This window comes from Patella vulgata, chromosome 7 (assembly GCF_932274485.2).
Source record: "Patella vulgata chromosome 7, xgPatVulg1.2, whole genome shotgun sequence".
In the NCBI taxonomy this organism is placed as follows: domain Eukaryota; kingdom Metazoa; phylum Mollusca; class Gastropoda; family Patellidae; genus Patella; species Patella vulgata.
Genome location: NC_065885.2, coordinates 29,132,414 through 29,243,751, shown reverse-complemented (window position 1 = coordinate 29,243,751; position 111,338 = coordinate 29,132,414). Strand labels below are relative to the sequence as shown.

Below are 111,338 nucleotides of genomic sequence, written 5' to 3'. Positions count from 1 at the left end.
AAGCCACGAGAGTTCAATCCCACAATTATATGTGACATGGGATAGCCTGTCTGACCTAGTAGGTTTTCTACAGGTTCTTCAAATTTGCCTCACTGCTTTGGATCCCAAGATAAACGCAAATTAATGGAAGATTTATACCATACAAATTTAGTCCTATGATATGCTGAGTGGACGTTAAATTACAAATTGAAGTCTTGTCACAAAGACGAAAGTCTTATGTCTCATCAGAATTCAAAGTCCAGACCATTACTGGACAACTGGACCTCAGGAGAAATATAAAAGAAATCAGAGACAGAATGGCCATCACTGTCACTCTGATTAAAGCCGACAGCCATAATTGTAGTAAAGACAGACTTGGGTTTCATTCATAAAATAGCTAGTAAGTACGAGCAGACTCATTACAAGTTTGAAATGTACTCTTTATGTCAAGGAAATGATCAATTTTTATATCTTTACTCATCAGGTATAATGGCATATGTCAGATGTAGTAACTGGGATATCGAATATGCCATTCAGACCTCAGTATTTTATTACTATGACATCTGAATGCAAATGTAGCACAAATTAATTAAACCACTTTAAATGTACCAGCTTGTCGTACTTCCTTACAGAATGGATTTACTGAGTTGTTAAATTTTGCAGTCTGAATTGTTGATGATAGTTCAGTTATATACAGTGGTGGGTTACCTTATAGGTCATTGAGATCATGCCCTCAGACCCCCGCCACTTTAAGAAGCTCCCCAGATATCAATGTCAACTAAAATTGACACCATCTAAATTTTCACACCTATATTCACTTGACAATCCATTCTAGTTTCATCATTTGGTTTGGTATAATAATATCTATAAAACCATTGATTGGTAGAAACTACAGAATTGACCAATCTGGTGAGTATTACATTGAGCATAACAAAGTATCAATAGTACACTACTAAGGGAGGATGGAAAAGGGTATGCTAGAGACTCTCTCATTTTATTGATATATTAAACCACTTTTGAAGATGCGTTATGTAAGATTTAGAGAAAGAGCTGGCCGTTCTTGCTATAATAGTTCCAAAATAGATAATTCAAAGTTAATATATTGGAAATTTATTAATATCATTGTTTGAAGTTTTGACATAGATTGTTTGTCATAGCAACTTTACGGTACATGTTAATTGAAACTCAGCCTCGCTTCTCCAATTTTAAATTATATCATTAAATGGCGATCATATTTTAATCCATTTACAACTGCACCATCCAGTTGTCTAGAGAGTTGATTATAGGCTTGTCATGTGAATAAATGTTTGAATAATAATTCATATAAAATTTGAAGTCAAAATAAAAACCTGTAATAGGCTAATTTAGCTCTTACATGCATCTTTAAAAGTTGCTATATCTGAAGGGAATATAATGAGGAAATGGGCAGTCTAAAGTCTCTTATTCAATCTAATTCCCAGATATGATCTCTAGCACTCTCCTATAATGATAAAATTTATTTATACAAATGGTTGAATCAAATTTCCTAGATAATAGCAGCAGTTTAGCTCCAGGATACCAAAATACTGTTTGATCAGAACTCAAATAGTTCAATGAAAATCAGATGTCCAACAATATTGCATTTATTTTCCTTGATCCTTTTGTCATATTTCATTCCTGTATCCTGCAATTAACTTTGATTTATCTCTTTCTCTGATGTCCAACATAATTTCTGTTCTAGTTTCATGTAATTTCATGCATTAAAAATACCACAGGTCCTGCGGTAGAAAATAATAACCTTTCATTCAACAGATCTGCATAATTTGTTTTTTTCTAGAGTGAAAGCTTAATATAGTCTATTAGCAGACGGGAGGTCCTGTGTGCATTTACAAGTCCCCTCAATATGACTCTTGAATTATGTTGGGCCCCCTGTAGAATTAAAAAAAATAAATTGGCTGAGCACTCTGAATCATGGGAAGTAAGTGTGAAATCCAAGATGGTCACCATTCTATATAACTTAACTGCCCTTGCTATTCATGTTAGAGGGGCAATTTTGTTGTCTATACTTATATTTGAGGGGTCCAGCAATCCAGTAAAACCAATCAACAGTCTCATGACATCATTGTGAAATCATGTCTTCATTAGCCCTGTCAGAGCAAAATATTAGGACATTAAACCACATTTCATTTCATTTCATCGTGAGATCCAAGATGGCCACCAAACTATACTATTCAAAAAAAGTAGGGGATATTTGATTTTTAAGTGTTATTAAAGTCACCTAATGAAACTGACGAAGAAACAAATGACAAAATGAAATGAAGTTCACATTCATCGATTTATTCCAAATGATCGTTAGACTAAGTAAGGCACAGACTGACCATTATAAGGGTAAAATGATACCCGGGGTCAAACAGCAAAGTTACCACAGCATCACAACCAAGTCAGTAACGGGTAAATCCTCCTCTGTTTGCCAAACAAGCATTGATCCGACGTGGCATACTCCTAATGAGACGTCTAAGGTCATTTTGGTCCAGATTGTCCCATTCCTGTTGCAACGCAGCAGCAAGTTCTTGGACATTGGCAGGACGTTGTTGACGTTGACGTAACCTCTGTCCAAGCATGTCCCAGACATGCTCGATGGGGGAGAGGTCGGGACTCAGTGCTGGCCAAGGTAATGTGGTGATGTTCTGTTGTTGGAGGTAACCTGTAACGATCCTGGCCCTGTGACATCTTGCGTTGTCATCCTGGAAGATGAAACGGCGGCCATGACGTCGTGCGAACGGCACAACATGGACTGCCAAGATGTTGTCCCGGTAGTACTGGCCTGTAACACGCCCTGCAACAACATGTAAAGCCGTTCTTCCAGCAACAGTGATGCCTCCCCACACCATAACAGAACCACCCCCAAATCGATCATGTCTGATGACGTTAACGTCTTGGAAGCGCTCGTTTCGACGACGCCACACCCTCCTACGTCTGTCCAAAAAATCAACAGTGAACCTTGACTCATCTGAAAACATCACATTGCTCCAGCGTCGATTATCCCAGTGTTGACGATCCCTACACCAACGACGTCTTGCCTGAATGTGATGATCTCTCAAACAAGGGATCACGCGAGGACGTCGGGCGCGAAGGTGACCCCTATGCAGTCGATTCCGAATCGTCTGGCCACTCACTCTCACACCAGTGTCTGTTTGAAGACGAGCGCTGATCTGATTTGCTGTGATGACACGATTTCTCAAGGCCAAGGTACGGATAAATCGATCCTGGGCTTGAGTTGTCGCCCTTGGTCGACCTGAGCGTGGTCTGTCCTGTACAGATTGTGTATCACGGTATCTGGACCATAGCCTGCTTATGACAGACTGAGAAACATTCATCGTCCGCGCCACAACCGCCTGTGTTGTGCCGATCTGTAGCATGCCAAGGGCACGTAACCTTTCATTTTGGGTAAGCCGACGCATATCAAAATTTGTTTTCTGGTCACTAAAACAATTAAACTGATGTTTCCACCCTGGAATTCAATGCCACAATGACTGTAACATTCAAAGTCAGAGTCGTGCAAATCTTGGGTTGGACCCCCATGATGATCCCAAGCATCACCTGCATTCCATGCGGTAGCTATTGGTGCGTTTGGGCATCACATGTAACTGGAAATGTTTCTTCTGTTAGGTTATATAGTGACTTTTTTCGTAGTCATTTGCATATTTTAGTATTATGCCCCCAAAATCAAATATCCCCTACTTTTTTTGAATAGTATATATAAACTGTCATGACTTTTCACACAGAACTATGATTTTGGTGTTTATTCATGTATGGGTTATAGGGGTCAACTTATCCATTGGAATCATTTGCCATTTTAAAAACAGATGACGTTACTACAAGATAATTAGAGTATTTTTTTTGTATTTGATTGGCCTTTGAAAATAATTTTCAGACTGTTAGGGCAGCAATTTTAATCATGTATCCTATTAAGAGTTCATCAGAAAGTGTAATCAAGAAAATAAAGCAGCATGTTCACAGAATGATCTGACAGAGAGCATTTCAAAATGTGTTCCAGATTTATGATTTATCATGTCGCAATCAAACTGCTTATCCCGGCTTAGACTCATTCGAAATGACTTTTGCCATTGAACTTGAGTCAAGAAATTCACCTAATTAACACAAAGTCTGATCATTCTACCTCAGTGAGTTATTGTTTTCCAAAGTATTGACCTATGAAATCGTTTATCACATATTTTACTTCATTTATACAGTAAATGCTCATCGTCAAAATTAGTCAAGATAATGGGGTAATGAAACTATAAACAAATTTTCAATTAAAATGAAAAGTTATCATCTTCAAAAGTCTTGACCAAATAAATTGCTTATCACTCTGCTTAACCTTAGCAGAAAATGCTCCTAATCGAACTGGGTATGGTATAGACCACGTTTTATCATTCACACTGAATTAGAACCAGAGTTATAGTGTCCCATAGCATCGACAAATCAAATTGCTTATCTCTGTTTAGTCCTAACAAAAAATGCCCATAATTGAACTCAGTCAAGACATTCACCTTATGCACATCTTCACCAAGTTTGAACATTCTGCCTCAGTTAGAAGCAGAGTTTATGTGATTCGATAGAGAGACAGATGGTTGGACAAGCCTGTTTTAACAATAACAACTTGGGAAGTATGGCATGGTAATTGTTGACAGGATCTTGTAATCACTAATCTTCACCTTACATCTAAATGTCAAGCAAATTGGAAAAAATTCATTAACCTTCTTCATCTTACCAGTAATGTAAAACATGCATATCATGCAGATTGATTGCTGTTCTATTCCTTGCCAAACTCAATCCAATAACAGTAAACTTTTTTTCTTTTTTTTTTTTTTGTATCAATCTGGTTAAAAGAGTTCAGAATAAATAACTGGATCTCATTCATTTTAATATTGCTGGTAAAAGAAAACAATAATAGGGGAGAACAAAGTTTATTCAGTATTTAGATAATCAATACCATAAAACATCTTCACTCTTACAGGACAGAGTGCAGACCAGATGACCTGATTCACAGGTTATTCCTGAATCATGGTTAATCGGCTAACCAAAGTGATTAACACTTCTTTAGTAAAACTTAATTATAGCCTACTACGTATTAAGATCACGCTCCTCCGTATATAAATTTTCAGAAACTTGTCATCTTGTGCTCTGGGCGATACAACAGTAAATTACATCTAATAATACAGCAGACGGAAAAGAAAGTGTGTCTGCATCTGGCTTAAAAGGTCTTTAAAGACGTGGATAATGGTTTTCTATGTCCAATGGGTTTCTAGTAAAATCATCATTAGTATCTAGTTTACTGGTTTACTTAATATAATCAAAGACAGCCATTAGGCACAAATATTCTACCAACATTAACCACTTACAAGCACTTTTTGCTCGAAATGGTAAGACGTCAACTTTACAAACGAACAGTAATAATAAAATTGAATCATTGGTATTGTGGTTCTGAAAATTTTAAAGGCAGAAGATACTGAGTAGGTCTGGGTCAAACAAGTATAAATTAATAAGTGCTCTAAACACAAGTAAAATATTTTATAACTTAAATATAGTATAGCCCTGATTATAAAGGAAAAATTAACTTTCAAATAAGCCTGAAATGTCTGACTCCTTCTGCTAGCCTTTTTCTTTTAAGCGATTCAAAAAAAACTCATGATTGCATGTTTACCCCATTTTTTCCACATATACCTTGTAGCAAATTTATTAACGTGAAATATTAAAGCTATCAATCAAGCAAGTATATTAAACAATATACATTTGGTCTTGTATTTCCCAGTGTGAAATAGATACTAAAGTACAGGTGTGTAAATACACATTATCACTTTATAATTAAGAGGTTTCAGTTTGCAACATTTAACCTTAAAGGTCATTGATATCATTTAGCATTTTGACATTTGAAAGTCTTACAATAACTATTTTAGTTTAACTATAATAATATAAAAAAACTTATTTGATTTCACATGATCTCATTGCAAATAGGATCCCCAGTTGGTTTTGACCTTTGAGTAATAATATGTAACAAAAAATTTATAACCAATAAATAGATAATCCTTATAAGACATATAGAAATAGATTTCACTAAAAATAAAACACACTTATATGGATATACTACTTCTGAATTTATTAACATGCTACGTTTCGATACACATACAGATATCGTTTTTGCTTGAAAACGATATCTGTATGTGTATCGAAACGTAGCATGTTAATAAATTCAGAAGTAGTATATCCATATAAGTGTGTTTTATTTTTAATAAATAGATATAAAAAAATTTAACAAGAGCATCACTAAAGCTGCAATATACGTCCATATTGCTGCTGTTCTGCTCCGAATAGGGCTAATGAAGACAGGCATACCCCATACAGTGTGCTATGAGGGAAATTTTGCCCAAACAGTGCTCCCGTCAAAAGGCAACACCTAGTAACTCACGTTTTTCTTATTTTGAGAAAACAAAGGAAAACGTAATGAATGAATATTAAACCCCAGTTTATGCATTCATTTGACTATTGAGTCACTAGATTTTTATGTGGCATACTAGGCAAATGAAGGAAATTGATAGGTTGTGTCATGGGTGTAATTGCTTACAAAATCAAAAGATTGGAATATCTAGTACAACAATAGAAAGCACATACCCTATCTAGTAACGTACAAATCTGATAAGAAATCAAAAGACTTTTGACGGGAGAGCGGCACTACAGCATACTCTTACATCGAATTTCAACTGTCAAGAGATCGTTTGTCCCATCCGAACGACTAGTCAGGCCCTCCATTCTGCATCACTGACAAGGGTGAACCACGCCGGAAAATAGCGATGAACATTCTTGGCCAATGCAAGGATCAAACACACGACATCCGGACTAGCGAGTCAGCGTCTTACCAACTTAAGCCACCGTGACCCCCTAGAAGACTAGGCATTGGGTTTGTTTTGCCAAATTTACAGACTAAATATTATCAAAAGATAGGTTGCCAGGCAACGAAACATACGACCACAGCAGCTATATCGTCCGGGCAGTAATTATTGGAAATCGCTGAAAATCAACAGGCTTCTTCGTCTCATGGCCTCAAACACTGTGTATAAATTTAAAGTCAATCGGATATTAACTTAAGCCTCTAGAGTGTCCACAAGATTTTTCAAAGTGATCAAGGCCCATAACTCTGGTAGTAATGATCGGAAATCGCTGAAAATCAACAGGCTTCTTCGTCTCATGGCCTCAAAGTTTCAAACACTGTGTATAAATTTAAAGTCAATCGGATATTAACTTTAGCCTCTAGAGCGTCCACAAGATTTTTCAAAGTGATCAAGGGCCATAACTCTGGCAGTAATTATCGGAAATCGCTGAAAATCAATAGGATTCTTCTTCTCATGACCTTAAACACTGTGTTATAAATGGCAGTAATTTTTGGAAATCGCTGAAAATCAATATGCTTCTTAGTCTCATGACCTCAAACACTGTGTATAAATTTGAAGTCAATCGGATATTAACTTTGACCTCCTGTGCGTCCACAAGATTTTTTGAAGTGATCAAGGGCCATAACTCTGGCAGTAATTATCGGAAATTGCTGAAAATCAATAGGCTTCTTTGTCTCATGACCTTAAACACTGTGTATAAATTTAAAGTCAATCGTATATTAACTTTAGCCTCTAGAGCGTCCACAAGCAATTGTGGTCATCGGACCGACTGGGGCGACAACAATATACGACCACATTTCAATGTGGGCGTATAAAAACAGAATTAAAAAATAATGACCTAGACATTGGTCATATATTTTTCAGCTATTACAGCAAGAAGGCCCAGCTCTTTATCTAAATCTCACATAATGGATCTTACATATAGGCTATGCCTGTTCGTCAATTCATTTCAATTTCTGAATAAAATATTGATTAAACAAACGATTGCCATGCAAGATACGCTCACATTTTGCTAGAGATGGAAGAAATAAGTAAAAAAAAAAGTGATTTTTCGCACAATGAGGGGCCATAATCCATGAAGTTACGGTCTGATATGCACGAATATCGAAAGGAACCAAGATCTTTGAGATATAAACATATATTTTGAGTGTCATCAAAATCGGATATTATAAATTGTGACCTAGAGTGTCCACAAGCTAAAAACATGATTTTTTTGTACAATCAAGGACCATAATCCATGAAGTTACAGTCCAATATGCGTGAATATCGAAAGGAACCGAGATCTTTGGAATATAATCATATATTTTAAGTTTCATCAAAATCTGATTAATATTGTAAAATAGGGTCCACAACCTTGGTATTGCATCCATTTACACTATTTGCATATGTGGGGCGTCCAGGTTGTCCGGCAGTTTCGGTTCGATTTTTATAAAATTCAAACTCAACCATTATTATGGTGTAACAGCGATATACTGAAACGTTTTTTTAAAATTGGATAACCAGTGGTTGCCAGGAAAGATACCCCCAAATTTTGCAAGAGATGGATATAGAACAAGCTAAATACAAAAGCGTTTTTTCGTACAATCAGGGGCCATAACCCAGAAGGTTATGGTCTGAAATGCGCAAATATGAAGCTAAATTTTAAGTTTCATCCAGATCAGATAAAAATTGTGACCTCTAGAGGGTCCACAACCTTTCGTCTTACATACTTTTACATTTGTATACAAAGAGCGGCAATTTTGTCTGGAAGTTAGTTTCGATTATGGTGATATATTTAAACAGTTTTAAAAATCGGTTAAAAATTGTGACCTCTACAGAATCGACAAGCTAAAAAAAACATGATTTTTCGTACAATCAGGGCCATAATTCAGGAAGTTAAAGTCTGATAAGTCTGAACCAAGTATAGATGTACAGGAAGAGCGAGCCGCGGCGGCTCAGTGAGTAATTAGGCATTGGCTCGCTAACTACAAGGTTTCAGGTTTGCTACTGGTGTTGGCCAAGAAAGTTCCTCAGGATTTTCCGGCATGGTTACCCCTTGTCAGTTGTGCAGGATAGAGGGCCTGACAAGGGACAGTGTCTAGTCTAGTCGTTTGGATGGGATGACAAACCATGTGTACACTTTTGCATGCATGTAAAAGCACCCTAGACCGTTGAAATTCGAAATAAGAGTAGGCTGTAGTGCAGTTGTCCGGGCAAGACTTTCCTCATAGCATACTGTATGGTGTATACCCGTCTTAATTAGCCAGGTCGGTGGAGACAGTAGGACATTAAACCTCAAACATTACATTTGTACAGGGACCGGATAAAGATTTGCAAGGCAATAGGTTTATGTTTACACAATGGAGGTTTTCTTACTGTATTATTACAATTATAAGAAGATAAAGGTGATCCTTGAACAATGCTTGTCTCTCGCATTTGACCAATTAATTCTGAACTATAATAATCCTGGTACAGCTGGAATATCCTGTTGTTTAACATTAATCTCGAAAGAATAAATGTAATGAATGTCTGTAACTCATAAAATCATCATGGCATCAATTTCAAGTAAATTAATGAAAGATAATATGCCCTGAAAAGACATTGATGTTTCTACATTTGGAAGATATAATATTAATTTGCAATAGATATGATCAGTTCCTTAATAAAGTTCCTCTCAGTGATTGGAAAACATATTTTTGTTTCACATTACAGCCCAATAAAATGAATCTATTACATGCAGGAGAACCATACCATAGATAACAACGAAACAGAAACCCACTAACAAGACAAATCAGAGAGAAAGATAGAGAGTGAGAAAGAGAGAAAGAGCAGGTGATTTTGGGACAAACATATGGTGCATACTGGGACCTTTGAGTCCAGAGTTATGCCCTTCTTTTCTGAAAACCTTGTGAATGTGATAGAAGCTATAGTTTTTAACACATCTTTTCCAAGCAATAAAGATCAGATTTCTTGAAAGCCCAACATCATGCCCTTCTTTTCCGAAAACATTGTGAAGATTTGGTCGACATTCAAGTTTTTCTTTCATATACTGAGCGCCATGGAAAACGCATCACTTAGTTTTTCGTATAACAAAATGATCCTGTAAACATATCTTATTTATATTGCTTCTTATTCTGAACAATATTCAAATGGGAACACATCAATAACAACACATTTGTACACTTATGGATGTTTAATCTGTAATCAACGGTACAAAGTAGCGAGTGTATCCTCCACGGGCTCTTACGCATGCTGTGCAGCGACATCGCATGGAATTAAACCAATGTTTGAAAAAAGGCCTGGGGCAAATTGTTCCATTCTTGGACAAGAGCAGCTTCTAAAGCAGCAATGGTGTGCATCTGTGGTCTCCGATACAGACGGCGTCCAATCTCATCCCAGACATGTTCTATCAGTGCCATGTCCAGAGACATGGCTGGCCAGTCCAAGACATTGATGTTGTTAGCAGCCAGGTAGTCCATAATAAAACGGGCGGTATGCGGACGTGCATTATCATGTTGGAAGTGCTGAAGTTGTGGATGCGCTTGAAACATCGGAACAATTGGTTGCAAGACATCATCACGGTAGGCTACAGCATTAACACGACTCCTGCAAATGTGTAGGGTGGTCCGGTGATGAAATGTGAAGCCTCTCCACACCATTACACTTCCCCCACCCCATCGATCACGTGTTGATCCAGTAACTCGAACACGTTCCACCAACCTTATAATAGTGGACTGATAACAATTGAAGTGTCTGGCAATAGCACGTGTAGAGATGCCAGCCCTGGACATTCCCATGGCTTCATTCCGTTGATTTTCAGTAAGTCTCGGCATCTCTAGCTCGATTCCTTCACACGTCCAACAACAAATTACGACAGATTGACATTTCACAGTTCATGTACTGCACATTAAGTTGAAAACATGCTTTTAAAGGGCTCACACACAATGCTGCATGTGAATATTGGGTTTTTCATGTGCATCTCGTGCAATTTTTTTTTGTGCACACGGGCCGATATTTTTTGCGTTTGGGAGCATTGTGTGAAACAATAGTTCATAGTATTGTATAATATTATACATACAAAACCACCTAGTAATAAAATATTTGGTAAAAAAAGTGATGCGTTTTCCATGGCGCTCTGTATATAAACAGCTCTCTATAGCTATCAGGTTTTTTTTCAGGACATTGCTGCTGTGTGGGCGTATTTCCTCATTTTGCTTGGCTATCTTTTTCAAATTATGTGTGAAGCATTGTGCTCATGAGAGGATACACTTTATCAATGTTCAGTTCCAAAGTTACCCTCCTCTGCCATTTTTCTGGATACCTTTGGACGCGATACAGGGTACAGTTTTGAACAGATGCTTTTTCAAATTTGGTGTGTTGCATAGGGGTTCATGAGAGAAAACCCATCCATATTCAACATTCAGCACTTTTCCTTTCACAACCATCAGCTGCCAGGCAGATATGCCCACATTTTGCAAGAGATGGATAGAGAAAAAGCTAAACAAAAAGAGATTTTTTGTAGAAACGACTGGCACCAAGATCTTTGGGTTATAAATCGGATCAAAATTGTGACATCTAGACGGTCCACAACCTTGATATACCATATATTTACGCTATTTGCGTACGAGGTGCGGCCATTTTGTCTGGCAATTTGGGTCCGATTTTCATGAAATTCGAATGCAAGCTGCATTACAGTGTAACGGTGATATGTTCGAACAGTTTTTGAAATCGGATAATAATTGTGACCTCTAGAGGGACCACAAGCTAAAAATGTGATTTTTCGTACAATCAGGGGCCATAATTCACACATCCCCGGTGAGTTACCGGCAGGGTATAAAAAAAGTACACAGGTATTGAACATTATCCAGGGAAAGTACACCCATTAGTCATCAAAAATATCAACCAGCCGCTGCCAGGCAGGATACGGCCACATTTTCGAGAGATGGATAGAGAACAAGCTAACAAGAAAGTGATTTTTCCTACAATCAAGGGCCATAATTCAGGAAGTTACAGTCCGATATGCGCGAATATTGACAGGACCGAGATCTTTGGGTTATAAACTTACATTTCAAGTTTCAACAAAATCGGATAAAAATTGTGACCTCTATAGGGTCCACAACCTTGATATACCATATTTTTACGTTATTTGAGAACGAACGGCGGCCATTTTGTCTGTCAATTTTGGGCCGATTTTCACGAAATTCGAACTCAGCCGTCCTTATGGTGTAACGGTGATATAATAATACGTTTTTTTAAATCGGATAAAAATTATGACCTCCAAAGGGTCCACAAGCTAAAAATGCGATTTTTCGTACAATCAGGGGCCATAATTCAGGAAGTTACGCTCCGATATGCGCGAATATCGACAGGAACCGAGATCTTTGGATTATTAACTTACATTTAAGTTTCAACAAAATCAGATAAAAATTGTGACCTCTATAGTGTCCACAAGCTAAAAACGTGATTTTTCGTACAAACAGGGGCCATAATCTATGAAGTTTCGATCCGATACATGCCAATATGGAAAGGAACCGAGATCTTTTGGAGATAAACCTATATTTCAAGTTTCGTCAAAATCGGATAAGAATTGTGACCTGTAGAGTGTCCACAAACAAATTGTGGACAGACGGACGTCCGGACGGACAGGGGCGACGACAATATACGTCCACATGAAAATGTGGGGTATAAAAAATGAAAATCACCTATAGTGGGCTTTTTCCATGGTGAGCTAATAACTATTTTTTTAATTTTTACAAGGCTGGCACATGAAACACTCTAGATATTTTTGTCGCAATCTGAATGAATGAAATGAAATGGTGTTTAATGTCCTACTGTTCTGCTCCGACTGGGATAATTAAGACGGGCATACGCCATACAGTGTGCTATGAGGTACATGGAACGACTAGACAGCTGCCCTTGTCAGGTCCTCGGATAACTAAGACGGGCATATGCCATACAGTGTGCTAAGAGGGACATGGAACGATAGACAGCTGCCCTTGTCAGGTCCTCCATCCTGCACCACTGACACAGGGAAACCACGTCGGAAAATCACGATAAACGTCCTCAGACAATGCAGGGATCGAACACCCGGCCTCCAGGCTAGCAAGCCAGCATCTTACCCACTTAACCACCGCTGTCACATTCTGCTCTGGGTAAGTCCGGTATCGAGATTTGGATTAGGCGTTCATCTCTCCAGTAACTGGTCGATATGGTCAAACGTAGCATGAACTTTTCCTCATCACTGGAATTCCTAGCTCATTATATGAACTTTCGAAAGACTGTTTGTAACCACTATCCAACTTTTTGCAGAAACAAGTGCACCGGACGTTGTTATCAAGAGAATACTGCATTGCATCTAGGTGATCCTACCGACGGTTGACTACGCTGCGAAGGAGATACAGTTTCATCACCAGAATGAAGTTGATCACCTTTCGGACAAGACGCTGGTGATCGACTTCATTCCGGTGATGAAACTGCATCTCCTTCTCAATGTAGACAACCGTCGGTATGTCACCTAGATGCAATATTCTCTAGATCCCAACAGCGCTTGCATTGAGCCTTCGTCGCTTTGAAATGTATGGTGGGCCTTTCATTGGTGTCTGAAGTAGGAAGCTATTAAACAATACTAAAGCACTTAAAGGACTAATGGAAGCAGATGGCTTTGTTGATGTTGTTGAAGACCAAAAAATGTTCCAGGCACTCAAGGACTTTAGCAACGTCCGGCAGACTTGTTTCGGCAACAAGTTGGATGATGGTTCCAAACAAGCGATAAAGTCTTTTGAAAGTTCATATAATGAGCTAGGAATTCCAGTAACAAGCAAAAGTTCATGCTATATTTGACCATATCATATCGACCAGTTTGTGGAGAGACAAATGCCTGAACCAAATCTCAGAGATCGGAGTTTCCCAGAGCAGAACACTAGCCTGGGGACTTGGCCACTGGAGTCAACAGTCCTCCGAGTCTGTTCACAGGAACTTTGAGACACTACGACAGGCCAAGGGCTACACATTTAAACGAGACAAGAAGGCCTCAAAGTAGGCAGCAAAACTACTAGCATGTACAAATATAATTGTTTATTTGACATCAAAATGTTTACGAGATTGAATGAGTGACTTTTTACGAATGACGTCAGAATTGTTGAAAGAAATGGTCGTATAAATGACCTAATATAACTGCAGTTGAAAAAATTGATCGTTTAACATGTTTTGCTCTGAAAACTTCATGTCCCTCAAATGTGACAAAAATAACGAGCGTATTTCATGTACTAGCCTTGTAAAAATTTAAGAAAATAGTTATTGCCTCACCATGGAAAAAGCCCTCTATAGGTGATTTTCATTTTTTGATGCCTAACGGGTGTACTTTCCCTATATAATGTTCGATACCCATGTACTTTTTTTTATACCCTGTCGGTAACTCACCGGGGATGTGTTCAGGAAGTTACAATCAGATATGCGCAAATATCGAAAGGAACCAAGATTTTTTGGTTATAAACATGCATTTCAAGTTTCGTCAAAATCAGATGAAAATTGTGACCTGTAGAGTGTCCACAAGCTAAAAATGTGATTTTTCGTACAATCGGGGGCTATAATCCATAAAGTTATTGTCCGATTGATGTGAATATCAAAAGGAAACGAGATCTTTGGGAGATAGACCTATATTTCAAGTTTCGTCAAAATCAAATAAAAATTGTGACCTGTAGAGTGTCCACAAACAAATGCGGGTGTATAAAAACGAGTCTATAATAAATACTTTGTAACATGGATGGGAAATCTTCCTTTGTTCTTTTCGTTGAATAAGCAGATTGTTTTCCCTCTAGTAGATTGGGTGGAGCTTAACCGTGCAATAACTAGACAATAAGCATGTTGAGCAGTTGTCAATGTTACAGGTCATTTATAGCACACTTCATTCGTTAACAGGTTTAAACCCTCGGCCTTCGGCCTCTGGTTAAACCTGTTAACTCAGTGCTATAAATATAACATCTATCGACCCGAATGGATCAAAATAGCAATAAAACATTTTAAAACATCTTTATTTGAATGTCTTGTGAGAGTACTGTACTCTTAAATCTTTCTTTTGTCTTAAATTTTTCTGCGAAATTAGTCATTTTTCTCCACTAGCTGCAGGACGACCGGCCAATCCCTTTACGTAATAGTGACCTTGTTGTGAAGCTACGAATCGCTAGTTCATCAATATGACCATAGTATTTTTGATGACTCCATTTTGAACCAGTTACAACATGTACAATACGTAAACAAACCGTTCACTGATTGGTCCAGACACCCGGCGCAATATACTGTGGTATCATGACTGTGTCCAGGGCTCACATGGTCAGTTGCCAAAGTCACAATTTGCCATAAAAAAATGAAACTTTGATTATGGCGATAATGTTTTGTGGTACTTGCAAGTCTCTTTGAAAAGTAGTGGAAAATAATCTTAAAATTCTAATCGAATATTGAGCATTGTGTTGAGGGTCAATCACAACCATTTGTGGCATACTTTAAATTAATTAACAAGCTGATCATCTGGCGTGTGTCATTCAGTAATAATAATTGCCAAGGATTAATGGTTAGTTGATTGATAATTGTCATTGATTCATATATAAAACCTTTCTCAAGACATTATTTACTCCGAATAATTAATCCAAGCGGTGATTATTTGATATTTCGTTTAATAGTAGAAAAACAAGAGCATCACTATCACTGTAATATACATTTATATTCCTGCTTTGATTGATATGGTACTTTTTAAAATGAAGAGCATGAAATATGAAATGGCTGCAATGACTATCATATGACAAGAGGCAAAGAAGGCTAGGCGTTGGGTTTGTTTTACCAAATTTACAGACTAAATATTAACAAAAAGTGGGTGTGACACCACCCCAGGGGGTCGGGGCATGCACCAAAATAAATAGTTGCCCTCTTTGTAGTATAAGGAATACATATGCAAAGCTCCAAGAAGTCTATTCAGAATTGCAGCCTGTAGATGATAAACACAAAAATTGGGTCTGGTTCTGCCCCTGGGGTCGGGACATGCACCAAAATCAATAGTTTCTGCCCTTAGGCTGTAAGGAATACATATGCCCAATTTGAAGACGATCCATTCAGAAATGCAGCCAGTATATGATAAACACGAAAATTGGTCGTGGCTCTAACCTTACTAGATGGGACATGCACCAAAATCAATAGTTGTCGTCCTTAGGCTATAAATTTTGGCCTGTAGGCAACACACACACGAAGAAATAAATGGGTGTGGCTCAGCCCCTGGGTGTCGGGCATTCACCAAACACAAGAGGGAGCATAATTAGGGTATACGGAATAGGTATACAAAGTTTCAAAAGGATCTGTTAAGAATTGCAGCCTGTAAGCGACACACGCAAAAATTGGGCGGGGCTCTGGCCCAGGGGGTCGGCATGAACCAAAAATAATACAGGTCATCCTTAGGGTATAAGGAATAAGTATGAAAAGTTTTCAAGACAATCCATTGTGAATTGCAGCCTGTAGGCAACACACACGACACAAAAAAGACAAAATGGGTGTGGTTCTGCCCCTGGGGGTTGGACATGCTCCTAAAACAATAGGGAAGATCCTTTGGGTATAAGGAATAAGTATGCAAAGTTTCAAGATGATCCGTTAAGGAATGTGTCCTGTAGATGACAAACAAATACAAAAAATGTGTGTGGCTCTGCCCCTGCGGGTCGGGCATGCATCAAAAACAATAGGGATTATCCTTAGGATATAAGGAATAATTATACAAAGTTTGAAGACAATCCATTCAGAATTGCACCCTGCAGACGACCCACAGATACACAAATATACACCCATACACACACACACACAGAGACAGACATGGACGTCCACATTGATAAAGATAGGTTGCCAGGCAACGAAATATACGCCCACAGCAACTAAATCGTCCGGGCAGTCAACAAGGGTTGTCGCATATTTTTTACTTTTTTCGGTAATGAAACATTTATAATACACTAAAATCTGATTAAGAGCAACAACTCACGAAGTAATTATCAGAAAACTATTAGAATTTGTTTGGTTTTTATAAAGTTCTGCCCCATGTTAACGTTTTGTATGCAAAGCTTTTAATATAATGGATTTAACTGTTCAAGTCATAAAAATTCATTGAAAATCAATATACATGTTCGTCTCAAGATCTTAAACTCTGTGCATCAATCTGAAGTCAATCGGATTATAACTTTAGCCTTTAGAGCATCACAAGATTTTGCAAAGTGATCAAGGGCCATAACTTTGGCAGTAATTATCGGAAATCGTTGAAAATCAATAGGAATCTTCGTCTCATGACCTCAAACACTGTGTATAAATTTAAAGTCAATCAGATATTAACTTTAGCCTCTAGAGCGTCCACAAGCAATTGTAGACGCTGGACCGCCGGACGGACGGACGAGGGCGACGACAATATACGACCACATTTCAATGTGGGCGTATAAAAAGAAAAAAATGGAAATAAACAAAATGGCCAACGAGAATTAAATTTTTTGATAGTTGAATTCTGTTTACTGTGGCTTCATACGGTATGTAAAATATACAAGCATGCCTAATTGGATATTATTGTTTCAAATTATATTATCACCATTAAACGACAAATTAATAACAAATAAATAGCATGTTGCTATGTGAGTTTGTTTTGGAACATACCCGCATCTTTAATTTGCTTTTTCTCAAATCTTCCTTGAAACAGTTATAGCTCAGTAAATTTTTAACTAATTCAAACAAACTATACACCATTTTGAACGTACTGTGTTGGAGAATCCAATTTACAGGGTAAAGGGAGATAATATGTATATTATAGTCATTGAGTGTGTCATTTATTGCGGAACATCCCATGGTAACCAATTACAACAATGCCGGTTTAAGAAGCAAGCGTTTACACTAAATAAAGCGCTATGGTTGACTTCACTTGTCCACAGTAATAATTATAGCAGTACTTACCATGGGTGCAACAATGACAAACTTTCTCTGTGCCTAATAAAAGAAGATCAACTATGTTATAGCGTTCTAAAATATTTAGACATTTAAAAGAAGGAATACAAATTTATAAACAATATAAAACAAATAAAACTAAGTTAGTATATAGTCAAGTCAAGGGGGAGGCCCCGCTTGTATTGGCTCATTTGGGCGACCAACTCCCAGTTGTGCTTCCTGGGAGCCCCCACTGTGCCCATGGACTGCTAATGGCTTTCCTGTGCTCCTAATGGGCTCATAGCACCGATGGTCACTCGCATGGCTCCCATCGACCAATCAACTCCACTGGGATTCGGAAACCCAATGAGTTCACTAATTTTTCAGTATTTAGGTGGGTTTTTTTTTTTTGTAATTAGTTTTGTTTTATCGGTGTTTAGTGATTTTTCAGTATTTAGGGTTTTTCGGTAATTAGAATCAAAAAATGTTTTGGGGTACTTTTCGGTGTATAGTACAGTCGTAATGTCTTCCTTTTTAGCACCAACACGGCGTCAATATATAATGTTGACATAGGATACATGTTTCTTGATTACAATAGCTGTATTACGATTCTCATTACAATTAATCTACTTTAGATTTGTTAAAATAAATTAACTCACTCACCTTGAAAAGATTAATTTTCAATTTTACTTCTTACAACAAAACTGTATGTTGGTTCAAATACAAGTGGATTTGAATGAAGGTGTTCTCCTAATTAGCATCTTTCAGTTTTGAATAAAATCTGGTAGTTTTGGGTCCTAATTAGATTGCTTTGTATTTGCTTAAATAAATTTTGTTCTGCCCTTGCTTGACAAAAAAACTTAAGCAATTCTGAATTATTTTTCTACCAAAAATGTAGAATTGTAGTTTCTTCCTGGAAAACTATTTGTTCCATTGGTTGTGCTGTGATTAACAGTAGTTGATGAAGGCAGTCGATCTTCATTGGTAATGCATGTAAGTAGATTCCATGTGGCAGTTGGAATTCAAAATCAAAGTAGGCCACAGAGCCACCCACTGTCAGGGCAAAACTTCTTTCATGGCACACTATATGGAGTAAGCCCGTCTTCATAAGCCAGGTAGGTGCAGAATTTGAAAAGAATATAATTTGCGACGCAAATTTTATAAAATAAAGCTCAATAGTCGATTTGCAGCAAATAGATCTCAGCAACACAAATTCTGGCCTGTTCTCAGAAACTTCTTGAACTGTTTGAACCAAATCTATTTGTAAATTGTATTCAAATTTTTACCTTAAGAAGGAAAATTTACATTTATGCTCTTCTCCTCTACAGGGAGAATAAAATATAGTATTTCAAAAAGGGAGAGATTAGCTGTCTCAGTGTCTAAAATGGGCCCATGAATGGAAAGACAGAGCTTATCATCCATCAGTGGCTTGGATTAGACTAGGAACATAATTTCTATACGAAAATGTTAAAATTTGCCTGTTCTTAGGGCTTGGTATCTAAAAGTCAACATACCTACAAAATGCTGTTCAAGAGGTAATACGAAAATGTCTAAGCATAAAAATATTAGTAAAGAATAAGCAACATATCTAATAATTTGTTTGAAATTCACCAGACAGTTTTGAGGAAGAATGACCAACCCCTATGGATTGAAATCCCTCAAATGGTTTAAAGGACAATATTGGTGCCAATCATTATCACATATGTGATAGAACTGGTTAAACACGTTCCAAATATTATTTTATCACAGAGATCATTGCTACGATAGATGAATAATCAATGTTTCAACAATAGGAAGTGACGAACGTAAAAGGAAAACACGAGTTATCCCTCTATATAACTTTCTGAAGTGACGGGTGATAACAGATACATGGGCGAATTTCTGCTCACTTAAAATTCCTTCGAAGACCATATTTTAACAGAATTTCCTTAAATAATGATCTATTATCTATAGTTTTCCAGCAGTCCAGACAGCAAAAAACTCTCAAGATCACAGACATATTCAAAGATGTCCATATTTCATAATTTCATCAGTAAATTATCACCATAGATATGTTTCTTTAAAATAAAATTATTTATTTCTACAAGTAAAGAATACATTAAAAATGGTGAATAACTATTAAGATCATATATATTTAATCACAGTTATGCTTTTTTCAAAATATAAATGTGGAGTGAAATAATGTTAATGTTTGAAAAATGCATTCTTTGAAAAATGTACAGACTACAGAATCAGATCATGCATTGTTCTTCCCTTTTATAACAATTTCTAATATTAGAATAGTATTATTAAAGATGCATTAGGAAAGAGAAAAATCTGTCTATTGCAGGTCATTTTTTAGGCTTCAATTATCATAATTATTTAGATATTGAATAGATTTGTACACACCATTTAATAATTTAACTCCTAAATTGATAATCAAGACTTTGTTTATTATCGTGGCCATGGTGCTTGATAATCAAGAATATGTAGACTAGACTAATTCTTGTCTAAACTTAAGAAAAAATTAATTTGATTGAAATTTTTAAATTATTCATTTTTCATTATCTATTTTTGAACTATTTTAGAAAGAGCAGCCAGCTTAATTCTTACAAAATGCATCCTTAAAAGGGGCGATAAATACAAATAAATAAATGTATGCATTACAACCAAGGCCAGAAAAACTCCACCTGTCACAGTTCTCTAGAGTCCGTTATTCCGTCCTCTTATATTGCTTTAGAAAAACATGTCCAACACAAGATTAACAAGCTAACAGTGAGGCTGATGTCCCCTGCTGCAATCCCAAATAAACAGATGATTCATATTAAGTAATTACACATTCATCTTTTTGAAAAGTATCGAGCAATCAAACTGATTATTTATACTTAGTCTAAGCAGAAAAAGTTCACTATTGAACTCTTGTCAAGGTTTTGAAGTACCTGGTAGTGAAACTTATATACACCAAATTTCATCACTCTCCATCAGTTATAATCAAAGTTATCTTGTCACAAAGCTTTAACAATGAAATTTCTTAACTCTGCTTAGCTTTAGCTCATAACGTTAATCATTGAACTAGGGCAAGACATTCAACAAATAAACATCTACAGTGCAGATTCTACACCAAGTTTAACATTCTACCTCAAAAGCAAAGTTGTTATGTTGCAATGTTTTGACCAATCAAATTGCTCATTGATACTTAGCCAAAACAGAAAATGCTCATTATCAAACTACCTCAAGGTATTGATGTAATGAACTATACACCATGTTTCACCACTCTCATTTAATTAGATTCAAAGTTACCAACCTCCAAAGTCTCGCCCAATCAAATTGCTTATCGCTCTGCTTACCACCAGCAGAAAATGCTCATTATCAAACTTAGTCATGGTATTGAGATAATGAAACTATACACCAAGTTTCATCACTCTCCATTAATTAGAACCAAAGTCATCGTGTCTCAAAGCATCAACCAGTCAAATTTTCTTATCTCCGCTTAGCCTAAGCAGAAAATGCACATCTTCGAACTCCATCAAGTCATTCATCTAATAAACACCAACACCAAGTTTGAACCTTCTACCCCAATTAGGAGCAGTGTTATTGTGTCCCAAAAAGTGCGACGGGCAGACCCATTTCAATAGTCCCTGCTTTCTTTCACTTATAAAGTCAGTAGTGACTGACATTTTTTTAAATATCCAACTACAATTATTATTTCCATGGCTCATTATAATATAAACTGATGTTATCTCAATTCCATGGGCATAATGTATGAATATATATATATATATATATATATATATATATATATGAATATTATTGTGAAAAATTATTTTCAAATTTTGGAAATCACAGTATTAATGGGATTTTTTTTTATAAAAAAGGTGGTTTTAATCAGTCTTTAAGAAAGACAATATTATACTTTCCTCTTAGTGAAATAAGGACAGTCAAGTACATCAATATTTGTACCATCAGAAAGATAGAATGCTTGATAGCGCGGTATGAAGAAAACAAGTATTTGTCTACTTAAGATATTAATTAAAACAGCTAAATTAAATATTTGCAAGTGTGTGGTGAGCTCACTTCAAACGTGCATCCTGTAAAACATGTTCTGTTGTGTAAATGCAAATGTACAACAACTAAAACCCAAAAGATAATAAATATTATGCTTCTTTAAAATCTCTGATCGTCAAAGTAAAAAAATGGGAATGTTGAATCTCTATTTTGGTTCTCAAGACACTTCTTTCAAAACTGATGCATTATTATTTGTTTTATATATTTTTGTGTTTTTATTTTCTCAAAGTATCACTACTGATCTAAATGATTTCTCATAATAAAAATAACAACTTTATCATGTTGTTTATAAGAATTATTTTCTAGGAACATTTGTCTATTTGGATGAGTAAATTAAGCCATGAAAATTACTGTCTGAGTCATTCTAAAACATAAAAGTGTTTTCGTCCTGTATGAACAAATTACATCATGATGGTATTAACTATATGTTTAAAATCACCTCCTGGAAAATAAATCATTTCACACAGGTTATAGCATGCTATATATAGCAACAATACAAGTCACAGTTTGGGTGTCTTCAGACATAAATATGCCACGATGTCTGTTATTTTGTTTCCATCTTAAATACTCCAATAAGATCGCTTTGCAATCTTCTGGCTCTTTTGAAATATTTTTATGACTAAAATCTACTGTATATGTCTTATTTTTAAAATATATCGGTGTGAGTCGTAGTCAAAGCTATCCAATGTTAAAATGAGTTTGAGTGGTTTTGCTGGTTTGTTTGCGATCTGATTAAAATACAGATCTATATTTTGTTTTGTTATTTATACATTCGGTGGCCTCCACTACAGGAAGATCTGACCGGTTGTAGTAGGAGGTTGTGTCAGGGGGTGTACAAGCCACTTTTGACCCTAGGACATCAAACACTGGATTAAACACTAATTGTCAGGGTTTCAAGTGGGTATTCTGAAATACAACTTTTGCTATGATTTGTTTTTATTTTATCGATGCGAATGTCTACCCACAGTTTCGTGTGCTAGACGATAGAACTCAACTCATCAGACCACTCAACCAGAACGCAGGTTATTTAATTAACTCATCAAGATCCTCGTGTCATGGAGACAAGTAAAATGAAATTTGTAACTACAAACAAACGAAATGTTTGTTCTATGAACCCAAAAGCAAATAAACGCTTATAAAATTTGATATCTTTAGCATAAATTGAGTAGGCTGGTGATAATTGTTTCATTTTCAGTTTTCTATGTAATAGCCTTCAGTTGCATTTTATCATTACACTAACTCATGCGACTAAAACTGCAGTTTTTTTTTATTATAACAAATGTTTGTAAAAGTGTGCCAATGCTCTTTCAACACGTGACTGGTGGCACGTTGTGATGTACAGATGTACTGTTGAAAATACAAGCAAACGGGGTGACTTAAAATATAATGGATAAGTTTTTAAAAGAACATAATTAATTATATTCACTTTATCATTTAGCATGGCTCAGACAGTAGTAAAATTCAATATGATGCCTAACTGCGCGTATTCCCTTTTATCTCTGATTGCAGGCAATGTAAAATCAGGCCCGTGGGGGATGATGGGGTGGTGGGGGTTGGGCAGCTGCCCCTTCTGGCCAACGAACAACGCCCCTTCCATTGGACAAAAAACGAAGTCAACGACCAATGTGCCCATAAAGCCAAGAGACAATGGTTGGGCTGCCCCCTGCTAGCTACGGGCCTGAAAATATTTTTATAACAAAAATATACAACAAAAAATTTATAACAACCTATAGAAATAAATCTGAATATAGTATAGTCTATGTTATCAAGGTAAATCTAACAGATTATTTTTAGCATACAAATCTTGTGTTATTTCATAAATCATTTTTTGCTCTGTTACGATTTGTTCTAGGACTTCTTTTCCCTTTTCTACATCTTCTATTTTCATATTTTTCATTAATTGATCACGATGGGGTAAAGTGTGTACTGCTAGATAAACTGCTTGACGGATGAGAAACGGATGAAATTTGGCTAAAGATCTTCCATACGCCTCTGAAGCAGCAGTAGACATTTTTGAGGAGCTTTCAGCTTTACCAAGCTCGGTCATGAACTCGTATGTAAACTCCAAGGCTCTGTGAAGTCGAAGCAAGGTTCTACATCCCGAGGCTTTCTTTTTATTATTAGTTGTTTTGTGTTCCACTTCATATTTTATCATTGACTGGATGGATTGGTAATGTTGGGATTCACTGGGCAATTTCCGATAATCTCTTAAAATGTTCACCTTTTCTTCTACATCTGATGCCACAAATGAAAAAACTTTACCCAACAAATAAAATAATCTGAAAAAAAAAAAAATCAATTTTAATAGTTTAGAGAGAGAGAGAGAGATATGGGGTTTAATGTCCACTCGACACAAACTAGGTCATTTCGATACAAACTTATGGTTCAATTTTATTTCAATAATTCACTTGCGTGTAGTGGTCTGTAGCAGTGGGAGGAAGCCGGAGAAAACCTAGGAGGTTGGACAGGTGACCCTACTTCTTGTCATGTACAAGCGGGGGGATCAAAACCACCTAGCTTGACTCAATGATAGACCTAATGATCGATGTGAACGCGTTAACCATCTGGCAAACCCCCAATTTTACTCTAGAAAAGTTGGGTCTGGTTTTGTGCCCATTTGATGAACACCCCCCCCCCCCCCGCGCTGAGCCTCCAGACTATAAAAGATGAGTGTCACTAATTGTCAGCCCAGCGATTAGGGCTGTCTGCTCGAGTGACGTCAAAGGTTTTCTGACTTCTTTGCATTAGAGAGTGCTTAATGTTGATAAACATGATGGCGAGCGGATTTGGAAAAAGTGAGAGACTTAAACATACATATACTACAGATTCTGAGACTAAACTGCAGAAAATCCCAGAATTTACTTTGGCTTTGATGTAAATGGACAGCAATTAAAGACAACATGAAAGTCACATGACCAATATGGTTTCTTTAAATAGACTCTTTACGGTATAGCTTTTGGTATTTCCTCGAGAATACAATGTTTTGATTTGAGTTCGAGGGGTCTGAATGAATCAAATTTTTGATAGATTAATTAGTTTGAATATGTTTTAATCCAAATGTAGGGTGCCCCACCATAAATAAATATCTCGACACAATATTTACATATACCAAGCCTTAAATAAATTTCGCACATTTATAGTCACTAAATAAATGGTCATGTTGTATTTAATAAGCTATGACCATTTAGCGAAATCTTATCATGAAAATATTGTACGAACACATTAGCCAGAACTGATTGTGATTCATGATCAGGTAAGATGGTGTTATTCCTTGATGTATTTTAACCATCCATAAATAATAGACGGAAAAATGGTTACGAGTGTCGGACATAACATCCATGCACTTTTGAGTAAAAAATAGGTTACATTTGATTTGAAATTAGTCTCGCTTAACCAGTCTACCGACCATTCTACGTCTGATTGATAGGTCAGGATATTGAAGACTACTTTTTTAATGAAACATAACTGAAAGTTGTCGAACAAGAAATTGAATTTAGAAATATGCATGTTAGGCAATTCAACAATTGTTTTAAGAACCTTGTAAAAGTCAAATTTAACTACTGCTAGTATCATGTTCTTGCCTAACCTGATTGTTTCAGAGATATTTTTTGTACTAAACCAAAAAGTGCCGTTCCTAACGGTACAGTTAATGATGATAAAGCAATTTAAAAAATAAAACAGACTTAATTTCTAAAGCTGCTGTAATAACCAAAAAGTTAAATATTACTGCTATTCAGAATCGTCAACAATAGACTTTTTACGGCTGTAATAATAGTTGATAGATGTGTATAGCTAGAATTGCACGTGCGATGGCTACTTATAGACTCTAGCGCTGAGTATTATCGCATTGCATAATTTGCCAGAAATCACTTTGAGACAAGCCACTAATGCGTGCATATCTCGCTGTGTTGAGTTCAACTTTCTGTAGAGAAAATTTTCAATGTAATGTATAGGGCACCCTAATCCAAAAAGTTAGATGTTACTCTTTAATATTCTGAAGACGTAACATCAAACATCCGAACAGTCAAAACCTCGTCGCAAAAGTTGATAACTAGTTTACTTCTTTCAGCGTACGGCTAAATTCCCAATTTTCAGTTATCTGCACCACTAACACATTAAACTTACGTATCATATCCATCTATTTTCCACAAAATCTTTTTTCTTGTCTATTTTAAGAGATTTCACAAAAATATTCCGCGATGACCAATAACAAACAGGGAAACCGGAAATCACCTATATTGGCGCGAGGTGAAGGCTGCCAAGATGCATTAGGAACAGGGTGCAACATGAAACGAAATCAAGAGTTTATTTGAAGGCAATCCTTTTAATGTCCAAGTCATTGATTAAATGGACATCAATAAACAAAAATCATAACATGTCATTGTTTTTATTATGATGCTTATCCGGACACGTACTCCTTTTAAGATTTCGGGTCAATTTTTTCGTTGGAAGACCTGATAATCGATTCCCGTTCATTGAGAGGTCTATACAGTGAATGACCCAAATGCTGTACTTGATAATGAAAGGAAAATTTCACCTACACATTATTTTTATACAAGAAATGTCTCGTTTTATCTAGACACCGCATAATACTATTAATACGTACAGCTTGGGACACCGGTCTCCATTTCGAGATGATGACTGACGGGTTTCAGTTATTTGAAAACTTATCACAAATATTGAGTTAGTTGCTCGGCCCTTAGGTAGAGGATTTTCAGGGATTTTAAAACAAAATTAAACAGTTTTATTCTCAAAAAAATTATCGGGATTAGCAATTTAACAATTCAATAAAGTAACAAGTTTTTTTGTTGACATTAATTGACATCGTCTGTGAACATACTTGCAAAGCTCGTCGTAAGCATCATTATATCGATCTATGCTTATCTCACCATCAGCATCTTTGCACGCCCTAAACAACTGCAACAGTCGTTCAAGATTAAAGTCAGACTTTTTATCAGTTTTATTCGTTGCCATCATCAAACAACCGGAAGAGCCCCGAGTATAATTTTGACCGTATTACGAATCCACATTTTGTCATGGTATTTAACACTGCGCATGTGTAGAAGTCTTTATTAACATGACGCTTTTCGACATACGAGGTATCTTCTATCGGTATACAGACAACTCATCCCAAAGACAGCTCATTCAAGACAACTCATCCCAATATAAGACAACTCTTCCAAATTTAGAGGACATATCGCCCCAACCTTAAAACTTGGGTCGAGTTATAAGACAACCCATCCCAACAAATATAAGTACTAGTTATATTTGTGTTAAAAATATTGCTATCTTCGAAGACAACTCAGACCAATCTGATTTTGTTATAAAAATGTGTTATTTTAATAAAATTCATATTGTTGTTTTAATCAAATTGATGGATGTGTATCACTGTTTGTATTAATGTTTTAGTAGTACTTTGTTGTTTTACCTTCTACTAACATTGTTGTACCAGATCCACGCAGTTCAAGCTATTCCAACTGTGGAATTCTTATAGAAACCAAACTGTTAGCAACAATTAGTTATTAAAAAGATGTGGAGGAATCTATGGACCGACAAACCACTCCAGTGACAGACTAAGTGACTGAAGAAAAAACTTCGTAAGAAAATGAAGAAAAAAACTTATAAATGTATTTTGTGTTGATGTAATAAATGTATTATTTAATAAATTGTTGATATCTCGACTCATGTATTAAACCAAACAAAACTAAGTTGGGATGAGTTGTCTTTTATTTAGGGATGAGATGTCTTCTATCTTGGGGCGAGTTGTCTTCTATCTTGCTCCATGGCATGTCTCGCTAACCATTGTAAACCAGAGGAATCTGCTTTGGAGGACATGTCACTATTATGCAAGTACCATAGTTATTATGCATAATAATATGTAGATTTATTGTGAAGATCCATGGTTCGATCATAAAGTTCTGCTTTAGTACTAAATCACTGCCCGTTATACATCGGCAGGATAGAACGAATCAGAATGGTAAATAAAAATGTCTGGTTAGGTGAGACTTAAGCGCATGCGTAAAGTTATTGTTTACGATTGCAATAAGGAAGATCCCAAAATAAAAGGAAATCAACACTGGTCAAAGGGAGGCCACTTTGAATTGTGCCACGCTGAAGTCTATTTTTAGTATTAACCACAAAACTAACCACGTTGTTGTACGAAGAGCTTTAAAACATAAAAGATGGATTCGATCAGAAACGGATGGTTTAGCGAACTCAGCCCATTGTGGCCGGGACAGTGTATGTCATTAGAGGTTGACAAAGTTTTATATCATGAGAAATCGAAATTTCAAGATATTTTGGTGTTCAAGAGGTATCAGTTACAGTAGCCCATCATTATCATGGGCAATTCTTTTTACAAATTCTTATTGACTTCTTTTAATTATTTATATTATTGACATTGTCATTGTCAAGAGTATTTTGATGCAGTCGCCTATATATCTGGTTTATCCACACCACCCCGAATAATCAAGCTTTCCTGGTCAGTTGCATATTTGTCTGACAAGTTGTCGGGAACCATGCTTGAACAAGTCCGAAAGGTTCTGGGTTGATATTTTAGTTGATGGTCGGAATTGAGAACACCTTAATTAGCCATAGTAGTTTTGATTATCCAATCCATTCCATGATTAATTAGTATTACATTCTTACATTTTATATTTACATTTCATATACGGTACTTTAGGCAAATTTCAGCACTTGAATAAACTGATAATCTAAACTAAAATATTAAATCAAATAGACTAATGATAATTTTAGTGATTAAATCTTATATTTTATTATTTTTGTGTGTTGTATTTCAGCAAAACATATGGTAATGTTTTAGTGTTAGATGGAGTTATTCAGGTTACCGAGAGAGATGAACATTCTTATCAAGAAATGTTGGCCCATATTCCCCTTTTCTGTCACCCAAATCCTAAAAAGGTAAACACCTAACAGTACAGGCCACCAAAATAGTTAATTTGTTGTTGACAAAAACGGTTAATTTGTTTGTTTTGTTATTTTAAATTGGGGACAGACACGATTGTCACTAAAAACTTCAGTATTTTATTTACTTGGGAGCACAGCGTTTTCTAAAAACAGAAAGTTCACATTAGACATTTGTCTGCATAATCCATTTGACATAACGTACTGTTTGTCCCACCAGTTTGTTTAGTCATATCATATATTTTTTCTTCAAACAATTTGCCACAATATTTTTTTGTTGTTGTTTTGTCTTCTATGATTTTAAATCAAGACTGATGCTATTGAAATATTGGAAATGTTAATAGTGGGCTTACTAGTATAAAACTTTTTCTATTGATATTAAACTGATGATTAGGTTTGAAGGTAACTAAACACTGTAACTCAGGTATCATTTAATCTTGTGTATCTAGCACTGATTTCTTTCACATTCGTTTAATATCCAATCTTTGTTTAAAAATTTGTAAAAACTGTTTAAAATCACCATAAATCGTTTAATTTGTACTTCTGTCCAGTTTAAAGCTGACCATTCAGTTTTGATAATGAGTGTCCAATTTACAAGTGTTTAATTTCTCACTCACTGTTAAAAAATAAACAACCCAATTGATTAATGATGTATTATGATTAACCCGTTAAGTGCGTAGGTCGTTATATAACGTCCTGGACAAGGGCATGTTAACGATTGTATACAGAGTCAGTTAAAAGCCTGATTAAATAAATGTGTTTTAAGTTGTTTTTTAAAAGAATACAAAGATGTACAACATCTTAAACTAAATGGTAGATTATTCCATAAAACAGGTGCTTGATAACTAAAAGAGCGCTGACCATAGGAGACTAGTTGAACAGTTTTGAGCTTTAAAAGTAGTTTATCTGATGTACGTAATGTTCGGCCAGGTGTATAAAGTTCTAAAAGATCTGAGAGGTAAACAGGAGCTAAATTATTTAAACATTTAAAAGTAAGTAATAAAATCTTAAAATCAATTCGATATTTAACAGGTAACCAGTGTAAATTATATAAAACAGGAGTTATGTGGTCACAATTCTTAGTTAAAGTAACAAGTCTAGCCGCAGTATTCTGTACTTTTTGTAATTTATCTATAAGCTTTAAAGGTAAACCAACTAAAAGTGAATTAAAGTTATCTAATCGAGAAGTGACCAGAGAATTAACAAGTGACTTAGTGGCCTCTACAGTTACACATTTACGTATTTTACCTATATTTCTAATATTAAAATAGCACAATTTACAAATATTATTTACTTGAGCTCCCATAAGCATAAAACTATCAAAGATAGCGCCAATATTACGAGCAGAATAAGATGAAAATATATCACAATTACCAATTACAACAGGGGGGTTATCTTGTGCAGATTTACTTAATTGATGCCTTGAGCCTAATAACAAATATTCGGTTTTATCATCATTCAATTTTAGAAAGTTCTTTGACATCCATTTTCTAATTTCACTAATACAGTTCTCAAGTTGCAATTTTGATAAATTGAAAGAAGATGGACAATTAGGTGTAAATGAAATATATAATTGAGTATCATCGGCATACAAATGAAAGCTGAGACCATATTTTCTGACAATATCTCCTAATGGTGACATATAGAGGGTAAATAAAATCAGACCAAGAACAGAACCTTGGGGAACCCCAGATGACAAAACAGATTCAGACGACGATTTGCAATTAACTAAAATACACTGTTTTCTACCCACAAGATAGCTCTCTAAAAGATTTAATGCAGAGCCACAAATACCGAATTTAAATTGCAGTCTACTTAGAAGAATGGAAGGGTCCACCGTGTCGAAAGCAGCAGATAAATCTAATAAAATTAAAAATGTACATTTTCTATTATCAATTTCCATTAAAATATCAGTTGAAACCCGCGTTAAAGCTGTTCCGGTACTGTGAAATTGTTTATAAGCACTTTGAAATGGTTCATACAAACAGTTATCATCTAGATGGGCCTTTATCTGAGAAGCAATACATTTCTCCAATATTTTAGAAATAAAACTTAAGTTAGAGACTGGCCTGTAATTTTTAAAAACATTAGGATCTACATTGTATTACTGTTATCATTCCTTTTTAAATACGTCTCAGCGATATATCAGAAATTAACCTAAATCCGTAATGGAAAAATTTTACAAGCCGAATTTTTGGAATTTATTAGATAATATACGAAACCATGTATTAAAATTTCTTCCAAGACGACAGTCTTGTCAAAATCACTGACTAAAGTGTGTCTGGGTAATCGCGCTGGCTTCATAGTAGAACTTCCTGTTTACGGAAAGGCTTCGTATTTTTGCCGAGTTAATTATACACCGTAGACGCGTCATATTTATGAATAAAATAAATAGATTGTTCATAGCGTGGCCAAAAAAATGTAACTTCACAAATATTTTCAACAAATTTTCTCTTACTAATAAATACTAAATTTGACCGAATAATTAAAGAAGTGCGTGATTATTACGGAAGAAAACAGACATGCGGGCGGGTCATGAGAAACAGACAATTAATTAACCGCGGCCTAACAGAATAAAGTCATTCTCTCAAACCTCATCCAGCCAGCTTCATTGGGCGAGTCTGCTGATAGAAATTGCTACATCTTTTCCCTTCTGGAATCAAGCTGTTGTCCAGGAACTCAGATGGTAATCTGTTCCGAATCTAATGAAAATCTGCCTTAAAAGTTTACCATGATTTCTTTTATAGGACTCCTGGATATCACGCACAGAAAAGCGTGCCTTGAACTTGTGCAATTTCTGATATGATTGGTTACTTTTGCCAAATGATAAAATTAGTAAATTTCCAAGTACATGTAATCTCGTGGTATTTTTTGACACATACAACCAGCTATGTTTTGGTTCTGTAACTCTTTTTATGTGTCAACCTGTCACTTATTCACTAAGTTGATTTAAGGACAATTCTACATATATGTGAATCTAATAACTTGCCAAAGATATTAATTAATGAAATATACTGCCACCATTAATTTCGAGAGCAAAAATTCTAGCAATATTAATACAAATTGGACACTCATTATCAAAATTAATCAGTCAGCTTTAAACTGGACACAAGTACAAATTAGATGATTTTCGGTGATTTTAAACGATTTTTACAAATTTTTAAACAAAGATTTGATATTAAACAAATGTGAAAGAAATTAGTGCTTGATACACAAGATTAAATGATACCTGGGTTACAGTGAAAGGAGTTCTTCTTTAAGTGACATTTGGTAACTGAAGAGTAACTTAAAGGAGCTAAATTGCTAATATTTGGGACCTAGAAATTGACCCAACCAAATGGGTGGCAACGCATATAATAATGTAATCTGATTGTATATAAACTGATTTACATTCAATTGTTTCCGTTTTGGCTCTAGTTTCAAATCAGTTACATCCAGCGAAATACGGCATGAGTCTCAACCGAATGGCAATTTCTAGCGTCTGGTTATTCCAGTCTATTTGACATGAGATGTGGAATATGTCTAGCCTCGCTCTTTCTAGTCACTTGTTACAAATGACACTGAAACGCACTATGGTACACGATTCATGTACCACAATAGTAAAATGTTTATTTTGTCTTAAATATTGGATATCAGAAGCCTACCTTTTCCTGGTAATATCACAACATCAATGTTGATTTGAATTGACAAATAATTTGCGTTTTCAACGTGTAAGACTTTGGATGATATTGAGTTAGAGACTTAGTTACTTTAAATATGGAATAACAATAACGACTGAGTTATGAACTTGCAATGTTTACCGGTATGCGATGGTACTCTCATCTTTATCAAGCAAATGATAACATATACATATAGGTATTTATACAATAATAGGAAGCTATAAATGAATACATATAGCCTATAAATAAAAAAAAATTTGATCAAAGCAATGATAATGAGCTGAATATTAATGTGTAATTCACTATTATATTATCTATTTATCAATAATATTAATGTGCAATATAGCCAATAACCATATTTATTTTATTAAAAAATGTGAACAAATCAATAAATATAAATATATATATATAGCTAGTATCGTAGCGTTGATGATAAAGATGAGTAGAGAAGGCTCACTGAGTAATAAAAATATAGGTCTAGTTTGAATCATTATTTAGTCTACTAAGTGTTAATAATAGGTGATAACTGATATAGAGTTCTAGCTTGATAAGTCAATTATGATATTTGTATTAAAAGTTAATGTAGAGATGGAGTTCTAGCTTGAAAAGTTAATTATGATATTTGTATTAAAAGTTGATATTGTGACAGAGTTCTGGCTTGAGAATTTGATTATGATATTTGTATTAAAAGTTAATATAGAGATGGAGTTTTAGCTTGAGAATTTAATTATGATAGTTGTATTAAAGGTTAATGTAGGGATGTTGTTCTAGCTTGAGAAGTTAATTATGATATATGTATTAAAATTTAATGTAGAGATGGAGTTCTAGCTTGAGAAGTTAATTATGATATTTGTATTAAAAGTTAATGAAGTGATGGAGTTCTAGCTTGAAAAGTTAATTATGATATTTGTATTAAAAATTAATATAGAGATGGAGTTCTAGCTTGAGAAATTAATTATCATATTTGTATTAAAAGTTGATGTAGAGATGGAGTTCTAGCTTGAGAAATTAATTATGATATTTGTATTAAAAATTAATGTAGATATGGAGTTCTAGTTTGAGAATTTAATATTTGTGTTAAAAGATGCATTTATACAAGAGCTAAATCTGCCTATTGAAAGTCTTTTTCTTGCTTCAAATGTTACATAAATTATTATTTAGACATGTATTCACATGACAAGTCCACAATCAACTCTCTAGACAACCAGATGGCCTAGATAATGAATGGATTAGAACACCCACACCATTTAATAATTTAATGTTAAAATGGATAATCAAGACTTTGTTTATCGTAGCAATGGTACTTGACAATCAAGACTATCTTGTCAAAACTTAAAACACTTGTAACTTTGCTCATTTTCCATTATCTATTTTTGAACTATTATAGCAAGAATCTAAATCTAACATAACACATCCTTAAAAGATGGTGGAGAGGGAATTATAGCTCGAGAAATTAAATGTTAATTATAATATCTGTTTTAAAGGTTTTAATAATAGGTGGTGGAGATGGAGGGGTAGCTAGAGAAGTATTAAAGCACCCAGAAGTAGAGTCTGTTGATATGTGTGAAATAGATGAGGTAAGTAAACTTAAATATTTGTCATAAATGTTTTTACACAAATACCTTTAGACTACAGATCATTTGATACTTCTTGACTTGTTTTGTCTTTATAATGTGAACGAAAGCACAAGTGTCATGTCACCCATAAATCAAAGCTTAATAGATCTGTGAAACTAATTTCAGAGATACCATGTATGAAGTTTTCTATTTTCAGAAAGTTATTGAAGTAAGTAAAAAGTATTTGCCTACTCTATCAACCAGTTTTGACAATCCAAAATTTACATTAAATGTTCAAGATGGTTTTGAATATATGAAGCAACATCAAGGAATTTATGATGTTATTATCACCGACTCCAGTGACCCAATAGGTAAATTTTATCGTTTTTATACGCCCACATTTTCATGTGATATAAAATAATTAATAGAATACAATATCAAAAAAACATTGTTTTATCCAACGTTTCGTCAGTAAAAATACTAACTTCTTCAGGGATGAAGAACATAATACAAAATGACTGGAAGTCAGTTATGACATCATAGGAAGTTATGACATCGTGGGAATGATGACGTCATAGACTTACATACATAACGTGAAAGGTTAGCTGAAGGTAAAATTTTACAAGTAAGGAAAATTATGAATGATTTTGAAACCCCCTGGATTTAACTCATTTAAACCGTTAGGCCAAACTGAATCAAGTCTATGAATCCACAGACTTTCTGCTGTGTTCAAATTTTTCTGATCTTTGTCAGGAATTTTTTGTACTATGGTACACACGAAATCATGACCCGGTATATTAAAATGGGGGAAATGGCCAGGTTTTTTAAGCTTAATATTACTTCTGTGCTTATTAAGTAGAGTGCTGAAAGGAGTAATGGTTTGGCCTACATATTGTATACTACAGGTTTTACATGTTAAACAATAAACAACATAAGAACTGGCACAGTTGACAGAGTCTCTCATCTTGAATGATTTCATGTGTTTACTGGTTACTTCTTGATTAGGCTATTACACATAGTCTCGCATGATTTGTATAATTTGTCCTTAATATGGTTATTAATAGTGTCAGAACTTCTCAACTTATTTTCTTTCAAGATATTGCCAATACTGTGGTTCTTTCTCTCTGCTATTATTATTTTTGCTGCTATTCATAATTTTTGTCATACGTGAACTTGTGTCTAAAATACTTCGGTCTTTAATCATTTGGTGAAGGTGAGTTTGTCGAGAATCAAAGGTAGTTGTCCATGGAATAATGTTCACATTAGTATCGGTCTTTGATTGGTAGGTCAATAATTCAGTCCTGGTCTTCTGATCTGCGCATTTAAATGCCAAATTTTCTTGGGGGTATCCGATTTGTTCAAGATAGGATCCAAAATTTGTTAGGTTTGATTTGGTCCCGCTATCTTTACTACAAATCTGTTTTATCGTAGAGCACCACTGTACGGGATAGCGTTAAAGGTGTGTTTGGGGTGACAACTTGATGGAGGAAGATAATGATGGCAATCTGTTTTCTTGGAATATAGATTTGTCTCTAACTTGTCTTTTTCTTTGACAACTTTTACATCTAGGAAATTAACTGAGTTGCTATTGATATCTACAGTAAACTTGATCTTTGGATGTTGTTGGTTTAATTTTGAAACAAAATTATTACATTCTTCTAGTGGGAGAGAAGATAAAGCCTGATAATCGATGAATCTGCATGAAATATCTTGTTTATTAGGTAATGGCTCATAGTAGGTTTTCATCCAGTATGATATATAAATGTTAGCATATGTCACAGCAAACAGAGTTTCCATGGCAGTCCCTGATATCTGTCTATAAAACATACCAGAAAATTCAAATTCATTGTTGTGAAGAACAAAATCTGCTACAAATTCTACAAATTATCCGATTAAAAAAACAAACTTTTTAGTATATCACTGCTACACCCTAATGATGGTTGAGTTCGAATTTAGTGAAAATCACACCAAAACTTTCAGACAAAATGGCCGTCCCTTGTCCGCTAATAGTGTAAAAAAATGGTATATCAAGGTTGTGGACTCTCTAGAGGTCATAATTTTCACCCGATTTTGATGAAACTTGAAATGCATGTTTATAACCCAAAGATCTTAGTTACTGTTGATATTCGCGCATACCAGTTTGTAATTTCCTGAATTATGGCCCCCGATTGTATGAAAAATCGCTTTTTTAGTTTGTGGTCCTTCTAAAGGTCACAATTATTATCTGATTTAAAAAAATGTTTGAATATATCTACGTTACACCGTATTGTTGGTTTAGTATAAATTTTATTAAAATCGGACCAAAACTGCCAGACAAAATGCCCCCCCCCCCGTACGCAAATAGTGTAAGCATCTGGTATATCAAGGTTGTGGACCTCCTAAAGGTCACAATTTTGATTCGATTTTGATGAGACTTGAAATGCATGTTTATAACCCAAAGTTCTTGGTTCCTTTAGATTTTTGCGCATATCGGATCGTAACTTCCTGAATTATGGCCCTTGATAGTACGAAAAATCGTGTTTTGAGCTTGTGGTCCCCGTAGAGGTCACAATTTTTATCCGATTTAAAAAAACGTGTTCAAATTTCAGGAAAATCAGACAAAAATTGTACGCAAATAGTGTAGAAATATGGTATATCAAGGTTGTGGATCCTCTAGAGGCCACAGTTTTTATCCGATTTGGATGAAACTTTAAATATATGTTTTTATCATAAAGCTCTTGGTTCCTTTTGATAATCACACATATCAAAACGTAACTTCCTGGATTATGGCCCCTGATTGGTCAAAAAATCGCATTTTTAGCTTGCGGCCGCTCTGTACGCAAATTGTGTATAAGTATGTAATACAAAGGTTATGGACCCTCTAGAGGTCACAATTTTTATCTGATTTTGATGAAACTGAAAACATATCATTATATTCCAAAAATCTGAGTCCCTTTTGATATTTGCGCATTTCAGACCATAACTGTCTGGATTATGGCCCCTGTACTTTGATGAAAAAAACAGGCATTTTTCCTGTCAACACTAATCTTAATGGCATGAATATTGTTTGGATTACATGTGTATTATGTCAAAAAGTTGAAAGGTGCCGTCACGGGTCATACAGGGTACGTGCAACCAAAATCCAAATTGTTCCTGGTTTGAAATGACAGTTATTTAAACTTTGGGAAATAACTAATGAAATTTCACAGTTATAGCTTTATTAAATGTATGGGCTTTCCACAAAATCCTAATCTGTCATATATCTACGAAATCCCCTTTCTGCCTATTGTAATCATGAAGAAAAATTATTTTTAGTAATTGCACAGAATTGTTCTACATATAATTTAAGAAGCCACTAGGGTCAGATCTAAATATTAAGGCCACCTTCTAGCCCTGTTTACTGCTCGTGACCTTGACAAAATCTGCAGGTGACCTTAATATTTAGACCTAACTGCCAATAGGTAATTTTCGAAATTTTGATGGCAATGTATTTATTTATATTACAAGTACTATGTTGATAATCCATATTATTGTAGGTCCTGCATCATCACTGTTTGAAAAGTCTTATTATGAACACATGGAGAAATCATTGAAACCTGATGGTATTTTATCTAGTCAAGGTAAATAATATCCAATGGCTACTGGTCACATCTGAATTTTATTTCTTTTTTTTTTTTACCAATACCAGTAGTCAAATATATCCTGTAGGCGTATATATACATGTATATGAAAATGTATGGAACATAATTAATAATAATAGCATTTCACTGGGATGTGTTACAGCATGTAGTTACATGACTAGAATACAACAACTTGGGCTTGACAGGAAACACTTCAGAATATCTAAACAGACACTCAGAGATAGCCCTTGCAGTAGGAGACGGATGTCTATCTGATTATTTAGATCAGATGGTAACTTGCACACTCTGAATAAAGTTTCCAAAAAGGACAGCATTAACATTCATGTGCCAAGGTCCCAATGATTATGATTAAAATGTAGTCATATTTGTTACTAGATTGAGTGGCTAGAAACAACCTTGTTTGTAAGTTATTTCTGTTGAATACAGGTTAAAAATTGAGGAATGAATTACAGATTTTATTATATTTCTGATTTGATTTTAGGTGAATGTACCTGGTTACATTTAGATCTAATTAAGGGAATGTTAGATTTCTGTAAGACTTTGTACCCTACTATTGGTTATTCCTATACAACTATACCTACCTATCCTAGTGGACAGATAGGATTTATTCTATGCAGCAAAAATCCAGTAAGTTGATATTTAAATTTGTAGATGACAACCACCTCTAAATTGCATCTTGCTCTAATCATTATGACAATATTTACCCCAGTTTATAGTATCAGTTTAAATCTAGGTACTAGTGGTTTGACCTTTAACCCATGTCTATTTCTACAGATACAACCCACTTATCATTCTATCCTTAAACTGTTTTATCAGACATCCTGTTACATTTTTCTTATGTTAAAGGAGGAATCCCACTTTTTATACGCCCACTTCTTCATGTGGACGTATATATTGTTGTCGCCCCTGTCCATCTGGACATCCGTTCACATTTTGTTTGTGGACACTCTACAGGTCACAATTTTTATGAAACTTGAAATATAGGTTTATATCCTTTATATCCTAAAGATCTTGGTTCATTTCGATATTGACTTTATTGGACCGTAACTTCATGGATTATGGTCCCTTATTGTATGAAAAATCAAATTTTTAGCTTGTGAATATCTAGAGGTCACAATTTTTATCCAATTTTGATGAAAGTTGAAAGTATAGTTATAATCTTATGATCTTGGTTCCTTTTGATATTGGTGTATATCGGATCATAACCTCCTGGATTATACCCCCAAATTGTACTTAAAATAATGTTTTTAGCTTGTTCTCTGTCCATCTCTTGCAAAATGTGGGTGTATCGTGCATGGCAACTGCTTGTTTTAGTATCTCAGAAAAAAAAAATTCTCTTGTGCAAATCCAATGTTGTAATGTACAGAAATAGTCTGTTTACCATGTATGAAAGTTGAGCTGTTTTATATCTGGGATTCCTCCTTTAATACCTATTTTTTGTAACTAATATTTTATTTGACTATGATGTGGTAGATACACTGTGTTATTTATGAATGGGAATTAAGTTTATTTAAACTACTGTTATTTAAAACTTTAAACATACATTATGCAAAAGCTAAATCTGCCTATTGCAAGTTTTTATTTAGGCTTCAGATGTTATCGAAATTATTAATTAGACCTTTATTTACACGACAAGCTCAAATTCAACTCTGTAGACCCACGGATGGCTTTGATACAGTTTGGATTTAAACAGTCGCCCATTTAAAATTAAAATGAACATTTTCTTTTTTTATCATCTATTTTTGAATTATTATAGCAAGAATGGCCAACTCTTTATAAAACTCTTAACTAATGTATCTTTAAAGAATGTAGATTTGAGAAATCCAGTTAGAAAAGTGACTCAAGAACAGTTAGGAAAAATGGATTTGAAATATTATAATACAGAAATACATCGATCAGCATTCGTACTACCAGAGTTTGCTAGAAAGGTAAGACCTTACTGACTGCACCAGAAAATAAAAAAAAAACATTGGAATGCCTGATTTTATATTAAAATTCTTTAGATGTAACAATGCTATGGTTTGAAGGAAAATATGTTGTTTGATCTTGTGAGCTTCAGTTGTTTAGTTTGACACCATTTTGAATCAGGCTTAAATTATATTATGGTAATAATATGATACTGTCTGAGCTATGTATGTCAGAATTCAGAGATTTAGATTTACTCCAAAACTGAAGAAGAAATCATACTAGCTGTATGAGACTGTCTTATGGAGACTTTATTATACATATATTTGTTGTCCTCATATTCCGAGAGTCCGGGCGGTGCGAAAGGGGAAAAATATCTTGCCATTATATAAAACATCCCTCACTGACCCTCAGCTATAGCTGACTTCTTTTCAGTTAATTTATGTTATATTTTTCAGGCTTTACAATAATTCAAGTGAAGAAGATATTTATTTTATGCTGGCCATGATTAGGTGGAGACAATGTATCATAATGTGATTTTATATAACCTATGCATGTAATTTTTCATTAATTCCCTAACTTTTTAAAACTACAGATATACATATTCCAGCTATGAACCAGCCCCACCCCAACCCCTACCAAGGCTCCCTATAATAGGGCTTGGTCGGCCCAACAGTATTTTACCAGATACACCATATAACTAATTTATTAAACCCAAATAATGTTGTTTAGAAATTCCTGTATATGGCACTGCACAATTCTATTGTACACTTGATCTATGGTTTGACTACAGTGTTCCATCTAGTAAAGACTAATTGAAGCTTGGGGTAAAACCAATAGGGATTATAATGAGAAGTGTGTGTATTCACATTGACCACAAAGTTGTAATTTGAAGAAGAGTAAGCAGGAAAAATTCTTCCCGGTGCATTATGTCAGAATAACCAAGTATTGTGCAGTATTCAATCTCCTTCTCATGGCTTTTCTTTCCCACTGCACGTTTAAACTGAAACCAAAGTATCTACTGCAATTTATAGAAGAGCGATGTAAATCTCTTTCTTTTTCATTCTCCAATGTCTGTAATATTTTGTTAATGTTGGGCAGTTAGTACTGCATTGTCTGGTAATATATGCACATAGAAAAGAAAGCTATTAGCTAACACATTCCAGTTCACATAATACTTCACCAATCTGGCACCAATAGTTCAGTTTTCTATAAATTCAAGTGTAAGAAATGGAGAACAGAATTTAAAAAATAACAGCTTAATATTTTCTGTACCTCCAGTTAGTTAAAAATCTTGTCTCTTGAATTTATTTGTTTGTGCATTTGTGTCATAACCTTTGAAGTTACCAAAGTATAAAACATAAATGTGTGTATTGTTAATTGTTTTAGCATATTCATCTTGTGAATAAGGAGTATTTACAATATTTTAAAATTTTGATTGGTATTGCGGTATATACTATAAACTGACATCATATATAGTGAGAAATTCAATGCCAACAAACCATTATTTTAAAGATCGTGCCATATGTATAAAGTTATACATATTCTGTATAATGCTAGTCCATAGTTAATGTGTTTTTTTTGTGGTATATGTTCAATTAAAGAATATTATTTACATTTTGTAAGCATCATCAAAAGGTTCGGTTGTCATACATCTTCATATTGGTTACTATACTAAATATAAACAATTGCCCTGTATACTTTTATAATTATATAATTTGTAATATTTTTACAAAATATACTTTACACATTTTCCTGCTCAGATTAAATAATAGACTCTATTGTACAATCTGATTAAAATAGGGATCTATATTTCGTTTTTTTTTTTTTTTTGTTCTTTCAATGGCCTCCACTACATGTAGGACTACATAAAGATCTGACCGGTTTTAGTGGGAAGTCATAGTGCGGCTTTTGACCATATGATGTCAGAATTTAGATTAACCAATCAGCATGGATGTTTCAAGTGGGTATTTGGAAATACAACTTTTGCTTTGTCTTCACTGGGAATGTCTACCGACAGTTTCGTGCACCACACGTCAAGAACTCGCCACAACAGACCGTTCCACTGGCTAATACCTCACATCATCTCTTCCAGATCGGCAAAGTCTAAAAATTAAATTCCACTGCATATTTCGTCAAGTTCGCGAGATTTAAATAGGGTTAGGACACCTGATTGTGGTTTAGGGCTACTGTTAGTGCTAGCTCTGTTTACATCCCGTGACTTTTGACAAAATCAGCAGTTGGCCTTAGTTTTTAGAACTAACACTTCCAGACCCGAGAGTACCCACTGATCATAAGTGAATATTCGCAAGGCCGCTACAATCACTGATAAGGATGACATCTATGCGACTTAACGAGTCTCAAATATTAACTTTTTTCCTCCGACAAATTAAATTCTAAAACATTTTTTTGTTATGTATTAGAAAAATAAATAAAGACGTTTGAAGTATTTGTAGGTAAAAATTATTTCCTATTTAGTGTAAATAGGTATTAAAATGAGTAAAAGGCAAAAATCTTTTAAAAGTCGGAATCTCTAGTTCACTAGAGAATTATCTTTTGAATTGGAGGTTAATCCCCAATACACCATATAGTTTTAGTATGCTCTTCATTATTGAACGAATTGTGGGGAAAAACCTTAATGCTTAAACTCATACAGTTTGTCTCCAAGCCGTATTCACGCTAGATTTAAAATATTAAAGGGACAATAACACTCTTGCTGGCTTGAAAGCTCCAGAAAATAAATAATATCTCTATCTAAGCACTAGATGTTTAAGTGTCCTACCTGTTGTGTAAATTATCCATTACATCCTATTTTACTTGTCCAGAGGGTTCGAAAATATTTTTAAATCGAAGTTTCATTTGAAAAGGTTTACGTTAGACGTTTCAAACCATTATGTTGAATTTTTCAAAGTTTTTAAATAAGGTGTGTTAAGATAAAATTTGTATCATCAATTAATTGAAATATTCTAAAATAGTACAATTTGTTGACCAGAATAAAGATTGGGACATATTATTCAGTTACAACAAGAGTGGTATTGAGCCTTTAACAAGGATTCTGTCTATTAATGTTATATCGGCATATAAACGCTATAAAAGTAAGTAATTTATAGTTTCTAAATGCATCGGACCCAATCTCTTTCTAGCATTGGATATCTATTCCTAGTGGTACACATTACACAATTTATATGTATTTATAGTCTTGCCTATTTTTAATTTATACCGGGTTGCGTGTACGGTGTGTGTACCTTATCCTTATCAAAGTAATCATACTTAAACAAGTCAAAGTTGATTAAAAAGACGCAAAGATCATAACGTCACAACACAAATTACCCGTATTTCATTATTATTTGATATAATAATCAATCATAGGTGACATCAAGTGTTAAACAGCACATGTCTTGTTATTATTCATACTAAAATTGGTATCAGATAGAAAGGGATAAGAGCAGCTGTACTGTTACAATGGCAACTCTTCCAATTATGACACACGCCAGCATCTTTCTAATTAAACCGTTATAACCCACCATCTAATTGCCGTTTGTTTTTCACGGACAGGGTTACGAATACTTACAATAAACACTTTATCCTTTGGTTGAGATATTATATTTTTACACGGGTGGATAAAGGGGCACTGTTGTCCCCCGCAGGACAACCTAATTAATTACCTGGTTCTAAATTTGGTGAGGTTTACTACTAATCATGTCCCAATGGATACAGTAATTGCACAAGTAACGATTTGATATTCTACTCCCGGTAAATAATATATTAGGCTACACTAACCATAATAAATGCTAGTGTAGCGTCAAACAGTAGTTTTCTTTTTAAGATTAATGAAAAAATACAGTCATGCAATCAAAACACGCATGTTTCTAAATATTTTTATTTTAGTTTGGCCTACTTATCGAGCCGTGCGAGAATATTTAATACACCTATTAAAACACTAAGAATAAAGTTGTCTGTAAGAATTGTCTATGAATCGACGCACGTGCCATATCAACGATCAAACTGATCCCCATCGGAATTCAAAATAACTGGCACGCATGAGATCTGTATCAAATTTGTGTTAGGTTGAAATATTAATTTTTACTCTCTTTAACTTAAAGTACATCAACATGTCTATTTCTTCACCATTCTGATAGTGATTATGGCCATTACCAGTACCGTTGATGTTGTCTTTCCCAGATTGTCTTGTTCCAGACTCGCACATCTGAAGAAAGAAAATAACTTGAAAAGGTACAAGGCTTTTCTCCCTTATACCAAATAATTATTTCGAATCGCTTTCTAGTCTGTCGCCGTCCTAAACAAATTTCTTTATTTCTTTAATAAGTTAAAACATTAGCTAGAGAACATAGGCGTACGGGGTCGATGACTGTTGGGGTGGGGAAGAGAACCCAAAATGCCCGAAAAAATAATTTCTAGAGGGCGGCGTCAGTCTTTTGCGAGAGACGAAGGGGCGGTGCTTACCGTGTACGGATCCCCCTAGATAATTTGGAAAATTTGACGGCCGCAAACGCGTTTTCCTGCTATTCCAGCTCGTGAATTGAGTTAATTGGCGTGGTTTCGATTCCCCGGTTGTACGTGACAAGGAGTAAGGTCGCCTGTCCAACCTCGTTGGTTTTCTCCTGGTCCTCCGGTTTCCTCCCACTGCTAAAGACCCTATGCGCAAGCGGATTATTAAAATAAAATTGAATCATATGTTAGTCCCGAAATGACCTAGTTTGTGTCGAGTGGACGCCAAACCCCATTTCTGCTTTCACAAATAATAATCGGTGCCCTAAAAATGTCGCACAAAGTAGAGTGGCTCTAGACAAAATGTTTTAAACCATAGTCAATTCAGTAGAAATTCCCGGTACTCAATTAAAAGGAAGGTAAAATTGGTGTTTTATTAGGTTTCGGGCACTGGTTTTGCCAGCTACTTTTTTTTCTCACTTTACCCATCTGCCCGTCTCCGTTATCCGGGTTAGTGCGAAAGAGTAAGACGATAAACCACATTAATTAACTCCCCTAAATATTTAGAAGTGAAATGAAATGGGGTTTAACATGGTGCTGTTCTGCTCCGAGCCTCCGACGGGGCTAATGAAGACGGACAGGCGCCATTCAGTGTGCTATGAGGGAAATTTTGCCCGGATAGCGGCTCTACGGCCTACTCTTATATCGAACTCCAACTGCCAAGGAATCTTTCTTTTACGTGCACGCCAATGTCTACATGGGACCTCGGTTTTTCGTCCCATCCGAACGATTAGACAACTGTCCTTTTCAGGCTCTGCGTCATGCCCCACTGACAAGAGGAACCCACGTCGTAAAATCCAGATGAACTTTCTCGATGCCGCGACCTCCAGGCTAGCGAGCCAGCGACTTACCCGCTTAGCCACCGCGGCTACTAAATGTTTAGAAATTAAATGATCAGACACACAATATTGTAACATCTGGAGTGTTAACGTGATATTTGATCTTCATATTGACGAGTTCTATTTTTAGTTCTATTATAAAATTTAATTTTACAAGGAGATGGATGTGTTTTAATATATAATATCTCTTGTATTGACATTAAGCCTCAACTGTAATCAATAAGGCGCCATCTGATATTGAAGTTTCTCCGTCTGGCGGTATCGAGAATAAACTCTACCGATATCGTTAATTACGGTGACGTTCGCCAGCCTTCGCGGATTTTATCTAAATTTTATAACGATGTACGTAATACATCTCTTTCAATATAGATGCATGATATAGAGACGTGACAATCGTTCCGAAAGCAACACTTGCAGCAAGTCAAAAGTTTACATTGTTTATGTGGTATGGTTCAACTTGCGATGAATCAGTAAGTATAAATACTATGAGTATTATTTACGAGCGGGGTGAGGTAGGTTGCATTTGTTTTACTTATATAGTTAAATATCATATTAATATAATATATTGGGCCAGTGCTCACTCTGGGTTCCATTTTTTCCGCCAATTTTTCATTTGAATTTATTAGCCATATATTTTTCCGACAAAAAAAAAAGAATAAAATATCTATTAGATTTTTTCAGTAATTTTCATTTACATAAGTACATACAATATACATATGATATTACAATTTACAAAATTCTTCTCTGGGGTAACCTCTTTTCCAATACTTAGTAACATTAAATTACACAATGTGTTTGTTTTAATGAATTCCTGTATTTGTTTTTTTTTTTTAAATAATATTTTGTCTACTAAACCCTCTTCACAGTCTGCAGTTGCCACATGAATATTGTGAGCAAGCCCTTACTGATATCGCAAAGATTTGAAAATTTCCATTCATCCCTAAAAGTAAAAGATCTACCTTTTCCAAATGCACTTAAGATTTTATGTCTTTTGAAATTTCTCTTTGCCGCGGACTTTTGAGGTACATGCAAACATATTGTGGAAGTCGATATCGCTTCAACATTCAATTGCACACTGATCAGTAGTGAATTTTCGCTAGGCCGCTACAATCACTGATAAGGATGACATCGATGCGACTTAATGAGTCCCAAAATATATTAACTTTTTTCTTCCGTCAAATTAAATTGTAAAACATTTTTTTCATTTATTAGAAAACTAAATAAAGACGTTTGAATTATTTGTAGGTAAAAATCATTTCCTATTTAGTGTAAATGGGTATTAAAATAAGTAAAATTCACCATTTTAGGCATTTATCATCTGTAGCATTTTGGTGGTGGCATACCAAAAATAATCTGACATTATTCTATCGGACGTTGACGAAGGCTGTTCACTTTTTCGCTTACGACCCATGGCATATGATTTAATAATAATTGACTTTCGACAACCCAAAGAATATACGCATTTATAAACTGTAACAATAAACCTGGTGTCATTTATTAACAATACGGGCAAAGGGATCAAACAGAAGTAATAATTGGGTTATGTGTGTCAAGGTGTCACATTCTGTTTTGTGAGTATCCTGCAGTACACACAAACGAAACTTGTCGCCCAGTTTGAGCAAGATAACATTTAAAGGAGTTAAATCGCAAATATTTGGGACCTTGAAATTGACACAAATGGGTCGCAACGCATATAATTATGTAATGTATATAAACCGATTTACATTCAATCGTTTCTGTTTATACTGTAATTTCAAATCATTTATATTAGAGAGAAATGCCATATACTCAACTATTCATTTTCAAGTTGCAGACATGAAATGGGGTTTATCGTCCTTCTGTACTGCACGACAGGGTTAATAATACCGGTTCGAATTACAGAGGGCAAAATATAAAGCAAATAGTAACAGTACACTTTTAACGTAATATTCTTACGATCTCATCACAATTCAGTAAGAGGGTGTGGTTTTTTTTTTGATTAATATTTAGATAAGATCCAATATATAATACAGAGTATGACAGTTCAGTGTAACAAACCCTGCGTTAATCTTTTTGTACAATCTCAATCCAGGGGAAAGCCAACAATATTATGTGGTAGCAGTGAGGTTGCTTGCATGGGGAGTGGAGTCTATAGCATGTTGGCTACTTATACCCCGAATACTGTGTATTGTGTGATTATCTATTTACATATACATGTATTTATAAATCCTTATAATATGCATATTCTCAGCCGCCAAGGTCCTAAATACCCGTAATATCACAGTTCAACAGTCGATGGGTTAAGCCAGAAAATAATAAACTTACGTTTAATACTTTTAAACGAAAACTCAACTATTTCATCACAAGTCGACTCAATGTCTTACTTTTGTGAACTAACCGGGATAATGACTTTGACCTAAATTACATATATTAAGTACAGGTGGGCCGTCCACAAGCTAAACAATCCTAAGTTCAAATTATGCTGCTGTTTTACTATATATATATATACGCCTTTTTGATTTTCCTATAATCCTAAACAGTAAAGTCCAATTTCTAAACAAGAGATTAGATTAAAACGGGCATTAATTTAAAGAAAAAAATAATAATAATTTGAACGGCGGGGTGGGGGCGATTTCCTTTTACGAATAATTATTTGTGGCCGCGATTTGACTCCGCTTCTTACACATGAAACTTAGTTTTGATATGGTACCCGTTTTACAAAGGCCAACAATTAATTTATCCACTACTTATGGTGGCTGTTAGCGGCCATTCAAATGTCATCTAAATCGTCGACAAGTCGACGAAATCAATCCGCCAAAACGACAAAATAACCCGACGATCGTCGCCTTCATTTCGTCGACTTGGCGGGTCAATTCTGTCGACTTGTCGACTTGTCGCGTCAACTTAATCACAACCCGACAAGTCGACAAGTCGACAAAATACAATTATTTCGACTTGTCGTGCGGCGACTTGTCGCCTCGGAAGTTAATCTGTGCGCATGCAAGTTATCCAATGAGCAAATGTGCATTTTGTATTTTGTCGACTTGTCGACTTGTGAATAAGGCGACAAGTCGACAGAATTGACCCGACAAGTCGACAGAATTGACCCGACAAGTCGACAGGATTGGCCCGACAAGTCGACGAAATGAAGGCGACGATCGTCGGGTTATTTTGTCGTGTTGGCGGGTTGATTCCGTCGACTTGTCGCTTTCGACTTATTCACAATACAATTATTTCGACTTGTCGTGCGGCGACTTGTCGCCTCGGAAGTTAATCTGTGCGCATGCAAGTTATCCAATCAGCAAATGCGCAAGCTCGAGTTTGACTTCCGAGGCGACAAGTCGCGGCACGACAAGTCGGAATAATTGTATTTTGTCGGGTTGTGAATAAGTCGAAGGCGACAGAATTGACCCGACAAGTCGACGAAATGAAGGCGACGATCGTCGGGTTATTTTGTCGTGTTGGCGGGTTAATTTTGTCGACTTGTCGCCTTCTTCACAAGGCGACGATTGTGAAGAAGGCGACGATTTAGATTCATTTGAATGGCCGCTAACAGCCACCATAGCTACTTCATTATATTTTCATTGTGTGCATGTAATTCTCGCTTCGGTGCTTGTCAGTAACCTGACAGTTTATCCTCACTCATTATAAACCTTTGATTTGATATTAAATTCTTAAAAGGAAACATCATGTTTTTCTTTTTTATTTATAATTATTACCATGTCCACCGAGTTTAGCATTTTATATTTTATAGGACTGCCATTTTGTAACTGGAATTGCAAACGTGTAGCGCAAACCCCGTAAATATGCAACGTGATATTTCATCATCATGAGTGAAAGGAGTCTAGCATTTTTGTTTTTATATAATCTACGATAACATACCATAAAATGGGCCAATAATAGCAAGGATTTTATAAAACTCTTATCTGTACATAAAAATAAAGTTTCAATGAATTAAAGCGCGAGTCAGATATATCTCTTCAATTGAGTAATAGTTCGATGACATCGCTGTATTTAGATATTCGGTTGGCTGTCGTAATTAGTTTTTAAATTAATTACATTTGAACATTCATTATCTAAACTTACCCGATATTCTGATAATAATAATCAAAATTCATGGCGAGAGACATGAGCTTCGGTTTGTAATTAGTTCTGTCAAGACTGGCACAAGAAAAGCGTGCATAGAAGTTCGGGTGAGACAAAAGAAAACGAGGTTCACTCGTGTACACAATGGAGTGCACGAAAAGACCAATGTCAAAGACCAATCAAATACTGTTCTAGCTCGCTAAGTGAGGGGATTGAATGGACAGGTGCGTCTAGTCGTTTCGATTTTACGAAAAAAAACCCCAACGAATTCCCATGGGCGTACAGGCAGTGCACGTGAAAGACCCATTCGCAGTTTAAATACGGGGAATAGGCGGAACACCGCTTCATTGCCAAAATTCTTTCTCAATGGAAATTACAGTATATTAGCCTAAAACAATTAAAGTGTGCATGTGACTTCGAAAACCATTCCACACAACAAATTCGAACTGTTAAAGTAGCTATGTCTCCAATTCAATATCATACAAAGTCTTGGACACTGAAAACACGAAACTTACTGGGAAAAGATGAGCTTCTGATATACAATATTTAAGACAAAATAAACATTTTACCATTGGTACACGAATCGTGTATTCGAAGAACGAGACTAGACATATTCAACAAGTCATATCAAACGGTGACGCCATATTCTTATCTCGAGAGCATGCGCAATAAATACTATCGATGTAGACTGGAATAACCAGACGCTAGAGATTGCCATTCGATTGAGACTTCTGGCGTATTTCGCCGAACATAAATATCTAGTCCGATCCTATATATCTCAAGCTGCGTTCACACTGCATGCGCATTCAATGCGAATTCCGGTGACCGGCCTCAGGAATTCGGATTGGTTTTTCCCGGATTAAATGCGGTGCGTCACATTACAGAGAGAAAGAGAAATGGGGTTTAACGTCCACTCGACACAAACTAGGTCATTTCGGGACTAACATATGGTTTAATTTTATTTCAATAATTCGTAGGGGTCTTTAGCAGTGGGGGGAAACCGGAGGACCCGGAGAAAACCCACGAGGTTGGACAGGCGACCCTACTCCTTGTCACGTACAACCGGGGATTCGAAACCATGCCAGTTGACTCAATGACAGGCCTTATGATACAGCACATCACGCACGTGCTAACCATTCGGCCATCCAACCCCCCGCGTCACATTACAGCTTATTCGGATTGAATTCAGAATGAAAACGCCACACTGAATGCGCAGTGAAGGTCATTCATATCCAAGACGGATGCGCCAGACATTCGTATTGGTGATCTTATGTTGCTTATGTTTAATTTCCTGAGGCAAGCAAGGCTACATCAGCGACGCCGGGTCTTACATCTTAGGCACCTTGCCATGCAGCGCCGGGCACGATTTGGTTGGCACCAAAATCAAATGTGAATGTGGATGATTACTCTTTTGGTAGCGTTTGCTATAAATCAACACGTATATACATGTACTTCTTACTCATTGAATCATAGTGGCTTCCATTTCATAATTGAAATCCTTTCGGCATTAATCATATACAATAGATTAGACTCCACTAGATTCGAAACGACTAAAGCTTGCCTGCCCTGCCCCCAAGGTCTAGACCGTGAATGGTCAGCTGTGATCTTAACACATCTATCTTTGTACAGCTGTTCCTCCACATCGTCATCTCTCCAAAGCTGGAGAAGGAGAAATCTCTCCTTAGCCCAAACTGCACCTTGGTTATTTGCCATAGCACCAGTTTCATAGATACATGTACACGATTTCCCGCGATAAGTCGGAAGTAAAAGTGAACATGTGCGTAAAGTTATCGTTTCCGGTAAAACGCTTGATCTGAATCAAGCGTGTCCCACTCAAATCTTGACTGCGAATAACCCGATTCGGAATAATTGTTCCAGGTTGAATTCGGAAAATATACGGATTCGTTAATTCAGATTCAGTTCGGTTTTAAGCGAATTTAGTGTGACGCCAAAGTCCGGAATAAGACTTTATTCTGAATTCAATTCAGATTAAACCCCTAGTGTGAACACAGCTTCAGATACTCCCATTATGATGAAATCAGTGATCCGCATTTAATATATTTGTTTTTGTAGCATTAACAATGTGACAATATACGTACCCAAACACAAAGAATCTTCCGGTTCATCACGAAAACCGTATGAAAGATTCATAAACATTCAACAACTGTATAATAAATTAAATTCTTTGATCGTCAATGCGCGTGTATTTGACATCTTGGATATTTATTTATAGGCTTATCATGACCAGTACATCAAAGATAGACTCATAAAGAACATTTTTATTCTAATCGCATCTTGATCGAATCGAATAAATAAAACAACGAAAACCTATGTCTTTACATGGAATATTAAATTGGGACCTTTTCGTACTTCTTTTTATTATATATAAATAGACCACCAGTTGGTATAAAATTTTAATACCAATCATATTTAGTGCAAGTTATAAGTTTCTCCGTGGTGGTTTACTCTAGTCAGTGGTGTAGGACAGGGTTCTGGCAAAGAACAGTGTCTTGTCGTTCGGGTGGAACGAAAACCCGAGGTTCCGTGTACATTTGAAATTCGATATAAGAGTAGACATAAATTAACTTATCCAGACCATAATCAACTCTCGATGCCATCGCTAGAATGCGATATTTAGCGGATTGGAATAAAGTTTGTGAAGGATAATTAAACGTAGAAATTGATAATCGAGACTTTAGACTAGCCTAAAATTCAAAAGCTAATATCTCATTTAAGAGTAGAGCAATTTGACTGAAATTTTCAGCATATTCTATTTACGTTATCATAGCGAAAACTGTCAACTCTTGATCTAATCTCCCATAATGCCCCTTTAAGTATATATCCTCAAGATTTATAATTCTCAGAAAACAATTTAATTGATCTTATGAGCTACAGCTACAAGATCTAACTTCGCTTTACCACTGAAAACAGATTGCTACAAGATGTGACGGGAGTTAATAACGGAGCAGGGTATGTACAATTTATCCAAACACTAGCATTATATTTATCATGTTTGCAACTCCTGTGTCATAACTGGGTGTCGTACTGGCGCATTTACTTTAATTTTGTTTTATTCAACCTTAATCCGTGTGCTTTGAAATTGAATTTGCAATTATGTTTGATCTTAAATATAAACGTGATGATGACAAAACTGTAAATAATTTGATTACTATTATTGATTACTGGGTTGGGTTTTTCTTGGGCGGGTCTCGATTTGTTGATTACTTTCCCTTTGGCTATATCACTGTAAATAATTTTTGGTTCAAGTTGTTTTTAATAACGAACAGTATTGTCTTAAATACTATGTTTAATCTTTATTCTGGCATGTTGGGTCTTTAAACTTGCTCAGTTATTTTTTCTAAAAATGTGTTTGAAAACATATGTGCTAACCGTGGGAAAGTTTTCAGTTGTAGTAATTTGAGAAATTTAACACAGTTAAACTTTTCAAAGGAAATATTAAATACCAAATTTGTTTATCCTACAAATGTTCAACAATTTTGGAGATGATTTTGGAATACGTCAATGCTAATCGTGCCATTGTCAGTATTTCTGTTAATATAAATAGTACGATAAAAAAAAGTTATAAATGTGCCAAATCTGTTTGATTGAAATGTTTAACGTCCTACTTTTGTGTGTATTAACTCCATATGTCATGCAGTGTGTTCTGAGGGACATTTTTGCCTATATACTTTTATTTCCAATTTCAACTGTCAAGGGTTCATTTACATGGACATAAATGAGTGCACGGGACCTCGGATTTTCGTCCCTAAGACAAGGCCATTACCAGGCCCTCAGTCCTGCATCAATAACAAATGAAATCCTGAATAACTCTCGGCCAACAACGGGAGCGAACCCGGGGCCTACAGTTTAGCAATCCAGCGTCTTTACTCACTGAGCCATTTGATTAAGTTTAAAGTCTAAAATTACTGATACATCTAGTCTTTTAAAATGGATCTCTTTCGATTTGTGATTTGCAAGGTCTTAATTAAGATACTAAATTTCGTTTATATATGTGCCCACACCCAATACTTTTAGATTATTATATTTGACATATTTTGGCTTCAACCTAGAATTATTATTGAATTCGTCTCGAAAAGTTGCGACAAAGTTACTTTTGTCGTTTTGTTAACTTTTTTCATCCAATTCTCTCACTTTTGGGTAGCTGCTAAAATGGATTTGTCTGTCTGTGACACCTACTATTGAATCACAATAACTCTGCATGATTTTTGGGATAGATTGTTCAAGTTTGGTGTTCAGGTTTCATGATGCACATCTCCTGTTTAGACTAAGCTTTGAAAATGGCACACTTGATATTAATTTGAGCTAAAGAGACGAAGCTTGGTGTTCGATCATAATCAGTGCTAAACAGTTTGATTCCATGGAAACTTTGGGAAACAATAATTTTGTTTCTAATTGGGGTATAATTTCTTCATACTTGTATGATCATTAGGTGAATGTCTTGACTAGGATTATAACCAATTCGATTTTTCGGTACTAAATGGATCAAAGCAATTTTTTGTGAACAGTATGTTGACACATTAGTGATTAATTCATCACAATTCCAAGACATTATGAGAAGGTCTAGAGTCTGCACACAGTCTATACATCAGTATCTGGAGTGGTCACCGCGAGTGTCAATAACAGCAGCGCAATGTCTGTACATGGAGTGGACCAGACGACTGGTGAACACCATTGGCACCTGGAACCATATTCTAAGAAAAACCTGGCGCAATCCATCGGCTGTGTTTGGTCTTGGTACAATGATATTAAGTCTCCTCCCAAATTTCATCCCAAAGATGTTCAATCGGGTTTAAGTCCGGACTAAGGGATGGCCAGTGCATAACGTTGACACCGTTCTGCAGTAGAAAGTCCCGAGTAACTCTGGCGGTGTGGGCGCGGGCGTTGTCATGCTGGAAAACGTTGTTTGGATGACGTGCGAAATATGGTATGACGTGGGGTCTGAGAGCTTGATCGATGTAGCGCCCTGCTGTGATGCCGCCTCCTCTTCTTGGACCAAGATTTTAGAACACCACAGGAACCACTCTCTAGTTCAGGCCGATTCCACCCCAAACCATTATACTTGGACCTCCACATGAGTCTCGTTCCATGACACATTGGTCAGAATAACGCTGGCCACGTCGACGCCATATTCTGGTCCTGCCATCTGCAATTGATACACAATACCGACTCTCATCTGTGAACAGAACAGTTCTCCATTGCCTGTGTTGCCAGTTCTGGTGTTGTTGGGCAAACTGTAGACGTTCACGTCGATGGCGAGGGGTGAGGATCAGTCCACGGTAAGGTCTACGGCAATGGATGTTCTCTCTGGTGAGAGATGGGTCTTACGCGTGTTCCCACTGTCTGACGTGCTGTCGCACAACATGGCGGTCTTGTCGCCTTGTGATAACCCTTGGTCTACCAGTTCGGGGGCGAAGATCCGTGGTGTTGGTGGCCCGAAAGCGTTGTTGAAGCCTGTAGATGGTCCGAACATTGACCTGGAAGTGATTGACAACGGCTTGTGCAGTGTGGCCAGCGTCGAGTCTTCCAAGCGCCTGATTCCTCGGGGAAATGAAATGAAATGAAATGGGGTTTAACGTCCTACTGTTCTGCTCCTAAACTGGGCTAATGAAGACGGGCATACGCCATACAGTGTGCTATAAGGAAAATTTTGCCCGGGCAGCGGGCTACTCTTATATCGAATTCCAACTGCCAAGGTATCTTTTACGTGCACGCCAATGTGTACACGGGACCTCGGTTTTTCGTCCCATCCGAACGACCAGACAGCTGTCCTTGTCAGGCCCTCCGTCCTGCATCACTGATAAGGGGAAACTACGCTGGACAATCTGGATGAACTTTCTCGGCCAATGCAGGGATCGAACATCCGACCTCCAGGCTAGCGAGCCAGCGTCTTACCCACTTAGCCACGTGATCCCCGGTTCCTCGGGGCTGTCGTGGGTCGTGGCATACTGCTGACGTTGCAGAGTGATTGATTCAATCGGGTATGGGGTGAATTTTAGAGGGCGTGCAGCACGAGTTACATGAAAATCATTGAGAACACTTTACCATCTCTGAAGTCAGGGTGCGTTTTTGAGAATATTTTCTGGGTTCAATTGTGTGTTTGGGAAGGAACCTTGTTGCTCAGGTAAAGTTGGAGATGTGGTCACAAATATACAATAAAAACATTTGGCAAGTTTTATGCAATGCGTCTATTCAGAGTAACATACCAACCTGACGTTTCTTTTGTTACTTAGTATAGTATATACTGCCAAGGTGAAGCAGAGTGGTAAGCAATTTGATTCCCTCTTGCAAGTAATTAATATTGGCATGTTAACATTTGGCCAATATAACAACCAATAGGCCCACGGTCCGTTATTTTGGTCCCTACCCCGTCTCGTACGAAACTAACGTACGAATATTAATTGGTGGCTAGCTTTTTTTTCGCACGTATACAGTGAAGGCCATTTTGCTCAGTAATCCCAGCCAGAATTTGGCTATTTTCTAAATTTGCGTTAAAGTTTAAAATATTTGTTTTAGAACTGAAACACATTAACTATTAGCCAATCCCAACGCTAAAAACATCAACAGAATTGATTGTGTATATCTGAAATAGACCCGACCGACGCACAAAATATAGTGCAATATGGCGGCCTCTATGAACCTCGTAGACGCTGTCATTGAAGACAACGTCAATTCTATGAGTTGTAGATGTTATTTTTGTGAAAAATCATTGGAAGAAGAGAGAACATGTTGGGACTGTACGAATTATATAGTCTTTATGGGTGCAACGGACACAATGCTGAAGATAATCCTATTGTTTACAATGTTACGAGTTGTTGACCATTGACCTCAATGTCATGACCTGTGATGTGTAGATCACGTGATATGGATATCATGGCTATTGACTGTGTCTGAGATACTTCTCCGCAGGTATAGCGTGTCTCAGATGTTCAGAATGTACCCCGTCTATGTCACGTCAGTAGTACTTCTTTGGGTATAGGTGAAAATATTAGTTATAGCATCGAAACTTTTTTGCACTAGGTGTATTATAACCGATCTATCAGTGCGATATGGTCAGGTTTATTATGAGGTACACACTGTCTATAAATATCATTAATATTTAAACTTATTTTCTTTTCTAGCTTCAACAGATGATTAAAATTAAAGCACAACGAATCAACGTAGCCCCAAGCAATCTTCTCATTTAGATATAAACTCGACATATAAAGACAGGCGTGAGTAGCAGACGTAATTGTTGGTGATGTCAAACATTTAAAATAGGCTATCAACAAATTGTTTGGCATAGCGATTTAGACAATTTAGTTCTTGATAAAGACGGGTGTGAAAACAATGTTCAGATAACCTGAATCATAACAATGAATTATAGCCTTTTTTACAACAATATATTTTTTAAAATACACAGGTTGTCACGACAAACTAGACTATAATTGTGATGTTAACAGACCAACTTGGTTATCTTTTCGTTTAATCATATTAAATTGTGCTGAAATGTATCGTGTGTTGTTTTTAAGAAGAAAAGCTGTTTGTATAGTATCCACTATTTGGATATTAATCATGCTTTTTACATGTAAGTATAATCTTATGTTATTAAAACATTTCATGAGTATAATATATGCCTTTAAAAAATGGTCATACTTTTTTAACACACATTTTCATCTTAAAGCGAGAGCCTCAATCACAATGTGTTCACTGTCATGTTCCTTTGACAGTGAAACACATCTTGATTGAGTGCAATCATCTCAAACATATTAGATCTAAATATTACCGTTGCCAGTCAGTACGTCAGCTATTTGCTCAACCGGAGCTTTATGATGAATTGCTAGCATTTTTAAAAGAGACAAACTTTTATTCAAAATTTTAATTGTATATATTTATCATATATTATTTTTTAAATATTTATATATGTAAAGGAATTGATATATTTATTTTTAAGTATTTTTTCTGTGATATTTGTTTTTATTTACATATATGAATACATTCCTGTGATATTGTTTTAATTTGTCTCGTTAAATTCACCATATGTTTGGCGCAATATAGCCCGGTTGGAGCTGACGTGCCATTAAACAACATTTCATTTCATTTTTCATTTGCCTTTAAAAAAATGAAAAGAAATGGGGTTTAGCGTCCGACCTTTCTGCACCGACTGGGCTAATGAAGGCGGACATGCAGTGTGCAATGAGGGTCATTTTGCCCGGAGAGCGGCGTTACGACCTACTCTTATTTCGATTGTCAAGGGCGCTCTAAATGTACGCCGATGTGTACATGGGACCTCTGTTTTTCGTACCATCCGAATGACTAGACACTGCCATTGCCAGAAGGATCCACAGTGGCTAAGTTAGACGCTGGCTCGCTAGCCTGGGGGCCGCACGTTCACTTCCCGTGTGGTCCAAAAAAGTTCATCGGGACTTTCCCTTGTCACTGACAAGCACAGCTGTCTTGTCATCATTCGGATGGTACGGAAAATCGAGGCCCAGTGTACACATTGGCGTGCACGTAAAAGATCCCTTGACAGTTGGAATTCAGTATAAGAGTAGGCCGAAGTGCTGCTGTCCGGGCAAATTTTCCCTCATGGAACAGTCGGAACAGGAACAATAGGACGTTAAACTCGATTTCTTTTCACTTCCTGCGCCATTATTAAATGGGAACCACACTGGAATTGCCCGACGAACTTTCTCGGGCAACATGGTGACGAACCCGAGACCTCCTGTTTAGCGATCCAGCGTCTTACTCACTGAGCCACCGCGATCCCCGGCCTATTACACATGCATTTCATATCCATACATATTACATAATAAATGGAAATTCTGGTCTAACAAATAGCTTAATAAAAAAGGATGTTCTGCCCTGGCAAAATCCATAAATTTTATAAATTATGAAACCTGACCTTCCGGGCCGGGGACATCGAAAAATGTGAAAAAATTGTATAATGTCACATGGAATTCCTTGTCCGCAAAGGGGTTGGGTGGCCGAATAGTTAACACGTGCGCGTTGCATCATAAGTTCTGTCATTGAGTCAAGTGACGTGGTTTCGATTCCCCGCTTGTACGTGACAAGGAGAAGGGTCGCCTGTCCAACCCTGTGGGTTTTCTCCAGGTTCTCCGGTTTCCTCCCTCTGCTAAAACCTCTACCTGCAAGTGAATTAATTAAATAAAATTGAACCATATGTTAGTCCCGAAATGACCTAGTTTGTGTCGAGTGGATGTTAAACCCTATTTCTCTCCCTCTCCCTTTGTCCACAAAACTAATGTTTTAACGTCAAGGTATATGAATAAAAAACATGATTGGTGTATAAATTTGAAATACGAACATCTGCTATAAATTATATGCAACACAATTCTCAGTTGTTATAGATGTATTATGATAAATAAACGTTATTGTTGTATACGATAGATCCAGAAGGATTAAGAAATTTCGAGGTAAATCCGTAGGCCTACTGTATTCAGGCATATTATTATATTGTACATAATAATTATCGTTTGATATTTTACCGTAAAAACCATAAAAAATACCGGTACACAAAAAGTATTGAATATGTATATTCATTTTTTTATGTCTTATGACAAGAAAGAAAAATAATTTATATGTTTATCAACACTGTGGCGTACTGATATTGAACGTAGGCCTACACTGTACGTTGAATGTGAATATCTTTATAAGAAAGAAAAAATAGAGGGTGGGGTGTGGGGAAAAAAATTAGAAGGTCACTACCTTCAATATTTTTACCAGATGATCGTGACATGTGGATATAAAGATTAAGATCACCCGAATGTTAAAAATATTTGTGACAGGCCAAGCATGGATTAACAATGAAGTCAATGGCAAGAAGATTAGTAGTCTGATTCCATAAGATGAATCGTCCCCCTTAAAATCCACTCTCCTGTATGTTATTTATTTAAAGACCGACAGCGTCATTTATTATCTATGATGATTGCAATGATTAAAGATAATGCTTTCTGCTTTCTGAAGTGTTTCACACCCTAAAAATGAGTCTCTTTTGGGTGCTGTCTTGAAGACATGCGTTTGAAAATAAAGGCCAATAGTAATAGGGGGGATCTGACTGTTTCAGACTTTTAGTTTTAAACAAACGGAGAGGGTGATGAATATTAAGAACATTTTAATTTATTTCAAATGAAGACACTCCACACCAATATGGTTCGCAGTAGAAAGAACAAAACTCTCAAAACAGTCATATATCCAGGCTGTAAAAAGCTTGTTTTATTTTTCATTATCACAGCATTGATTTTAACTGGTTGGTTATTTTGTAAGTATATGCATATAGGCCTAACATATTGCATTATCATTGCCATACTCAATTTTTGTTCCACTACTAAATGGGCCATTTAATGTCCTACTCTTCCGCTCCGACTGGGCTAATGCAGATGGGCATATGCCATGCAGTGTGATATGAGGAAAATTTTGGCCGGAAAACGGCACGGCACTATGGCCTTCTCGTATACCGAATCCAACTGTCAAGTGTTATTTACGTACATGCCACCTCGGTTTTATTTTGTCCCACCTGAACGACTATACGTTGTCCCTTTCCAGGCCCTCCGTCCTACACCACTGACAAGGGGCAATCCAGATGAACTTTCTTGACCAATATCGGGATCTTACAGTAACACAGGTGCTCAAGGTTAGCGAGCCAACATCTTACTCGCTGAGCTACCGTGACTATAATCTTCTAATTATTACAGAGTTTTGCAGCTGATCGATAAATGTTCTATATAGGCCTCAATTTGTTAATGAAATTTTGCTGGATTAATTATTTATGTACTCTTAATTCAGATGTGTTTGTGACAGAGGAATCTCAGAGATCAGAGGGAAAGAGATTTAGACAACAGATTCGTTTGAAAGCTAAGATAGATTCCCTTCACTTGGCTCAGGAAACATTCCAAGATATACCGCCTCATAAAGATGCTCAGGACATAGATTATGGTATACCTGTTGAAGAGAACAACAAATTTCTTGAGGAGTTTGTAATTGTACCAGACACAGATGACTTGAACCTTTCTTCCAAAAAAGGGAATCAAGAAAAAAACCATGGGGATTCAACATTTGAAAATTCCAGTGATCCATTAAGTTTGCCCCGTATTGCTGAATACTGCAACATTCCAAAATTACCCCATACTGGACAAGAAGGTTAGTTACTGATTGATCGAATTAGTTAATATATAGTAATACATAATGAAGATCAGGGATTTAGCCAGAAACTTTAAAGGGGCGGAGCCAATTCTTTTATGTACAATCAACAAAGGTCATTGGCCGAACAATGGTAGGTTCTGAGCAGGTCCAGCACTTTATTTACTTTTTTGATGCCAGAGCTGCTTGAAATCTGATGTATTTTGGTATCAGTTCCAAATATTTTGGGGATAAAAAAGCCTGTATTAATTAAATATTAGATTGATGATTACTGTTTAATTTTGAGTATTCTCCTCCAGAGTTATGGTGTGGGGTCCACATTTTTCATTGCATGGCAACCCTGCAAGCCAATAATTTAAATAAATGAAATGGGGTTTAACGTCCTACTGTTCTGCTCCTAAACTGGGTTAATGAAGACGGGCATACGCCATACAGTGTGTTATGAGGGAAATTTTGCCCGGCAGCGACACTACGGCCTACTCCTATATCGAATTCCAACTGCCAGGGGATCTTTTTACTTTTACGGGCACGCCAATGTGTACACGGGACTTCGGTTTTTCATCCCATCCGAACGACTAGACAGCTGTCCTTGTCAGACTCTCCGTCCAGCATCACGGACAAGGGCAAACCACGCCGGAAAATCTGGATGAACTTTCTCGGCCAATGCAGGGATCGAACACCCGACCCCCAGGCTAGCGAGCCAGCGTCTTATCCACTTAGCCACGCTATCCCCCTAATTTAATTAAAGATATAGCATATTAATTATTAGTTACAAAATGACCTAGTTTATTCTCTCTCTGCAAGCCAATAATTTATATAGCATATTAATTATTAGTCACAAAATGACCTAGTTTATTCTCTCCCTTTCTCTCTCACTCCATTCTAAAAGCTGATGAACATTGTGGTGCCCTGACATTCAACAGAAGGACTAATCCATTCTAAAAGTGGGTAAATATTGTCATCCCTTGACCCCTACATCCATCTGTGTATTTGTTTCTCCCTCAGCAAGTCTTTATTTCTATTGATAGAAATTCTTTAATAAAATGTTATTTTTATTTCAGGTGAGGTACCATCTATTTATAAACTGAAGTCAGTTTATACTGTGATGCGACATGGGGATCGTACAACTCTCTACACATTTCCACATCATCGTAATCCTACCATCAGTTGTCAGTTTAAATTTAATGTGGCTAAACATCCTAAAATCAACTTGTTTGCTCAAACTATGGATTTCTTCACCGGAAAGCAAAATACAGGAAGTCAGTTTATAAACTGGGCTCTATATCCAAACCGTGCTGTTTGTGATAGTTCCTTTCTGACGCCTGTTGGTGCCTTACAGCACATCATCAATGGAGTTCATTTTAATCAGAAATATATTCAAAATTTAAAGTTGTTTAAAGAAAACTTTTCACCAGATCAAATAAAAATCAAGGTCACAGAATATTCAAGGACATATCAAAGTGCTATGGCGTTCTTGTATGGCTTTTTACCCAAGTTTAACCTCACCGAACTAAACGTGCAGTTAACTCGTAACATCTTTTTTTGTTCGGAAAAAGCTGTGGGATCTTCATGTGAATGCCCTTCCATTCAACATTTTAAAAAACTCAGTAATCGTGAAGTAATGTCAGCTAAACAAAACCTCACAAGACTAAAACACATCCGTAAAGAGATTGCAGAAGTTTTTGAACTAAGCGTTGATCAACTGCCATTTAATTATGCCATGTTTGATATACTGTCTTCCTATGCCTGTCATGGTATAAAATTACCATGCAACAGTGAGGGTGTATGTATAACAAAAGATATGCTCTCTGGTTTAACAGAATATCTCGATAAAAGTGGTGCTGCCTACGAAAAATCCCCAAGTTTTAAAAAGCATAATCAGCTCTCCAGTTATCCATTACTGATGGATATAGGCAATCATATGATAGCGGTAGCTCATGGTAAAACCAATGAAAAGTTTGTGTTATATTCTGGACATGATAAAACTGTCTCCCCTGTTCTCTCAGTTCTTGGAATAAATCCTGGTAAATGGGTGAAATATGCGACACGGGTAGTGTTTGAATTGTATAACCGACATGATGTTAAAGACCATTACTATATAAGAATATTGCACGATGGCAAGGATTTAACCTCTCAGGTTAACTTCTGCAGAGAAAGAACAAGTAATGGACTCTGCAAGATAAAACATTTTTTAGAGTTTTTAAAAGAGGACATCTTAAATGAAACCAGAACAAAACAATTTTTGAAAGCTTGTAAAGATTTTACAAGGTAGTGTCTTTGTATTTCTTTTAGTCAGTTGGATTATTTTCAGTTTTAGTTCCAGTGAATGTTTTATTATAGAATCTCATACAATTCCTTTCTTGTATCAAAGGTGATAGAGTAAAATATCTGAAGGGGATATTACCTTTATATTATGCAATGCATTATTGGCTGATCATACAGGTTTCATTGGGATATGAGCTCTCCACATCTCATTTATTATATCTCTAAATGGGGGTCACGTTGGCTAAGTGGTTAAGATGCTGGCTCGCTAGTCTGGAGGTTGGGTGTTCGATCCCTGCATTTGCTGAGAAAGTTCATCTCGATTTTCTGGCGTGGTTCCCCTTGTCAGTGATGCAGGACGGAGGGCCTGACAAGGACAGCTGTCTAGTCATTCAGATGGGACGACAAACCGAGGTCCCATGTACACATTGGCGTGCGCGTAAAAGATCCCTTGGCAGTTGGAATTCGGTATGAGAGTAGGCCATAGTGCCGCTGTCCGGGCAAAATTTCCCTCATAGCACACTGTATGGCGTATGCCCATCTTCATTAGCCCACTTCGGAGCAGAACAGTAGGACGTAAAACCCCATTTCATTTCTTTTTCATATCTCTAAATGTTCTTTATTTTTATACAAAGAAAATATTGCTATAGATAACACATAACTGTTTGGTTTAGGTTTATACTCATACTCAGATCCGGATTAAGTCGGTGGCAGACTGTGTTGCATTTTTGTAAGAGCGTATGCCCCTTGTCACTGTGAATGCAAGGGTCCCAGTGATGTTTTCAGCCAAGGGCCCCATACAAACTTAATCCGGCCCTGAATATAGTGACTAGTAGTGTTTAATAGAAGATATAGTATTACTATCTCTCACATACATCATTATGCAAAGTGGTGTGATTGGTTCAGCACAAATATGTGCTGTGGGGGAAGTTTTAGTTATGGTAAAAATACGTAGATAAGTAATTTTGAATAAATGAATAAGCAAAATAAAAAAAATAAATAGAAAATAAAAAAAATAAATAGAAAATAAAAAAAAAAAATTCCTCACCCCAAGGTTATATTTTACGGAGTAAAACGTTTCGTATGGAGATAGTTTGGTATTACTAATACCATAGAGTAGGCTAGTAATATTTCTAAAATACATTGGTAATAAATAAATAAATGGTAGAGTAAAAAGTGTTCAGTGGTTCCAAGGTTGAGATCACAGTCACCCTGAGTCACATCTAGGATTGTTAACTTTGTCTACTTATTGCTTCTATTTGATAAATCGGCCAGTTTTTAAATGTACTGTTTTCTGCATTATATTCATAATTTTATTGATCTGTTGATATTTTGTTGACATTTATATTTAGTTATGCTTTACACATTTAATGTTGCCTGTGGTGACCTGTCACTTGTAATTAAAATATGTGCCAGTATTTGTTTTTTTCTCAAATAGATTTTTTTTTATTGATGGCATTCACTTTGTATTTAATTTTGTACATTAGTACAATGAGAAAAGTTACCTCCAGGCCTAGTTTCTTATTAATATTTGTTGACCATTTTTTTGTTTGATCTTCCCATAAATGAAAGCTCTGCAGGTCACTTTCCTCCAGCAGCTTGTTAAGAGCGTGTCCGGGAGAGCACCATGGAGAGGGACAGGGTGATAACCCTTGGGTCGGGGATTTGGACAGAGTCTTTCCTGTGAGATGTGTTGGTACCCAGATACATCCCCCCAAAAAATTACGTTGTTTCAGTTGATCCCAACCTGGCAACTTAGGAAAATATTTTTTTAATAGAAAAATATTCAAAAAAATGGGCTAATTTAGAACTAAATTTGGATGATCTTTTATTCGGACAATAATTGATTTGGAGAGACGAAATTTGGGGCATTAGTAGGACCACCCAGGCTTCTCCTACACATAGAGTTTTACGTTTCTACAGCCAAAGATATCTTGGTACTGGCCAGATATTCAACTCTCTCTGAAAATTGAATTTAACGAAAACCAAAGTTTGAGAGTCCTTAAGTTCGTTCTTGGCAGGGACTAGGACCAAAGTTGAATGTTACCCACAACTAGCAACCTTCCTACGAACAAAATGAAAAATAAAAATGACCGGCACAGGCATAATAAAAAAAAGGAGAAGTAAATTAAAAACACAAAAAAATTGGGATAAAATGTTCCATTTATCAATACCCCAGATGAAGAATATGTATGGACATCTTTACAAATTTAATATATTCCATTTAATCATTAGCAAGGATGATGTAGGCTTGAGAGGGAGAAAACAAATTGGGTTTAACTTCACTGGACACAAGCTAGGTCATTTTGGAACGAACGTATTATGTGGATGCATATGTTTGGTCATCTTTACAAAGTTTATATATTCCATTCAGTCGTCATCAAGGATGACTATGACCTGAGAGAGAGAAATGGGGTTTAAGGTCCACTCGACACAAACTAGGTAATTTAGGGACTAACATTATGATACATCTTTATTTCAATAATTCGTGTGCTCGAAAAGAGAGAATCCGTGAGATTGGACAGACAACAGTAGACCATGTTACCTACAAGCTTGTAAGGGAAGCCACGCCATTCAACTCTATGACATACCTTTTAATCTAAAGCGCATGTGTTAGACCACTTTTGACAAGCTTGTAAGGGAAATCACGCCACTCAACTCTATGACATACTTTATGATCTAAAGCGCATTTGTAAGACCACTTTTGACTTACCCAAAGGACAAGTTTCACGAATGTCCAATGAATAAATCTTATATGAATATGATACAGTCAATAGCTGAGGGGGGGGGGGGGGGGTCACAGCAGCATCTCTAGTAGTTCTCCTGGCTGAAAATGTTCCGTGGAGAACCGGACAACGGATCACAAACTGTTATGTCGCCCGTGGCTTGAAGAAATTGAAGTGTTCATAGGGATGCACATGTTCGCGCGTATAACAGATTTTAGGGACGGGGGGATTGTAGATGATCCAGTGGCATTGAGCCATAAACACATGATGAGCATGACTACGCATGCTAAAATCGATTACCATTATATCTTTCAATGGGTGGAATGTCAGAATTGCATATGTACACATATATATATATTAATTATGGCATTGTTAATGTTAGACGGGTTCGTCTCTTCACTGTCGACTGTCTTTAAATGACCGCTGATTATCACCTTTTATTCCAAGGTCTGGTTACTTGAATGTGCCAAATGGGTTATGTTTGTTAAAAATATTTTAGGAATTTGACCGCGCTTATTCCCATCTGTATTTAGAAGCCGATCAGTGCATAGAAACATTTTGATATTTTAATGGAAATGAAAATGAAATGGGGTTTAAAGTCCTACTGTTCTGCTCCTATACTGGGCTAATGAAGACGGGCATACGCCATACAGTGTGCTATGAGGGAAATTTTGCCCGGGCAGCGGCACTATCGCCTACTCTTATATCGAATTCCAACTGCCAGGGGATCTTTTATGTGCATTCCAATATATACACGGGACCTCGGTTTTTCGTATCATCCGAAGGACTAGACAGCTGTCCTTGTCAGGCCCTCCGTTCTGCATCACTGGCCAGGGGGAACCACGCCGGAAAATCTGGATGAACTTTCTCGGCCAATGCAGGGATCGAACACCCGACCTCCAGGCTAGCGAGCCAGCGTCTTAACCACCTAGCCACCGTGGCTCCCTATTTTAATGGAGAGTTACTGAAAATCAGGAGACAACATACCTTCCATATTGAAATCTACTGAAGAGAAGATGACATATATAGGCCAAATTACAAAATGGAGTCCCAAAACTAAGAACATTGGAAGGCAGGTCAGAATCTAAGTGAACACTTCTGATCGAACATAGGTAGTTGGTACATGTATATGCCGGGGGTTGGCATGTGCAGTCAGAATTATCCTGGATTTTCTGGAGTGCCACAAAACCTGTTGTGTTCTATGCCATCTTGTCCTTCGCGGATTTCAATATGGAAAACATGACGGTCTCCTAAACAAGGACACCGCATGCCTCTCCATGAACACTTAAAAATATTTTCTTGTGGTTCTTTTTACATGAAAATGTGGATAATAGATATATCAAGTTTATGATAGTCATGACAGCCCATAAATCTATACGATGATCTGCTCCTATATACAGATCTTAATAACCGTGGTCTGATCACTGCAAAATTATCCCTTCCACTAGCCAGCGAGCGTGAAAGTCTGATTTTGTCACGAAAACATTATGATTTTTGACCAAAATACCCAATTTGACAGGCATGTTCAAATAACGTTACATATGGTAGTAATGGTGATGATCAGTGGTCAGTTGAAAATAATCGTTGGTCATTGGTGGAAGCACTGTTTTGGTTAGATTGTGTTGATATAAAAGCTTGTCATGCCAGCCCATACATTTATACAATTCCCTGCTACTAACTATAGAATACAGAATATAGGCGTTTTTACGAGAAAACAAATCGGTTTCGATTACCTATCTCGTAGTCTCGAGTTGGTATTCGAATCGGTTCTCGTAAACGCGATGAGTTGCCTTGCAAGATGGCTGAAGACTGAAGAATTGAGGAAAAATGTTTAAAAAATTCACTTTTCTTTATTATGTTCTTGGCGACACCGCCCAAAAATAAAAACGAAAATTTGTACCAATTGACTGTCCCCAAATGCCCCGTATTTTTATTAGGAATGTCCATAATATTCATATTTTAATGTGAAATTCAAAAGAAAATGATCTAACGTCGGGCACGTCGTGTCCCTTGTTGGGGACGCCATCTTGGAAATCGAATCGTCAATCCGGCAGGCGAGCAAGTTGGAAGATTTGCATAATCGATTTGACAAATCGTCGTGGTAAATACGACAATTAGGTGAAACCGATTAGGCTAATTTTTGCCGTAAATGTGTTTGGAAAGGAAATGCAAATCGATTAGCCCTAATCGGTTTCTCGTAAAAACGCCTTATAATATACTTTGTTAAAGTGTATCAAATACTGGCTGATATTATTGACTATGGAAGACCCCAGATTACCTAAGCAAATTTACAAACTATTGTATAATCTTGATTATAATGTTAGACAAAATTGGGCATCATGCATTAAAGATCTATTATTTCGCTACGGATTTGGGTATATTTGGTTGTCTCAATCAGTTGGTAATTCAAAAGCCTTTTTATGTATGTTCAAACAAAGACTAAGAGATATCTGGACAACAAGCATGGCATTATAATATGTCAAATAATAGCATATTGCAATACTATTCAAGTTATAAAATAAACCTAGAGGTAAAAAGATACCTAATTAATTTGAAAATCGAACAAAAATATGTAAAATCTCTATGTAGACTTAGAATAGGTAGCCACAATCTTATGGTTGTCCAGGGTAAATGGAAAAACATTCCATACGAACAAAGACCTTGTAAGTTAATTTAATACTAATACCATCGAAGACGAATGCCACTTTGTAATTATTTGTAGTGCTTATAATGGTTTTCGCAATTCATTTATAAACCAATATATTGTTAATACCATATCCCAACGCCAAAACCTTGTAAATCTTATGTCCTCTAAAAATCCCGAAACAATTATTAATTTATCAAAATTCGCCTACTATTCCTTTTGTCACAGGTGTATTTTAATGAAAGAAAAGTAATACGTATCACTGAAAGAAGCTTCAATGTATTAAATTTATCCTTGTACATTTGTATTTATTGTATATTTAAACGTATTAAATCATCAATTAACTAAGCATTCTAATTGAATAATTTATTTATGCCCATTTTATATATTGTACATACGTTAATATTATAACTATCAATGATCAATGTAAAAATAGATTTATATTTATTAAATTATTTGCACTTTGACCAAAAACAACAATTTCCATTTATATCGGAAGTTGTCAATAAAATGTCTGTTCACTGCTTCGCGTGACTTCTGTCGCCTAGGGGCCCCCATAGACCAAGCATGATTGAAAATTGCTGACCCCCAGGGTTATCGTTTTTTGTTTTCAATTTTTGCATGATACTTTCGCGAACGGGTTCTTAATTATATTAGTAATATTAGTATGGTTTTAGGTAAACTTAAAAGCATAGGCATACGGGGCCGATGACTGTCAGGGGGCAGAACCCGAAATGCCCGAAAATATTTCTGGTTAGACAGGGTGGCGTCAGTCTTTAGCGAGAGGCGAAGGGTAGGAGCTTACCGTGTAGGGGTCTCCCAAGATAATTTGGAACATTTGACGACCGGCAACGCGTTTTCCGGCTATTCCAGCTCGTAAATACAGCAACTTCAAAGTGGTCTAAGATAGCCTATAATTTAGGTGGCTGACTCGAATTCCAATCAACGAATCAATCGTTTAAGAGTCCACCAAGTCCCCGTAGGGAGAAAATTTAACTGCCGCAAACGTGTTTTCATGCTTTTCCAGCCCGTGAATACAGCAATGTCTAAAAGGTCGATGCATGTCATTTTAGTGTCAAGAGTTCAGCGGGAACACGGAAACAGACGTAAACTGAAAGGGGCGGGGTTTAAAAACCCTTGTCATTACAATACTTCGGTGACTTTGAGACTAATATCTGGCTTTGTGTAATGCTTACAGGTACCACATCGTTCAAATGGGAACCGGGATTGAAAATCGCGATGATTCTCTCGGGACACGTCTAGTCGAGAGACCAGTACGGAAACCAGTAGAATTGAAAATACACGTTCCATGCAAATGAACAATTAATGCAATCCGTAGATATTTATTTCATTGCATAATAATTATACACTACGTTATATGGACAATACAGGGTTATACATAATTTACTTACAGAATGTACAGTTTAACAACATCCATTATCAGGAGAAAACAAATTAATAAACATAGACTGAGATAACAAAATTAATAAATTTGTACTTGTATAGGCCTATATTGAAGTGTTTTTGCAACTGCAGCAGGTATTGGTGTAAACATTAGAAATAATATTGTTTAGTACCCATCTCCCTTTATTATCAAGTTTTCTTCCTGTTCTCATGGGGAATCTGATTAAAATACAGATCTATGTTTCGTTTCATTATACTTTCAATATCCCCCACAACATGAAGATCTGATCGGTAGTAGTTGAAGGTCGCGTCAGAGGTCATACAAGTGACATTTTGCCCTATGACGTTGGTCATTCGATGAACTAATCAGCGCCCGTGTTCCAAACGGCTATTCACATATACAACTTTTGCTTTCTTTTCAATCGCTGCGAATGTCTAAGCAAAAACAACATGTTTTCAAATGGCGGTAAAATTGAATACGCTTCGCGCACTTACTTAATATCATTAAGCCATCATTGCCACGACATGTAATAAAGATATGCCAAGAGATGTAGGAATCAACAGCGATTCTAAACTTGGACCGTCATTAGCCCATTATAAACTCAGTTGAAGTACTCTAAGCAAAAGCTTATTGCTGCAAAAATTATTCATAAATTATAACCCATGTTTTTGCCATTTGAAGTTAGTTTCTGCTGATTTTAAGCTTTCATCTTTAATATTATGCTTCTGTAAACACTGAAAATATGTTTAAAAGACATGATTAAAACTAATTGTTTTAATAACACTTTCCGGTCCTTATTTTTGATTAATGACGTTTGATATTGACCCTCTTCTTACCTGTTGTTTTCATTCATTCCGGTTTACTTTCTATTAATATACGGATGATATCTTTAAATGTTCAGATACTTTTTTAATTCGAACTTTCTAAATGTAGTTTAATGCTGTCAACATTCGGTCACCATACCCACATATTTACCGAATGTTGTTGAGATGCAGCTCTGCCCTGTCCAGGTTAACGTCGTTTGAAAACATCTGAATAAGGGTCACTAAAACAGTATGTTTTTCCAATGCCGTTAAACATATAATAACCACGCATGTAATAATCATACCATTTGGGCATTTAGATGAGAATGTAAAAAGATATTAAAGCACAATTACTGCTATATAGTCTATAAACCGTAGTTGTAATATTTGCATTGTCCGCCTACCATTTGTATTATAGCCTTGAAATTTACATTTGAACTGTTTACAAAAGAAAATAAGAAAAAAATAAATAGTGTTATAATGCCCCGGTTTAAACAAATTCTATAATCTGTGGGAATTTATATAGATGTACCAAAATAAAAATCTGGACTGAGAGACATAGCATCTGTACCACCTAGCGATTTACTCCGATGTCGGGGACCAAGTTCAAAGTTCAACGACTTTAGTACCCGCGGATTGTAACTTTTTGGATCCGATACCATCTTCAAAAATAAGTTTCTACGTAGTCGCGCTCTTTGTAAATTGCATCTCTGGTTATCGAAGATTATGTTATTGTCGAACTCGGGGAAGACTTCGTCATCTTCTTCATCGGCGAAGCTCTCGGTGCTGGAGTTATCCAGAGGTATGTTGCTATCAAAACGACTCAGTTTTCGAGCTAACATGTCAGTTGCAATGATAGATATGGTTTTCCAAGCAAATCGTATATCCTCCTGAGAAGCACTTTCTGCACAGATAGCAAACCTAATGACGTAGTGCTCATTTATAAGAGCCGGTACCATGTGAAGTTTACCAGATTCGTTGATTATTTTCAACAGTTTCTGTGTCAAGGAATTGCTACCCTATAAAAAGAAGACAATATAGTTCCGATTAGCAGAAATGTAAATTCATTGCCCCCTTCTCCACTCCCCGAGGCTTTGTGTATAAAACCCCAAACTTAACGATACGAAAACTTACTATTACAGTTTATTTAGTCCTTCGGATGAGACGAAAAACCGAGGTCCCGTGTAAACATTGGAATGCACGTAAAAGATCCCTTGGCAGTTGGAATTCGATGTAAGAGTAGGCGATAGTGCCGCTGCCCGGGCAAAATTTCCCTCATAGCACACTGTATGGCGTATGCCCGTCTTCATTAGCCCAGTATAGGAGCAGAACAGTAGGACGTTAAACCCCATTTCATTTCATTTCACTTCATTGAATATAAGGGTTATTTATATGATAAACCTGGGAATTTATTTGGTACTATTTCGATTTATACCACACCACCCTCCCGGGTTATATTTCACAATTTGAAACCATTTTTATACGCCAACCTTGAAATGTCATCGTATATTGTCGTCGCTACCGTCCGTCGGTCTGGCGTCCACAACTTGAACAGCTGAATCCATGATATTAAATGTTTTATATACTAAACGTTAGCATGGGTTAGAACAAGAAGCCAAACAAATTCTAATGCTTTTCTGATAATTATTTAATGAGCTGTTACTCTTAGTAAGATTTTAGTGTTTCATTACCGAGAAAAGAAAAATATGCAACAACTCCTGTTGACGACTTAGCTGCTGTGGGTGTATGTTTCGTTGCCTGGCAACTTATCTTGATGTTATAAGACGGCTATTCTATAAATTCGTTAGGGGTTGGCATTGAACCGATGTAATAACCACATGCTTTGAATTTCACGTGCACAAGCTAAGCATTGGTTGATGCCGGATATTACACACCTTAGGATTATATCTCCTACAGCAACAATTGATGTTTTAAGGTGGATCAACCGTCTGTAAGGCCATTAGTGATTGATATTGAGGTAATATTAACCGCCAATAACACATGCTTTGAATTTCACGTGCACTAGGTAAGCAGCAGGTGATAATCGTTAGAGTTTGTGTCGATGTGTAAAGTCAGTAGTAACCTATTCCACGGTTGTTATTCCAAATAAACCCCGCGGGATCCACACTCAGGGTTTTTATTTTGACTATCAACACTGAAAGTGGTTGCTATCTACTACATACATTTATCGTTATAGTCAATAGTGTAGAATCCATAGCATCACTTACCTTTAATCTAAAACAAACCAATCCCATGGTTACTTTCCCTAGTACTTCAAATCTGTTGTCTCCTGATACCAACGTTTCAAATAATTTAGCCAATCGACAGTGCTATAAATAATTTTAAACACGATTTCTCAATGAACCAAATATATAAAATTTGTAAAGGAGATAATCCATTTCTAAAGAGATCACACATAATCATACATGTTTGTTCGCCTGACTGATTAAGCCGAATATTCCAATAAATATCCTAGACCAAGAAATATTATTTTGTTAACATTAAGTTAATTACTGGTCTTAATATGATAGTAATTATTGTGAGCCTAACCGTACTTACCTCCCTTATTCTATGTTGCAGTCCATCAACGCCATACGTTCTTATAACAAACCATAATTTTAGCGCCCGGAATCGCCTACTCAGTGGTATACCCCAGTGCTAAAATAATACATACATAAAATATAATAAATTATGTTAAAAAAGGATAAAACAAAATTCAAAAGTCGGAAATGGTGATGAGTCAGAATTAGTCCAACGGAAGGCCACCTGGCACATAGTCCGACAAGCGTAGTCGGCGACGAACAGTATCCTTATTGATGCATCCATGTTGACCCAGTAGCATCAGAATTAGAAACTAACAGCAAGATATCCGGCATATGTTGCCGGTCGATGTGCAGTGCTTTACACGCGTGGCTGTGCAGGTTTTGGCTGATTTGTAGTTGACCATGTCTGCTGGGAAGGATCGACCAGTCTCGGATTACACGTGATGGCATCCAAACCTTCAGGTGACGACATGATGCGTTTTCTGTATTAAAATTTCAATCTTTGCATATTGTTATGTCTTCCACCGAACTGTAGGAATTGTACTGACCCAAGCCACATTTTACATCCCATGTCTGCGCCATAAAATCTGCGAACGAAGTCATTTATTTTTTTTTTGTTTTTGAGAGAATTGATCTCTGGTCCGTTTACGTGATTGAGAAAACACCATTCTCATACCGTAATCTGATGATGTTACATTCAGAATTACAGGATTATGTAAATGACGTAACGTGTCCTGATGTATATGTATGAAATATTAAATCATAAATAAATGTTAATATTTGATGGCTACAGAGATAACAACAGAGCGCAAAATTCAAACGCATAATTCTCAATACTTAAATTAATCAGATTCGTCGGTCCGCCAGACAAGCAACGAACAAGATTTAATTGTCCATGTATAAAAGTGGTGCGTTTTCATTAGCTTCAATTTTTATAGGCTGTTCTTAATTACTGTATTCTGAAATTTATCAATACATCTACATTTACCGTAAGTCAATAACTACTCCGAAGTCTACAATTCTAGTTTCTATAAGACCATAATTACCCCGAAATCTATAGCTCTATTACTATTATGTTTATATTTTCTATAATGCAATAATTACCCTGAAGTCTATAGCTCTATCACTATGTTTATGTTGTAAATATAAAGGATCAACTGTCATGGCCATTGTTAAAGCATCTTTATCTTTTACCCTGTACAACAAAAATAGAAATAAATAAACTAAGAATACTAGGATATACCTTCCCAGTAACCCAACCACGAGATACAGGTCTTTAATTTGACCCCCCCCCCCCCACAAAGTAGTCTAATTTATAAACAGACCATTTTATCATTTGTTTGAAATGAGATGTGATTTAACGACGCCCTACTTTACTGCATCGGACCAATGAAGATTAGGCAAACGCCATGCTATGAGGGAAATTTTGCTCAGGCAGCAGTGTTTCTGCCCACTCTTCATCGAATTCCAGCTATCAGTGGTTCTTTTACGTGCACACGGGACCATGAATAAACGCCTAGATGCTTATCTTTGCCAACACCTCAGGAAAATCCTGGCCATCACCTGGTTAGTGATCGAGTCAACACCTTACACACTGAGCCACCGTGGCTGCCGTGATTATTTCTTCATCACCTGAGACAAATTTTAACACAAAAATGTATTCATTGCCTTCCTATATCTGCAATTAAATCCAAAATACTTACCAAAACAATGAACAATCAAAATTAACCTGTAACCATTTATTAGTGTTGAAGTTTATTGAGTTTACTTTCTGTTTAAAGTAGAAAATATGAAAATGAATTACCTCTAAGTCTCATAAAGATATTGTTCTAAATGAATTACTTCTTAGTCTAGTTAAGATATTGTTCTAAATGAATTATGTCTTAGTCTAGTTAAGATAAGATTCACACGAACAATTTAGAATATTAGTTTTATTGAGATTTATCACTTATAAATGTTTGGCACAAGTTAGTAAAAATTAAGTCGACTTAAACTGTGGGAAATGGTAGTCGAGCTATAAAGGCACTAGACTCTCAAATAGAAAGTTCCGATTTCGAATCCCCAAGTGGATAGAGAAGAATCTCTGGTTTCGTGGTGCCCGATTCCCACTTGTCAAGGGTAGCGACCATGGGGTGTTACCGTACCTTTCCTTTCCAACCCAGGAGCAAGCATCAAAGCTAACTCACAATTTTTCAATGGACCAGCTCTATATGTATTTATTGAAAAGATCACAACTCTGCACAAATATATTGTGTGTAGTTCTGAAAAACAATCCCAGGATCAGAGAGAGAGAAATGGGGTTTAACGTCCACTCGACTCAAACTATGTCATTTCGGGACTAACATACGGTTCAATTTTATTTCAATAATTCGCTTACGCGTAGGGGTCTTTAGCAGTGGGAGGAAACCGGAGGACCCGGAGAAAACCCACGAGGTTGGACCCCAGGATAACACCCTAAATACGTTGCAATACTCGGAACAACATACCTCTATTCCTTTTAGTAAATGTTGGAATTCAGGACATATCAAAGCATTACCCGCATACGCTGCATCAACATGGAACCAAATATTCTCATTAGCACACACCTCTCCTAGTTCAGCTAGATTATCAAAAGAACAACAGGCTGTGGTGCCTAGGGTTCCACTTACCTGTAAAGAAATAACGAGTATATAATTTATATGAATTGATTTATTTTATCACAAATGTATCTTTTAGATGTAGAATTCCAAGTTAATATTGTCTCCCTTTTTACAAATTCAACGAGTGATCATATCTGCTTTTAAAATTGTTTATGAATAAGCTGAAAACTCACAAAGAAAGGGATTAGACCAAGTCGTCTATCTTCTTCGATAGCTCGTTCCAAAACATGGCCTCTCAGGGCGAAATTTTCATCAACATCCAGTTGTCGCATCTTGACAAATCCAATCATCCCAGCCTTTTCTACACAAGAGTGGGCCTTCAAATGATAATGATATTAAATAAACAATATAGCCGTTTAATGTTATGTTTTGTTACGCAACTGAACACCCTTCGGTGAACGAAAACATCTTATTTGAATTGGTCAAAAATAAAGTTGTCAATTTAATTCCATATGTCTTCGTTTGAGACGTCACATCTATAACAAACGCAGTGTCACATCCGATTATCCGAATACAATGTTTTATTTTTACATAAATTAGCGCTTTCAAGATAAAGGGAAAAAAGCAATTGCAAATAATATCTAAAAAACTAAAAAAAAAACTAATTCAACTGACCAGTTTAGAAGAATAAGCTACCAATTTAGACACCAATATTCCATCTTCGGTATAGGGCAAGCGACTCTTCAGCTGTCGTATAGCAAGATGTCTAGCAACCAAAAGAGATACCAATACACATTCACTTGCTGATCCCTGTGGTGTATACAAATTAACTATCAATTTTAGTAGTAGCAGAAATAGATATCAAAGACAATATATAAATACCTAAAATTATTCTGCTTACTGCAGTTTAAGATCCAATGTAAGCTTGCGAAACAATTAAGTTAGATATATTAAAATTAAATATTCAACGTGGTCTGACCAACATATCTCAAAAGAAAATGCAAATGAAAAAAAAACCCTTCTCAGCAGTGAGTAATATTTTAATCAAATATACAGAATATCAGTATGTTGTTTAAAACTTCATAGTACTGTAGACTAAAGAATACAGACAATTCCCTCTTTAAAACATACATACTATAAAATTATACGCGCGTATTAAGAGAGTGCGATATTGTTTACCTGTATAACACCACCACCGTCTCCACCTTCATGTAAAAACTCCCTCGGTAGACCGATCATTTTACCTAGAATAATTAATAACTAAAACCATGAATCTCAACAATAACGTAAGATCAGTATATTAATTGGTAATTCGAGACACACAAATGGTAAGCTGCTAGGAGTTGGATCTGTTGTATGGCTCTTGGGAGCTATTTTTGGGAGCGTTGACAGTAGTTCATTGTCATTATAAAGCCCAAGATCAATGTCTACATTATGTGATAATGTCTCAAACATTTGCACCTTATTCTAAAGTGCCTATACCAGACTAAAATATGTGACAGACGAGAAATGTGGAAGCCTATAATACTTACCCATCCAGTCCATTACTATTGTTTCTAATTCAGTACAAGCAGGACTAGCAGCCTGAAAGAAATGGAAAGTAGTTCTTGGAAAAACAATCAGTGTGTTAAAGATCTAGGCATATGTATTTTCATGAACTTATTTTACAAAAATGAACATAGATAACTAATATTCTAATGAAGAGTGTATCTTACCCATGAGAAGCCTATACATCCTATAGCGTTTGATAACATATCACCTAAAATAGAAGGGTAGGAATTACCGGCAGGAAAATAGGCATGGAAATTAGGATGCTGCCAGTGAGTTATCTGAAATAAAAACCAAAATAAATTCCATGAACAACCATTCAGAATAAATCATTTCCATTGTTTAGTCAGTATTATGCTCAAATTTAAAGTATGTCTGTTAGTTTTATCCATTGTTTAGCATTACAATTTTTCCATTAAGAAAATGGTTGGAGATATGCCAAATGCCAAACACCTCGCCATTTATATCTTTCGGGCGTCATCATGTTCTGTTTTTCTATACTGCACAAGATCTAAATTATATCATGATATCGACTGCACGATGCACCCTGTCTTCGGTGGGTTTAGTGGACGGCATTTTAGCGTTATTGGAGCAGATGTGATTTCATTAGCTGTTCACAGTACACAACTTAGGACACGTCATGGTAAGTAAAATACAGACTATAAAACGGATAACAAATCCAAAAACATTTTTAATGTACAGCAGCATCCTCCCCCCCCCCCCGCGAGATGGAAAAACAAAACTGTTTTAGAAACATTGTTATTATTCTTTCAGTCTAGCGTGCTCACCCCTGGCATTATTGCTCTGTCCACATCTTTCATAATATCATTGAACTCTTCCGGTTTCTTGGGTGCTTCTTTGGGTAGTAGTTCTGCTAAATAGCCCGGCTCCACTTCAGGTGTAACTCGCCTTCTATGCAGGGTGTCCATATAATCAGCAATATAATCTACTAACTCTTTTCCGCGTTTACGAAATTCGTTAGATTGCATGGCTCTGGAAAACAATTAATACTATTTAGTATTTTTATGTTCTTCTTGGCTAAGGAACTAAAGGTAGAAAATAGAATAAATAGAATCAAACAAAACCACGAAAGCGTGGAAATGCGCTCACAGCACAGCGGTGTCTCGAAAAAGGGCTACGCGTGGTGGGCTGGGGGCGGGGTGAATCCGTGGAACGGAAGGTTGCAAAATGCTGAAAATCGATAGGGTTCACCCTCGCAGGCTTCATACTTAAACATACATTATGCAAGAGCTAAATCTCTCTATTGCAGGTCTTTCTTTAGGCCTGAAATGTTATCTAAATTATTAATTAGACATTAATTAACTTATCCAGACCATAATCAACTCTAGATGGCATCGCTAGCCTGCGATCTTAAGTGGATTGTGAGCCGATTTACTGCATAACTTTCCTTCTCGATTAAACGATAAAACGGGTAATCGAGACTATGCTGTTTATCGTACTGACTTAAGTAATGATGACCGAGGCTAGGCAGAAATTTCATTCGCTTAGTTCTCGGTTCATAGTGGATCAATTTGAATGAAATTTTCAGCAAATTGCCTTTACGTTATCTAGTTTTTAATTATTATAGTGAGAACTGCCAACTCGTTATCGAATCTCCCATAACGTATCTTTTGGCGGACGGACAAGGTGACGTCACTATACGCCCACAATGAAATCAAGTTAAACAGTACCAACCGTTGACGTTCATATTATAAGATGTAGTCATATTTAAATAGTGTAATAATTATAATTTATAATACAAATTTCCCTCCTTTAACATTTCTATGATTTTGCGAGTATCGATTTCCTATAGGTCGGTAATACATTTAGTTGCACTAAAGCCAACCGTTTCGGAGATTTCGTTGATTTTCTAGTCCACTGGCCGCCATCTTGGAATTATGTTAATTATGCAAATTTTCCCAAGACCAATAATGGCTGCTTTTGTGATGGGAGTACTAGAGATCATACCTGAACAGTTCCCAAAGAAATGATTTCTGTTGCCGTTTGTTCTAGTTCCCCCCTCTCATATTGTTATCTCTACCCACCTATTATATTGTTGTGTCGCAGTTGGCTGTCCCGACAGGCAGGGATATGGATAGATATGTCATAGATTCCCACAAAAAAATGTCTATAAGTGATAAACATAGATTTTGTTTTTAACGAAAAGTATAGATGAACATACTATTATTATTATAGGCCTACAACGAAAAGCGCACATAATTGTCATACCTAATTGAATTCATAAGAAAAATCAAAATAAAAGATACACAAGATAAAAGCGCTATTAAAGATAGTTAACTTGCATACGCTTTTAAAAATCCGAGTTTTTGTACAGACGTCTAGCCTGCAAAATAAAATGCTCGAAATTCCATGATTTTTTGGTCTGCAGCCATTCCGGATTGTGTGACCGCATTCGGCCATCGATCATTTATTATATCATCAATATTTCGGCAGTCGAAATTTCTTTAATTGACTAAAGGATAAATCATTTAAAATCAATGTAATTTAAATAAAAAGTGTGTATCGCCACGCTGCTCTTAGTGCGACATGTGTTTTGGGCATGTTTGTTTCATCAGTGAAAGTTCTGGTGACATGTGAATGCAACGACAACAGCCTTGTTTATTGATTTGTTGATTGGACTTCAGATCTCTTCATTATAATGGACCACTTTGAGGTTGCTATATTCACGTCCTGAACTACGTAGCAAGAAAACGCGTTTTCCGGCTTTAAATTTTTATCAATCTTGTGGGAGAGACAGGCCCCGACAAATTCACCGACGGCGTGTTTCACGACTTCTGCACTCGACGGTGACCTTGAATTCAGAGACATCTAAATCCATTTAAAAGACATAGTAAAAGTCAAATCTTACGAGATTATCGCCGCTTATATCGGAAAAATGCCATTTTAGTGCTAAATCTGATTAGGCTATTGGAACAATAGAACAAGCTCACCTTAGATGATTAATATCTACACTCAAGTTAAACCAACTGTATATATTTTTTAAAATCTTACGTCTAACTGAAACTACATGATATGTTGTCATTAAAACAACAATGACTGGTTAACAGCAGCCACGTGTGTAATTAAAGACTATAATAGGATCTTTGTAGAAATAATCATATTAATTAATTTAAGGTATCATACGGTTGAACATACCTCCCAGGTAGCTTCAAAGACATAATATAAACCAAGATATCAATACAAACTTTAATTACAAATCCAGTCCTATACTACAAACAAGCCATAGCAAGAAATCCAGATATTTAAAGCGTGTTAACAATATATTCATTTAAGAGAAACTATGTCATTTTGGGATTAACATATCGTACAATTCATATTCATTTGACGATCGACCTCCTATTTACAAAAGTATGGTTTATGCGCTTACGCACAAATTTGGTGTATGACAATCCTATTTGAAACTAATTTTTGAACCCAATATTGAATTCAGTAACCCTAAAAATCCTTTTTTTTGTTTCTATTTTGATTGTCGTTTTAAATTTACACCTCCTGGACCATTCTTGATTAGTTTTTTTTAGATAGAGATTGAACCCAACAACCACCAAGCCCATATATAAAACACATAAGAAGCCATATCCAATGGAAAAAAATGACGGTTAATTAAAATTGTAACAATATCTTAGTGATAACAGAGATCAGGTTAGTAAATACAGCATTTATTTACAACGAGAACAGAATATAGCACATCTACATACAAAATAATACAGGAACTTAAACTACATCGGGAACTAGTCTACGACGGGAACACATAGAACAATATTAAATCCTAAATTCTGCCCCTCTGCCAAGGCAGCGCCAAACTCGGGTGAGTCCATGCACTCGTCCAAGCCTCTCTTCCCCGCCCGTCTGTGGTCATCTGCCTAACTGCCAGTAAACTCCTGATTATATAGCGCCGGAGAATACATATGCTCATAATCATACATACATAAGTTTTAGTGAGACTGAAGTTCCAACATACTAAAGGGACTATGCAGATTTTTGTTAATTTTGTACATTTTGCCATAGTGGCTTGCGCACTGCCAGTTGAAAAGCCCTGATTTAAACCACCCTGTGTTTCCTTTAGTAGATATTAGATCCTGTGCAATGATAAATATTTTATTGTCCATTTTCACTTTTTTTTTTTCAGATACCAAAAAGCATGAAAGGGTTTTTCGAACTAATGCAGTCTTGAATATGTTAGATGATTCAGATTTGCAAAATGGTAGCGATACAGAAGCAGCTCTGAAACTGATGACAGCGACTCTAGTGATAAAGAGCATTTGTCCTCACATGACGATAAACGAATAGTTGTGTGGAGGGAAAATCCACCAGTTTATCCCTTTGGATGTTCCGGTCCTGTCCAAACCTGATTTGGATCAAAACCATCAGAATTGGTCACCAGTGGATTATTGCAAGTAATATCTAGATTGTGAATACTATGGAATGATGTCGAAAAAAAACCAACATAAAATATCTTCAAGATAATGGAAGAAACCTGAATTCTACCGCATTAGAGAAGCAGAAAATTTACGGTGTTAACATGTTAATGGGCTGTTATAACCTGACTAGAATCAGGATGTATTGGCAGAAAATGCTCGAATTCCAGTGGTGGCGGAGACTTTAACCAGAGATCGATTCTTTACATTAAGGAATAATTTAAAGGTGGTTGACAACAACATGTTCGATGACTCCATGAAAAATGCTGATCGTTTATGCAATTCATTGCCCATGTATCCAAATTTATGCATTAATGAACAAATGGTCCTGTTTACTGGTAGATGTCCTGTTAGACAGTATGTGCCAAGAAAACCTAATCCTACAGGCCTAAAAAATTTTGTTTTAGTTGGGGAATGTCGAATTGTCTATGACTTTGATTTTTATTGTGTCGAACAGTCGTATAGAAATTATACATTGTATGGCAAAAAAAGTAGGTCAAGGAGTTGGCAGTGTTTTGAAATTGTCTGAAAGGCCGCGTAGATGTGACAGACTTTTTTGTGATAGATTTTTTTATTTCTGTTCCTCTTATATCTTATCTAAAGAGAGAGAGAGAGAGAAATGGGGTTTAACGTCCACTCGATGCAAACTAAGTCATTTCGGAACTAACATGTGGTTCAATAATTGTTTCTATAATTCGCTTGCGCGTAGGGGTCTTTAGCAGTGGGAGAACACCGGAGGACCTGGAGAAAACCCACGAGGTTGGACAGGCGACCCTACTCCTTGTCGCGTACAACCGGGGAATCGATACCCCGCCAGTTGAATCAATGACAGACTTTATGATATAGCGCGCACGTGCTAACCATTCAGCCATCCAACCCCCCCATATCTTATCTAAAAGATACGGGTATTCTTCTTACGGGAACTATACAAAATCGCTTTATTCCTCACGGGGTTAAGTTCAGTGTAGATAGAAAAATGAAATCTGAAGGCAGGGGTATTTCTGAACAGTTTGTACATGATGATATTGCTATTGTAAAATGGTATGATAACAAGGCTGTTATAATGGCACCTTTAGCTTATGGATTAGAACCTCAAAACACATGCATGAGGTGGTGTCGGAAAACAAAGACAGGAATAGAGGTTGAAAGGCCCGCAGTAATAAAGGCATACTATACATCTATGGGGGGGGGGGGGTATTTGCGTAACCAAATAATTAGTTACAATACAATTGGAATGCAATTCCAATCCCCTCAAAATCATGCCGTCTCAGTTCAAAACATCTGCCAGAATGTGTTGACTTAAAAGAATGCATGTAGACGCAGGAATAGAGGGTGCACGGGCAAATCACGCGCCAGGTGTTGCAGGTGGGATGTTTTCCTCTGCCTAACATCAAGTAGGAACTGTTTTAAGGCTTTTCATACCTAAAACATTTTAATTACATGTAGGTATTAGAATGGAGAATTAAGGGTGGTTAATACTCAAATTTTATTGTTATTCACTCCAAAGATGCCAGTTCCAAAACTAATTGTGATTGTTTTTTTTAGTGCCAAAGTAATTTATATATTTTCAAATTGAATTGTTATTGTTTTTCTTTTAGTGCCAAACTTATTCATATATTAATTTATTTGTTTGCTGCATTTTTGTCTGTTAAGTTTCTATTTTGCAAATAAATTACTATTTATTGTTGATTAAGAATGTATGATTTAACACCATTTTTTTTAATAAGACATGAAATGATATGGGGTTTACCGACCTACTGTTCTGCTACTGATGGACTAATGAAGACATGCATTTCGAATTCCAACTGTCAAGGGTATACAGGGCCCCAGTTTTACGTCACTATTCATTATCCCTTGCCAGGCCATCCGTTCTACACCACTGACAAAGGGAAGACCACGCCGGAAAATCCTGATGAACTTTCTCGGCAAAAGCAGGGATCAAACACGGGACCTCCAGGTTAGAGAGCCAACGTCCTACTCATTGAGCCACCATTTTTATCAAACGAAAACCTGATGTCCACATATGTGGACATGTCATGTTTCCATGGCAACTGCAATTCAATTATTGTTTTAAAAAGCTCCAGTTTCTCATAGGTTAAGTATATAGGGGCTAGTATCTAACTATCCTTCAAATAGCATTGTTGTACTGTGCCCGGGTCTCAAAGGGATATATTTGAACATGGTTACTTACAAACTAGAATCATTGCAATTGACGCACTCAGGAATGCAATCAATGCCTGCTGAAGCCTCGATTTTACCTGCACTCACTTCGGGTCGGTATGTATTTCAACAATTCGTAATGCCAGACAATCTAACCTCTGTCGATTCACTCAGATATGTTATTTCTTCAATTTAGTCGATTTTTTTTGCCTAAATACCCCCCCCCCCCCCAAAAAAAAAACCCCCAAAAAACAAAACAACAAACGATATCATGGTCACTTGTTTCCAATATTTACATTATTTTTGTCCGTTAATAATAAAGTTATTTATATAACCCCCATACATGCCGTGGCGTTTTTAATTTTTTCCTAAAGTCATGTAATGTTTTGTCAATTTTGATGGAACTGTTCAAGTGTTTACCATTCCACTAAGTTAGAGCGGCAATGCTTAACTCAGGACTATATGTGCTGCTGTTAGGGGGACCAGCCATAGACTTTTATACGAGGAGACGGGTTTTATCACACTACGGGAGAGGCAAAGAGGTCATAAAGTTATACTCTTTTACAAAATTATGAAACAACATCTCACACCACTATATCTAGATGGATTGATATTATTCCCGGAAAACCCTTATAACCTTCGTAACAAATCTAATTTATCAGAGCACTTTTGCAGAACATCTTTATTTTCGAAATCATATATACCATCTACCATTAAAGAATGGGACCGACTGTCTGACGTTATTAAATATAGGTGTGACATCAGATAATATGATTGTGTTTTTGGTTCATGCAAATAAGATAGCCGTCTAAACTGAATTAGCGATTAGTGGTTGATGAAAAGCACCGAGAAAATAGATGTTCATATATATCAAAATTCCAAACCTGTGTAGAACCACAGGAGTCTGACCTGCTATCCATATATATGCATACACCATTCTCAACTAGACAATATATAAATGAAATGAAATGGGGTTTAACGTCCTACTCTTCTGCACCTAACCTGGGCTAATTGAAGACGGGCATACGCCATACAGTGTGCTATGAGGGAAATTTTGCCCGGGCAGCGGCGCTACGGCCTACTCTTATATCGAATTCCAACTGCCAAGGGATCTTTTACGTGCACGCCAATGTGTACACGGGACCTCGGTTTTTCGTCCCATCCGAACGACTAGGCAGCTGTCCTTGTCAGGCCCTCCGTTCTGCATCACTGACAAGGGGAAACCACGCCGGAAAATCGAGATGAACTTTCTCGGCCAATGCAGGGATCGAACACCCGACCTCCAGGCTAGCGAGCCAGCGCCTTACCCACTTAGCCACGTGATCCTCTGAGACAATATATAAAGAACAGGGATGCAATCAATGCCTGCTGAAGCCTCGATTTTACCTGCACCCGCTTCGGGTCGGTATTTATTTCAACAATTCGTAATGCCAGACAATCTAACCTCTGTCGATTCACTCAGATATGTTATTTCTTCAATTTAGTCGATTTGATTTGCATAAATACTCCCCCCAAAAAAACAATGTCATGTTCACAAGTTTTCTGGTATTTACATTATTTTCGTCTGTTAATAATAAAGTTATTTATATAGCCCCATACATGCCGTGGCGTTTTTAATTTTTTCCTAAAGTCAGGTAATGTTTTGGCACTTTTGATGGAACTGTTCAAGTGTTTACCATTCCACAAAGTTGGAGCGGCAATGCTTAACGTTCGATGCAGGCAATTTTAGGACCCCCCTTACTCGTCGATCGTGTACGGCGTTCAGAATCTTGCCGTTTCATGAGTCAGTAAGGTAGTCTGGGGCAGCATTATTCATGCATTTATAGATCAAACACATAATTTTGAATTCTAGGCGACATTTAATAGCGAGCCAGTGTAGTAACTTTAGAACTGGTTTGATGTAAGCAGATGTAATTATCCAGGCAGCGGTGTTCAGTATATTCTGAAGTCTGTTAATTTGGTAGGCCATAAAGGACAGAGTAGCAATTTTCCAGCCGAGAGAACACCATGTGTTGCACTGCTTGTCATTAAAAGATAGCGGAAATTAACTATACTCCTTAGGTGAAAATAGCAAATCCGACACAGGTGATCTATATGGTTCTCAAGTGTTAATGAGGAATCAATTATCACTCCTACAGACTGTGCAAAAGTTATACTGGGGACTCTGTTATAGATCGAAGCCTCTGTACAGATCCCAGAAGTAACGTCCTAGTTTTGTCATCATTTAGTTTCAGTTTGTTACAGCTCAACCCGGAATTTAATGGCACTGGCACGTCATGTCATGGTTTTATTTAAGGACCACAGGATCTGTGAAGAAGCGAAAGAATCAAGCAAATGTGTGTCACCGGAGTAGAAATAATGCTTAACATCATGTTCTTTAAAAACATTGCCAAGGCTAGTAGTGTAGATTACAAACAACACCGGTCTAAGTACACTACCCAGTGAAACACCACAGGTTAGTTGAATTTGTTGATACTTTCTGGAATTTGTCAGATATGATGAAATCTACAATAACACTGTGTCTGAGATGTTAAACTGTGTTTGCAGTCTGCTGATGAGCAATCTGATTAAAGGGACAATAACACTCTTGCTGGCTTGAAAGCTCCAGAAAATAAATAATATCTCTATCTAAGTACTAGATGTTTAAGTGGCCTACCTGTTGTGTAAATTATCCATTACATCCTATTTTACTTGTCCAGAGGGTTCGAAAATATTTTTAAATCGAAGTTTCATTTGAAAAGGTTTACGTTAGACGTTTCAAACCATTATGTTGAATTTTTCAAAATTTTTAAATAAGGTGTGTTAAGATGAAATTTGTATCATCAATTAATTGAAATATTCTAAATAGTACAATTTGTTGACCAGAATAAAGATTGGGACATATTATTCAGTTACAACAAGAGTGGTATTAAGCCTTTAAAATACAGATCTATATTTCGTTTCTTATTCTATACTTTCGATGGCCTACACTACATGAAGATCTGACCGGTTGTAGTAAAAGGTCGCGTTTGATCCTATGACGCCAGACATTAATCAATCCGCATTGACGTTTCTAGTGGTTTACCCACAGTTACGTGCATCGCACGCCAAGAAGTCGCTGTAACAGATGGTTTCACTGGCTTATCCCTCACGCCACCCGGAACGCTGGTTATATAACAACTCTGATTAGTACAGACAAATAAAACGAAATTTGAACTATATAAAACGAAACGAAATAGGATCTGTGTTATAATCAGATAGGCTGGTGAGTACCTGATGGTGAACCGTATAAAATGCAGCAGGAAGGTCTAGCAGGCAGAGAGTCGATAGTATCAACAGAAGACAGAAGATCATTCATCACTCTTCGCAGATTTGACTAGTTTACACACCTCCTTTGTTTCAAATAGTGTAAAAGAGGATAGTCCATCTACTACGGAATGGTGTGGCGTAATCGTTTCACTGTTATAAACCTCAAATAATTCATCACGAATCTTCTAAGTCTTTGATATGAAATACTCTGAAAATGAGTTTGCAAGTTCTATTGGGTCATCTGAATGGGGTAATATGACGTCTTTGATCTTGCAAGAGACTTCATGGAAGCATGAGAATGATTAGGATTGTCATTGAGGGTCTTCAAATAGAATGCAGATTTGGATAATTTCACAGTGGATGCGAATTTGTGTCTTGCATCTACGTATATTTGTTTGTGTACTTCTAGTCGTGATGACCTCCATTTTCTTCCTGCCTGTCTAGGACACCTTTTTGCCTGGGCTACGTCCTCATTATAGCAGTCTATACCATGAGTAATTCTTACATTTCGTGTTATGACTGGAGCATACTCATCAAGAAGAGTTCAAAGAGTTGTGTTGTATAGAGTACAGAGTTCATCAAGATTATCCGATGTGTTTTGTAGTAGATCAGACGAAAACAAGTCACATTTAAAGGATTCAAGATCAGCTGTTTTGAGCTTCTAAGTTCTAAGTTAAAATGAAAATTTTGTTTTTTTCAAGATTCAATGTTAAAGATATAAGTTATTTCATGACCCCGATGCTACACATCAAATTTAAAATAAATTCGTTAAAAACTGTAGCCGTTATCACTTACCGCATTCATATCGTTTTCGGCAAGCGGGTAACCCCAGAATCAATGAAAAGCCGCGGAACGCTGAACATCGATATGGTTCACCCTTTCGTGAACCCAGTGCTTCACATCAAATTAGAAAAAGATCGCTTAAAAACACCATAACTCATTGGAGATCTGTTCCCCATATATTATGTGAAGTTTCATGGAGGAACGACAAACTGTGTATATATATTTCGAATTTTGCGTAAACGGCAGGGGTATAACTCCCGAAGTTAGAGTTGATGCGCAATAAAAGCCTCTAAGACCTATTAAGTTTCATCTGAATCAGACATTTTGCGTAAAAGGCTAGGGGTTTCTGAAGGGTCACAAACTTTGTACATAATTTCACATTTTACGTATAAGGCAGGGGGCATAACGAAAATAACACATACGTCAAGTTTCATTTAAATCGAACAAAAATTGTGGCCTCTAGAGGTTCCACAACCTTGAAATACGTATTACATATGGTGACACAATGACATACGTGAACGGTGACAGAACATACATTTTAAGTTTTATCAAAATTGGATAAAAATTGTAACCCCAAGAGTGTCCACGTGTTAAAAACGCGATGTTTCGAACAATCAGGGGCAATACTCCATGAAGTTACGGTCCGACGCATGCCAATTTCGATAGGAACTCAGATGTTTGGGATGTAAACCTATAGTTCAAGGTTCGTCTAAATCGGAACAAAATTGTGACCTGTTGAATGTCCACGAACAAATGTGAACAGACGTCCACAGATTTGTTCCACCCACATCATCCACCCTTACTTGTTAAATTAGATAATCATTTTTTTTTTATTAAATTGTGATTTAATACACATTTATACACGGGGTCACAAAGAACAAGGTGAATTTAACAAGCTTATATTTTTATTGAAATAGTGATTACTTTCCATAATTTTCAGCATGTTTTCATGATACAAGAATGACTCCGCATTTAGTTTCCGTGTAAATAACCTCATTTGACATTTGACCCCGAATATCTCGCTAACGCCCCAACGTATTCTAGGCAAAATTTTACTATAGAAAAGTTGGGCCTGGTTTTGTACCCATATGATGGACACCCCCGCGCACCGAGCCTATGGTCTAACGTGGGCAATGAATAATCCGAGAATTTAATAAGGCTTCGATATTTATGATAAATGGACAGCGATTAAAGATAGCACTGTCTTTAATATGCAAAGAATTCTACCCTGGCTTCGCACCCATTTCTAGGTACCGCTTCAGCCAAGTCACGTGACGCAAACATGACTTCCTTTTAATAGATTCTATATAGCTCTGGGTATTTCCTCGCGAATACAATGTTTTGAGAATGATTTGAAGCAAACTTTTGATAGATAAATTAGTTTGAATATGTTTTTAGTTCAAATATATCACCAAATCATCCAGTTTGTACGCGGGAATTTATCTTTAAACGACACTAAATATTGCACCCAATCTGATAAATTAATGTAACTGCCTTAATGACTTTTTATAAGCCAGTCTAACATAGGTAGGAACAACTTTCTGTACTAGAAATATTACTTTCTAACAAACATTACTCTCAGCCAGAAGGAAGTTGAACACAGCATTTCTACCACTGGTTGCTCGAAAGCTAATAGACCCGACAACATCAGCGGAAGACTAATAATTAATATCTAAAAATAATTCTGAACATCTATGTAAATTATTTAACTACTCCCTCCTTTCGAAAACAGTACCAAATATCTGGAAATTTTCTAATGTCTAACTGACATTTTAAAAAGTGGTGACCTACCAGGCTGTCGAAATTATAAACCCATATATTTAATTAGTATCCTAGTTAAAATATTCTAAAAATGCATTTATAAAAATGTTTTTAACTTCCCAAGAGACAATTCTGTTTTATCTACCCCCGGAGGAGCTTTTTGCATAGGGATTCTACTGTCTACCAACTTACATATATCGCACACCACTTGTGTCAAGTCACTGACCAGGGATCCCACACAAGAGCAGTGTTCTGTGACATAGGTAAAGCATTTGACAGGGTCCGACAAAGGCGACTGGGGGTGTCTCATCTTCCCCTAAAATCATTCTCTCGGGCGTTTCCCTCTGTTCGCGAGCCTCTTCTTTTTCTCATTTATGACATTGTGAATGATATTACATCGAATGTTTTTGGCTTTTCGCTAATGATACTTCCCTTTATATGAAGATTGATGACCCTACTCAATGTGCAAATATTCTAAACACTACAGTAACCTGGAAAAAATTAGTTCCCTTAAATACAGACTAAACCGCAAATAAATACTTTTTTCAATTGATCTCCTTTTGATTATTGTGACGTCATCTGCACGGGCCAACCAAAGCCGTATATAGATATGCAGGGCTTTGGGGCCAACTAGCTAACTAAGTCAACATGGATCATCATACTAAGTTCGGGACAGGGTAGAGTGAGAGAAATAGCATTACCAATTGAGGGGAACCATTGATGCCGCTGGTCCCATATTACAGAAAAACTCCATGTGTCGGCACAAAGAGTTGCCGGTAAGAGAAGTTAAAAATCGAAGTATAACTGCAAAATTGGTGACCCTTTAAAATATATGTGCCGATTTTTTTCGCAGAAGTGCATCGTAGGTCCATAAAAATTTTATCATTAAATTTTATTTGATCTGGCAGTATTTGAGTTCAGTGAAATTATTTTTAGTAAGTATAACTGCAAAATTGGTGAATGTGCCTATTTTCGCACAGAAGTGCATCGTAGGTCCATAATTCTTTTGTCTTCAAATTTTATTTGATCTTTAATCTAAAGGAACTGAGAATTTTGGGAGATAAACCTATATATCAATTTTCGTCAAAATCGGATAAAAATTGCAACCTTTAGACTGCCCACAAACAAATTGTGGACGGACGGACGGACGAACAATATAGTAATGTCTACGTATAAAAATAAAAAAAGTTATATGCCATTAAAAAGGGTAATTTTGTCTTTGTTCAACACTTTAAAACCAAAATAACCATAAATCGAAAACGGTATCAAGAAATTAATCATTTGTTTTATGCGTATTTTCTTTTCTAATATATAAGTAACCCCAAAGTTGTTTCTTGGTGCAACAATTTGAAATCTGACAATCAAAGTATCTTTTTTATCATTATTTCTTTTTTTTTTTTTTTTTACAAAAATCAAAATTAACGATTTCGCATAATCGAAATGATTTTATCCATCAAGTCTTATCCACTTTTCACAGTAACAATAATAATCCAACACAATAGTATTTCACACCAATTACACAGTATGTAACCCTAATAATAATACCGGGAACATAAATTATTGCATTACTTACTACAGAATTTTTGATTCATAACGTTAAAATATTACCATTTAAATAAATTTGGTCTTAAAGGACGTTACTATTTACTGTCTCTATCAGCCCTGTGCTCCAAAAGCATCATGCGGCATCTATATGACAAATTATATCTGATGTAGCTAGTAGTGTTCCCAAAAACATATATATTTTAGAAGGCTGAAACGCCACTGTCCAAACTAACTTTTCCTCTTAATCCCGATTCTTGAAGAAAAGAGGGTCGGGCCGCTAAACCCTATTCATTTCATTTTATATACATTTTCTCGTATGTACTGAAATTAGATTAAAAGGGAACATACCTGAGCTGTGCTTAAAAATCTCAGTTCAATCCTTTGGTTTAAAATTATATATAAACAAAAAAACCTTCTATATACCCACAAAAAGATTGCGCACACGACCGTCAAAGATCAAACTATGCACTCGACAGTCACAGATCAAACTATAACAATAAGCTATAAAACTACCAAGGTAAAAATGCGCCCACTCATATCTTTACGGAAATAATATTTGGTCAGAATACTGCCTCCCAGCACTTTAGGAAAGAAAGCACCCCGACTGGACATGACATTCAAGGGTTGTTCTGGCGATCAGCGTCATTACCATATTCAATTTAAAAGCTCTTACCGACAAAGTTATGTGGAATCACAGATTACATTAAGACGAATATAAATATCCTTAATTCATATTCTACTAACTCAGTTCAGTGTGAAAGTCAATTCCTCCTCAGTCAAAACCCGAAATTATCAATTACCACACAATAATTACCAATTCATTCATATCCTAGCATTGTTCATTCACGCATACTCTACACACGTGTTTGTTATGTATTGCTCAATCGGTTTATTATTACAGAATTCAACATGGGTAGTTTTCATCGATCAATGGGAATTATGTATCTGTTAGATAGTTTTGATTATGGCATATTTTTTTGATATATAAGGGAGTTTACACGATATATCAATTGTCAACTGTTCCGGCTGCTATGTAAAACCTATTTCATGAACCAGAAATAATAATATAAAAAGAACACATGAATTTGTCTTTTCACCAATTTCCTGTTATTGAACATTTGCCACACACACAAAGAACAACTGCATTAATACTTTGGTTATCAAATGTCGCCTTAAAATATTCAAAAGTCAGACATACGCCATACAGTGTCGAAGATAGGCATAAAGTTTATCACCATAAGTATGGATATGTGTATAACCATACAATTAATTAATACGTATTACTATTGAACTATTTGTTTAAGTTAAGTCATTTACAGACTGCCCCCCCTCCGTCCCATCCCCATCCTTTGCCAAGAAAGTAATATAGCCTTGTCTCCAGTGTCTTTAATATTAGGAACTCACACACATTTGTAGAAAGGAGAACCGTTTAATATAGTTGAAACAATTTTTGGAAAGCCTTGGACAATGTTATCCACTCCAGTGCAAAACTAAACGCTTCACGCTTTAAAACACCCTCTAGTTAACAGCTTTTAACATAATATTGGCGCGTTGCACCTAAAATATAACTTGTTTCGATACTATAATTTAGTAATTGAACTGGAAATGCACAGGACACAATTCTATGGACTACAATTATTGTTTATTACTGAGATACATTTCAATAAAGAGTACAGAAGCCTCATCGAAAAGTATATCAATAATGATCATTAATTGTATTCCTTGGAATTACATGCTGTGTATAACAGTAAATGATCTGACATGTATTATCCGAAACGCAGACTGGGTATAGGTCTTGTTCATTTAAGATCCAATCTCGTATAGTTTAACAATATTAATAGTCTTGTGTACATCCGTGTAATGCATGGACATGTTTTATGGTGGTACGAGGGGTTAACAGGCGTTCTTGGCCTTACCATAAATAGATCGCCCAAACTCAGCCAATCTGCTCATAGAAATGTATCTCAGTATGTGCTTGACAGGTACAACATTAATTCTACGTGCTATATTTTCCTATCTGTCAAACATTGTGATTATTTCACTTGCTCTCAAACTGAAGAAAACCGAATGTAGGATCGTGATTAAGTACCTTCATGTGAAAAAGTTAACGACAAAGCAAATTCACGATGACAAACAGTTGTGTCCTGAATTTACAAGGGGCGGGATCAACACCGACGACAAACCATGGTCTGGCCGCCCTTGTGGAGTGACTATCCCAGATAAAGCTGGTGCTGTTCTCGACACAATAATGCGGGACAGTTAGCTACTGCACATAACATTAGCAAAACAAAAACGTCAGAGATTCATGATTAGTCAACGGCTTTTAGTTTTCAAGGACTATCGGATAGATCCGCGTGCTTTGCTTTCTTGGGTCATATCAGCCACTATTGAGTCGAAACTGACATGTGTTTTCTTCGTAACCAAACTAAGGTTTTAAACTATACCGGAAAGGAACATTAGAATGTGACTGTTTAATACAACCCGAGTGTTCTTACTTTAGATCTTGTGTTTTAATAAATGAATGATTAATCGCATTTGTTAGAAAAGTATATAAGATAGGTTCCGAATATGTCTGACCTTAGATAAGAAACCTCATATCTCGACCCTGCGTATCTCGTCATAAGAGACGGTACTATATAGTTCTGTTTGGGAGATGCAGATGTGAATCACGTCGGAATACACAAAACAAAACTGTCAATTGTTTCGTCAAAAGTACGATTAATTATAGTTATTTATTACATTCCGGTCATACCCAACTACAATTCAGGATATAATTATATCTGACACTAGTACAGATCATATCTTTTAAATTGAAGCGTTAAAAGCTTTCGCTACGACCATTATTTTAAAACGGGATAGGTCTGACTTCTGAACATCATGAAGGGGGAGGGGGCTAAATATATAACGTGAACAAATGCCAAACAAAATGCGTGACTCCGCCAAAGAGAAAATCGCAAGTAGACGAAGTCAGTAATTGTAACTTCTTGATTGGATACATTAACGTGACTCTTACACTGCATATATGCTGATCTAGTTGCATGTGTTGTTTTTCTGCACCAACCGGTCAAGACCAGCTTGCAATGTGCAGTGTGTTGTGGGGGAAATTTTGCGGCGTTTCCACCTACTCTTCGTAGAATTCTAATTGTCAATGGTTGCATTACGTGCACGTCAACGTATTAAGAGGACCTTGTTTTTCTTCCTGTCCTAACAAGTACATATAATATAAAGACCAAGGAATGGCATGGATTCAACATTAATATCGATGAAGAGAATTACCAATTACCAGGTATTTAGTTATCTCCCTTACAAACACAACACGCCCGAGTTTAGCGACTTTAGGTGGGTTATCATCAATTTTGGAAAATTAATTTATGATACAATTTTTTTAAAGTTGACTCATAAAATGACTAGACTAAAGACCTTTTGTGGACAAATTGAAACCGATTTTAGATTCTTTAAAAGATTGTTAAAACACAGTTATCTGCCTTTACACGACAGGCACTAGGTGAACAAGACAACATAAAAAAACCCACTAAAGTATTATTACGGCAATACTAAAGTGAATTCCGGCTTCAGGTGAGTCGATAGTGATACATACATTATGACATGGCAGTAATTGCACTTTTCATTGTACATATAGCTAAAAATTGATTGGGTTAAAGTGGTTAAAATCGATGCAGAATTGGAACTCGTGAATATATTGGTATGCTTATCAAACGCCAGGAGCCAGGAGTCACAAAGGATGTGTATTCATGTACCACCCATTGTCATTTCATAGATTTTCTACCGTTTTGGGATATGTACACTTGACATTTATATTAGATGACTAGCAATAGTATACGAAATCTGGCTTTCATTTTAAAAATAAATTTAGTTTTCTCAATATAACTTAAAATGAAAAAGATTATTGGCTAAATCTTCCTTTTTTTATTCCAAGAAAGTTCTCAATTACTTGGTTATCAATTTGTACAAGAAGCAGTAATACAACAGATGAAGATTCTGTCGAAACTCAATCAAAAATCATCACGCCATACACACAAATTAATGACGTATGTCACGTAAATTCTATTCGCTTGGTTCCCACGTGGAATATAATGTTCGTTTTAACGACGACCTAAAAGATTCGCAATTCAATAACAAATCTATGTAAATTAGACCTACTGATCCAGAGACCTTTGTTTTTATTTTTACAGATTTAGTTAAGAACCACGTTTTAAGTTGTTTTCAGTTTAGGCATGACTTATTAAAGTGGAGTAAACATAATGCTGAACAGAGAGTTGGGTTAATTCTTAGTGTATTACAAACCAGACTTCACAGTAGTGGTGTTTTTAAATGGTGCTTTCTAGTACATGTCCTAAGTAAAAGGGTCCCAAAACTACGCAAAAACATGAACTTATTTAAGACCCCGAGCCCCATTATACTCACAGACTCTTTCTCAGTCCACCCCTTGACACAATTGAGAGGTTTTTAGGGTATATAAAAAGTGTCACCGTGGTTTTATTTGTAGACTGATATACACTAGGAAGCTGTTACCGTACAAATCAATAAATGAAATGGGGTTTAATATCCTACTGTTCTGCTCTGACTGGGATAATTAAGAGGACATACGCCTGCGTTGGCAAAAAAAGTTCATCAGCATTTTCCAACTGCCAAGGGACCTTTTACGTGCACACCAATATGTACACGGGACCTCGGTTTTTCGTCCCATCCGAACGACTATACGTTGTCTCTTGTCCGGCCCTCTGTCCTGCATCACTGACAACGAGGAACCACGCCGGAAAATGCCGATGAACTTTCTCGGCCAACACAGGGATCGAATACGGGACCTCCAGATTAGCGAGCCAACGTCTTAATCCCTGAGCCACCGTTGCTCCTGTTACCGTAGAAGCATATACCCTTTAGTTTAAATTTATACACGTTGACCTATAAATATGGATATCGGTATCTCTGTATCAAACGGATGATTACATGTGTATATAAACGATATAAAACGGTAATGCCGCGTCCCTCTCCACAGGTGGTCGTGAACAGATGCATTTAATGCCTGTCGTGAAAAGCGGAATGCTCACTCTTCCCAAAACAGGCGATAACACCAACAAAACTAATAAATGACGTTTTACTTAAAGTGCCGATGCGCCATTTAAGCGCTATAGGAATCACTTACAAAAACTACAATATAGTGAATGATGAATCTCCAATAGGAATATCAGTCCAAAAATGGTAAAGTATTTACAAAGATAATATATTGAATTAAAATTTTATCGATCTATGCTGCATCGCTATGTAATAAGCCCACCGCCATTATATTGTCTGTGAAAATTTATTGTACGCCTGTTTTAAATCTGATTGAATCCAAACCGGAATATTATTTAGCGTTAGGATTTTGATTTCTTAATTAAAAATCAAATAATCTTAGTCCATATTAGCGTGGATTAAGCCGTGGGAAATTCGATATTTTAGCGAAAAATGCAAATGCTGCATCGTTCCTTTAATGTACTCTTTCCCCTGTAGGTACAGTGTTTATAAATATATCATCACAAGATGATTTTCTCTTTTTGTCTTATCAGTTGAGGGGGGTCCTTTGTGCACTTATATGTCACCTCGATCTGACACTTGAATCATAATGGGGGCCCTTCCTGCGGGAATAAAATGAAATACATGTACTTTGGTGGCCAATCTTAATCTGGCTTCCATATAATTGTCAATAACACCCCTGCTATTTATTTTAGAGGGATAGTTTTTGGTGTCTATACCTAAGTTTTAGGGATTCAGCAATCCATTAAAACCATCGGCTAGATGGAAAACGCATGATGTCATTGTGAAATCCAAGATGATCGCCAATTAGCCAACAAACTATATAATATGTCACAAATTTCCCCTTGGGCATGTTAGATATGTGTGGTTCTTTTATTTACTTTTGAACTTTACATTTTCAGGGAGCCGCGGTGGCCCGGTTTGTAACATGTTGGCCCTACTATTCTGGAGGTCCGGTGTTCAATCCTGGTGTTGGCCGAAAAAATATCCGTTGTGGTTCCCTCTTGTCAGTGGTGTGAAGGGTCTGGCAAGGGACAACGTATAGTCGTTCGGATGGGACGAAAAACTTAGGCCCCGTATGTACATTTGCGTGCATGTAAAAGAACCTTTGTTGGAATTCGATATAAGAGTAGAACGTAGTGCCACTGTCCGGACAAAATGTCCCTTATAACACACTTTATGGCATATGTCCGTTTTCTTTAGTCCAGTCGGTACTGAACAGTAGAACATTAAACCCCATGCCCGGGACCGTCGCCCCGTCTCTGTTCTGGTTGAAAATAATTGAATTAATGTAGAATATTCTAGAAACATTTACAATTGTCTATAATTTGGATTTAAACTCGTCAATAGTACAATATTAATCGAATTCTCCAACTACCCAAGTGTGTGGCCCTTTTACGGATTTTTGAACATTATCCATGCATTATGAGAAGTGAAAGTCATTGCCGATTGTTTTTAATTGGCATCTTTGAAAATCATGCAGATCTCACTGTGGCATATTAATATTCGAAAGCTGTGGTATCTGTACACAGCGTGAAGTAAATAAGATTCTTAAAGTACAAAGATGAATGTCTTTTGAGAAATATGTTACGGCTGTATAATAGGTTTTATTTATTTTGGGTTTTATATTTTTACGGGAAAACACCCAAAGCATACCCCCCAATATCATATAATTGTGTTCAGATCTTGTTTTATTATGTATGAATCTAGTGCCAACTGTCTGTACCTTTTTCTAACAATAATCTTTGGCGCCCAGAGCCACAAGAGCTATCCATACTACTTATACAGACACTTCGTGATCGGAACATCCATGATATATATGTTTGCATGCATTAGCATTTTCTGTTGAGGCAGCTGTACTCTTCATAGTTTGGAATTGCATAATCACCGCAGGTGGAGGGTTTTGTTCAATACTTTGAGAGGCCCTAGAAACACTTTGGTTTTGAAGAGCTGTCAACAACGCAATCAAATAAACCGGTTTTACTACCTATCCCCATTTACCCTTTCAGGTAAGACTGGCATTCAATTGAAATACAATATTTCCTACTTGAACGATTGACAAGCTCTAACAGTCCACTGTATGATACTTTCGTATTCATATTCGGGAAAACATCACTTATAAACAACGTAAACTCCCATTCCAAGTTAAGTATAAAGGTTTTAAATGTGAATATTGCATTCTACATAAAATGCTATGGGCTGGATAAATAAACTAAAGGCAATAACATTCAATCTTTGTTTACTTTTTGCTTTACTCTAATTACGAAACTATGTAGAAAATTAAGTCTTTAATAATGGCGATATAAGCGATGTTACACCTGATTTCCGGTAATCAGACAATGATTAGTTACGTTTCATATAACAGCATTATGGCATAAAGTGTTTATTAATGAGACATACCTGTCTAAATTTTCTATATCAATTATCGGACACATGTTAATGCTGGAATCTGTTCTCCGGATTTCAACTTGATTGATGAAAACCCATGAATCGAAATACAAGTTTATCAATCAAATGTAGTGTAATTTTTGGCTGAAAAACATTACTAATGGCTAATTAAGGGTTTGGTCCGGTAGTTTATCGACGACGATTTTTCTCAAGCATTTCTATGTGTCTATGTAAATATATTGTCGTCGCCGATGTTTTTTGCTACAGTGTTAAAAACGGGTGTAATTAAAAACTATAAGCAGTGTTAATTAAATGTAAACTTTACACCACAGCTAGCTTTTTTTAATGTAATACCTTTCCAAGGGTAACCAACTAAAATAACTACACCTAAGTGTAACCGATATCATTGGATAATTGTACACCACTAACAGTGTTATACTGCATGTACACCAAAGAGCGTAACTATTATTGGGGAATAATAGGTCCTAGAACAGCGTTAATTTTGCAGCGTTTATTGGGTTGCAAAGGTGTAATCGATATTCATGATTTCTTAACACCAGGGTAGGTGCAATTGAAGCCGCTAAAGTGTGTTTGGGATGAGCTACCCCTCTACAAGCTTTTTATTGCATATACACCAACAGGTGTAATTATTTTAGGGGAACATTCCTACGAATAAGGTGTCAATTTGACACCGTATCTTGCGTTACAAAAGTCTTTGTGTATTCCAATTTGTGTTGTTTTTTTTTTGTAAAATATGGCGTTGATTGCACTAGTAATACAACTATAACTCACTTTAGAGTGTTTACTCATAACGAGTAAAGTATAGATTGTTTTAGCTTGTATACACTTTAAAGACGTCTAAATGTTCCAAAATATTACCAAGTACAATATCCTAATTAATAATTCGTAATTCAGGCGAGGTGCATAAATAAAGAAACTGGATATTATTCAGCTAAGTTGTAAAGATGTGTATTGATTTTTCCTCATGGTTTACATTTATTATAAATTGATACATATTGTCTAATTGTCCAACAGCAGTTGAATTTGAATCAGTCTGATGGGTATTTTTTAATTTAATGTCGTTGTAAAATGACGCGTAGTAGCCGACGGTCTATATGTAATCTGGGTCGAGCGAGACGCCCTATACTAATTACCATAGAAATCGATAGCCAATTTCAAGTTTTCTGAACTTAGAACTCGCTGGCTTGAAAAAAATATAGCCTTCTCGTGCATTATTTTGTTATGTAACCCAAATTCGACATATTTATTTACCTTATTTACAATAAGGCCCACCACTCGTACGCGCTGAGATACGCTAGGGTTATATTAGACATTAGAGACTTTTGGCAAGCGCAAATTTTTGGTCCGTATCGCGTGTGACGTCATCAATGTGTGTGCATTTCTCATACGTGATACGGCACACGGATACGGCAGCACGTAACGAACAGCTTTCATACGGAAAAGGCTCGTATAACACTGAAATGGTATCGTAGCGTTTTTATGAATCTTTGTGTATATTTGATGTGATTTTAACCATGATGGTTGATCTACATGTTAAATTTAGGGAGGCAGAACCTTGCAAATCTGTATAAACTTTCTGAAATGATACATTAGTGAAACCAAAAATTGCAGTCGAGTCGAAGTCGAAGATTTTTAATAAGATTCGACATTATTTTTTTTAATAGCTCAGAGACTGTCGAGTGACTTCATTCCCTCCGGGAAATTGTCGGCTCTAATAGGCACTTGACTAGTACTGATGGTGATCTTGGAAGATGTCTGCCATCATGCTGTAATAGAACTAAGCTCAGCTGATCGACGCACACGTACGCGAAAATCTGCCAAAACTCTAAAACTACATTGACGCAAGGTATCACGTATACGATACGGATACGTGATACGGTTGGGAAAATTCCGCTTGCCAAAAGTCTCTATTAGAGACTTTTGGCAGGCGTAAATACCTGGTCCGTATCGCGTATCCGTATCGTTTTTGCGTGTGACGTCAGCAATGCGTGTGCATTTCTCATACGTGATACGGCACACGGATACGACAGCTTTCATACGGAAAAGGTCCGTATAAAATCGTCGTCCTTTTACCATATCTTTTGCTACTTTTACACGCTGTTATGTTGTGCTGTAGCGTTTTTTAAGAATCTATGTGTATCCTAGAATACGGAGGTGTATATTTGATGTGATTTTAACCATGTTAAAGACTGGAATTTAATCATTACTTTTGAATAGCTGTTCGCAGAATTTTCATATTTGTCCTGTCTGTTTGCATGCTGGTTGATCTACGTGCTAAATTTAATAAGGTGGGACCTAGCAAATCCGTAAAAGGGGTATATACTTTCTGAAATGATACATAAGTAAAACAATATTGCTGTCGAGTCGAAGTCGAGGATTTTTATAAGATTCGACACTAAATTTTGTAAAAATTTTAAATAGCTCAGCGACTGTAGAGCGATTGTTTTACTCTCTTCGGGTATTTGTAGGCTAGGCACTTGATTAGACTGATGTTGATCTTGGTAGATAACTGGCATCATGCTGTAATAGAACTACGCTCAGCTGAGCTTATCCATACGTACGCAGTGCGAAAATCTGCCCAAACTCGTTAAACTACATTGACGCAACGTATCACTTGACGATACTACGAAAGCCCAGAAGGCTCATTCCAAATTCCAGATTCCAAATTTGCTGTAGCAAAAAAAAAAAGGCAGTCCTAGGATATCGAGTAGCCTGAGTAGCTCACTGTCGAGGAACTTTGTCCCAAACTGTTCACATCTGCCGAAGCAAACCCGAACTGGAATATTGTTATTATACTCTAACTGATTAGTCAAAAGCAAAAACCTGATCCGATTGGTCGAATCAGATTTGGAATTTGGAATTTCGCATTTGGAATTTGGAATCTGGAATTTGGAATCTGGAATCTGGAATTTGGAATCTGGAATTTGGAATCTAGTAATTTGGAACGGGTATTTATCCGGCCTAGATAGGTAAACTAGAAGTAATTGGTTGTGTAAAATTACAATTTTTATAAATTCTAATTTGTTTAATTGAGGGGGGGGGGGGGGCTGCCAATTTGCTATTTTATTGGTAAGACATGAATTTGGAATTTCGCATTTAGAATTTGGAATTTCGCATTTGGAATGTGGAATGAGCCTTCTAGGCTTTCGTACGATACGGATACGTGACACGGATGTGAAAAATTTCACTTGCCAAAAGTCTCTATTATACAACCGTATACACGTATACATGTATACCAATCAGCCGCCGCATGGGTTGGACGAAAACCCGAGGTCCTGTGTACACTTTGGCGTACATGTAAAATACCCTTGGAATTCGAAATAAGAGGAGATGGTAGTGCCTCTGCCCTGTCAACATTTCCCTCGTTAGCCTGATATCATGTTACATATCACTGAAAAGCACGTTCACTGCTATTTTCAAATATATAAATAATTTACTGGCACATTTATATTTACTTGCCTTGAGAGGTGATCAAAGACGAATGGTACAAAAATCCATTAAATGATGGGGGTAGGGGTATTCAAAGTAAAAACTACGGGTCTTAATACGAAATTCCAGATATCATGTTATACATCACCCTGAAAAGCACTTTTTTTTCTCTTTTCAAATATATAAATAATTTTCTGGCACATTTGGTAGTGAGGGCTGACTTGATCTCGTGGCCGCTTCAACATTGATAAATAAAGTCGACATCACGACAGCCCGACATCACGACACTTTTACGCGACAATACGACACTTTTACGCGACATTACGACAATCTTAATGTCGTGGTGTCGGGTGAAAATGTCGTAGTGTCGGGTTAAAAATGTCGTGATATCGGGTTGTCGGGTTTTCGGGTTGTCGTGGTGTCGGGTTATAATGTCGTGATGTCGGGTTGTCGCCTTATGAAGGGCGACACCACGACATCACGACGTGATACCAATCAGCCACCATACTATTCAAACACGGTCGCACCTAAGCTGGCGTCAAGTACCTGGCATGAAGGCGATAAAGTATTTAACGTAGAATTAATTAATGTATGATTGGCATATGACCAGCGTATCCACAGCGTTTTGAAAAAGTGTATATAACTCCCATTTCGAGATGTAGAAAGGCTGCCGCTTATATGGGTTCGTCGGATATGCACAGTTCATACGCTATAGACATCCTCTGGCATGCAGGTCTCAATACAGTAAACATGCGAACAATTTTGTATTTCCAAGGACATTTCGTGCGTATGAAAATTGTTTTATTAATTCCCATACGCAACTCATACGTTTCTCACATAGCAATAGTGTGACAAGGCCATAAGCAATATTATATCTAGTTTAATAAATGTTATCCAGTTTAAAATATAATACCAGTAATGTTAAACTCAATAATTACAGATTTACATTCGGTGAACTTATTGAATATAATTTGTTTGAAAATCAGTGAAATTCTGGTCACCTGTTGTTATTACTTTGAAGCATGTTAGTGGTTCTAGGCCTCATTTAACTGTTTAATAATTTTAAATTACAGTAGATTTACAAATAAATAATTCAGATATAATGGTAAAATAAATTTTGTAGACATTTATTTTGCAAATTTGTAGCAGGTTCATCCATATGGCTATCGCAAACATGTGTGCAAGGTTTTTATAAGGCAGTCTTCGAAGAAAGGGGAGATGCGGTGGCTCGGTGTTGACCGAGAAAGTCCATCGATATTTCCTGACATTGTTTCTCCCTGTCAGTGGTGCCTGGCAAGGGAAACGTATAGTCGTTCGGGTGGGACGAAAAACTGAGGTCCAGTGAATACATTGGCGTCACGTAAAAGAACAACTCGTGCCAGTTATTCGAAATAAGAGTAGACCGTAAGGCGGCAGTCCGGTAGGACGTTAAGTGTCATTTTATTTCACTTCGAAGAAAAATGTGTGTTCATGAGACCTTGTCCTCTCCCCAATATTGGCTATGTTCGTAATTTTAACGAGCACAATTTTACATACCGACTGACAAACCAACTACTGACGGATAAATTAGAAAGCGACAATATTAATTGATATCTTGACTGGAATCTAAATGATTTGCTAGTTTATCTAACGTTCAATAATACGTTTATCAGCAGTTATTATATCTATAGATTTTTTCTGTGATTAATGACAATAGACTAAATATACTGTCTGTTATAGTGATAATTTATAGTCCTTTATTGCTTGTTAATACACGCTTCAACATGTGCAAGACGAGGACCCTCTTTCTGTGCCTGGTGGTTTACGGTTCAAATTGATTACATAAATTGACATAAATTCACAGGACTTTTTAAATATTTAAACACTGAAAAATTACAACATCTTATACAGCCAGTTGCTTACTAAACTTCTACATTAGCAAAAATAAAGAAATACAACCACCAAAACCTCATTACCACCATCATAAGACCATTTGAGTCAATATAATTATATACAATCTGATTAAAATACAGATCTATATTTCGATTTTTATACCTTCGATGGCCTACACTACATGAAGATCTGACCGGTTGTAGCGGTAGGTCCCGTCAGAGGTCATACGAGCGGCTTTTGATCCTATTACGTCAGACATTTGATAAACCAATCAGCATTGATGTTACTAGTGGATTACCCACAGTTCCGTGCAAAACACGCCTAAAGCTCGCCGTAACAGACCGTTTCATTGGCTAACCTCTCACATTATCCAGAACACGTCAATGATAACAACTCTTCCCAGATCCTAGTTTAGTAAAGGCAAGTAAAACGAAATTTTGAACTATAAAAAACGAAACGAAATAGGATCTGTGTTTTAATCAGATTGATATATATCCGGATTTCCATAAACTAAAACGTTTTGGTTGAGGGTGTATGAATTATCAGTATTATTCAGTGCCCTAAAAGCGAAGTATGGGTGTATCAGGTGTTCTAAATTTCATTAAAGTCAGATGTAAATTGTGCTGTTGTAGAAAAAAAGATTAGATTACAATACAGACTAAAATCAGCAAAATTAACCGAAACGAAATTTTAATCCAATTTAATTAAATTGGAATGTTCTGGATTAGTAAGCAACTATGCATTAAATATAAAAACGCAGATTGGAAAGTACCAGAAAATGTGTACTAATAACACCATGGCATATTATATATGTCAATAATGTATAGATAACCACCCATAAACAAATTGAAAGCAGATTTAAAATTAGGTGGTTAAGTAGTCAAGATTCAACAATTTAGATATAATTAGTGAACACGAAGGAGTAAATTAACAAATGGAAACTTACAACCACCCTCTATATCATGTCGATAAGCTTAAAGTTTCTGGATTAGGTCAATGTTTAGTTACAAATCCACAGTTTTGTCAGAAAAGATAGTGTCTTTAATCTTCAACTCATCTTGACGACAGATGGAACACTAATTGCTCCTGATGATAGAACGTCATAAACATACTTGCTAGTGATATTGAATTTATGGACATGTATTTTGCTCTTGTCGAGATCCTGCATAAATTAGGGCTTGTAAAGGTGTATGGATAAATCCGTGAATATAGATGCAAAATTGGTACCTATTGGAACACCAATTAGCCGATATAGTTATTAAACTACTCTTAGAAATAATTAACCATAAATGTTTTTTTGGCATTGTTTACGTTACCAAAATTGATGTGAGGCTGTGCGATGTAGCCTTGTACAACTAATCACATTTTAATGAGTATTTTCCGAAGACGTTCATTTAGCCATGATAAAACAGTTGTACAATTAAATCTCGATCCATCAAGGGATTCATACAATTCCATAAACATGCTAAGATGTTTCTTATTAATTGATAAATCAAGCTAAAACGCAGACCGTATAAAGGTCAATGATTATACAGTTACCCACATCGCGTATGTTTTACACGTGTTAAAGTGTTTATTTTTAATCAAACTGCTTTTATTAACTGACCTTACCATTCGACCGATTTATAGATACTTAACTAAACATGAAAAACGCATACTATATCATCAAAGATAGATTAATGCTATAGGTAGTCTTACGTTTCTTGACAGAAATATATGTGTGTGCGATATCCTTTAAGTAACATTTCGCTGAGGTTTGTTTTGTAATACATGTTCAAATTTTATGAATTAATGTCTCCCCGCCTATCCTACTACGCTAATAAAATCATACATTGTAGCCTTTACATTACTTAACAATAGCCAATCTGAAGATATATTTTCTTAATAATGCCATAAGCCTATAACATGGGTCTGTGGACAATTATCCAGCCACAATGGTAATAATTAATTGAGTACCGTTTTCAGAATACATTTATTCATATACAACTGGCGGTAGTTTTTTCTTTGATGTGCATAGAAGTTATATCTCATATCACCCTATCATGGCGTCATCATAGGTTGATATATTCGGTTCATATCAACCGCTGATGATCATTTTTTTTTTTTTGACAATTAAAATTGTTTATGGTACAGTTTGTAGCATTCAGCACCGAAATAGACGGCGTACTTATCGACATATTTTGATCGGTTATCCATGTCTAAGATATCTTTCAGAATTTTCTTTTCGTCCATAGGCATATTTCGATTATTTCTCCACATACTCCAAGACTTATAGACCAAGAGTTCCATTGTAAGTATTTTGGGTACAGCTCACTTAACACAGTCGTCCAAATCCTTCTCTGAGCATACGGAAAACTCTCAAGGGTCAATGTCGGAATTATCAGAAAAGACTGCCTTTTGATCCAAAGTTTCTTCAGCCTTTTGATAGATTCTCGTCGGAATATGCATTCACATCTATTCTACTGTCAATCTGATTCACGTGATTAATTCGGTAATTTTCGTTCATTAGCCCAGTTTAGGAGCAGAACAGTAGGACGTTAAACCCCAATTCATTTCATTTTTTGGCGGAAATTAAATCTGCAGCTGAAGTGATCCAGTACTTCCGGTTTACACTGCAGTTTTCCTGTTCACTAGTCCCGCATTAACGACACGCTAAGTACTCTAGGTAAAACAGAACGAACGGTATCGACATAATATCACAGCACGTTTAACATGAACTTTGGGGGTGCGTCTGATATAATGGGCAGCTATTATATATTGAAGTCGGCTGAAAAAGTAAAAGAAATGCGAACGCACCTCCCAGCAGTAGCAAATGAATCCCGCTTTCAATTGTGATGTTGGAAGATCTCTTGGAATTCAATGCGTCTTTCAACATATAGGAAATAATTAAGCTAGATAGTTTATTGCATCAGCGGCCTACTCTTTACATGTGTACCGTTCACCCGGTTCCGTCTACGGCTTTGTCGCGATTGATAGCACTATGTCTACTTTTGGGGAGGTTGATCGAAAATGGCGAAAGAGGACAGGAGAGAAATCTACTAAACAAGGTATTTAAAACGAAAATTAAAGACGACTAATTGCACTAATCCGTTGTCGTTACTTGTACCACTATATCATTAGCCAATTATCATTATTTCTTGTAATACAGATTTGAACCAAACTATTTCATGAAAATGTCGATTTAACGTTTAAGAAAGTGTTGATATGCTTGTAATATGACATGAAACGTTCTTCTCGTATGTTTTATTCATATGTTAACGTCAGTAACAACATGTGAACAATTAATAAATAATTTATCTTTAGCTGTTCTGTCTGGTTACTGTTGATTTAGAAAGCTCAATCGTGTATTTTGAAACTGCACCGCTCTATAATGCGGTATTCAGATGATTACACTGAGAAAGCATGTTTGCCATATTTGTTCAAAGATAACGAAACGAGAGTTTTAATTTAGCCCCACTGTGGCAGCGATGACTTAATATTCAAATATTTAAGCGCATAACTTAGGTGTGCGTTTATACTGTTTAGTTGTTGATTCAATTTTTAAAAAATAAAAACACATCTTAAAAACACTGTATGTTTATGCTCCGATTCGGCCATTGTAAACAAACAATAAGAATTGTAGGGCATCATAGAAACTCCGTCTATAATCGATTACTAAAGTGAGCCAGCACTGAATGGATTCTATGTGTTTTGCTTGGGACTGTTGTGGTTTAAGTAAAAATATCAAATTTTCGCCATGAAGACTTCCGATATCCTGATACTAAACGCCATTTTGTAGGAGTGTTCTGGTTTTGTTTTTGCACTAGAGATAAAACGACGAACTTTCAGGAAGTTTCTAAAATGAAATTACATGTATTAAGGGATTGGCTCTTCTTTTTTAAAGAGAAAAACAAGTGACAAGGATTATGTAATTTTCTTAAAATAAGAAAAAAATGACATTCGTGCTCTAAATTTAAATATAATATTTACCATATGCAATTAGCCGCATTTAAAATATAAGCCCACTAATTGAGTAGGTAAATGAATCTATGACTCATAGTATACGTTCAATGGTGAAAGTGTTTAATACAGTGTTCATTGGTGCAAACAGATTAGTTTAATAGTCTAACACATCGTCGTCTATTTTTACTGTAAACAATTTAATGATGTTCGACAATGTTACCTATCAAGAATACTTTGGTTACAAGTTCTTCCTGTAGTTTTGGGCGGTTTACTTAGATATTATAGATTGGCCTGATTTGTATCAGCGATGAGCCAGATTATGTTTACTCCGCAACGATGACACAATAGCATACCCACTTTGAGTGTGTGGCTAGTAGGACATTGAGATTGTTTTTTCACACCTTAAAACACAGACCATATTTATGTATATAAAAGGTGGGCAGTGTCATGCGAACATCTGTAGAATAATGGTGGCGTTTCCTTCAAAGAATTCACGGGACTTTCTACTTTCTAAATGAATGTACACATACAAACCATACATTATGGTATTGTAAATGAAATGATATTGTACCAAGTGAAACCCCAAATAGAAATAAATCGTTTCATTAAAATTGGCTAAATATCTATAGCTACATATATATCTTAGAATATAGTTTGGTCACCAAATTCGGTATATCATTATGATTAAAAAGAACACTGAATTTCAAAATGGTGTCATTTTCGGTTAAAGAACCCAGTTTTTTTTAAAAAATAAATCTTTCTTCAAAATTCTGTACAATAGTTGGATTAATATAGTTAGGAATTGTATTAACTTTAAATCGAGAGGTAACACGGAGTTCCTTCGGTGAGACCAAATAAACAGGAGTCGATAACCTAAACATCTGTATATGATAAATGTCTGTAAACACCGCACTTAGTCTAATGTTGATGTAAATATATTAAGTCCATCCCATGTACAACACGACCGCAAGTATAACGATGTCTTCAAGTACTGTCTAATAAAACATGGACCTTTTATATTAAGAGGTGACCATTACTTAAACATTAGAAAGAATGGTGTTAATTAATGTATTTTGCATGTTTTGGTTTACCTACAAGCAGAAACTGGCACAAAAATGCTTGCCCTGGGATCGACGAACAGTAACATGTTTGATTGCCTAGAATTCAAATCTATATTCATATTCGAGTCACGAACAAAAGGTACTAAGAAACCATGTTTAATTTGAGGGAAGATTTCCGTTCTCTGCTATTGACTTGTGGGTGACCACCATATTCGTGCATCTAGATTTATATTTGAAAAGGAATCCAACAGAATGATTTCTGAAACTGGAGAGAATCTAGATTCAAATTTTCCTCCGCGTTGCAGCAAAGTACAGTTCAGTGAACAACGGCAAGTCGTGTGTCGCACAGTTCGACCCAAAATCTGATTGGTTTTGATAGAAGACCGATTATGCTTGGATTCGGCTCTGATTTTTATACGCTCACATTTCATGTGGACGTAGATTGTCGTCGCCCCTGTCCGTCCGTACTCTACAGGTCACAATTCTTATCAGATTTGGACGAAACTTGAAATATGGGGTTATCTCCAAATAATCTCGGCTCCTTTCGATATTGGCATGTATCGGATCGAAACTTCATGGATTATGGCCCCTGATTGTACGAAAAATCACGTTTTTAGATTGAGAACACTCCAGAGGTCACAATTTTCATCTGATTTAGATAGAACTTGAAATGCATGTTTATAACCCAAAGATCTTGGTTCCTTTCGATATTCGCGCATATGGCCCCTGGTTGTACGAAAAAATCGCGTTTTTATCTTGTTGTCCCTCTAGAGGTCACAATTATTATCCGATTTAAAAAAAAAACGTTCGACTATACCACCGTTACGACGTAATATTGGTTGAGTTCGAATTTCTTAAAATTCGGACCAAAACTGCCGGACAAAATGGCTGCCCCTTGTACGCAAACATTGTAAAAAATATGGTATATCAAGGTTGTGAACCTTCTAGAGGTCACAATTTTGATCCAATTTTGATGAAACTTGAAATACGTGTTTAGAACCCACAGATCTTGATTCCTTGCGATATTTGCGCATATCGGATCGTAACTTCCTGAATTATGGCCCTCGATTGTACAAAATTTAGAGGTCACAATTTTTATGCGATTAAAAAAACAACCAAAAAAACGTGTGAATATATCCTTTTGATAATCGCGCATATCCGCGCGTAACTTTTTGGATTATGGTCCCTGATCCTTCGAAAAATCGCATTTTTAGCTTGCGGATTCTCTAGAGGTCACAATTTTTTTTCTGATTTTAAAAACCGTTTAAATATATCACCATTCAACCATATTGAAGGTTGAATTTGAATTTCGGAAAAAATTGAAAAGAAACTGCCCAACAAAATGGCCGCTCTTTGTACGCAAATTGTGTAAAAGTATGTAATACGATGGTTGTGGGCCCTCTAGAGGTCACAATTTTTATCCGATTTTGATGAAACTTGAAGTGTATGTTCATAACCCAAAGATCTCGGCTCCTTTCGATATTCGCGCCTATCGGACCATCCTCCTGGATTATGGCCCCTGATTGTACAAAAAATCACATTATTTTTTTTAGCTCGTTCTCTGTCCATCTATTGCAAAATGTGGGCGTATCTTGCATGGCAACCGCTTGTTTAAACATTAATTCGTCCTTATAAGCCTCATCCAAAAACTTGTCACTTTGATGAAACGCGATACTGCTGAGATAATAATGAAAGTCCTAAAATAAAGGAGCGGCAATAGCCACCATTGTTTAATTTCTTAAACTGCATTATTTAATAATTTCGTAATTAACTCATCATTGTTTATTATGTGCAATTATCATAATCACATAATTTCCCAACCCTTTCAGTAATTAAAGCGTACATTTTCACTGAATGTCAGTAAAAAGAAAAAGGCGTAAATAATAACTGACGGATTTGGTGTCGGATATGATATCAGGTTTGTACGACTTACAATGCCTTTCGACTGAAAGTGTACAGGGTCCCTGAAAAACAAAATTTCAAAACAGACATAAAATTTAACTATGTACCTGTTTAAATGTTTCAGTTCAAAATATTGAACTGTTGGGAATGATGGCCACGTTTAAGTAACTCCTGTAAAGCAAACGGCGTTCTTAAATTTCGTCAAACGGCATTTGTTAAATGCAACAATAGCCGTGAAACGACCCCACATCCACATCAACACACGAGTATACCGGAATGTGGTCGATTAGAGGCAGGTTTATCCCTGCACAAGATGGTTCCTACTAAATAAGTTCGCCACCAACCCCAGTTAAAAACTGGAAATTGGTTTCATAGAGCTTTAATCACTTGCAACTAGAATGAAGGCTTTTAGAAACCATTCAGTTTTATGCACTGCAATATATATTGAATTTATCCTGCAAACAGTTCTATTTGATATTGTCCAGTATAGTTTTCATCTAAGTGTAATTCGGCTAATTCAGAAATGATATGTCTAGTCTTACCTTGACATTGTATTGCCTAGTAGTCCAAATGGCATGAAAAACCAAGGTGCACATTGGCGAGCCAGTAATAAGACCCTGCCATATGGAAGCGAAATTGGCGGCAAAACTACATACTAAATAAAATCAAACGTGTTAGTCTCAGAATGCCAGACGTATTATGTGGACGAGAAGCTAAATCACATTCACGCCCTTGGGAGTCTGAAATGTACATACTTGGCTTTTTGGGATTTTATACCTCTATTCCTTTCTATCTACATTGATACATAATCTATACAGCTAAAACGTTAAGTGCAACCTAAACCATAATGCGCCGCTTTAGATTGCGGATATTATGAGTTTTATATAAGTTAGCTACAGAAATACAGGTAGTGTATCAATAATAATTGCAGTGTGTTTTATATCAGATATTATTAAACCCAAAGTCTAAACACCGTCTGAACTCCCGCGATATCGTCTTAGAATTCCACCTGATGGGCGATTTATAAACACTTTAATAGAACCTATAATGTGTGGTCTATTACTATACTGTGCCGTCCGCTACCTTAGCTTTTAGATATTCAGTATGAGACT

General features: G+C 36.3%; 4 protein-coding genes across 9 annotated transcripts; 2 read left to right on the top strand and 2 right to left on the bottom strand.

Annotated features, from left to right (window-relative positions):
- Positions 1 to 23,103: 23,103 nt before the first annotated feature.
- LOC126827098 (ceramide-1-phosphate transfer protein) lies at positions 23,104 to 26,902 on the bottom strand. The gene is made up of 2 exons (XM_050556290.2): positions 26,701 to 26,902; positions 23,104 to 24,139 (listed from the first exon to the last, which is right to left on the bottom strand). The coding sequence occupies exons 1-2, from the start codon at positions 26,835 to 26,837 to the stop codon at positions 23,626 to 23,628; spliced, it is 651 nt and encodes a 216-aa protein (XP_050412247.1). The 5' UTR covers positions 26,838 to 26,902; the 3' UTR covers positions 23,104 to 23,625.
- Positions 26,903 to 27,921: 1,019 nt separating this feature from the next.
- LOC126827099 (spermidine synthase) lies at positions 27,922 to 41,336 on the top strand. 2 transcript variants are annotated; one of them, XM_050556291.1, is made up of 8 exons: positions 27,922 to 28,173; positions 28,661 to 28,781; positions 33,928 to 34,020; positions 34,217 to 34,370; positions 37,515 to 37,598; positions 38,101 to 38,246; positions 39,425 to 39,547; positions 39,983 to 41,336. In XM_050556291.1, exons 1-8 carry the CDS (start codon positions 28,043 to 28,045, stop codon positions 39,992 to 39,994), a joined length of 864 nt encoding a protein of 287 aa, XP_050412248.1. In that variant the 5' UTR covers positions 27,922 to 28,042; the 3' UTR covers positions 39,995 to 41,336. The 2 variants fall into 2 exon arrangements, with proteins under 2 accessions (XP_050412248.1, XP_055958480.1); XM_056102505.1 differs by lacking the exon at positions 28,661 to 28,781 and having other exon boundaries at positions 28,046 to 28,173.
- A 3,919-nt stretch (positions 41,337 to 45,255) lies between these two features.
- LOC126827101 (2-phosphoxylose phosphatase 1) lies at positions 45,256 to 63,867 on the top strand. 5 transcript variants are annotated; one of them, XM_050556294.2, is made up of 4 exons: positions 45,256 to 45,342; positions 56,077 to 56,522; positions 59,741 to 60,094; positions 61,156 to 63,867. In XM_050556294.2, exons 2-4 carry the CDS (start codon positions 56,444 to 56,446, stop codon positions 62,364 to 62,366), a joined length of 1,644 nt encoding a protein of 547 aa, XP_050412251.1. In that variant the 5' UTR covers positions 45,256 to 45,342; positions 56,077 to 56,443; the 3' UTR covers positions 62,367 to 63,867. The 5 variants fall into 5 exon arrangements, with proteins under 5 accessions (XP_050412251.1, XP_050412252.1, XP_050412250.1 ...); XM_050556295.2 differs by lacking the exon at positions 45,256 to 45,342 and adding an exon at positions 51,783 to 51,907; XM_050556293.2 differs by lacking the exon at positions 45,256 to 45,342 and adding an exon at positions 55,853 to 55,934.
- A 5,201-nt stretch (positions 63,868 to 69,068) lies between these two features.
- On the bottom strand, positions 69,069 to 91,143 carry LOC126828019 (aromatic-L-amino-acid decarboxylase). The gene is made up of 13 exons (XM_050557602.2): positions 90,926 to 91,143; positions 77,393 to 77,597; positions 76,772 to 76,885; positions 76,589 to 76,640; positions 76,236 to 76,300; positions 75,732 to 75,866; positions 75,290 to 75,433; positions 74,964 to 75,125; positions 74,181 to 74,248; positions 73,582 to 73,672; positions 72,494 to 72,592; positions 72,163 to 72,264; positions 69,069 to 70,953 (listed from the first exon to the last, which is right to left on the bottom strand). The coding sequence occupies exons 2-13, from the start codon at positions 77,591 to 77,593 to the stop codon at positions 70,453 to 70,455; spliced, it is 1,734 nt and encodes a 577-aa protein (XP_050413559.2). The 5' UTR covers positions 77,594 to 77,597; positions 90,926 to 91,143; the 3' UTR covers positions 69,069 to 70,452.
- Positions 91,144 to 111,338: the final 20,195 nt, after the last annotated feature.

Excerpts from the sequence above, each read along its gene's own strand:
- LOC126827098 (XM_050556290.2), bottom strand. The coding sequence starts at position 26,837 with ATGATGGCAACGAATAAAACTGATAAAAAGTCTGACTTTAATCTTGAA. Across the intron at positions 24,140-26,700 it reads GCTTACGACGAGCTTTGCAA|ATTATTTTATTTGTTGGGTA; the intron begins GTATGTTCACAG and ends TTTTTTTTTCAG.
- LOC126827099 (XM_050556291.1), top strand. The coding sequence starts at position 28,043 with ATGGATTCGATCAGAAACGGATGGTTTAGCGAACTCAGCCCATTGTGG. Across the intron at positions 28,174-28,660 it reads GATATTTTGGTGTTCAAGAG|CAAAACATATGGTAATGTTT; the intron begins GTATCAGTTACA and ends GTTGTATTTCAG. Across the intron at positions 34,021-34,216 it reads ATATGTGTGAAATAGATGAG|AAAGTTATTGAAGTAAGTAA; the intron begins GTAAGTAAACTT and ends TTCTATTTTCAG.
- LOC126827101 (XM_050556292.2), top strand. The coding sequence starts at position 59,084 with ATGAAGACACTCCACACCAATATGGTTCGCAGTAGAAAGAACAAAACT. Across the intron at positions 59,217-59,740 it reads TTTAACTGGTTGGTTATTTT|ATGTGTTTGTGACAGAGGAA; the intron begins GTAAGTATATGC and ends CTCTTAATTCAG. Across the intron at positions 60,095-61,155 it reads ACCCCATACTGGACAAGAAG|GTGAGGTACCATCTATTTAT; the intron begins GTTAGTTACTGA and ends TTTTTATTTCAG.
- LOC126828019 (XM_050557602.2), bottom strand. The coding sequence starts at position 77,593 with ATGCAATCTAACGAATTTCGTAAACGCGGAAAAGAGTTAGTAGATTAT. Across the intron at positions 76,301-76,588 it reads AATAGTAATGGACTGGATGG|GTAAAATGATCGGTCTACCG; the intron begins GTAAGTATTATA and ends TAATTATTCTAG. Across the intron at positions 70,954-72,162 it reads TGGTTTGTTTTAGATTAAAG|GGTAGCAATTCCTTGACACA; the intron begins GTAAGTGATGCT and ends TTCTTTTTATAG.